General features: G+C 38.6%; 2 protein-coding genes and 1 non-coding gene across 5 annotated transcripts; 1 reads left to right on the top strand and 2 right to left on the bottom strand.

The window, feature by feature from the left end:
- Positions 1–60882: 60882 nt before the first annotated feature.
- On the bottom strand, positions 60883–112480 carry SNX5 (sorting nexin 5). Its single transcript, XM_027840271.1, has 13 exons — positions 112353–112480; positions 80517–80621; positions 80186–80296; positions 78737–78858; positions 76265–76388; positions 75108–75203; positions 72804–72909; positions 72606–72681; positions 70071–70110; positions 69886–69972; positions 63304–63463; positions 62130–62215; positions 60883–61103 (listed from the first exon to the last, which is right to left on the bottom strand). The coding sequence occupies exons 1-13, from the start codon at positions 112398–112400 to the stop codon at positions 61053–61055; spliced, it is 1212 nt and encodes a 403-aa protein (XP_027696072.1). The 5' UTR covers positions 112401–112480; the 3' UTR covers positions 60883–61052.
- On the bottom strand, positions 97879–98121 carry LOC114026754. Its single transcript, XR_003567163.1, has one exon. It is a non-coding gene; the product is annotated as a small nucleolar RNA SNORD17 (small nucleolar RNA).
- Positions 112481–112553: 73 nt separating the features above from the next.
- Positions 112554–131069, top strand: MGME1 (mitochondrial genome maintenance exonuclease 1). Of its 3 annotated transcripts, none has more exons than XM_027840274.1 (5): positions 112554–112942; positions 115307–115903; positions 122424–122643; positions 129760–129892; positions 130308–131069. In XM_027840274.1, exons 2-5 carry the CDS (start codon positions 115396–115398, stop codon positions 130467–130469), a joined length of 1023 nt encoding a protein of 340 aa, XP_027696075.1. In that variant the 5' UTR covers positions 112554–112942; positions 115307–115395; the 3' UTR covers positions 130470–131069. The 3 variants fall into 3 exon arrangements, with proteins under 3 accessions (XP_027696075.1, XP_027696074.1, XP_027696073.1); XM_027840273.1 differs by having other exon boundaries at positions 112554–113134; XM_027840272.1 differs by lacking the exon at positions 112554–112942 and adding an exon at positions 113146–113533.
- The last annotated feature ends 13110 nt before the right edge of the window (positions 131070–144179 follow it).

Genomic DNA, 144179 nt, shown 5'->3' with positions numbered 1-144179 from the left:
CCATTATTATCCCCATTTTACAGATGAGGAAACAAACAGGGTTAGGTAACTTGCCCAGCTAGTAAGTGTCTGAAGCTGTATTGGAACTCAAGTCTGCCTGACTCCCAGCCTAGTACTCTATCCACTGCACCATCTAGCTGCCTAGAAGATGTAAAGAATGGTTTGCCATTTCCTTCTCCAATTCATTTTACAGATGAGGAAACTGAGGCAAACAGGGTTAAGTGACTTATCCAGGATCACACAACTGGTGAGTGTCTGAAGTTGAATTTGAATTTAGATCTTCCGGACCCCAAGCTCAGCTGTGCTAACTAGCACACTATATGTACGTATGTGTGGTATATTATGTATGGTATGTATATATATATATGTGTGTGTGTGTGTGTGTGTGTGTATGTATATGTATATGTATACACACACGTATAATGATAACTCACATTTATATAGAGCTTTAAATTTACAAAGCATTTTTCTTGCAACAATCCTGTGAGGTTGCATTTCAAGTATTAAAATCATTGCTGTTTACAAAAACTGAACAAATTAAGGCTGAAAGAAATCAAGTCAGTTACCCCAATTTACACAGTTACCTCCAAGAGGCAGAGCTAGCATGTAAAGCCAGATCTCCCGTTATTCCCTCTCCCACAATGGTTCCCAACCCAGGAGCTGAGGACCCCTGGGGCAGTAGCCGAGTTATTTGGAGGAGTACCTTCCATTAAAATGACTCAGTATAGCAGATAGGCAGGCCATGAATAAGGTCTGACGCATCTGTGCAATATTATTTTTCAAATATATGTAGATGCTGTCAGAATTAATGAAATACCAATTTATTTAAAAGCATTGATGAATTCATAGCAGTTTTTCTGTCATTATGCATTTTCTCAGTTAATAACAGCTCATACATATGTAGCTCAATTCATCAATCAACAAGCATTTATTAAGTGCTTATTATGTGCCAAGTATTGCTCTAATGATTCCTAGAAAGGCAAAAACAACCTACCCTCAAGGAGCTTATATTCCAACGTGGGAGACAATATACAAACAATTAGGTCCATACCAGATACATACAGAATAGGGAAAGTAAGCTTAGAGGGAAAGACTTTCATCTGGAGAAACTGGTAATATCAGGAGTACTATTATCCCCATTTTACAGCTATGGAAGCTGAGACTTTTGAAATTTAAATGATTTCACAATCACACAGCTAGTAAGCATATGAAGAGGGATTCAAGTCCAGGTTTCCTGACTTCAAAGCCAGAATATTATACACATAACTTTAACAGAACAACAAATATTAATAATAAAATTATTAATATGGGGCGAGGGGGAAATCCTTAACATTTTTTAATGTGAGAAAAGAGAGATAAGACCACAGATTCAGAGTTAGGAAGGTCATTAGAGATCATCTAGTCCAACCCCCTCATTTCACAAATGAGGAAACGAAGCCAAGAGAAGTTAAGTGACTTGCCTAAGGTCACATGAGTACAAAGTGCCAAAACTGAGATTCAAGTCTAGTTCTTCCGACTTTAAACACAGCAATTTTTCCATTACACCATACAGGTTGGGAACCCGTGTACTGCCTCAGGGCACCAACGAAGAATAAAAGAGGGTCCTGTCCTCCAGAAGTTTACAATTAAGTAACGACAATAATAATAACTCATATTTGCATAGTGGTCTACAGTTGGCAAAGTACATTCTTCAAAACAACCCACTGAGGTAGATACTACACATCTTGTTATGTATCCCTTTTACAGATGAGGTAATTGAAGCTTAGAAAAGATTTGCCTAACATCCCACAGTTGATAGAGTTAAAGGAGGGGTTTTAACCTGTCTTTGCTGCCCCCAGCACTTTTTCAACTATTATGGTACAATACAATATATGAAACAAACAATATCCTAGGCAAATAGCAGACAAAAACTTATATGAAAACATCTGGGATTATTTCAGCAATAACAAACTGTAATAGCTCATATTTGTATAGAGCTTTCAGGTTTACAAAGCACTTTACATACTGTGACTTCAAAAAGTTTGAGATGTAGTTTCTGGATAATTAATCATGTTATTAATGATGCTAGCATTTTATTAATAACAGGGTGAGTGACACTCCCAAATGCCAAAGACAATCATGGTGGTCATGGCTTATATGCCCTTGCAAAAGTGGGTATTCCAGAGGGTGGCAATCCACTCTGATTGGTTAACAATGATAGGTGGACCTATTTCAATGAGGGACTGAGAGAGTGACATCATGTCACTCTTGGACAAAGAGACTACCTCTGTACCCAGACTACTTACAGCCTTGGGCCACCTAGATGGAAAGATCTATCTCTGCCCAAATTAGCTTGAGTGGAACACCTTCTAGATTAGAAGTCTGTTCTAGTTGGATGGAATAGCAATACCCAGAATGAGGAGAACGTTAATTCCATCTTCCAACAGCCCTTTCCTTGAGAGACTGGGCATTGGACAAGGAAATAGGACAGGGAAAAAAGCTTTGGTCTCCCCAGTTTTAATAATTGGCTATTAATATGAAAGAGAAATAATAATTTATCTCAATACATACATATGTAAGTATTATATATGGATATAAAATATACATATTTTAAAATCTCATTTGATCTTCACAACAACCCTGTGAGGGCATTGCTATTATTAATGTCTTCATTTTATAGATGAGGAAGCAGCTAGTAAAGTATCTGAGGAAAGATCTGAACTCAAGCCTTTCTTCCCCCATTAGAGTGTGAGCTCCTTGATAGCAGGGACTATCTTTTGCCTTTCATAATATCTCCAGTATTTAGTACAGTGCCTGACACATAGTAGAAGCTTAATCAATGTTTATTGACTGACTGGCTCCAAATCCTGCACTCTATGCACTATGCCACCTGGCTATCTTCTGTGCTAGGTACTTTGGGTGATACTAATCAGGCAATCACCCAACAAACATTGATTAAGCCCCTACTATGTGCCAGATACTGCGCCAAGTGCTGGGGATACAAAATAAGGGAAAAGACAGTCCATTCTCTCAAGGAATTGACGGTCTAATAGGGGAGACAACTTGGAAACAATCATGCATGTAGCAAGCAGTATGCAGGATAATTAAGAGTGGGAAAGGCTTCTGCTACAAAGCAGAATTTTATCTGGAACTTGAAGGAAGCCAGGGAATCCAGGAGGTGGAGATGAGAAGGGAGAGAATTCCAGGCACGGGGGGGAGAGCCAGTGAGAATGCCTGGAGTCCGGAGATAGAGTGCCTTGTTCCAGGAACAGCAAGGCGGCGAGTGTCGCTGGATTATAGGGTACATGGGGTGAGTAGTGTGGAAGAAGGTTAGAAAAGTAGGAGAAGGCTAGGTTACAAAGGCCTTTGAATGACCAAGGATTTTATATTTGGTCCTGGGAGATAGAGAGCCACTGTAGTATTAACTGAATGGGGAGGAAAGGAGGTCTGTGGTCAGACCCACATGTTAGGAAAATAAACTATTTGACAGCAGAGCTGAGGATGGACAAGAGTGGAGAGAGACTCTAGGCAAGCAGACGAACCAGCAGGCCATTGGAATAGTCAAGATGGGAGGTGATGAGGGTGGAAGCAGTGTCAGGAGAGAAAGGGGTGTGTCGAGAGATGTTCAGAAAGTAAACTAGACAGGACTTAACCAGTTATTTTGTATTATAGAATGTGAGCTCCCCGAGCATGGCCAGCTCCTCCTAATAGCACTTTCCATGCCATACGAGTAATAGGCTCTTAAGAAATGCGTGTTGAATTGATTGACTAGTTAGAAATCAATCACATTTGCGTGCATATCTTACTGTAATTAACACCACATACATAGAAAATTTTTTTTTATTAGCTTTTTTCCAGTTCTTGCACAGTCCTGGCTCATTTTCTTTCCTGCTACTGCCATGAAAACGGCATTAGAACCAAAAAAAACAACCCTGTCTGAATATTTCAGTTTTGTAGAACCAAGCAGAGAGTTTCTAAAATCCTATAAACAACATTAAAATCCATCTATTCACATTCATTTTTCCCTCCCAAACCACTAAACTAGCATCTGAACTCCTAGATCTAAAAACTAAAAAGAAGGGCTTGGAAAAACCAACCTCACTCGTTAGCAAGCAATAGTGAACTTTTAAAAATGTCTTTTCAGCTCAGCAAATAAATTGCTTTTAAATTCCATACTGTCAGGACTCATGGGGCTGAAGGTGAACCTAGCCTGCTGGGATCATTCAAAAGGTGATTATTATTTACATGTTAAATCTTCCTTCTATAAAAAGGAGTTTATAAAAGGTAGCTGAACTCAAAAAAAAAAAAAATGCAATGATTAATCTTGGTTCTAGAGGACAGATAATGAAACATACCTCCTGCCTCTGAGTTGAGGAATAAAACATAACATTGACAATGACAGATTGTGTCACTGCTTTGATTTTGCTTAATTGTTGGCTGTTGTTGTCGCTGTTACAAGGCATATTGAGGGTGGTGTAATAAGCAAAAGGAATGTATAAAACTTCTCTGGGGTTGTCTGGGACTGTGATTCCATTAATGAAGGGAATTGCCAGTAAGGGACGCACTGGAAACTACAACTGGTCTACGATTCACAGTCACAGAGAGTCATTTGGGGCACTGCCAACCTGTGAGTTACCCAGGATCATACAGTCAGTATGTATCAGAGGCAGAATTTGAACCTAGGTCTTTCTGATTCTGAATCTGCCTCTTTATTCATTTTTACCATGCTATTTTTAATATGTATCTGTAGTATGTATGTATATGTATGTATATATATGTATGTATGTATATGTATGTATATATGTATGTATATATATATAAATCTTTAAAATAAATACATAATTGAGACAACTTGGTGGCACACCAAGCCCTTGAATCATGAGAACCTGAGTTCAAATCTGGCCTCAGACACTTACTTGCAGTGTGACCCTGGGCAAGTCATTTAACCCTGATTGCCTCCAAATACAAAACAAAATAAAACAAAGCAAAACATGAGAGGCAGGATGGCATACTGAATAGGGAATCAGATTTGGAGTCAGGAAGACCTGGGTACAAATCATGCTTCAGATGTATGACTGGGCAAATCACATAACCCCTCTGTGCCTCAGTCTCCTCATTGGTAAAATGAGGGGACTGTACTTGATGGTCCCTAAGTTCCATCCCCCTCTAAATCGATGATGCTCTGAAATAAACATGAATTTAATGAAAAATAAGTCATTCACCTTATCAATGTTTCAGAATTATCCTCTGCATTTGCAAAACCTTCTAATTGCCTTTTGCTCCCTATGGCTACAACAGTCAGGAGATCTCCCTCTGGAACTTAAAGATCAATTCCTACTACATATAATGAGCCAAAATACAGAGGAAAAGGGGAATGTGCAATCGCTAAGTTTGCTATGGTCAAAGACTACCCCTCCAACCCTGCCATTTACATGTTATCGGCTAACTGTGTGCTAAACTCAGTTTCTGTAGCAGAAGGAATGAAAGCACTGTCAGTGCTCACCAAAGTTCTGTGCCTTAGGGCAAAGCTTCAGGTATTCTCTGTTAGTTATGGCTCTGGGTCAGAGGGCCCCATTTACTATGCTTGCTGGAGCACAAGGGGAAACAGAGTCACAGAACAATGCTTGCAAATGCGTTGAACATCAGAAGTCCAGATCACACACAGGATGTAGGAATGAGGACAGGTCTCCTTACTTCTTTTCACACACTGGTCTAATTAACCAGGCTACCTTCCCTTTCCAGCTGATAAGCCCCTACTAGAAGGTCCAGGTGGACTCCACCCTAGTTAGCAAACCAAACCAACCAGGAAATGCCAAGAAGCTAATAGTGGCAGCAGAGTAGGAATAAGTAGCTAGGAAAAGAGGCCCCTTCCACATCTGTTCCTACCCTTTGAGCAAATACCATCTGTAGATAGATGGCTGATGGAAAAACAAATATTGACAGAGAAGGTGAGGAATAGAAAGAGGCTGGCTGCTGCTCAAAGGAAATCCTGTTCCTAGTAAGGAACTAGTAAAACCACCCAAGGCTTCAACATCCAGAGCTATCTGGCCATACAGATCTCACAATGGGAAAGGTCATAACCAATAATCAATCAATAAATAAACATGTACTAAGCGACTATTATGTGTCAGGAGCTATGCCAAGTGCTTTTGTTGTTCAGTCATTTTAGTCATATCAGATTCTTCATTTGGGGTTTTCTTGGCAAAAATACTAGATTGGTTTGCCATTTCCTTCTCCAGCTAAGGATTTACAGATGAGGAAACTGAGGCAAACAGGATTAATTGACCTTCCCAGGGTCACACAGCTAGTAAGTGTCTGAAGTCAGATGAAATTCAGGTCCTCCTTACTCTTGAGTTGGGACTCCATCCACGCCTAGTTGTGCTTAGCGCTGTTAAGTACTAGGGATACCCAAAAAAAAGGCAAAAGACAGCCCTTGCCCTCAAGGAGCTTATAATCTAATGGAGGAGTTTATAATCTAATGGTTACTATTATCATTATCAGCAGCAGCAGCAACAGCAGTAGTAATAGTAGCAGTAGTAAATGCTTATTGATTTTGGCTTATTCACAACACTCAATTTGCCTCTATGGAGTGAGTGCCCATGCCAGAAATTCCCATGTTGATGAAACTTATATATTGATAAAGTAGTTAGTCACATAATACCCAGTAAAAGGTATTGCTCAATCAATCAACAAGCATTTATAACAACTTTATAAATGAGGAAACTGAGGCCCACGTAGATTAGATTAGGAGAGGCAGAAAGTCACATCTGAAGACTGAAGATATTCCGACCTGAGGAAGCAACTGGGAGAATGACTTTAGGAGGACCAGCCTCTTGGTGCTCTGACAGCCTTGATGGTAGAAAGAGCAGTTTCCCTTCTAGGGAAGGTCTTATTGGGAGATGACTTGGATTCCTACCTTACTGAGAAAAGGCAGAAACTCCTTCCACTGCCCTCTTAGCTTTGTATCCACAGCACTTGTATATATGTGCTTTATATACAGTAAGTGCTTAATACACATCTAATTAAATTCAAAGCATAGAAAAATATTCCCATACCTTCCTACCCCACTCAAGGTAACATTCTATTTCTCTCCTTCAAATCACAGAATCTCAGAATTGAAAGAGACTTCAAAACCATCTAACTAACTCCTAACTGAACAAAAATCCAATCAATCTACAGCATACTGATGGGGTGCTTGGGTGCTTGTACTCGAACCCCACTTCCAAGAACATATTTCTCCCTATCCTCAGAAACACTATCCCTGGCAGTTTCCCTCCAGACCAAGGACCCTATCTCTGGCAATAACTCATGAGTGGGACCAGTGAGGCAAACAATCTCTACCTGTTACAAGAACAAGCTGACCTCTGTAGAATTTCCCTTGCATGAATAGGACTGTCCTGTACCAGCAGAACTATCAAGTACTGATGCCCACAGTACCATATAGAATCCAGAGGTCAAGCTATATATGTCAACTCTCGAAGTTATCTTATTTCAGACATAACAGACCAAAAACACACCCCTTAGGAAACACCCCCTCCCTGAGGTTTCCAGTAGTAAATGACACAGTTGTGTGTTACCAACTAATTAGCATACTTGGCACATAATCCACTTCTTTTCCTATATAGGCTTTAGCATCATTCCTGTTAGGTTGCAAGTTCCCTAAGGAGCTATGTCCACTATGGCAGGTTCCTTGAGAATCCTTGCCCACTATATAGCATAACAATAAATCTTTGCCACCTTGACTCAAAGAATGCTTGAGTCTGTGAATTCATTCTAGACGACCCCGTCCCATACTCCAGTCTTTGAGAGGTCTAAATCTCTCAGACCACAACCATACCAGATGAGTTTTGTCATTTGGATCATATGAAAATTTCCCGTGAGTAGGAGGAAGTCCTCCTGAAGCTGCCCATTCCATTCTTGGACAGCTCTTACTATTAGGAATTTGATCAAATGAGATAACATATGTAAAGTGCTTTGGAAAACTTAAATATGTGCTGATATGGATGTTAGCTATTATTGTTGTTGTTAATTCATTTTATTTTCATCTTTTTTTTTATGGATTTCAGATAGAAACAGTCCTGGAACAAGTCACTATATCCTGATATGTCTGTATATTCATTGTTCTTCAGTTAGTCAGTCAACAAGCACTTATTAAGCACCTACTATTTTCTAGGAACTTCACTCACTGTTGGGTATATAAAAAAAAGGCAAAAACAGTCCCTGCCCTTAAGAAGCTCATGGTCTAATGGAGAGACAGCATGCAAACAGCTATGTACATAGAAGATATATACAGAGTAAATTGGAGGTAATCTCAGAGGGAAGGAACTAGCATTAAGGGGGACAGAGACTTTAAACTTTAAACATATGTATGAAATAACTGCTTTTTGCAGTTGAATAAAAAATATTAGGCTATTCATTCATCTCCTGTAGGCTCAGCAAAAGCATTTTCAAGACAACTCCACTAGCAAATACAATAAGGGGAAATGATGTTTACTAATCCTGTGCATTAGGAGAAATACAGGAGGTAACATATGCAAGGCACACAAAACCACCACCACCACCTCAACTACCACCTCCCCTTAGACCTTGTTGGAGATAGCCCAGGACCCTGAACCCAAGAGTCTAGGGAACAGCAATGCCCCACAGACCACTGGTCCATTTTTCAGTCCAGCCTCAACAGCCATCATCCAAGGAAGTAATTCCTTTGGAGAAGGAGCTAGCCATCCACAACACCAACTGTTTCCAATAAGCAGACAAGCCAGCCTCCCTGGACACTATAGCAGGAGACAGTATGTGCCAGGAAAATCAAACCCCCACCATCTCTTCTACGACCACCACCCCAATAGAAACAGCCCAAGACCCTGTCCCTGCCCTGAACCTAACCTAGCCTACCAGTCCCTAGCCTACCAGTCTCAGAGCCATCATTGAGTGCAGAAATTCCCATGGAGTAGGGGCCCACCTTCTTCTTCACCAGGAGCACCAACTGCTGACCAACTACTACCAACATGCCAGTAAGCCCAATAACATCTTCCAGACCCCCAGTCCTGCTTCCATTCCAGCTTCACAACCATCATCCTGGGAACCAACCTTCGTGTCAATGTGGTCTGGTGACCGCTTCTCTGGTGGCTACTGAAAACCCAGAAAAAAAGTTCTTGCCACCAAAGTCCCTGGTACTTTCAAATGGTTCAATATCAAAAACTGATGTGATTTTATCACTGGAAATGACATTAAAGGGGCATTATCACCTGCATCATCTCCAAGTTGCTTTGCATCTGCATTCTAACTTTTCCATCTGATTTGCAGCTGAATCCTTCTGTACATGTTATCTCCCTTCATTAGAATGTGAGGTCAAAAAAAAAAAAAAAGAAGGTGAGGTCCTTGAGAACAGAGACTGTCTTATTTGTATCACCAGTGCTTTGCACCTAACAAGTACTTAGTAAACATTTTTTCATTCATCCATCCTGTTCGCACATGATTTTTGTTTCTTCTGCTAGTTCCTTAAATTTTGAAATATCTTTTTTTGTTATCATTATTTATTGTTGTTATTGTTGTTGTTTTCTGACCAGAGACACTCCCAGGACATCTGAAGCCTGCTGCACACTGACCCAGACACTTGAATGGGGCAAAAGACTCACCATACTCCAAATGTACAGTACTGGAGTGAGAGAAATGATTGTTTCTCTCCTACATTAATAACCAATTATTGAATTATGACTAAGATTTTTCCCCTTTTCTATTTCATCATTTACAAAACAGCCCCTGTAGGTGATTCAGAAAGCTTTTGAATGGCAGGGCTCATAATGAGATAAAATCCTGGGCAAAACTGACCCAACTGGAAAACTCAGATCTGACCAAAAGGTAAAGAAATTTTAGTTTAGGTAAATTGATGGATTCTTACCCATTATGTGTTACTCAGACAGGTCTGGGTAAAAGTGTATTCCCCCTTTTGTCTAGATTACCCTAGATGGGGTGACATGGGTATAGATAAGTCTCTTGGACCAAGACTTAGTGATCAGAGTCACTTCCCTCAGATCCTCATTAGAATAAACTCACCTTTCATTATAATATTCATTCTCTTATCACTTGTTAATCAATCAGAGTTAATTTCTACTCTCAAGAACACCTGCTCTTCCAAGGGCATATAAGCATTAAGTGGGTTCCACAAGGGGCTTTGGCATTCAAGAGTGCCAATGACCTGTTTTTTTAATTATCTGCCAGCACAATTAATAAAATGATTAATTACCCAGAAACTACATCTCTTAAACTTTTTATACATCACACAAGGAAGTGAAGACCATAGAGCTCTAACTGAGGATGTACCAGAGGGGCACCTAAAAATTGAATTGTTCTTGGGGCAGCTAGGTGGTGCAGTGGATAGAGCACCTGTCCTGGAGTCAGGAGGACCTGAGTTCAAATTTGGCCTCAGACACTTGACACTAGCTGTGTGACCCTGGGCTAGTCACTTAACTCCATTGCCTAACAAAAAACAAAACAAAACAAAAAAACTGAATTGTTAGCACAGTCACATCAAAAAAGATAGAAGTGTTAGAAAACCAGGAAATAAAGATCAGGTCCAAAGAAAGCCTATTCACCTCCATCTAAGAGTGCATAAAGGGGCAGCCTTGGCAAAAGTCCTAAACCAGCAACTGGGACTGAAGATACAAGTAAAAAGAACAAGACACAAAAAACAATGAAGACATAATATGGGTCAAGAGACACATGGGCCAGCTAGGTGGTACAGTATATAGTACACCAGGCCTGAAGTCAGGAATATTCATCTTCTTGAGTTCAAATCTGGTCTTGGACACTTACTAGCTGTGTGGCCCTGGCCAAGTCACTTAACCCTGTGTGCCTCAGTTTCCTCATCTATAAAATGAACTAGAAAAGGAAATGGCAAACCACTCCAGTATCTTTGCCAAGAAAACTCCAAATGGGGTCATGGAGAGTCAGACATGACTGAAACGACTGAACAACAACAAGAGAAGATTTTAAGCTGGAAAAAGAAGGCAACTTCCTAATAATTACAAGCTGAGCCTTGTTGGGAGGAATGATTTGGCCACAAGAACAACAGTATCTGCAACAAATGAAGCAAGAGATAAAAATTGAAATAAGAGCTTTTGAGGAAAAAATGGAAAAGAAATAAATAGCTTAGAACTGAAAGTAGAAAATCTTACCCAAGTATTGGACTCCTAAAAAACAGAATGATGCAAACAAAACTCAATGACTCCAGGAAACAATGAGAAATATTAAAACAAAATCAAAAGATTGAAAAAAAAAATAGAAGAAAATGTAAGGTATCTACTACCAAAAAAATGTTCTAAAAAATAAATCAACAGAGGATATAGAATTTAGACAAGAGTACCACAGGAAAGCAATGTGGAATGAGATGGATGTTAGTAAATATAAACATTCAATACAATTTGGTCAAAACCAAAAGACGAAGGGAACCCTAAGCATAATTTCAAGTGGACCCAAATCAAGATGTGGGTAAGGGGACCCAAAATAAGAATGTTTGGGGTGGATCCAAGACCTGGGGGCACCTAAAATTCCTTGTATCTCTCTCCAGCATTTCTGGAGAGTTACCGAGGTCAAGGTGACATTCTGGGTACAAATAATCTTTAATCATATAAAGTTGAATTTAAATAATATAATAAGTTTTCCAAATAATATAATAAAGTATGTTTCACAAAGGTCAAGAATGATGTAAAGAAAAACAACTTTGATAGACTTTAATTGATGCAGTAACCTACCTTGTCTCTAGAAGATCTATAATGAAACATGATACCCACCTCCTCACAGAAAGGTGATAGACACAAAGTACAGAAAGAGGCATGCATTTTTGGACATGGCCTTCATATAGGATTCACTTAGACTGACTATTCTTTTTTTGGGGGGGTGGGGTGAGGCAATTGGGGTTAAGGGACTTGCCCAGAGTCACACAGCTAGTGAGTGTTACGTGTCTGAGGCCAAATTTGAACTCAGGTCCTCCTGATTCCAGGGCCAGTGCTCTATCCACTGTGCCACCTGGCTGCCCCTAGACTGACTATTCTTAATTATCACAAGGAGTTTTTTCCCCTTTCTTTTAGATTTTGATTAGAGTAAGTTGGGGAGAAAGGAGAGATAAGCAATACTGTTGTCTCTCCCCGAAAAGAGTGCCATTTGATACATTTTTAAATGGCATAGAAGAAAACAAAAGGATTTTTCAGAAGGAAGCACAGAAAAGCAGGGTTACTTTAAAAGTAATGTGAAGAATTTATATCCTTTTTTTTTAATCAAAAAGCAAGTGGTTTGAAATGGTTTCATATATAATCTTCTTTTGGTGTTCTGTTGCGTACATGAAAATGCTCTTTTTTGGATGCTAAAGTTCAGAATAAGAAATAAAAATGTTAAGAAAAATCATTGGTAACTTTGGAAGGAACAGTTTCCACTGCATGACCACTGGGTACTATACAGGTAGCAATGTGGAAGGGCACTATCAGTTCTAGATAACAGTAAACCAAGGACTACACTGGGCCTGCCTTTGCCTCTGTCTATGCCAGTAGAGCCTGTGTCTCTGTCCATTACTTTTGCCCCTAGGCCCTGCGTCATAGCCAACTCGGCCAGGGACAAGCATTACTCTCTTGTGCCAGAGCCTAACAATACCCCTCCATGATGAAGCTTGAGTGCTGCTCCCCTATACCAGAGCCCAGACGCCTTGGGTTTCAGTGTTTCTGTTCTGCCATTGTCCACTTATGCTGAGGCAGGAGCACTTCTGCAAGCACCACCATTGTTTTGGCCTAACTCTGCCACATGCTGCCTCTCTGTGCTGAAGACTGGCTCCTCTCTCTCTTCTCTGCTCCCTCTCTCCTGCAACCAAGCTGCACTCCACAGGCCAGAGCATCTCTGCTCCAGGGAAGTCCAACACTTGATGAGGTCAGGTTAAATCCCTAGAGGATGGCTCTGGCCACTCACTCAAAGGGACTCTCACCAAAGGTATCAGTATTTGTATGCCTCTTCCCGTCAATGTTCATTCTCTCCAAGAAAGGAAATTTTTCCAGCTGCCAGTCATCTGTCACTGAGGGACCCAGGAGCTCCTAACATCTCAAGCTCATGAGGTTTATTCCTGCCCCAAGGCTAAGAACCCAGCGTAAGATCACTCCCTCATGTGTGCTCAGGGAAAGAATAGAAAGGAGACTTCTAGGTTCTATCTGCCATGTACAAGTGATGGGGTTGGGATCTGGACCCCAGAAAAGAAAAACCCTGGACTTTCCCACTTGGCCAAATCTCTGGCATTTGCCTGAGGCTATAATCCCAACAACTGGCCTTTCTTTGTGGCTACATCCAATCTCCCAATTCTGTTACCTTTAACCTAGCCTGGTTTTCCTTTGTTTTACCTCCTTATGTATGGCCCCTGGCCATTTCCCACCCTTAATCCTAGCTAGGCTGCATTCTCCCTTGGCCGCAAGGTCCAGGTCCCAGGACTTCTGTTCACCCCAGTTTACTGGCCACTCCTAGGTCCCTCCCACAGTCGTCTATATATAAGGTCCACCTTGTCTCCACCAAGATGCTTAGATTCTTACAATCTAACCAATAGCTTGCTAATGTTCAGACTCCTTAAGAGTCTGGCTAATATGGCAGATGTTCTAATAAAGCTTGTCTTTGGCTGAAAAGAAGGCTTGGGTCAAATTCTTTTGGGCAGGACCTGTGTGTTGTGATTTTGGGGTCCTAAGACCCCTGAACCCCTAAACCACATCACAAGCAGCCATTAGTTAGTTCCGCTAGGACTGACTACAACATATGGAGCCTAGGCTCCACAGACGCCCCTTCCCTACCTCTCACTGGAAACTGGAGACTTGAGGCAGAGAGACAGACAGACAGAGACAGAGAGACAAGATACAAAGACGAAGACAGAGAAAGTTATATTTCATAGATTAGAGAAAGACTGGAAATTGTCTCTTTTTAAACTTTAAAAATTGATACAGACCCTCCTTGTCATTGCCCAAGGGTGGGGAAGCTGCAGCCTTGAGGCCACATGTGGCCCTCTAGGTCCTCAAAGCTTCCCCACCCCTGCCTTTGCCCTTTGCTTCAATTATGGAAAAGTCTCAGGGAAAGATCAAATATATGCCTTCCCCAATTCTATGTACCAGAAAGTCCCAACCAAGTCCCCAGGGCAAAGCTCCCAAAGGCCTCCCAAATGCTACTTTCAAAGTCTCTGCAGTTCCTGCGAAAACCAAACAGTTCTTTATTTCCGTATTCACACACAAATCTCCCTGTAAGGTCCAACAGACAAAAGCTATTTCTTTGCAACTACCAAGACACAAAGGTTTTGAATTTACATTACAGATAACTATTTAGAGTCCCAGCTTTCTTATTCAGTAGACTTCCTCAAGGTAATTAGGTGATGACCATTTGTCATACAAATCCATCTGGTCTCAGCTGGAGCAGGGGCTTCTTTTTCTGCTAAGGAAGAAACCTCCTGTCTTAAAATTTCAATACCTCCCTATGGTTTCAAAGATAAAGTGAGTTCTGAGGAAATCCCTTAACCAAGGTTCTAATTGGAGTCTGTGTGAATCCATTTTTTAAAAATATTTTGATAATATAATTGGCTTCCTTTATAATCCTATGCATTTAATTTCATATGTTTAAAAACATTATTTTGAAAGAGTTCACAAGCTTTACCAGACTGCCAAACAGGTCCTGGACACAAAAAAAGATTAAGAAGAACTTAGAGGAGGCTTAAATGACTACTTTGGAAGGTCCAGAGCCAAGACAGTTGGTGCGCCTAGCCTGGAATTCATTATCATTACAAAATACAAAAACCATTTTGTTGTTCAGTAGTCTCTGATGCTTTACAACCCCAGTTGGGGTTTTCTTGGCAAAGATACTGGGACTGCCCCATTTCCTTCTCCAGATCATTTTACAGCTGAGGAAAGTGAGGCACACAGGGTTAAATGACTTGCCCAGGATCACATAGCTAGTAAGTGTCTGAGGCCAGATTTGAACTCAGAAAGATAAGTCTTCCTGACTCCAGTCCCAGCACACTATCCACTGCGCCACCTAGCTGTCGCATAAGAATTGAACAAATCCAACAAATAATTTACTGAAGTTATCTCTTAAAGATGAGGAGCTCAGAAAAGTCCCATTGGTCTCTATTGCTGAATGGCCACAATTTACTAATTAATCCCTCAGAGTTGGTAGAGAAGCTTCATGGTAAGCAGCCGCGATTTCCAGAAACAATACCAGAGAGCATGGGATTCCAGAAGCATGGAGGTTATCTGGGTCTCCCCTTCCTCTGCACCAGCCATCCCTGACTTCAAGGAGATCATTCTACTCCAAAACTGACAGCTGTAGCCAAATGTCATAGGTCAGGGCTGACCGGGCCAATCAGATACCTCAAATTCAATATTGGTATGAAATGAAACAATTATAAAAGATGTGACATTTTATTAACAGGAGAGTAACTTAGCTATAGTAGGGGAATAATATTCAAATGACTTTTCATAAGAACAGCTAGCATTTATATGGTGCTTTAAGGTTGACAAAGGTAAAAAAAAATTGTCTTATTTGATTTTCACAACAACCATATCCTCATTTTACAGATATGGAAACTCATGCTGTCAGAGGCTAACAACTTCCCATGGTCAGGAAGCTAGCGTGTATCTAAGGCTGGATTTTAACCCAGATGTTCCTAAGTTCAAATCCAACCATCTATCCACTGCACCACCTAACTGCCCTCTTTGTAAAGGACACTGTTGAGATTAGAACAGCTCCCATGTTTCTGTGAGTACATTGGTGATACAGTCAAGCATGAAGGAGCAGCTGGAACCCCTCATGGCTTTTTGTACTCCAGTAACCAGGAAGCCACATCAGCATCCTTCCCCAGAGCAAATTAAATCTCAGAAATGTCCTCAATACCTTTTAAAGTATTGAAGGTAACCTGCATGGGCCAGGGCCTTAAAATAATGTTCCTACTACTGATTGGTATAATGAGTTTTAAAAAGGTTGGTGAGAGATCCAAGTAAGAAAAGTTATCCAGTGGCATTAAGGACGAAAGTGGAGTCAGGACAACAAATAAGCAAAAGATGGAAATGATCTGCTCTAAATAATACATCAACCTCACAATCTGCTAAATGAAGAAGCATCGAGAACACTATCAGACACCCTGCCAGAGTAAGACCCAAAGTCCCTTTACCGTTAACGGCCAATTCACCAGTCATTCCCCGGCAATCCCACCTGCCAACATGAGGAAGCACCAGTCCCAAACCTAGTCCTACACCCCAGGTCTGAGCACCTTGCTCCCTGCCCCCCATATCTGCTTCTATTTGGCCTAGATAAGAACCCTATAAAAACCCTGCAGTACCCATGTTGGGTGCTTAACTCCATTTAAGACTACAGTGGACAGAGGTGTGTTCATCTTCCCTGACTGCCCTTTTGTTCAATGAGTGTCTTCTGTGAAAAAAACCTGATTGCTTCACTTTCTGTCTAGGAGCTCCCATCTTTTTTTAAATTAATTTATTTTGAGTTATCAACATTCACTTCCATAAGCTTTTGAGTTTAAAATTCTTCTTCCCCTCCCTCCCTACCTCCCTCCCCAAGATGGCACACAATCTGATATAGGCTCTACATATACATTCCTATTAAACATATTTTCACATTAGTCATGTTGTAAGGAAGAATTAGAACCAATAGGAGGAACCACAAGAAAGAGGAAACAAAACAAAACAGAAGGAAAAAAATGAGCAAATAGTATGCTTCGATCTGCATTCAAACTCCATAGTTCTTTCTTTGGATGTGGAAAGCATTTTCTATCATGAGACCTTTGGAGATGTCTTAGGTCCTTGCATTGTTGAGAAGGTGCAAATCTATCAAAGTTAGTCATCCCACAATGTGGCTGTTACTGTGTACAATGTTCTCCTGGTTCTGCTCACTTCACTCAGCATCAGTCCATACAAGTCTTTCCAGGTTTTTCTGAAGTCAGCCTGCTCATCATTTCTTATAGCACAATAGTATTCCATTACATTCATATACCACAACTTGTTCAACCATTCCCCAATTGATAGGGATCCCCTTAATTTCCAATTCTTTGCCACCACAAAAAAGAGCTGCTGTAAATATTTTTGTACATGTGAGTCCCTTTTCCATTTTTATGATCTCTTTAGGATACAGCCCTAGAAGTGCTATCGCTGGGACAAAGGGTATGTGTGAGCTCCCATCTTATGTCTTATTTTGTTTGGCAATGATCTACCTTCCAGCCACACATGGTCAATGTACAAGCAAAACACCAATAGAGGATTGTCTGCCAAAACATACATTTCAAACCACTTTCTTTAAAACAACAACAACAACATAAATTCTATCCATTAATTTTAAAATAGCTCTGCTTTTCTGTGCTTCCTTCTGAAAATCTTCTTTTTGTCAATTTATTTATTTTTAGGGGCAGCTAGGTGGCGCAGTGAATAGAGCACCAGCCCTGAAATCAGGAGGACTTGAGTTCAAATCCAGCCTCAGACCAAACACTTGACACTTACTAGCTGTGTGACCCTGGGCAAGTCACTTAACCTCAATTCTGAATACCCCTTCCCCTAATCTGTCCTCCCTTCTATCACTCCCCATCCTTCTCTTATCCCCTTCCCCTTCTATTTTCCTGTAGGGCAGGATAGATTTCTATACCCCATTGCCTGCATATCTTATTTTCGAGATGCACGTGAAAACAATTTTTAACATCTGTTTTTAAAACTTTGGGCTCCAAATTTTCTCCCTTCCTCCCTCCCCACCCACCCTCATTAAGAAAGCAAGCAACTCGATGCAGGTTATATATGTGTAGTCATGCAAAACACTTCCATAGTAGTCATGTTGTAAAAAACTAACTATATTTCCCTTCATCCTATCCCACCCCCCATTTATTCTATTCTCAACTTTGACCCTGTCTCTCCTCAAAAGTGTTTGCTTCTGATTACTCCCTCCCCTAATCTGCCCTCTCTTCTATTATTCTCCCCCCTCTTATCCCCGTTCCCCCTATTTTCCTGTAGGGTGAGATAGATTTCCATGCCCAATTGAGTGTATATGTTATTCCCTCCTTAAGCCAAATCTGATGAGGGTAAAATTCATTCATTCCCTCTCATCTCTCCTCTCTTCCCCTCCACTGTAAAAGCTTTTTCTTGTCTGTTTTATGTGAGATAATTTACCTCATTCTACCTCTCCCTTTCTCCTTCTCCCAGTATAATCCTCTCTCACCCTTAATTTTATTTTTTAGATATCACCCTTCATCTTCAACTCACCCTGTGCCCTCTATCTATCTATATGTACATATAATTTTTTCCCTCCAACTACCCTAATACTGACAAAGGTCTCATGAGTTACAAATATCATCTTTGCATGTAAGAATGTACACAGTTCAACTTTAATAAGTCCCTTATGATTGCTCTTTCCTGTTTACCTTTTCATGCTTCTCTTGAGTCTTGTGTTTGAAAGTCAAATTTTTTTTTTCTGCTCTGGCCTTTTCATCAAGAATGCTTGAAAGTCCTCTATTTCACTGAATATCCATTTTTTTCCCTTGAAGGATTATACTCAGTATTGCTGGGTAGGTGATTCTTGGTTGTAATCCTATCTCCTTTGACCTCCAGAATATTACATTCCAAACCCTCCAGTCCCTTAATCTAGAAGCTGCTAAATCTTGTGTTATCCTGATTGTGTTTCCACAATATTTGAATTGTTTCTTTCTGGCTGCTTGTAATATTTCTCCTTGACCTGGGAACTCTGGAATTTGGCTATAATATTCCTATGGATTTTCCTTTGGGGATCTCTTTCAGAAGGTGATTGGTGGATTCTTTCCATTTCAATTTTACCCTCTGGTTCTAGAATATCAGGGCAGTTTTCCTTGATAATTCTTGAAAGATGATGTCAAGGCTCTTTTTTTGATCACAGCTGTCAGGTAGTCCAATAATTTTTAAATGATCTTTCCTGGATCTATTTTCCAGGTTATTTGTTTTTCCAATGAGATATTTCACATTGTCTTCTTTTTTATTCTTTTGGTTTTGTTTACAATTTCATGATTTCTCATAAAGTCAATAGCTTCCATTTGCTCCATTCTAATTTTTAAGGAAGTATTTTCTTCAGTGAGCTTTCGGACTTCCTTTTTCATTTGGCCAATTCTGCTTTTTAAGGCATTCTTCTCCTCATTGACTTTTTGGACCTCTTTTGCCATTTGGGTTAGTCTATTTTTTAAGGTATTATTTTCTTCAGTATTTTTTTGGGTCTCCTTTAGCAAACTGTTGACTTGTTTTTCATGATTTTCTTGCATCACTGTCATTTCTCTTCCCAGTTTTTCCTCTACTTCTCTTACTTGCTTCTCAAAAACCTTTTTGAGCTCTTCCATGGCCTGGGACTGATTCATATCTTCCTTGGAGGCTTTGGATGTAGGAGCTTTGACTCTGTTGTCTTCTTCTGGTTGTGTGTTTTGATCTTCTTTATCACCAAAGTAAGATTCTATGGTCTGACTTTTTTTGTGCTATTTGCTCATGATCCCATCCAATTACTTGAGTTTTAAACTCTCTGTCTGCTTCCAGTGTGGAGAATGTACTGTCCCAAGCTTTAGGGGACAGCTATTTTCAGAGATACCTCCAGGGACCTGTAAATATTCAGTTCTTCCAAGATGGTATAATCAGGGGTGAGGTGGTAACTCCTTTCCTGGCCTGGGCTCTGGTCTATGAGTGACCACAAGCACTCTTTTCTGCCTTGGAACTGCCACCACAAGCTCCACCACGCCAATGCTCCTCCTCGCCCCAGGACCGCCACCTAGAACTGTGACCCAGATCCAAGCACAGGCAAAGCAAGAGAATCCTGCACCAGCAGAGAGATCCCTACAATCCCCCTCTGATCAGCCACTTGATCCCTCCTCTGTCTGTGGGCTGGAAGCTCTGGAAGCAGCTGCCACCCCAGGGCTACCCTGGGACTGGGGCCAGACTGAGCTTCTCTCTCACCACAGTCCGACAGACCTTTCCTACTGACTTTCTAAGTTGTCTTTGAGGGCAGCTAGGTGGTACAGTGGATAGACCATTGGCCCTGGGGTCAGGAGGACCTGAGTTCAAATCCAGCCTGAGACACATAACACTCTCTAGCTGCGTGACTCTGGGCAAGTCACTTAACCCCAATTGCCTCACCAAAAAAAAAAATCTAAATTGTCTTTGGTGTTTTGGGGTTGAGAAGTCTGAAAACTACCACAGCTGCCTGTGATTCAGTCCCCTAAGGCCTGCTCCAGGTTTGCTGAGGCCTGGTCTTTCTCTGTGCAGCCCATGCTGAACTGCGTTCTTCTCCCAGTCCTGCACAATAGACCTTTCCAATCAACCATCCAGGTTGTCTTGGGCTGGAAATTTGTTTCACTCTGGCTTTTTGTAGGTTCTGTTGCTCTAGAATTTGTTTAGAGCATTTTTTACAGGTATTTGGAGAGATTTGGGGGAAAGCTCAAGCAAGTCACTGCTTTTACTCCACCATCTTGGCTCTGCCCCTCTTCTGAAAATCTTTTGTACTCTTCTGTACCATTTAAAAAATGTATTAGGAGCAGCTAGGTGGCACAGTGGATAGAGCACTGGCCCTGAAGTCAGGAGTACCTGAGTTCAAATCCATCCTCGGACCAAACACTTGACACTTACTAGCTGTGTGACCCTGGGCAAGTCACTTAACCCCAAATGCCTAAAAGAAAAAGAAAGTGATAGAAAAAAATATATCGAATCGCTCTCTTTGGGGGGACATCAATATTGCTAATCTCTCCTTTCTAATGATAAATGTAGCCACATCTATGTTTGAAGTCTTGAGCTGAGGAACATGGAATACAAGGCCTAGATGAGGAACTGTGTGCCCCAACAGAACCCCTTGCCCCTTATTCTCCTTGATACTAGAGCTGTGGCTAGTGGTCCTGTCTGGAATCTTGTATCGCCTCAGGCTTTTCTTATGGAAACATAAGTGGCAGAGAGGGGAGATTGCCACCTTTCCTTCTACTGGACTTTGTATTCCAAATCTTCCTAAATCTACCTTAAGATAGCTTCAAAGAATTTTTTTTTTTTAATAACCAATCATCAAGGAAAGTAGAACCACCAACTTGAACTCAAACATTACAGTACTCAATATGCTTATAAAGGAAGTTGAAATTGCATTTAAAAGAGCAAAAATGGTTTTTAAAAAATCTTAACTAGACAAAGTATGTATATATAGACATCCATGATGCTGGAAGTGGCACAATTTGGAAAGAAATGAGAGAATGATTCTTAAGGTATCTAAAGGAGTCAAAGATAGGAAAACATGGAAAAATTCTTGGACTTTATTACCCCAAAGGCAACTCAGAAAATAACAACAACTGTTGTACCTCATACCTATTTTCCCATCTATGTAAATATTTATGACATATTCTATATATTCATTGAGGTCATCAAGGATCTTAATTTAAGACACCATGCAGGTTTCCATAGGCATTTTTTTTTTTACAGGAGAACACATCTTTATCATCCCAAAATTGCTGAGGTTTGTTACAAAAAAGTCAATTAATTCAATAGAGTAAGACCCAGCCTTCAGGCTCTCCTTCAATTCCAAGGTTTCTTAACCTGAGGTCCATGGACCCCTAATAGTTCCATAGATAAGTTTCAAAGGGTCCGTGAATTTGGATGGGGAAAAATTTGTGCCTTTATTTCCATTAACCTCTAACTGAAATTTACCATTCCCTTCCATTATGAATTTTTAAAAAAGAAACTATTCTGAAAAGAAGTTCATAGGTTTCACTAGATTGTCAATGGGGTCCATGTTACAAAAAAAGGTTAAGAACTCCTGTTCTACAATATGATAGAATTTTATAAGATTCTTTGAAAAACAGAACAAAGATAACCTTGTTTGATGGCCCTTTCATAATAAATACAAAATGAGGTATAAAACAGAGGAATATACTTGCTTATGGGGGAGAATCAATGCAGAGTCCAAGTTAAAAGGAATTTTCTTATAGATGGTGAAATCTGTATTGCAAAGTCTCCTAAGTGAGACCTCTAACCAGCAAAAATAGCTTACTTTAACTGTTCATACAGAAGACTATCCACAGGAAAAAATAAAGGATAAAAAATGGCTAGTACTCAAATTATTTCATATACACACACACACATACACACATGTGTATGCATGCATATATATATATACTCAAGTATATATACATATGCATATATGGCTAAGTGTGTATAAATATACATATAAATTATTACTATAAATTATAATTATATATAATAGTAAATAATAAATATACATAAAACATATAAATATATATTTTGGATAGACATGTCCAAGGGGAAATTAGATAGGTCTAAAACTGAACAGGAAGAAAAGAAGAAGCTGGATTTAAGAATTTAAATTTTAAAATTCTTTTCATGTTCCCAAGCTTTTTCCTGAAACAAAAATCTCTCTTAATACCAATATTGTTCCAGTGATGTTGCCTAAATATGAGTCGTGAAATAGAATAATCTCTGAAAAATTGAAACTGTGGGTCATACAAAGAGCAAAGGAGAGGCAAAGTGATGGGTGTGAGCAGATTATATAAGAAATTCCAAACAAGGAATTACAAAGGAGATTTGAAATAAAGAATACTACCAAAGATAAAAATTTTTTAAATGATGGGCCAGTAGCATAAGAGTACAAGGGATAACTTATGGATAGTCCTCCAACTCCAGTGGCAGATATTCTCATGGTGTCAGGAAAACATGAAGAAGGCATCCAGCTAGTTGGATGGATCCCCTCCAGTGAACCTCTGGGCAGACATGGATTAGAGCCACACAGAATGGGTAGACACTGACAGGTTACAATCTAGATGCCTTCTTTTAAATTAATTCAACAGCTATTTATTGCATATATTACTTATCCACTGGAGCATTGGAATATAAATAATGGTCACTCTTTAGTCTTCCCACAATAACTTACCCAGTCAATCTGCTCTGCAATTTTTTAAGGGTAGGGTTGTTTGGTTTTTTTTTTCAAACTCTTCCATTGAAAGAGCTGGAATTATTTTAAAGAATGGATTCCTAAGAGAAATTGCTTGTTTAATTGTCCAAGTTTTTGTAACTAATATGGACTTCACTTGAACAAAACTTAATTTATAAAGAGATCTAACAACTTTGAGAATGTAATATAAAAAGTTATTTTAATAAGTAATCCTTCAACTCTCAGGACACTAGAGGTCAAGGCTATGTTGCTAGAAATACTCATTCCTTGCCAGCATCATCAAACAAACAGTGGGATTTTTATGCTTTTCCCAGAGTCTGTAATTGCCTGTACATATTTATTCATTCAATCATCACCCAGTAGATGAGTAAACAAACATTTATTGAGCACTTAGGGTATACACAATGCTGTAATCATGGTTGTGCATAAGAAAAAAATATACATATAAAGACCATGTCTTTCTGGAGTACATAATCTAGTTGAGAAAACAAGATATACAAACAAAATTAGTTCATAAAACCTTGGGTTTAGATTTACAAGTGATATTAGAGACCATCCAGTCCAGCCCCTTCATTTTACAAATAAGGAGACTAAGGCACTGAGAGGTTGTGACTGCCCTATACCTCCTATCAGAGGCAGGATTTGAATCCAGGTCCTTTGACTTTAAATCCAGGTCTCTTTCTACAGTTCAATATAAGTCAAGAATATAATTGATATCACCACAAATCTACATATAAAGCTCTTTTCTTCCGATTCCTTCATTATCTTTTCCTGTTCCCTTACTATTTTCTCTTCTTTCTTCCTTCCTTACTTTCTCCCTCCACTATAACCTTAGCTCTACAGGGCTAAAAAGGCTGAGCCTCCTCCCTCCACGCACACACACACACACACACACACACACACACACACACCCTCCTTCCAACTGCCAAAAATACTTGTAGTGAAGAACTCGTTAAATATAATTACAGTGAAGTGCTCTAGGACTCCAGGTATGTAAGGGGCTTAGGGCCCTCTCTTATCCATAACCAAAATGAAGATCATGACCCCCAGGACAAGTCTGGGTCTGATGTGTGCCAGTTCCTATTTGATGCTGGGCCCAGTAAAATTTCAAAAGGTTGGAGGAAAAATGATCCAGAGATCTCTTGTCCATAGACAAGCTTGGGGAGGAGAGGCATGTATGACCCAGCCTGGCAGTTGGTCATTGACAGTCAAGACTCCACATCCTACAGCAAAGGAGGGGCTCATCCATCAGCTATGACACAATCAGAAGTGAACTTGGGGTCCGCTTCTGGGAGCCAAGATGGCAAAGCAAAAAGGTAGTCACTCTCACCCTCCCCTATCAACCTTTGAAAACCCAGAAAATATCACCCCAGAAAAAACCCTGGAATAGCTGAACTAGAAGAAAGATGGGGTGCAGCGATGCAGTAGCCCAGGTAGCTAGAGGAATTAACAGGAAAGGCCCCCCTTACCCTGGGGGAAGGGGAGCAGTACGAAACAGGAGTCGCCCAGCCAGCTAGTGGAAAGACCCACTTTAGCACACCAGGAGGAGATTCTGGTGCCTCGGCATTCTACAGCAAATGAGTCTCCCAGTGCCTCAGCAAAAATAAGGGAAGCAGCACTACAAAGGGCCCCAGGTGGATAAAAACCCTGCAACATCCATCTGAAAGGAGCTGAAGAAAGCAACCTAGAGGTGCCAAAAAGTTCCAGCCTTGTTGATTCCAGCCCAATACCAGGTAAGCTGTCAGAACCCTACAGCCTCCAACTGCCAACCAGGAGGAGATCCCGAAGCCCAGATGGTCGAGCAAGCAAATGCCAACAGCTGTACCTCCGAGTGCCTCAGAGAGGGTGAGGTAACTGGTGGAAACCAGCTCAGAAAACCACCAGGTACCTCAGCATTCTACAGCAAAGAAGTCTCCCAGTACCTCAACAGAAATAAGGGAGGCAGCACTGCAAGGGGCCCCAGGTAGATAAACACCTGGCAGCACTTATCTAAAAGGAGCTAAACAAAGCTAAAGGAAAGGAAAAGCAGGCAACCTAGATTTACCTGAAACTCCCAGCCTTGCTGATTCCAGCCCAACACCAGATAGGCTGCCAGAAACCTACAGCTTCCAATTGCCAACATAAGAGGCCCCAGCACACAAAGCCAGTGACCAAGACCTAGGCTCCCAACACAAGAAGCTTGGGTCGGTGCCCTCTGCTCCCCAGCAGGAGAGCTTAATCTCTGTAAAGGCCAGGAATTAAAGAAACACCATGAGTAAAAAGAAACTTACAATAGATTCCTATCATGAGAAGAGTGAAGATCAAGACAGAAATTCTGAAGAGGACAACACTGTCATCAAACCTACATCTGCAACATTAAAAGGGAATATGAACTGGTCTGAAGCCCAAAAAGCCTTCTTAGAAAAACTCAAGAAGGATTTTAAAAGTCAAATGAGAGAGGTAGCGGAATCCTTTAAAAGTACAATTGGCCAATTGGAAAAAAAGTACACTGAAGAAAACAAGTCCCTAAAACACACAATTGGCCAATTGGAAAAAAAGTACAATGAAGAAAATAAATCCCTTAAAAATACAATTGACCAATTGGAGAAGAAAGTACAAGATCTAACAGAAAAAAACAATATGTTAAAAATTAGAATTGAACAAATGGAAACTAATGACTCTATGAGAGAGCAAGAATCAGTCAAACAGAAACAAAAAAATGAAAAAATAGATGAAAACGTAAAATACCTCATGGGTAAAACAGGTGACCAGGAAAATCGATCCAGGAGAGACAATTTAAAAATTATAGGCCTACCTGAAACTCATGATGAAGAAAAGAGCCTGGACAATATCCTTCAGGAAATCATACAGGAAAACTGCCCTGAAGTCCTAGAACCTGAAGGTAAAATAACTATAGAAAGAATCCATTGCCACCCGCCTTAAAGAGATCCCAAATTGAAAATGCCAAAGTATATAACAGCTAAATTCCAAAATTACCAGATTAAAGAGAAATTGCTACAAGCAGCCAGAAAGAAACAATTTAAATATCATGGAACCACAGTCAGGATTACACAGGACCTTGCAGCCTCTACGTTAAAAGACCATAGGGCATGGAACATGATATTCCATAAGGCAAAGGAGCTTGGAATGCAGCCAAGGATTAACTACCCAACGAAAATGAGAGAGATTTTTCAGGGAAGGAGATGGATATTCAACGAAACAGGGGACTTCCAAACCTTCCTGATAAAAAGACCAGAGCTCAACAAAAAATTTGATCTTCAAGTACAAGATTCAAGAGAGACATAAAAAGGTAAATGGGACAGAAAGATACAATATGTTGTTAATAAGAGCAAAATGTTTACATCCCTACAAGGGAAGTTGACACTTGCAACTCTTGAGAAGTGTATTGTTACTATACCATGTTAAAGGGGTATACATAAAGGGGGTGGATATAAGTTGACTTTGATTTAATGATAAAAAAAAATTTAATCAAGTGGGTTAAATGGATCCAAGTAAGTAGATTAGTCTGAGCTAAGAAAATGTACTGAGAACGGAGGAGACAGGCAAGGGTAAATTATATTACAGGAAAAGACACAAAAACCTATTAGAGCAGAGGTAAAGAAGGGAGGGGAATGAGCATTGTTTGAACCTTACTCTCATCAGATTTGGCTGAAGAAGGGAATAACATAATCAGTTAGGTTTAGAAATCTAACTTGCACTATAGGCAGTAGGAGGCAAAAGGGGAAAGAAAAGGGAGGGAGGATAGAAGGGAGGGAAGAAGCAATAAGGGTAAAGGGGAAGAAAAGGGAAAGGGATAATAGAAGGGAGGGGGGACTGAAGGAGGCGCTGGTCAAAAGCAAAACACTAGTAGGGGGGAAGGAGAAAGGAGAAAGGAGAAAGAAAAGCATAAACGGGGGGAGAAAAAAGGATGGAGAAAAAGACACAGATAGTAATCATAATTGTAAATGTGAATGGGATAAACTCTCCCATAAAACAGAAGCAGATAGCAGAGTGGATTAAAAACCATAATCCTACAATATGTTGTTTACAGGAAACACATTTGAAAAAGAGTGACATATACAGGGTAAAGGTAAAAGGGTGGAGCAGAATATATTATGCTTCAGCTGAAGTAAAAAAAAGCAGGGGTAGCAATCCTGATCTCAGACAAAGCAAAAGCAAAAATAGATCTTATCAAAAGAAATAAGGAAGGAAACTACATCCTGCTAAAAGGTACCATAGACAATGAAGTAATATCATTACTAAACATATATGCCACAAATGGTATAGCATCCAGATTCTTAGAGGAGAAGTTCAGGGAGTTATAGGAAGAAATAGACAGCAAAACTATACGAGTGGGGGACCTCAACCTCCCCCTCTCTGAACTAGATAAATCTAACCACAAAATAAACAAGAAAGAAGTTAAGGAGGTGAATAGAACATTAGAAAAGTTAGGTATGATAGACCTGTGGAGAAAACTGAATGGGGATAGAAATGAATATACTTTTTTCTCAGTGGTACATGGCACATACACCATGTGCAAAATTGAACATGTACTAGGGCATAAAAACCTCACAATCCAATGCAGAAAGGCAGAAATATTAAATGCATCCTTTTCAGATCATGATACAATAAAAATTATATGTAATAAAGGGCCATGGAAAGATAGACTAAAAAATAATTGGAAACTAAATAATCTAATCCTAAAAAATGATTGGGTCAAAGAACAAATCATAGAAACAATCAATAATTTCATTCAAGAGAATGACAATAATGAGACAACATACCAAAACTTATGGGATGCAGCAAAAGCAGTTCTTCGGGGGAGTTTTATATCTCTAAATGCTTACATAAATAAAATAGAAAAAGAGGAGATCAATGAATTGGGCATACAACTAAAAAAACTAGAAAAAGAACAAATTAAAAATCCTCAATTAAACACCAAATTAGAAACATTGAAAACCAAAGGAAAAATTGATAAAATTGAAATTAAGAAAACTATTGAACTAATAAATAAAACTAAGAGCTGGTTTTATGAAAAAACCAATAAAATAGATAAACCTTTGGTTAATCTAATTAAAAAAAAGAAAGAAGAAAACCAAATTACTAGTATCAAGAATGAAAAGGGTGAAACTACCACCAAGGAAGAGGAAATTAAAACAACAATTAGGAATTATTTTACCCAACTATATGCCAACAAATTTGACAATCTTAGTGAAATGGATATATATTTACAAAAATATAAATTGCCCAGATTAACAGAAGAGGAAGTAAAATACTTTAATAACCCCATCTCAGAAAAAGAAATTGAACAAGTCATTGATGAACTCCCTAAGAAAATATCTCCAGGGCCAGATGGATTTACACGCTAATTCTATCAAACATTTAAAGAACAATTAATTCCAATACTATATAAACTATTTGGTAAAATAGGTAAAGAAGGAATCTTACCAAATTCTTTTCATGATACAAATATGGTGCTGATACCTAAACCAGGAAGAATCAAAACAGAGAAAGAAAATTATAGACCAATTTCTCTAATGAATATAGATGCAAAAATTTTAAACAAAATATTAGCAAATAGATTACAGCAACTTATCACATGAATAATACACTATGACCAGGTAGGATTTACACAAGGAATGCAGGGCTGGTTCAATATAAGGAAAACTATCAGCATAATCCATCATATCAACACCAAAACTAACAGAAACCACATGATCATCTCAACAGATGCAGAAAAAGCTTCTGACAAAATACAACACCCATTCCTATTAAAAACACTAGAGAGCATAGGTATAAGTGGAGTCTTCCTTAAAATAATAAATAGCATCTATCTAAAACCTTCAGCAGCATAATATGTAATGGGGACAAGCTAGAAGCATTTCCACTAAGACCGGGGGTGAAACAAGGATGTCCATTATCACCACTGTTATTCAGCATCATACTGGAAATGTTAGTTTTAGCAATAAGAGAAGAAAAAGACATTGAAGGCATTAGAATAGGCAAAGAAGAAACAAAGCTATCACTCTTTGCAGATGACATGATGTTATACTTAGAGAATCCCAGAGAATCAAGTAAAAAACTACTTGAAATGATAAACAACTTCAGCAAAGTTGCAGGCTATAAAATAAACCCACATAAATCATCGGCATTTCTACATATTACCAACAAAGCCCAACAGCAAGAGATAGAGAAATTCCATTTAAACTTACTGTAGACATTATAAAATATTTAGGAGTCTACCTCCCGAAACAAACCCAGGAACTCTATGAACACAATTACAAAACACTTTTCACGCAAATAAAATCAGATCTAAATAATTGGAAAAACATCAGTTGCTCATGGGCAGGCCGAGCTAATATAATAAAAATGAAAATTCTACCTAAGCTAATTTACTTATTCAGTGCCATACCAATCAAACTACCAAAAAATTATTTTATAGAGTTAGAAAAAATAATAACAAGATTCATTTGGAAAAACAAAAGGTCCAGAATATCAAGAGAACTAATGAAAAGAAATGCAGGGGAAGGTGGCCTAGCCATTCCAGATTTTAAATTGTATTATAAAGCAGCAATCATCAAAACTGCTTAGTACTGGCTAAGAAATAGAGTGGTGGATCAGTGGAATAGGTTAAGTATGCAAGACACAGTAGTCAATGACTATAGTAATCTATTTTTTGATAAACCCAAAGACCCCAGCTTCTGGGATAAGAACCCACTCTTTGAAAAAAACTGCTGGGAAAACTGGAAAAGAGTATAGCAGAAACTAGGCATAGACCAAAATCTCACACCATATATCAAAATAAAGTCAAAATGGGTACATGATTTAGATATAAAGGCTGATAGTATAAGCAAACTGAGAGAGCAAGGAATAGTTTACCTGTCAGATCTATGGAGAACAGAAAAATTCATGACCAAACAAGAGATAGAGAACATTACGAAAAGCAAAATAGATAATTTTGATTACATTAAATTGAAAAGTTTTTGCACAAACAAAGCCAATGCAACTAAGATTAGAAGGAAGGTAGAAAATTGGGAAAGAATTTTTACAACCAGTCTCTCTGATAAGGGCCTCATTTCTAAAATACATAGAGAATTAAGTCAAATTTATAAGAATACAAGCCATTCCCCAATTGATAAGTAGTCAAAGGATATGAACAGACAGTTCACAGATGAAGAAATTAAAGCCATTTATAGTCATATGAAAAAATGCTCTAAATAACTATTGATTAGAGAAATGCAAATCAAAACAACTCTGAGGTACCACATCACACCTATCAGAATGGCCAACATGACAAAACAGGAAAATGATAAATGTTGGAGAAGATGTGGGAAAATTGGAACACTAATTCATTGTTGGTAGAGTTGTGAAATGATCCAACCATTGTGGAGAGCAATTTGGAACTATGCCCAAAGGGCTATAAAAATGTGCATACCTTTTGACCCAGCAATAGCACTCTTAGGACTATATCCCAAAGAGATCACACAAATGGGAAAAGGACCCTCATGTACAAAAATATTCATAGCAGCTCTTTTTGTGGTGGCAAAGAATTGGAAATTGAGAGGATGCCCATCAATTGGGGAATGGCTGAGCAAGTTGTGGTATATGAATGTGATGGAATACTATTGTGCTATAAAAAAATGACGAACAGGCTGACTTCAGAAAAACCTGGAAAGACTTGTATGGTCTGATGCTGAGTGAAGTGAGCAGAACCAGGAGAACGTTGTACACACTAACAGCCACATTGTGCAATGACTAATATTGATGAAGTTAACCCTTCTCAGCAATACAAGGATATAAGACATCTCCAAAGACCTAGAGATGGAAAATGCTGTCCACATCCAAAGAAAGAACTATGGAAGTTGAATTTTTTTTTCTCTTCTGTTGAGTTTTGTTTCCTCTTTCTGATGGTTCCTCCTATTGATTTTAATTTCTACTTACAACATCACTAATGTGAAAATATGTTTAATATGAATGTAAATGTATAGCCTATATCAGACTGTGCACCGTCTTGGGGAAGGTGGTGGGGAGGAAGGGGGAGAAAAATTTTAAACTCAAAAGCATATGGAAGTGATTATTGATAAATCAAAAAAAATTAATAAAAAAATAAAAAAAAAGAAGTGAACTTGGTAGGGTAGATGCTTTGCAGCAACTGATTTAAGGTTAAGCCCACTCTCCCTAGGAACCAAGATGGTATACACTTCAGTTCAAAGGGTGATGTATATATTTTAATTTCTGTTTAATTTCTGTTCTTATCTACTCACTAAATATCTCTGTAAAAGTTCATTGACATTAATTAGTTATATAATACCAGAACACTAATTATTGATCTCTCCCACTAATATTGGGGAGAATACATCAAAATGGAGTCCAAACCCATAACAATAACAGAACCCCAAGAACCCTGAGGGGAATCTGACTCATCTGGGCAATCGGATGTTGGGATAAGAGCCCTTAGAGCTTGTATTGCTGCATTCCCATTTATAAAACCCTGCCAATACTCTTGTCACAATAACTCTGCATGATTAGTGGAATAAATATTAATATTTCAATTTTGTAGATGACAAAATGTACTTAATAAATACTTGTTAATTGATTGATCGATTGATTGCCTAGCATCACACAGCTAATTACTAAGTGTCTGAGAGAGAATTCCAACCAATTCTCTTGACTCTGAGTCTAAAACTCCATCCACTTCACAATCTTTTCCTAAACTCTGTAGGTCTTTGGAAATTACCCTTTTCTCATTCATATCTAATCTCTACCTGTCAAGGTAGAGGAGAAATGTAGAGGTGGTAGGTTGGCAGAAGCCTGAATGGTCCTTTCATTAAGTGGTAGGAGTTAGTGGGCTGGTAGAGTCATGCCTCTCCTATGAAATTATAGAGCTAGGATCAGGGAATGGTATGGTGGAACACAAATTACAGAAAGGACATAGCAAACCTTAGGCACTTCTCATCAGGAGAGCTAAAAGACCAGAGATACTATACCATGGGGCAAATCTTTGTGTGGTATAGAGGGCCCAAGGGCATGGCCTAGGTAGGACAGACTTGGAAAAAGACTTCCAAGTAGGACAAAGTTTTCTCTCAAACCTCTCCTGCCCTATTAGCCTCCCAGTTCTACCCCAATTTCTCTTCAATGATGACTTTCTCTGCCCTATACCACTCCAACATCCATGTATATATGTGTCTTACACCACCCCAACAGCATATGCATACATATCCTGGGCTTTAGTACACACACACACACACACACATACACACACACACAACACATATATTTTCGCAACTGACCTCCTCCCTCTCTTTAAATGGCTACCACCATGTGAATGGTACCATTTGTATTTATTCATGCAATATATACTTTCATATGTACTTATTTGTCCCATTAGAATGCAAGCTTCTGATGAGTAGGGGTTGTCTCATGGTTTGTACTTATAACCCCAGTGCCTAGCACAGTGCTCAGCACTGGGTGCCTAATAAATGCGTGTTAAATGATAGAACAACCTGACTTGGGTCCTCCCTCCCTAGAGATCTTTGAGCAAAGGCTGGATGTTGACTTGTCAAGTATGTCCTAAGGGGATTCTTATTCACATATAAACTAGACTAGAAGGCCACAGAAGATACCTCCAACTTTGAGATTTGTGTCTCCTTGGGAAATGCTTTGCAAATCAGTGTTTGCTATTATTATCCCAATAAGATTTGCATTTTAACTGGGAATTGAGCCTTAAGGTACAAGGAATTTCAGTCTTGTGCCAAAAGGCCTTTGAAGTAAACTGAAAGTCACTGCTTTATGGATTCATTTCTTCAAATATTTATTGAGACTACCATGTGCATAGGCTTGTGCTAAAAGTTGGAACAAAATCCCATAGGGAGTTTTCTACTTCACCCACTGAGAATCCAACTATGGGCCTAAGCACCTAGAAGAGACTACTCCTACCATTACATGGTATAATGGAAAGAACACTGGACTTAGAATCAGAACACCTTGGCTCAGTATCAGCCCTACTAATAGTAGATAGTCAGCAAACTACTCTGGCCCTCAGTTTCTTCTTTTGTACAATAAGAAAGTGGGAATATGGTATCTTCCAGTTCTAGTTCCTATACCCCTATGTGTTGATAGGAAACATAGTCCATTGGAAAGAATATTAGATCAAGAGTTAGAACACTGGCTCTACCTGGGGTGACTTTGGGCAAGTCAATGTACTCACCTGCATTTAACAACCAGGGGACACTACTGGTTGTAGTGTTTGATCTTCAGTGTGTTACAGAATGATTTTTCTTGGTAATCTGGGTCTTGGAGACTCAGAGCTCCACCCTGCCGGCCTTCTGTCCAAAGCTTTCAGAAGGACATCTCTGATAATGAGATTGCATCAAATCTTATTTTGGTCAAACTCCAAACCAGGCCTGAATTGATTTTATCCTGGTTTGGGTGGAGACAGACTTCCAAGACTGGGGGTGGTATTTTCTTTGATGGTGGGTGATATTGGCCCCCTTGGACTGTGATCTAAAGCACGTACTCAAGACCTCATTTTAATATAATCTACCTCCTAGTAAGTCGACCAATCACGGTTAATTGGCACCCCCTTGCGAACACCTACTCTTCGAAGGGCGTATAACCCTGTACCCCAAAATCTCAAACCACGCCAGTTCTGAAATGGCCTCCTTAGGGGGGGGTCCAGTTTTGAACTGAACTCCCATGCAATGTATGTAAAGCCACTTTGAGAAATTAAACTGTGGACACATGTACTCGAATTTTGTTTGTCTCTTTCTTAGAGCAGACTCTGTTCAAATTGGGGTTCATGGGGTTCAGGGCTCCCAAGTGATAAGGACCAAAGGCTGTTAGTCACATAATTTAAATGGTATAGTGGAAATATCACTAGCTAAGGAGTCAGAGGATTCCAATCCTCAGATTTCTCATCCCAAAAGGAACTTCCTTCAGGAATATAATATAAGGCACTTATTTACAAGTGTCCTTTTGGACTCCTGCCCTTCTCCTTCCCCATTCCAACGAACCACCTTCCCTCTCTTTCCCCCATCCTCTCTCCTCACCCCCCTCCCCCACCCTCCATCTGCCACAAACTTGTATTTCCTCTGACTGGCATGCAGCAAGTGCATTAACATCAGACAGAACAAGGAGGTGAAAACTATGTTGCCGACAAAACCAGACTTTAGAAAAAACACTGTGTGCAAACAGCCACTTTTCGGGACAAAGATTGTTGTGATTTACAGTCGGAGAGTTTCCAGTGTCTTCTAAGCTGGGGCAGACTCAGGATTTCCTGTCCTCCATGGCAACAGCCTGAACATTCCCGGGAAAAGGAGACCAGGCCAATAATTGCTACAGACTCAGGGGCTGATTTTTCATTGTTGATCTGTTTTGCAGATTTAATTAGATCTTTCTTTTTTTTTCTTTCCTCCTTTCAATATTTTAAATGTTTTTAGTACATACAAACATAGATACACACAAAGACACACACACACATGCACACACAATCTGCATTCAAACTGAGCAAAGTTTTGGCATCGCAATGAAAATATAAAGATTTCAGTCTTGACAGTATTTCAACTAACAGAAAGATTTTAAATCTATAGCTGAGGAACCCTGAAAGCAGAGTGGGGCTAGAAACCATTGCCCTAAAGAGGAGCCCTGCCTAAAGTCAATCAGAGGCTTGTCAATAGACATGTGTTAAGTGCCTACTATGTGCCAGGCAACATGTTAAGTGCAGAGTAAGGCAAAAGACAGTTCCTGTCCTCAAGGAGCTCACAATTTTGTGGGTTAGACTTAGAAGAAACTCTTGGTCATCTAACATGGGGAAAGTCCATCAGGATATTTCTGATAATTGAGAATTGGCAGATTATTAGCATCAAAGATTGGAAGGGAACTTAAAGGCCATCTAAGTCCAACCTCCTCATTTTATAGATGAGGAAACTGAGGCCCAGAGGTTAAGTGACTTGCCTAAGGTCACATTTAGTAAGTGGAAGAGCTGAAATTTAAATTGAGGTCCTCTGACTGAAAATCCAGCATTGATGAATCACATGTATGTATGTATTATTTGTATGTTTACATACATATTAGTGAGTCATAATGTACACAGAAAGAATATGTGTTCATATGTATATAAGGAATACATGTGTTAATACAGATGTAAGGAATATAATATATTCATTCATATGTATATATAAGGAATATATATGGTTGTATATGTATATTAAGGAATGTATATATTCATGTATGCATATATAAGGAATCTAATGTTTGTGTTTATATACGTATATATGAGGAATATAATAAAAGATACACAATCCTTCTTTGATAATTCAGAAACCACTTCAGGAGCAGAGTTTCTGGGCTATCGTGGATACAATGCGGTTTAATGGGGAGAATGTAAGGCTTTGGGTCAAATCACCTGGGTTAAATTCCCACTCTGTCTCTCATCAGCTTCAACTTTAGGCAAGTCTCATCATGTCTTTGGGCCTGAGTTTTCTCACTTCTAAATTGACTGATTCTTTAAGGTAGCTTGAAGTCGTGAAAGCTGGAAGAGGCCTCAGAAGCATTCTGGTTGTGTCAGAAACTGAACAGGAATCTCTTAAGAAACAACACATTTACTACATTGGTCGTCCATCTTTTGTGTGGTCATCTCCAGCAGAGGGGAATCCACTACCTCTTGAGAGAGACTATGCCCCTTTTGTATAACTCTGGTAGGAAACTATCATCATCATCATCATCATCATCATCATCAACATGACAAAACAAGAAAATTATAAATACTGGAGAAGATGTGGGAAAATTGAAGCACTAATGCATCGTTGGTGGAGTTGTGAACTGAGCCAACCATTTTGGAGAGCAATTTGGAACTATGCTCAAAGGCCTATAAAAATATGCATACCCTTTGACCCAGGAATACCACTTCTAGGTCTGTATCCCCAAGAGATCATACAAATGGGAAAAGGACCCACATGTATAAAAATATTGATAGCAGCTCTTTTTGTGGTGGCAAAGAATTGGAAATTGAAGGGATGCCCATCAATTGGGGAATGGCTGAACAAGTTGTGGTATATGAATGTAATGGAATACTATTGTGCTATAAGAAATGATGAGCAGGCTGACTTCAGAAAAACCTGGAAAGACTTGTATGGACTGATGCTGAGTGAAGTAAGCAGAACCAGGAGAACATTGTACACAGTAACAACCACTTTGTGCAATGACTAACGTTGATAGACTTGGCTCTTCTCGGCAATGCAAGGATCTAACACAGCTCCAAAGGCCTCATGATGGAAAATGCTGTCCACATCCAGAGAAAGAACTATGGAGTCTGAATGCTGATCAAAGCACATTATTTGCGCTCTCTCTCTTTTTTTCTTTTTTTTCTTTTGTTTGTTTCTTCTTTCTTGTGGTTTTTCCCATTGGTTCTAATTCTTCTTTGCAACATGACTAATGTGAAAATAGGTTCATTATGAATGTATATGTAGAGCCTATATCAAATTGTATGCTGTCTTTGGGTGGGGAGAGGGGAGAGATGGGGAGAAAATTTGTAACTCAAAATTTTATGGAAGTGAATGCTGAAAACTAAAAATAAATAAATGAAATTTTTAAAATAATAATGACAAATTGTAACTGCTTCAACGTTTGTGAAATTTGTTCACCCATTCAATAAACATTTATTAAGTGTGTGCCAAACACTGTACTAAGCATATAATAATAATGATATTCCTATAGCACTTTAAGGTTTACAAATCACTTTACAAATATTATCTTATTTTATCCTCATAACAAACCTGAGAGGTGGATGCTATTATTAAACCCCGTTATACAGATGAGGAAACTGAGACAGAGGCTGTGACTTGCCCAGGGTCACACAGCTGGTAAGTGTCTGAGGCTGGATTTGAACTCATGTCTTCCCATCATTCTGTCCAGTTTCACTTAGCTGATTTGAGCCTCCCAATAATCCTATGCAGTAAGAACCACAGGTATCACCAGCCCCGTTTTATGGATGAGGACTCTTATCATGATCAAAGGTGGGATATGAATCCAAGTCTTCCTGACTTCAAAATCAACCCTCTGTGTTATATGATAACTTCCACCCATTGTTATTAATCCTATTCATTATTGGGCCAAGTAGAACAGATCTAATCTTTCTTCCATGTGACAGCCCTTTAAATAGTTGAAAAGAGCTAATAAGTCTTCAAATACTAGAATTCAGGCACTGGCTGGCCTGATGACTGAGCAAGTCACTCAAGTTTTTGGATCTTCAGTTTCTTCATATGTAATGTAATCAGGGATAGCAATATCTGCACCAGTGAGGGGAACGTGCAGCCTCAAGGCCAGATCCTCAAGTGTGGCCTTTTGACTGGATATCATCTATTAAGTGCTATATGACTATAGGCAATTGCTAAGAATTCGTTACTGCATCATGGAGAGAGCACTGAATTGAGCACAGGAGACTTGGTTTGGGTTTGCGTAATACCTGAACTAGCTGTGAGGCCTAACTTAGGGAAGTTACTTAATCTCTCCAAGCCTCAGTTTCTTTATCTGTAAAAAAAGAGAATTAGGCCAGATGACCTATAAAATCTGCATTTGGAGTCAGGAGACCTGGTATCAATTCCTGGCTCTCATAATCCCCTAGAGAAGACTGCTTGACTCCTCTGGGCCTTAATTTTCTCATCTCTAAATGAAGTTGTTAGACTAGGTGATCTTCAAGGTCCCCTCAAGCTTCAATTCCATGATTCCTTGATTCAATTCCATATAGCATGCTAGCCATCTCCCCCTAGATGTCCCATAAATATCTTAAATTCAATATGTCCAAAACAGTCCTCATCCCCCAAATCCACCCATTTTCCTAACTTCTGTTGAGGGCACCACCATACCTCAAGTCACCCAGGTCTGTAACCTCAGAACCAACCTCAACTCTTCATACTCCCTCACTGCCCATATTCGATCATTTCTTGAGTATTAATGATTCCAATTCCCACAACCTATCTTGAACTAGTGCCCTTTCTCTCCACTCACAACTACCATCCTAATTCATGCCCTTACATTATATTAGAAATTATATATTATTAATTATGTTCTAATTTATGCCCTTATCATGTCTCACCTGGCCTCTTCAGTTGTTTTCTTACTCCCAGAAACTCTTCTTTTGCTGCTATCCTCCAAGCAGATACCAAATTGATACTACTAAAGCATAGTTCTGACCATGTCAGTTCTCTGTTCGTGAAACTTCAGTGGACGCCCATGTATAATTTATATCCGATTGCTTACCACCTCAGGGATCGTGGAGAGAAGGGAAGGAAGGAGAGAGAATTTGGAACTCAAAACTTTGAAAGAAAATTTTAAAAATTGTTTTAACATATAATTAGGGAAAAAATAAAATATTTTTAAAAGAATCTTCAGTGGAAAAAAGAAAAGAATCTTCAGTGGTTCCCTATGAGCTCTAGTATAAAATAGAAACACTTCTATTTGGCCTTGAAAGCCCTTCCCAGTCAGGCTCCAGCTTCTCTATCCAGACTGATTTCATATCATTCTCTATCCCATAGTCTGTGTTTCAGTCAAAATGGCTTACATATTTTATCGCTCTTCATCCACAACTTTTCATCTCCCATTTCTCTCTTCGCAGTTGTCTCTCAAACCTGAAATATTCTCCCTCTCTATCTCCACCTTTAGAATCCTTAGCTTCCTTCAAGACAGCTAAAATGTCACCTGCTATACAATGGTTTTTCTGATCCCTCTAGTTGTTAGTGTACTTCCCCATTTATATTCTATACATTGTGTATCTCTTATCTGTGTACATTTTGTCTACCATCTTTTAGACTGTGAGCTCTAACAGCTCATGTGTTAGCTCAGATATTAGTGTACCCCCTCATTTATGTTATACATATATATATACATATATATATAATACATATAGATTGTGTTTCTGGGTAATTAATAATCAATTTATTAACTGGGCTAGCAGATCATCAATAAATTGAGGTCAATGGTTCTCTCAGAAACCAAAGACCCTGCATGGAGGCCCCTTGAATGCTTAAATACCTTTAGAAAAGGGGTTATCAGTGACTGGTGGAAATCAACTCTGATTGGTTAACAATCAATGAGAGAATGAATAGGATAATGAGAAGTGGGTTTATTCTAATGAGGGGCTAGGGGATATGACTCTGATCATGTCAGCATTCTTGAACAAAGAGATTCATCTCAGACCAGATCACTCCTGCCTCAAGCAATCTAGACATAGGGATCCATCTCTATCAGTCTTACCTAATGGATGGGCATTCACCTAGATTAGATTCTCTTTGTTGTTTATCCTTCATTCTCCAAGAAGATCATGACATCGGGAAGGTGATGCCATGACATGCAAGTAAATTGGATTTAAGTGAGGGAAGGCAGTGCAAAGTCACCAGTCTCACTTTCTCCTTCAGAGCTATATAGGTCCAGTAGCAAGATATAGATCAGGATGACTCAAAATGGCCCTGGATGTGGTGGGAGACCTTAGCCTTTGTAAGCTAAGGTCTTTAATAGGATCTTTACCCTTTAATCAGAAATAAGCTCTCCCAGTTGGGTAGGGTCCCACACAAGATTGAAGAGAATGTCTCATTGTCAGCCCTGTCCTTCACAAGGAAGCAAAAAGAGAAAAAAAAAAATGGACTAATAACTGACCTGCTAATAACTGGTTATTAATAATAAAAAAGAGGACCTTTGGGTATCATATATAAAATTGGATATTAATGTAAGAAAATAATCATTTTTTTCAGTATCTACTTATCCATGTACATGTTATAACCACCGTGAGACTGTTGGATCCTGAAGGGCAGGGACAATTTCAGTTATGCCTTTGTATGCTTAGCATATATAGTAAGAGGAGCTTTAAAATGCCTTTTGAATTGAATTGAAATGAAATGAATCCAGCTCTAAAAGTCTGTGAATTGCTGCCAACCTTATTTGTCTCAGTTATCTATGGGTAACCGTCAGTGAGAACAGATGGCTAATAAAAGACTCAGAGAACTATACAGGCCAAGAAGCAAGAAAAAGGACTCAAATTTCAGTTACCAGAAGACATCTTACTGATAAGACAATGACAGAAGTTGGAGTTAATGCCATGGAGCACAATGCCAGACTGACAGATCCCACATGGAACTAGGAGGCAGCTGATGCTACCCAGAGCATAGTCCGTGGCCATGAAAGCTCTACATGATGACTCTGGACATACATATCACAGGAAGACTGGGGAGCTAGTAAGAAACAGATTTTACTGGCCCCAGGTCAGCGGATATTAATAAAAAGTATGTAATTTATGTCCAATGTGCTAATATTTATAAACTGCTTAGCACAGTGACTGACACATAGCAGGTATTATATAAATGCTTAATCCTTTCCCCTTCCACATGACGTGCAAAGAAAAGCATTACTAACCTGAGCTACATATTTGAAGAACATAAGTCCCAGCAAACCTGACTGCATTATTTCTGGAAGGAGATAGTAAAACTATGCCATATGTTGGTAGTAACTGACCATTTCACCAGACATGCACAAGCATATCCAACCAGGAAGCAGAGAGCATTTATGGTTGCTAAGAGATTTTAGGAAAAGTTGGGGTTTTTTTTAAAAGTATTTTCCAGTGTACTGATTCCCTGCTAATGTCTATTCTTACCAAGGCAGAGGCTTTGAGAGTAAGCTACCCAAGGAAATGTTTGACAGGTATAATCTAGGATTATATCATGTCACCTACAAGGAGATCCATCATCCCACAGTACCACCATACCGTGTTTCAACCATATGCTGTTGAACATATTGAGGACTCTGACACCACAAGATTCTCTTTGAAAATCAACACATGGGGCAGTTAGATGGCGCAGTGGATAGAGCACTGGCCCTGAAGTCAAGAGGACCTGAGTTCAAATTTGATCTCAGACCAAATACTTGATACTTATTAGCTGTGTGACCCTGGGCAAGTCACTTAATCTCAATTGCCTAAAAAAAAAAAAAAATATTTCTAGTAGAGGCATACAATTCCAGCAGCAATGATGTCATAGGCTTGGCACTATATTCTCTTGTGAGTCGGTGAGAGCCACATCTACCTATTGCCTGGTGTTCTGGAGCTTAAGAAAGAGGAAATGAAATGAACAGTCACAATGTCTTTCAGCTGGAAGGGGAGCTGAAAGAGGTCTAACCAATTAACTATGACTCCTGCTCAGAAGAGATGCAACAGAAACAAATGATAATACGATGTCCAGATACATTATCAAGACCTTCAACGAGGAGACAAAATTTTGTTGAGAAACTTTGGTGCTCAAGTTATCAGATCAATGGAAATGTTAACCCATACAAAGATGTTGAGGGACTGGGCAATTTGCCCTAAAGAGTCATAGAGAGTGGAGGGACCCTTATCAGCTAGAGGCAGCTAGATGGCACAGTGGATAGAGTGTTGGACTTGGAATCAAGAAGACCTGGGCTCAAATCTGACCTCAGGCACTCACTATGTGACCCTGGACAAGTCACTTCACCTCTGTCTGCCTCAGTTTCCCCATCTATAAAATGGGGATAATAATAACACCCACCTCACAGGGTTGTTGTGAGCATCAAATGAGGTAATATTTTTAAAGCACAGCATCTGGCACATAGTAGATGCTTAATAAATGCCTGGATCCTTTTTTCCTATCAATACAACTACGTATTATCCATAGGAGAGCTCGTCGGACTTTCTCATGAGGTGGAAACAAGTGATAGAAACTTAACTTTGGCAGAGTCTGAGCAAAAGGAAACACCCAACAGTTATAGAAAGACTCTCAGAACCAGCTATGAGCTTTCAAGGTGATGTTTCTAATGAAAGAGAAACTGAATATTATTCCCTAACAATCTTGCCCCAAATAAAACAGAAACCTGTTTTAGATAAGGCAAGAGGACTGAACTAAAAGCTTCAGATATAAAGACTCCTAAGGTATTTTTGTTCAATCATGTCCCATTCTTTGTGGCCCCATTTGGGGTTTTCTTGGCAAAGATGCTGGAGCAGTTTACCATTTCCTTCTCCAGCTCATTTTACAGATGAGGAAACTGAGGCAAACAGGGTGAAATGAATCCCCCAGGGTTACACAGCTAGTAAGTTTCTGAGGCCAGATTTTAATTCATAAAGATGAGTCTTCCTGACTGCAGGCCCAGCACTCTATCCACTTTGCGACCTAGCTGCCCTCCTAAGGTGTAGACACAACCAATAAATCAAGAAAATACTGATACCTAGCCTGGTGTTTCAACAACCATAAATTTCAAAAAGTAAAAATTTGGAGAAGCACGCCTATATCTATAATGATGAAGATGGTTATGACCCATTATATTTAACAGCTCAGGTATAGGAGCAGAAAAGTTAGTAAGTTACAAAAAGAGTTCAAACCATTTAATCAGTCTCTAGACCAAGTGTTCTTAATTTGGTTTGTATCCTCAACGCCTTGGGCAGCCTTGTGAAGACTATGGACCACTTCTCCAAAAAATGCTTTTAAATAATGCATAAAATAAAAGATTACAAAGCAAAATGATTACATTGGAAATAGTTATCAAAACGCTAAAAAAAAAAAAGTTCACTCCGTTATAAATCCCTGCTCTAGACTAATGTATAATGCTATAATTGAACCAGAAAAAGTAATTACACATATATCCATGTGACAATACTACAGACTGCCCATCTAAAGTGTGCCTTGCATATAATTGTACATGTTTATTGATGCATAACTTAATTACTGCTCATTTTAATATTTTACTGTTACATTTGTTTATTTACTTGTGTTACATTTTAACAACTGCTTATTAACTGTTTCACTTATCATTTATCTGCATATACATTAATGATTAGACAAAATTTGTTCCTTAAAAGTCTGTTGATATTGTTATAGCTAGCTGGTTTTACTTTGGTTGGTTTGCTGTAAACTATTATTTGCTTGTGTACTAGGGGATGTGCTTGTATTATATCCTGCATATAATTTGTACATTTAGTCACTAAAGCATATTGCCAAAGGATGCTTTGTATAGTGCTATGCCTACGTATGCATTACTGATATATATTTGTTTTCAACAATATAAGTGACTACCTGGGATGCCAGGAAATTAATCCTGACTATTTTTAAATTATGATGTTTTTAATTATGCTGTCTAATTAAAAATTCCAAGTATACGCCACCTGATTTGTGCAAAGGACTACAAAATTTCTGACCCCAGAGAGGACTATAACCCATGTTGCCATGGAGATACAAACCTAGAATCCATCAGCTGGTGATGTTTTGGACCTGGAATTTCTGCAAAGGGTTTTGTGAAGATATTTAAGAGAAAGATGCTGGAAGGAGTTGCGTCAAATAAGAGTTCAGAGTTCATTCTCCATTGCAGGACCCTGTGGACATTACAGGGTAGAACACTAAGCAGTATCTATGGGCTTGTACTCCTCTGTTATTTCCTACAAAAACCTCTGAAAGATGGCTATTGCTATTGCTGTTTTTGTGGTTATCAATGCTGTTGATGCACTGCTGAGAGACAAAAGAATGATTGGTGATCATTACTTTTTCCCTCACTTCCCAACCACTGTGATGGGAACCTCAAAACTTCCCTTACCTGCCCCCTCCACCTCTGGAGTTTTTGCCTTGACTATTGTCCATGAGGGACAAGAAGCTATAAGCAGGAAAAGCCCATGCCGGCTGTGAACACCTACATCCCTTCGTGTTCTTGTTCTTTTATAGGCTTTTGTTTATCCCCTTCTACATGAAGAATACAAAAGGTCACTTATCCTTATTTCATGGCTAACGTTAGCAGCTCAGATTAATGTTTGGGGAAGAAGGTGAGCCTGTGTACAAACCTAGAGAAATAGCCTACCTCAGCATGAAGCAAAGGAGGTAGACAAGAGTGATTCCCACCGGAAAACAAAAATACTTTGGAAGCCCTTTGGAATAGTAGCTCCAAGCCAATTTAAACTGATAAGTAGGTGTAGTTTTAAGGAGAAAAAGTAATAACCTAAGTGAATCAAAAGCCCCTAGGAATAGTAGAATAAATTTATGAGCCACTGAGGATCTGGGAAGGAGAGGAGAGAGTAGGCATTCATTGACATATAGACAATGTGGGTTCGCTCTTTGGATTCTTCCTAGTTATTTACATGAGAATATCCCTGTTTCTAATATACCACCCTACCCCATGGGTTTCCTACCCCCTATCATTATTACTGGTAGTACAACTACTATCACATACACCCCAACACATATCTGAGTGACAATTTACACCAGAGAGGATACACCACATTACTCACTTTGACCTGTGATAACCTTTAGCATTTAATGGTCTACTACATGCCAAGCACTGTGCTCAGCACTTGGGATACAAAGAAAGGCAAAAATCTGTCCCTGATCTCTAGGAACACAGTGTAAAGGACCCCTTTGGGTGCCCTCAGCTTTCAAATCTCTCAGCTTTGTCAGGAGTGGGGATCTCCACCACCTCAGCATCTCTCTCTTTTTATTCACTGAAACACCGTATCTCCCACTCACTACTACATACATCTCTATTTTAATAAGTAGTTCCAGTAATCGAGAGGTTTCGGGTAGTAGGTAGCATTTAACACTAGAGGAAAAATATTTACTCACTCATTTTGATCTTGTAATACCTTATCCTTGTTGTTCTCCACCAAAAATCCATTTTCTACTGCTTAGTGGCCTGAAATTTTATTGTTTCCTAACTTATAAACTTAAAATCTTGATCTTCTTGAAAATGTAGATTTCAGCCAACATTTTAAGCTGATAGAAGATGTTTATACCTTGGGGCAAATGAGTTTCAGAGCCTTTCCAAAGAATTGGCTTTTAAATAATAGCTAGCATTTATATGATTTTGCAAAGCACTTTACAAATATTATCTCATTTAATCCTGTCTACCATTCTGGAAGGTCTCTATATTTTGCCAGTGACGAAACTGGATCAGCAGAGATTGAGTGACTCACTTTTAAAGAGAGCAAAGGTGAGGAGGAAAAAAACAAAAGGCAGAATGTCAGATTCAAGACAAGCTAGCAGGCCTATTGGTTAGAAGTCCTGGGATCTTTTCCTAACTGTCACTGTGGGATCTTGGGCTTTCATTTTTTCATCTGTAAAACAAGGAGGTTGGAGTAATCATTCTTTAAAGTCTCCTTCAGATCTAACATTCTGTAATTCTATAAGGTAAGTAGCTGAGGGTTTCTTACTTTTAGTCTGTGTAAATCACCCCACAGAAATATAATGTTCTTCTTGTCGGGATTCAATAATTTAATTCAATAAGCAATTAATAACTGTCTATTATGTACAAAGTAACATGGTAGACTGGGTATTTCTCTTTGTCCAGACTTGATTTCATTGGTTTAGGCCCACAGGGGTGGGGTACCTGCAGCCTCAAGGCTATGTATGGCCTTCTAGGTCCTTGGGTACAGCCCAACAGAATCCAAGTTTTACAGTACAAATACTTTTATTAAGGGGATTTGTTCTATGAAGTTTGGATTCAGTCAAAGACTGCACTTGAGGACCTAGAGAGTCACATGTGGCCTGGAGGCTGCAGGTTCCCCACCCCTGGTTTCTGGCATTGATTAACAAAATTATGTTTGGAGACCAAAGGGGGTCCTCAAGATCCTTTCAAGGGGTCTTCTGGGTTCATACTTTTCAAAATAATACTAAGATGTTTTCATTTCTAATATGCTAGCTATTTATAAATATAACCCACATAAACTAAAGCTTTTTGGAGGGGGTGGTCTTTAAACATTTTTAAGAGTGCAAAGGGATACTGAGACCAAAATATTTGAGGAAATCTAGTATAGTGTAGGAAAATCTGGATATAGAAAATCCTTGTATTGACACAGTTCAGCGAATCATATGTAATTCATGCTCTTAGTGTAGCTATGTTACTCAGTGGGTAAGTGTTGAACCTGGAATTAGGAAGATCTGAGTTCCAATACGACCTCAGACACTCACTAGTTATGTGACCCTTTCTAAGTGATTTTACTGTCTACTGCCTCAGTTTCCTCAACTTGTTGTAAGAATCAAATAAGATATGTATTATAAAGTGTTGAGCACAGTACCTGGCATATAGTAAGTGCTTAATAAATGTTCCCTTCCTCTTCCTCCTGGTTACTTGTCTGGGGTAGAAAGAGGCGAAGTGAATTTGTCCTGGTCACATGTGTGTCAGGAGGGAGGAACAAAGACAAAAAGCAAACAATCTCTTCCCCCAGGGGCTTAAGACCCTCTGAGGATACAACAAAGAGATAAGTAAATTCATGATAATTTAGGGAGGGAGAGAATACCAAGAACTCATCAAAGGGATCAGGAAAAGCTACTCCCTAGAAGGTTATTTCCCCTTAGACTGAAATCAAAGAGATTATTTTGGTATTTTCCCCCAGGGACAGGCGGGAGCAATAGTCCCCAGTCCCCTGGGCTGTGATACCCATATCAGAAGGCCATACCACCTAGCAAGCTGCTGAGAAGATACCTTCCCTGAGATCTCATCCTAACTTCTATTTTTCCAGGTTGACTCAAGGTTGGCCCATCAGGCCTGCTCTGAAGTTAAATCTCTCCTCAACCATCAGACACACCAAAGCACATTTCCATAATAAAATAGGCAACTTTGAAAGTATGAAGTTATGCTTTGGGTCATTGCATTTTATAAGTCAAAAAAAGAATTCTGTGTGAGATTCCTGTTGTATGAAGATGCCATCTGGAATTACTTGAAATCTCAGTAGGAAATTTCTTTCCCTGCTACCATAGGCACATAAAGGTTTTGGCTACATGCTGATTACTTTAGCAGTCGAATCGTGCAGGAATGTTCAGGTATGGATTTCATTAATGGGTGGAGAGCCCACGAGCCTTGGCAAATGCCTGAACTAGGCTGCCTTGGTCTGCCACCTACAGACTGAAAGTTGACAGTGCAATCAATCCCTTCTATTTAAATAGACTTACTTGTGACAAGAAGTCTCTAATTTAGTTTCCTACACTATATTATTTAATGAATAGATCTAGGATCTAATCAATGCCAGTATTCCCTTCATTGGTATGGACCATAACCACTCATCCTGTTCATACTCTGTCATTCTTGTCTGTATTCTCCCATGTATCTTCCACAAAGTATACACTACACTTGGTTCTTTTTACATATCATGGATGCTAGCATACACCCCAACTGTTCATCTGTTATCTCTCCTTCTACAGCTACTGAATGGCATTGATATGTAGGGTGTGACTACAAAGTAATGAAGTGGTTTTTACAGTAAAAATAGCTCAGGAAATGAACAATATGAACTAAATGGTCAGATAAAGACAAAAAGGTGAAAGAGAGCAAGCATTTATTAAGTGCCTACTAAGTACCAACCACTGTTAAGCACTTTACAAATATCATCTCATTTGATTTGCACAACTCTGCCACTTAACTGACTGAAAAAACCATAATAGCTAGCATTAATATAGTGCTTTAATATTTACAAAGTACTTTACATATGTTATCTTGCTTGAGGTAGGTACTATTATTACCCCCATTTTACAGCTGAGGAAACTGAGGCAAAAAGAGGTTAAGTGACTTGTCCAGAGTCACACAGCTAGGAAAGTATCTTCTGGCTGGATTTTAACTCAGGTCTTCCTGACTCCAGGCTCTGCGCTCTATCCACTGCGCTACTTAGATGTCACAAGGAAAGAATAGAAAAACAGGAGCGTTCCACTACTCAGAGCAAATGGTAGAAAGATCTTCCATTTTCAATTATGTCAATTAGTGCAAGAATCTTTTATGATATCTTACAATTTTACTGTAATTTACTATAATTTCTCCTATAGAGGCAAACGCACTTCTGTACGAATAATTACAAGCAGATGCTATCATTTTATTTTGAAATAAAAATTCTCATCCTACTTTCTCTAGTAGGTATAGATTCACCATTAATTGACACAGCTTGATCCTTCAATGTATTTTAAAATTCTAGTCCTTCTAGTTAGCAGATGATAGAGAGAACACAGAGCTGAGCAATTTGTATTTTCTTTGTCTTCTCCAACAAGGAGAATGATCTTAAAACTCAGAAAGGCACAAAAAGGATCAGGGAACTGAAGCCCAGGACAAATCAGTGGAGCGCTGGAGAGCGTGTAACTGCATTAAATATAGTCAGGTCTCCAAACCCAGGGTCCTAAAAGAACTTACAGATATGATCACTCATCTATAAGAAGCAATATTTAAGGAATCATAGAATATGGGAAAGGTTCCATAATGCAAAAGATGGACAAGTATTGTCCCAATTTTCATAAAACAGAGAAAGATTACTGGTAGGAATTTAAAATACATTTTTTTCCTTTTTTAAAAAAGAGATTTTTATTAATATATTTTGTTTTAATGTCACCTAGATTTCCCCTTGTATCCCTTTGCCTTTTACCTCTCAGAGAGCTATACCTTATAACAACGAACTTTTTTTTAAGTGACTTGCCCTGGGTCATACAGTTACTAAGTGTCTGAGGTCATATTTGAACTCAGATCCTCCTAACTCTAGGGCCAGTACTCTACAGAATTTTTTTTTAAAGTAAAAAAGAAAAGATAAAATGCCATCGATCAATAGATTAAAAAAAATCAGACTTTATATCCAATATTCTAAAATATGGACTCTAATACTCTGCAAAGGTGTGAGGGGAGTTCCCTTTACATACCTCTTTTTTAGGACTAAACTTGTTTACTATCACTCCTGGTACCCTTTGTCAACTTTCCTCCCCCCTTCTCTTTTTAGCTTTCTTTTGTGTATTATCTTTTGCCATTAGAGTATATGCCTCTTGAGGGAAAGCAGTATCTTTTTCTTATTTGTATCCTCAACCCTTGCCATAGGACCTGGCACAGAGTAGGTGTTTAATGTGTTTATTGACTATTAACTAACTGATAGTTTCGGATAGTTTGCCTAGGACACTGAGAGGTTAAGTGATTTGCCCAGGGTCATATAACCAATAGGTAATAGAGGTCAAACTTCAATCTAGGTATTCTTGGAGCAGAGAGAGTTCTGGACTTAGAGTCTAGAAAACCTGAGTTATAGCCCTGCCTTCAGACCCTTATTTGTTAGGTGACCCTGGGAAAGTCACTGAACCTCTCCATGCTTCAGTTTCCCCATCTGTAGAAAGGGTATATAATATCACAAGGTAATATGTCTACTCACAAGGTTGCTGTGAGTCTCAAATGAGATAACATATGTAAAGCACTTTGTAAATATTAAAGCACTATGTTAATACTGGCTATTAAGTTTTTTTTAGGCAGCTAAGTGGCATAGTTGATAGAATATTGGACTTGGAGCAAGGAAAATCTGAGTTCCAATCCGGCCTCAAGTACTTACTAGTGGTAGGATCTAGGGAAAGTCCCTTAACCTCTCTCAGACTCATTTTCCTCATCTGTAAAATGGGCATAAACATAATACCTAATCCAGGTATTTTTGTACCCTGATCCAGGGTTTTTGTAAGGATTTAATGAGATAATATCTGTAAAGTATTTTGAGAAACTTGAAGCGCTATATAAATGGTAGCTATTATTATTATTGTAATACCCTCAATTTGTTTTTCCTGGCTTATTACAACAGTTAACATTTGTACTACCATATCAAATAGCAGTAGCAATAATGGACAACTTTGCTTTATTCCTGATCTTCCCTAAAGTGGAAAGGCTTCTAGTTTATCTCCTTTATATAGAATACTGGCTCTTGGTTTTAGATAGGCATTACTTACTATATTAAGGAAAGTTCCATTAATTCTTATGTTTTCTATTGGGTTTTGTTTTGTTTTGTTTTTGGCGGAAACAGGTTATGTTTTGTCAAAAGCTTTTTCTTCATCTATGAAAATGTGATATTCATTGTTCTTGTTATTAAAATTTTCAATTGTATTTATAGTTGTCCAATTCTACAATTCTGGTATAAATCTAATCTGGTCATAGTACATAACCCATGTGATGTGTTGTTATAGCCCTGTTACTAATAATGTATTCAGAATTTTTCCATCAGTGTTCATTAGGGATATTGGTCTATAGTTTTCTCTGTTACAGTTCTCCTTCGTTTAGGTATCAAAATTATATTGTATCATAGGAAGAATTTGATATGGCCTTTTCTCTTCCTAATTTTAAAAAATATTTTATGTAATATTAGAATTAGTTTGTCTTTGAATATTTGATAGAATTCATTAATAAATATATCTGTTCACCTATATTTATCTTTAGATGTTCATTTATGATTGATTTATTTCTTTTTCTAAAATTCAGCCATATAAATTCCCTGTTTTCTTTTCTATCAATTCAATATCATCCATTTTATTTAAGTTGTCAATTTGTTGGCATATTAGCCAAAATGGTTTTCTAATAATTTCTTTTGTTTCTTTTTAATTTTTTGTGAATTCTCCATTTTTCATTTTTTGATACTGATAATTTGGTTTTTCTCTTCTTTTTTTAATCAAATTAGCTAATAACTTATCTGTTTTATTGTGTTCCCTCTTAAAAAAAAACCAGCTCCCAGTTTTATTTATTAATATAATTGAGAGGTGTTGGGGTTTGGGGGGTTTTTTTTGTTTTTTTTTTGCTTTCAACCAATAGCTCACATCATTTAGCAAAATAAACTCCAAATGGATACATGATTCAATATTAAAAGTCTCATTACAAATAAACTAGAGGAGTAATTACCTTCCAGTAGGAGAAGAGTGCATGACAAGGGATAGAAGAGATCACAGAAGATAAAATGGGCAATTTTGGTTACATAAATTTAAAACTTAGGTTGCACAAATAAAAGTAATGCAGCCAAAATTAGGATAGCAGTTTACTGGGGAAAATCTTTGCAGCAAGTTTCTATGATAAAGTTCTCATTTTCAATATATATAAGAAACTTATCCAAATATATAAGAATCCTGAACTGATAAATCACCAAAGGATATGAATAAGCAGGTTTCAAAAGAATTCCAAGATAGCAATAGCCATGTGAAAAAAATGCTGTAATAATTAGAGAAATACAAATTAAAACAACTCTGAGATTGCATCTCACAACCATGAGGTTGACAAAGAAGAAAAAAAGAAAATTAAGAATGGGGCAGGGGAAGCTACAGAAACACAGGCATAATATTACACTTTTCATAGAGGAATGAATTAGTACAGCTATTCTGGAAAGCAATATGGAACTATGCCCGTGAAGTTACTAAATTGTACCCTTTGACCCAGCAATCCCACAAATCAAATAATAGCCCAAAGAAAACAAAGAAAAAAGAAAAAAATGTAAAAAAAAAAGTTATAGTTATAGTCACTTTTTGTAAAAGAAATGAACTGGAAAGTAAAGGGGGTATCTACTAATTGCAGAATATCTAAACATATTATCAAAAATTAATATAGCAGATATAGTATATACTATAATAATATGCAGTAAGGAATGGCAGAAGGGACAGTTTCAGAGAAACCAAAGAAGATTTGTATGAGCTGATGCAAAAAAAATGAAGAGAACCAGGAGAACAACGTATATAATAAGAACAACATCATAAAGACAAAGACTTAAGAACTCTGATCAATGCAATGACCAATGACAATTCCAAAAGATCAGTGATGATGCATGCTACCCATTTCCTGATAATAAGGTGATAGACTCAAGAAGCAGAAAGAAATATATAGTTTTGGACATGGCCAATATATGAATTTGGGGTAACTTTGTGGTGCAGTGGATAGTGCACCAAGCCTACAGTCAGGAGGACCTGAGTTCAAATCCAGCCTCAGACACTTACTAGCTGTGTGACCCTGGGCAAGTCATGTAACTTTCTGTTTACCTTATCCACTGGAGAAGGAAACGGCAAATCACTCCAATATCTTTGCCAAGAAAACCCTAAATGGAGTCATAAAGAGTTGGATACAACTGAAACAATTGAACAACGTATTAATTTGTTTTGCTTGATTATGCATATTTATTGTAAAAGTTTTGCTCCCAATTCTTTTTATTCTCCTCATCCCAATGATACTGTTTCTCATACTGAAGAGCAAACCTTTCCCTTCTGCTTCCACATTCCCATCCATTTCAGCCCTATCTATCCTCCCGCCCCCAAAGTCCCACTCCAAATCTGTCTGCCCCTACCTCTGTGCCTTCTAAAACCTCTACTCCAGAATTAGACTTCCACTTCATCTCTGTTCCTTCTCCCTTCTAGTGCTCACTGGGACTTGGCTGGCCATCCCTTACAGAACTGGTTGTACTTTCTTTCATACCCACTGACTCCCTGGTCCTGGTGAGGCAGTCGAAATACTCTACCCCATTGCCATTTCCCATATTATCCTTTTGCCACTATCACTAGCAACTTCTCCTCCTTTGAGGTTCAAGTTATCCAAATTTACTCCCAATCCAGATTGTAGTGGCTATTATCTCAACATAGATGTACCTTCAAATGCCCCAACTCCTCAATCTACTTGACTCCTATGACTTGCTCCTCTACTCCAACCCCACTACATTCAGGGATGGTGATAGCCTTGATCTTACTATCACCCCCAAGTGGGTTACCTCTTTAAAGAACTCCAGATTTCCTTTATCCCATGGTAGCCTACCTTTTCATCTCTTCTACCAAAGATATACATGTTGGGAACAAAACTTACTGGTCAGAACTGAAATTTTCATTTTGTTTTAAACCTCTGACCATAGAGGAACTATGCTCTATTCCTCATCCTCACTATGACCCCCAATCCCTGCACCCCAAGGTACTTTCCCAGGTTGTCATCTCTCCCCCAGCTACACTTTCCTCCCTTTCCAATCTTGACCCTTAGGTGAAGCAGTTCAATCTAACACTAGCTTCTACTCTCAAATCCCTTTCTCTCAGGTCCGATGACTGATTTTGCTTTGCCAAACCCCAATCCTGGAATACTTCCACCACCTACCTCCTTTACTCCTATTCACATGTGGCAGAAGAGGATTGTAGGAAGTCATGTTGACGGGGTTCACTGTAAGTGCTAATTCTACTCCAGGATTTTCTCAATAATGCTACAGAAATGTCTTCATCTTGGAAGTTCACTGCATATGGGGACACTTCACACAGTACCCTTTGCCCCTTTAGCCCACCTTTGATTGGCTGGTTCCTCCCAACTTTATTTTGAAAAGGAAGCCCAGGTTTCATTCCACTCCAGGTTGCACTTCTGACTCTCCTCCAGGATTTTCTCTGTATCTTTCCCTCTCGTGCTTCAGAGGTTCATTTTATGTATTGGCTTTCCCATTAGAATGTAAGTTCCTTGAAGGCAGGGATTGTTTCTTTTTGCTTTTATTTGTACTCCTCATGCCTAATATAGCGCTTGGCAAATTTGTTGCTGTTTAGTCATGTCTGATTCTTCATGATCCCATTACGGGGTTTTCTTGGCAAAGATATTGAAGTGGATTACCATTTCCTTCTCCAGTGGATTAAGGTAAACAGATTAAGTGACTTCCTCAGGGTCACACAGCTAGTAAGTGTCTGAAGCTAGATTTGAATTCAGGTCTTCCTGACTCCAGGCCCAGTATTCTGTCTAGTGAGACACTTAGCTACCTCCACGTTGGCAAATAGTAAGCACTATATAAACATTAACTATCATCATCATCATCATCGTCATCATCATCATTCCTCATGCTTAGCACTGTGCCTGGCAAAGAGTAACCACTACATTAATGTTAGCTATTATCATTGTTATTGCTATTATTATTATTCCCCATGCTTAGCACAGTGCCTGGAACACAGTAAGCACTTAATAAATGCTTGTTGATTGACGACTCTGATCTCAAATGGGCCCTCACAGCAGCTAGACAATCCTTCTACTCCTCCTTAATTTTCTATCCCATTCAAGACAGCAACAGTTCCAACTCTTCTCTCCTTACACGTCCCTGGGGACCCCTTTCCTCCATCATCTCAATTACCTCATTTGCCTCATTTTACCTCAATTTACCCCATTCTTCATCAAAAAAGTTCAGGCCATTCGCCATAAGAGCCTTCTTTTTCCCTTCTTCTCATCTGACATCATCTCCCACTATCTTCTCCTTTATGCCAGCTTCTGAGAAAGCACTGAGGGGTGAAGGGGCTGGAGGCCATGGTGAGGACAAAGAATAAGGTTGAGGTAATAAGGTGTGGGGAGGGTTCAAATGATACAATTTGATGATCATTTAGTAGTGTGTCTGGGAGGTATTATTTGTATAAAGTGAGAAAACTTGATGGGCTAAAGCAGGAGATAAAAGATCAGATCCTTACTCTGTTTCTGTCTGCCCCCTCCTTGGACAACAGGCATCACCAGTCCTTCCTCCATCCTCCAGGCACAGCTGACTCTCCAATCACCTACCTTGACTCTACTCCTGCAGAAGAGTGGTTCTCCTTGAGCATGTGTGAACTAGAACAACGGTGAAAGTCTCAGGACCCAAAGTAGCAATTTGCCCATCCTCCCACCAGTCAGAAATTCCTTCTCAGTTCCCCTTTTGCCTGGCAGGAGAAGGGAGGAACTGGATTCATGTTATTACCTCCCTTTAGGAATTTATGAAATATAAATCAATGATTGTCTTTCATTTTGCCCGAGAGACCCCAGCTAGAAAAAAATTCCAACAATTTCTGACAGTCTATTTTCTCTATTTCATTTTTTCCATGGAACAGCTGGCCCACTGCCTTCTCTCTGCTATATTCTCAGTAATGAAACACACAAATCAGAAATCACTATGTTCTGCCACACTTTTATCTTATTCTAGCTCTAAATACTAATCAAGCAAAAATGTAAATAAACTTTCAAAAATAGGTAAACTTTGAATAGGATATAAGTGCTCCTGGACAGGGAGAGGGGGAGCATGATAGGCAAAAATTCACTGACAGCTATCATTTCTCCAGAAGGCAAAGTTCAGCATCAACGGGTCACCTCAGATGCCCTTTCTGGGAAAAGGCTGCTCTTCTGGCCTTGGTGGAGGCAGTGATGGCAGCTGCCAAGAAACCTTGGTGAGCATGGCTGCTCCTCAGATGGCAGCCACACCCCTCAGCCCCAGTATCTAGAAAATCAGGGGCAAAATGGCTTACTTAATTCCTGCCTTCTATGTACCTCACCTCTCTAGAGACTTCTCCCTCAGGGAAAGGGGAAGTTGCCAAAGGGATTTTCCTAAAGCCTGGGTCTGAGCACATCATTCCCCTACTCAATAAACACCACTTGCTACCTATTAACTCCAGAATCAAACATAAAAGTCTTCTTTTTGGTGTTTAAAGCCCTTCATAACCTGGCCCTTTCCTATCTTTCTAGTTTTTTCGTGCACACTCTGTCTTCTTTATAGTATAAACACAATGGCTTCCTTACAGGTCCTCACACATGATGCCCCATTTCCAGTCTCTGTGCCTATGTACTGACTGCCCACTAGACCTGCAATGCTCTCTTCTCACCTCTCTGCCTCTTAGAATCCCTGGATTCCTTCAAGACTCAGCTCAAAAGTTTCTTTCTTAGGGGCAGCTAGGTGGCTCAGTGAATAAAGCACTAGCACTATAGTCAAGAGAACCTGAGTTCAAATCTGATTTCAAACACTTACTAACTGCGTGGTCCTGGGCAAGCTACTTAACTCTGATTGCCTTTTTAAAAATAAAAAAAAGACACTTTCTTTAGGAGGCCTCTCCTGCTTCCCTTAGCTGTTAGTGCCTTCCCTTCTAAGGTTGCTGTATCATGTCTACACCTATTTATGTTGTTCTCCTCATTAGAATCTAAGCTTCTTGAAGAAAGGGGTAGATTTTGTTTTTTAGAGTTGGTTGTTTTTGTTTTTATATCCCTAGCACTTAGCACAGTGACTAGGACATAGTAAATATTTAATAAATCAGGAGGTTCTTAACCTTTCTGTGTGTGTGTGTGTGTGTGTCCTGGTTCTCTTTGGCAGTCTGGTGAAGCCTATGGACTCCTCAGAATCATGCTTTTAAACGAATACAATAAAATGCATTGGATTAAAGAGAAATGATTATTCCTTTCATATATTAATAACTAATTATTGAATTAGGACTAAGGGGTTTTCCGCTTCCTCATCCAGAAATCAACCATTGTGGGAAATATTGGGTAAGACTTACCCAGCCAGTAAGGCTAAGATCTAATTAAAGAAAGTAAAGAAAATTTAAGTTTAGGTAAATGGGTGGATTCCTGCTCCTTGTGTTTACTCAGACAGTTCTGGTAAAATGTGGATTCTCCCTTTTGTCAGACAGGTGATACAGATATCGATAAGTCTCTTTGACCAAAAGTGGGTGCTCAGCGTCATGTACCCCAAGACCTATATTGGAATAAGCCCACCTCTCATTATAATATTCATTCTCTCATTACTTGTTAACTAATCAGAGATGATTTTCACCTGCAGGTGCAACCCCTTTACAAAAGCCTTTATAAACATTGAAGGTTTGACAGGCTTGGCCTCTTTTGTTCACTGAGAACAATGAACCTATTTTGTTGACTGCTTTCTAAATGCAGTTAATAAAACTGATTATAATTTACCCAGAAACTCTGTGTCTCAGAAATTTTCAGCTGTCACATTACAAAGGAAACAGGTTCTACTGAAATACAGTCATCAAAATATTTTTAAAGGTTCATGGACTACACGTTAATAATCCCTGTAATAAATATCTGTCGATTACTTGATATCCTTGTCATTTACAACTATTTACTGGGTCCCCCTCCCCCGCTCAAAGAGTCAGTGGATAGATTTCAGGGGCTGTTAACTTGAATAAGAAGAAAACTACATTTTTATTTTCACTAATCTTAGCATTTCCTTTAATAATTTGCAAATATTATTCTGAGAAAGTACATAGGCTTCACCAGGCTGCCAAAGGGATCCATGATACAAAGAAAGATTAAGAATATTGGTCTAGGGGCAGCTAGGTGATGAAGTGGATATGGCTCTGGCCTTGGAGTCAGGAGGACCTGAGTTCAAATCTGGCCTCAGATGCTTGACACTTACTAGCTGTGTGACCCTGGGCAAGCCACTTAACCCCAATTGCCTAACTCAAAAAAAAAAAAAAATACTGGCCTAGATGGAAATCCCTTTCTCCTACTGGGTCTCCCTACATTCTTATCTCTAGTTACATCAGCTCTACCTCTTCGAAAACTCTTTAGGCAGAACTCTATTAGTATGATCTTATTCTTTTGTTAAATTCCTCTTTTTTCTCAATCTCTTCTTCCTCCTTTCACTATTTGAAATCTGGCTTTCTCTGATATATATCCCACCCCTGACACCCTCTCCAATGAAGGTGGCTCTTCTCACACCCCATGACTCACTGGTACAGGAAAACAAAGCATACTCCTTGCTCCCCACTGCCATTGTCACTCCAAGACCCTTATTTGTCACCATTATTCAATAACCTGTTTTCTTGGACAGAATGCCATCCAATCCTATCACCCAGTCCTGGGGCCAATCACTGAACCTCCAAGATACTCTTCCACCTTCCTCTTTAGCACTTGGCTTGGTCTTCCTCTCATTTCCAACTTCTACAATCATCCTTATGGTGGATGACTCCAATGTTAACTTTGATAACCCAACAACATGGCCACTCAATTCCTCAATTCAGTATCCTTGACTCCAATGACCTCCACTTCCATTGTACCTTAGACTTCACCATCACTTGAAACTGATCCACCTCCAAGATCCTGATCCTTAATGTTTCCCTCTTATTGCAATTTCCTGGCCTGTTGTTGTTGTTCATCCTTTGTTCTCAAAGAGGACCTTTGACATCAGGAGGGTGATGTCTTGACTTGTGAGTGAATAGGATTTAAGTGAGGCAGAGCTGCGAAAAGTCCTTAGTCTCACTGTCTCCTCCAGTTATTTGGAGTCCAGTGGCAAGATAAAAGTCAAGACAACTCCAGATGGCCCAGCTCCTTCCATGCCTCTACGACTCTTGCATTTCTTTCTAGCTCTAAATCTAGCACCCCATCTTCCCTCATGGAATCCCTAGCCTCACTGAAAGTTCATCTTAAGTGCCATGTGCTACACAAAGGCCTTCTGGGTATCACCGGCCACTGTCTTGCCCTACCTCTGCTCCCAAACAATCTATATTCATTTTCTACATATGCTGCATTTATCTCTACACTCACAATACAATGTAAGCCACTTGAAAGCAGAGATGGTTTCATTACTTTTTTGTATTCCCAGCAATTGGAGCTTAATTAACTTGTTAATTACCTATTTCCACATCCTGCACCCTCACCCCCCCAATTTAGCACTTTTCAGTCTTCTTCACTAGCTGAATCTTTACAAAGGGTCTTCTCTTTCTACACTTTCCCCCTGGTGATCTAGTCATCTACTCCCATATTTACAACTATCATCTATATTAAAACTGTATCTTGCTCTGGTCTCCCTGGCCACCCTCCCTGCTTCTAGTGAGGTAAATTAGTTTATAAGTAGCCTGTTATAAAGGCGCAATAGCAGGAAGGCTGCAAAGGAGAACCCAGAAGTCATACACAAACTGTCCCAAAGATCAAAGGAGCATAATCTATAAATCATATCACGTATTAACTAAAATTCAAATCCTGGTAATATGTGATCAAGGATGGCCATCTAGGGTCTGCTGGCAAAGCCTTTTGGTCCTATATATAAATGAACCACAAATTCCACATCTCCACAGACCTGTGCTGATTTTAAGATTATGTGGACATGTTAAAGTTTTACAGATCTTCTTTGAAATGATCTGGCTGTGCTAATGCAATAATCCAGTGGCACAGATTAATCTATTCCCTTCCCCAAAAAAAAGACCCCAAATTCCTGTCCCACCACCCCAGCGGTGAGATAGGCGAGAGTCCACGTGCTTCAATGCTCCCCAACTCCAATCTGTGGTTCTATGACTCGCCTTCCTCCCCATGCCATTTGCCTCTGGACACAGCACCACTGTCTCTGTACTTACTGTGCTTTTTGTCTCCAAACCCTATGTGCCTAAAGTGTGACTGCCACCCTATTTCCCACTACCAGTTGTGGTTTTTCCCAGCAAGGACCAAGAACCAGGCTTGCCTGTACCCATTTTGTAACTTCTTGAATTATCAATTCATCATGTCAATCCTGGGAACCACCCATTTTAGCCTTACTATCTCCCCTGAGCTCCAGCCCCACCACCCTAAGTGCCTACTGGATACTTTTGTCCAAAGCCCTCCTGCCTCTCTCCTCTAAAATTTGATCTATCTTCTCTAAAGAAGCCTATCCCCTCATTCCCAACTTACCCCTTTCTGCTGATTTCATCATAGCTCAAGACCCTGGTTCCAGTTCTTCCTTCTCCCCTACAATTACATGATTCTCTAAGTTCCATGCCTTTCCTGGTTTCATAATTAATCTCTTATTATAGTCCCAACTGATCTTCCTGTCTTTAGCCTCTTATCCCTCTTTAATCTATCACTTATATTGCTTTAAGAGCAATCTTTCTGAAACATCACCCTACTCAATCCTTTCACTTATTCAAAAGCCTTCAGGAGTTTCCCATTGCCTATGAAACAAAGGAACACCACCACCTTATCCTAGAATGCAAGGCTTTCCACAATTTGGCCTTCCATTCCCAGCTCTTCTACACTCCTTCCCCAACATTACACTACAGCAGAGTTAAAGTGAATGGTTACTGCCTCATTCTCATCCTTCCCTCTTACCGTTGTCCCTTTCTCCATGCTCAGAATGAACTTCTCCCTCTCCCCTCCCGACCAACCCATTCTGTTTACTGAAAATAGCCTAAACACTCCCAATTCATTCTCTTCTTTCCAAAGTAAGTTCTTTGGGAAATGGCAATTGGGAATATAGAAATATGTGCTTTATGGAGCCCCATGTTAGGTCACTGTGGCATTCATGACCACTGCAAAAATGATGACTCAGAGTTAAGTACTGGAGAGGGTTTTCTAGCAGTTACATTCTAGTTTAGCTTTTCCCACTGACTTAAGAGCAGCTCATACACAACTCTCAATCAACATCCTGCAGTCAGTCCCCTTGCACTCTCATCTCCCAACCCATCAAAAAGAGTCACATTTACTGATCTCTAACCAACTGTAATTAAGACAGTTTCAAATTATAAAAGAATTCAGAGACTTGGATAGGATATACTTTTGACACATAAAAATTAAAAAACAGGAAATTCCAGGAAGTATTCTCTTTATGTTTTATTATACATTTTGCAATAAACCAGTTTGTGTAAAAAACAAAACAGACAAAAAAAGGAAAGAGAAAGACACACACAAGCCCCCTCTTAAATGGATTTTTATGCTCCTCCATACCAAGCAGCAGGAGTAGTTAAAAAAAAAAACCAATATGGCCAATTATACTATATACTAGGCCACTGTACTGTTTTCCATACCCTTAAGGTATTTTCCTCTCCCCTCCTAAATTGGTGACACTCTAAATAGGAGAAAATTTCTCTTCTCCAAGTGTATTTATATTCCAACTACAAAACCTATCCTGTACAAGATGACTTACAAAAATAAATCTAATGAAATATCCTTGATCTCCCAATATAATATAAATACTTGAGGTGGTTAAAGAACTATGAGAATAATAGGGGGAAAAAATCTGATTTAAAAAGGAATGTTTGGACACCTGTAATTCATCTCTTAAGCAGAACAATGTTTTGTTGTACATAATTGTCTCCTAATTCCAATGTTTAATTTTCAATTGGTTTTTTTTTGTTTGTTTTTTGGGGGTTTTTTTTGGTGAGGCAATCAGGGTTAAGTGACTTGCCCAGAGTCACACAGCTAGTGAGTGTAATATGTCTGAGGCCGCATTTGAACTCAGGTCCTCCTGATTCCAGGACTGGTGTTCTATCTACTGTGCCACCTAGCTGCCCCTCAACGTTTAGTTTTTAACTAGATGGGAGCACAAGAAATGGGACATTCTTATAACAAACTCTCTTTCTAATGCTTTGCTCCAACAGGCACATTTTCAGGTACCTTTCTTTATACCATTTAAAAGAATTATTTAGAATCTAGGACTTGTACTCTGTCCACTTTGAGGTATTAAATGTATTTGACAGAAAGGTTAGCTATGTCCAAATAACATACATGCAATTTAACTCAAAGGAAAATTCTAAAAAAATTTAAACATGGTTATGTATTAGTCATTTCTCAGAAAGCAAAATATTTATTCATATAAATTTTTAGACTAAAGTTTTAGTCAGAAGTAAAAATAAATCTTCAATGGCTAATGAAATTGAGTGCAATTGATGCTGGTTTTCACATTCATCTTCAGTTCATTCAGGTTCATTCAGAGTAAAGGCAACTTAGTTGTTCTTGAAAAGGTCAATGCAGCTTTGCAAGAGGGAGACATTATTCTAGAAGGAAGGGGAGAAACAGCTATGAGGCAGTCTAATAAGTCACTTAGTCACATCTATCTTAAAATGCTTAGCCCCAGAAGATAACTAAAATCCACTTGAATTGACTTTTCCATTAGATAAATTCAGAACCAGGTACACAGCTTGGTGTGAATACCTTACTCTAATGATATGCTAAATTTCAGATCTCCAACTCCTTTCTACTTTATGTTGCTTCTCTTCAGATCCTGAAATAGAGCCTGGAGTTTCTTCGTGGTTTATAGAGATTTCACTTCCACATTTCTATAGATAACATATTGCTCTCTCAAAAGCAACATTATTTCTCATTTGTTAGGAGAATGGTTTCGTTTTTATAGAGGAAAACCAGTACAAACAAGTGGTCCTTAATTCAGTCTTTGTCCTCTTTAGTTTACACAATCAAATAAGTATGAGAATCATGGTGTCAGAATACACAAGAACATAAGTTAGTGTCATGTTACTTCATGATTTTTCACAATATTGTTTTCATCAAATACGGGCATACCCTATAAATGACCCTTCAATGATGGATAATGGCAAAGTCTTTAACACGTTAAAACTAAATTCCATCATTAAAAAGGTACCCAAACTCAATCTAACATCATTAGGTCAAGCTCTTTTGTCCAACCCAATCTCCGTTTGACAACTATGGGAACTGGGCAGCTTGGACTCCTCCTGAGAACCCAGTGTTTCCTACCAGGAGATTCCCACTCTATCCACTGCGCCACCGAGCTGCCCCTCAATTTTTAGTTTTTAACAAGATGCGAGCACAAGAAATGGGACACTCTTATACCAAACTTTCTTTCTAATGCTTAGCTCCCAGTAATGTTATTTTGTGCAATGATATATTCTGATGAAGCCAATCAACACGATGTGAGATACAGCTATAGTTCTGCTGAGACACATGGCACAAAATTTTATCAGTGAAGAAAGAGCAATCTTCTGCTCCTCAGCTCATGAAATAAAAATTGGTACTACGTAATAATTCAACTTGAAGATAAAACTTACTTTTGCATGCTTTATTTCCAGTTCAGACATTTCAATTAGGTTTTTCCTAAATGCTGCCACTCTTTTCCGTTTAAAACTGATCAGTTCTACAGGAGAGACAAATGTTCAACTTTAAAAACCTGAAAAATTTGCATGTTCCCTTTACACTATAGAAATGCTAAGATTTTAAAGTTATAATCACTCACAAGGCAATCAGGAACTATAACTAGAAAATTAAGATGCAAAAAATGAGTATCTTATCTCTATTCAGAACACCATCCCAAAGCTACATCATCGATGAAGAATACTGGTGTTTCTAGATAAAGACGTAAACCTATATGCTTTATAAATCATGAGTTTAAATGTCTCACAGCATCTTTACTGTATAAGTGACGATGTAAAACAAAGCTAAGATGGTAAGTCTAGAGATAGGAGACAATCCCATTAATTGGAGAGAATAAATCTGAAACACCACCACATTTGCAATGTAACCGCATTCAATTTTAGTCAAGTATCAAGAGCAACTGTGTTTTCTCCTGGTATATAAAGCAGCTTCCTAACTTTTTATAGTTTATATATGTCCTCCAAGGTACAAATTTTAGTAACATGCTTTTAGAAAATAGAAAGTCACTTAAATGGGGGTGAAGAAAAATTAATTCCAGGCAAAACATTACAAAAACACAACTAAAAGTGTCTGCCTACAGATGGAGAGTAATGATAAATTTTGCACTTAGTATGTTCAATCACTCATAGGACTGGGTGATGATTTGTATTGTACAAGAATGCCATTTCAATCCATTAAAGAAGATTAAGATTAGATAAAGAAGTTAGTTTTAGCCATAATGCTAAACATAAAAGTCAAAAGGTTTGGTTTATGCTACATTTTACCTAGCCTTTAACTCATGGACATTTATGCAGACATCCCCAAGTAAAATTCAACTCTAAAGTGTGTAAGAAACACATTAAGAAAAGTTGAGCTAAACATCTACTCACACCCACCACAACACCTCTGTCTGTAATCACAGTTAGCACTCGATGTACACAAGTATCTTCAGAGTTTCTTGCCAACCCTGTAGCAGATTAATCCACTCCACAGCAAACACTAAACCATCCAAGAGCTGTAGTACATGCTCTAATAAGAGGGCCCAACTCAGCTAAATTATAGAGACCTGTTGATAAATAAGCATCATTCTACCTTCTTTTGCAGATTCAGAAAGCTGTTCAAATTTTTGACAGCATTCTTGCTGGTGTGCCTCAGCCAGTTTGACATCTTTGCTTTTTAACCGGGCTTTGTCCAGAGCTTTGTTTGAGTTTTCATAGTCAATGAGGGCTTTTGTACGTCTGTATAAAAGATCCTGGAAAGAAGACACACAGGACAATTCAACTTTCTTTTTATAACTCCAAGCATACACATGGAGGGAAAGAATCAAAATATGACACTGCTTTTAAGTAAATAGAATTATTCTAAACTAGCCATACTATAATGACATAAAATTAAAGTTTATGTTGTTAATATTTCACAAGTAAAATGGCTTAATTGTAGGTATTTTTAAAAAATATACAAGATATATTTTAGAACTGGTCTCATTATAATGTTAGTAATGACTGGTATATAAATCCTATGTTAGCAAATACCTGCTAGAAAACTTCACCTGCACGACCTATAGCTATCTTAAATTCAACCTGTCCGAAATAGAACTCATTTTATTTCCTCCCCGCCAAAGCCATCCATCCCCCCAATTTGTCAATGACATCATTCTCCTTTTAGCTATCCAAGTTCTATTCTGAATCATCCTTTCCTCACTGCCACCACCCTCCCCCCCCACCTAAGTCTTACTGATTTTGCCAACACACACAAACACCCACCCCCCCTCTTAGGTCCTTATCATATCTAGCCTGGACTACTGCAATATGATAACAGCCTCCTAACTGGTTTCCCGGCCTCTCCAATCCATCCGAGACACAAAAATGGTATCCCTAAAACACCAAATTGACCAAATTTCCCCTCTAATCAAAATACCTCTTAGATAAAAGACAAACTCCTCAGTCTGGCATTTAAAGTCCTCTTCAATATGGCTTCTACCTACCTTTCCAAGCATTTCATTATCCTTCCCTTTACACAGTCTGTTCTGGTCAAGCTGATTTGCTCACTCTTCCTCATGAGATCCCATCTCCACACACTTTATTAGACACACTGTCTTCCATTTGTAGGTCTCATCTCCCTCTTCACCTCTGCCTTTCAGAATGCCTCACTTATTCCAAAACACAACTTAGACATCCCATCTTACACAAGGCTTTTCCTAACACCCCGCCAACCTCCCAGATATTAGTTCTCTTTTCCCCTTGAATACTTTATGCACACTATGTCTTCCAATCCATAAAAGCAAGCCAAACTATGAGTAACTGGAAAAACCAGTGAAGGTCCTAAAGAACAGATAATGGAGACACCCCCCCACACCCCCCAGAAGTGAGGGACTACTAGGATGGGATACTGTATGTGCTGTCAGGTGTTCTGAATATTTGTTTAACAGTTTTCTTTTGTCACAAGGGAGGGTTCAATCTGGAAGGAGCATCCTTTTGCCTATGTAGCCCTCAAGTCCTGCAGAAATCTTTAGTGCAGACTGGTGATTTCATCAGTATGGGGAACTCCAGATGTGGCAACTCCTTCCATCAACAAAAATGAGAAACTAGTGTGTAACTTCAGTCTGTTACTTAGGGGCCCTGAGAAGTCATGACTGGCCCATGGTGGATTGTACCCAGGTCTCCCTGACTCCACCATCAGCCTTCCACCACAGCATGCTGCCTCTCACCTTCCAAATGTCAGGTGCTTAATATGTCCATTAAACTGAAGTAAGGATTCATCTATCAGTTAAGTCACAATGCTAATAAATCCCTAAAAGAATTCATCCCTTCATAGTTTTGATTTAAAGATTAACCAGAACTATATAATGTTAAAACCAGATGGCACCTGAGGGATCAACTGGTCCAACCTTCTCATTTTACAGATGAAGAGACAGAAACCCAGTGTCTTGCCAAAGGTCAAAGCAAGGAAACAGCAAAGCCACTACTTGATAGAAAACATTTACAGGGAAGGAAGATATGAAACTCCTAAGTCATAGAAGATGCAGATGGAAACAAAAGCTCCTAAGTCATAGAAGTTACTACCTCCTAGAGGTAAAAGGTCTCAAAGCTCACTCTATCAAGTGGAAATCATAAAAAAAAAAGTTGTAGCTTAGAGAACTTGTCAGCGAGGTCTCAGCAGCCACCAGAACTCCCAACACCACAACCTCCTGCCCAAGTGGTCATTCAGCCTCTGAGGCAGTCCATTCCACTTTTGGACAACTATAATGCTTAGGAAGTTTTCACAATATCACACTGCTCCTTGTTCTACCTCTGGGGCCAAATGGACTAAGTCTGATCCTTCTTCCACATGACAGCTTTCTAAATATGCTACCCAAGGACTCCCTTCTCCAACCTAAGCATCCCCAGTCCCTTTGCCCATCCTCACACCCAGAGAAGACTCTGGTCATTATTCTGGCTGCCCTCTCTGGAGACTCTCTTCCTTCTCAGTATCCATCGCAACCTGGTACACCCAGCACTGAACCCCATAGCCCACACATGGTCTGTCTAAGATAGAGTATGGAGGAACTTCTCAGCCCTTTCTTCCTCAAAGCTACAAATCCCTTAGTGTAGCCTACTCAGTTTGCAATCCACTAAGATCCCCTGCCAGATCTTTTTCAGACAATCGCCTAACCATGCTGGCCTATCTTGTACCTGAAGTGGATTACTGAACCCAAGCAGGATTTTACATTTACCCCTATTAAATGTAATCTGATGAAATTCAGCCCAATCGTTTAGCCCATCAGGATATCTTTGAATCCTGACTAATCCAGTATGCAATCTATCCATTCCAGCTTTGTCATTTGAAAACTTGATAAGCCCACCACATAAACTTTTATCCATAAGTCAGTAACAACTGGGCAGTGCAGTGGACAGACCACTGGGCCTAGAGTCAGGAATCTGAGTTCAAACCCAGCCCCACACACTAACTAGCTGTGTGACCCCTGGCAAGTCACTTAACTGCCTGTTTCTGAATCCATAAAAGAGGGGCAATAATAACATCCATCTCCCATGGTTGTCGTGAAGATCCAATGAGGTATCTGTAAAGTCCATAGCACAGTGACTGGCACATGGCACTTCACATATGCTTGTTTCCCTCTCTTCCCCTACTGATAGCACATCAAACAACACAGGCACAGATCCCTGAGCCACTCCAGCAAATATCACCTATAACTGACATCAAGCCATTAACAACTTCTGAATCCAGCCAATCAACCCAATCCAAATTCATCTAATTAGACTAGTAACTAGCCTCTATTCCTTCATCTTTCCCCCAAGAATGACACATTTACTTATTCTGTCAAAAAAAAAGGGGGGGGACAAAAGAATCGAGATTAGTCTGTCATCATTTGTTGTTGATTAAGTCATATGAGCCCCTTTGTGATCACTACTTCCTTTTCTAGAGATTCACCATCTTCAATTCATGGCAAAATTTTAGACCATATCAAATTGATAGGTCAATAGAATACAAGCTCCATAAAAAGTGTTTAACTGCCCTCCTGTCCTTCCAGATTGAACCCTTCCTTGTGACAAAGGAAAACAGTTAAGCAAAAATATTCGCAACACCTGACAACACATAGAGTACCCCATCCTAGTAGTCCCTCTCTTCTCTGGGGGATGGGGGAGACCCATGACTGCACTTCAGCACAGGGTTCCATTACCTGTGTTCTCTAGGACCTTTGTTTGTTTTTCCAGTTACTCATAGTTTGACTTGCTTTTATGGACTGGTTTATTTGGTTTCTTGCAGTGATTATGTATACTGTTTTTAGTTCTGCATTTGTTCAAATACACCTTCCAGTGTTTCTCTGAATTCCTCATATTTACACAGTAATATTTTGTTATTCACATAGCACTGTTTTCCAGCCAACTGCCAACCAATGGGCACCCGTTTTATTTCTCGTTCTTTACCATCACAAAGAGTGATACTATAAATATTCTGCTATCTAGTTGACCTTTGTTTCAGTTTTTTATTTCACTGGGGTTATATACGCAGTCATGAGATTTCTGGGTCAAGGAATACAGACAGTTTAGTCACTTTTCCTGTACAATGCCAAACTGATATCCAGAATGTTTGGACCACTTCAGAGAACATTAATTTGCCTGTCTTTCCCAGCCCCTCCAACCTGGGCAAAGATGACAAAATTTAAGAACAATCAATTTGCATGGTGAGAGGTGAAAGCTCAGAGTAGTTTTAATTTGCATTTTTCTAACCATCAATGATTCAGAGCTCCATGATCTTTCATATATAAGTGACAACGGCTCAGCAGTTGTATCAGTTCTGTCAGAACCTAAATGTGTGGTTCAATCAAGTATTAGTACCAGCTGAAGGTAGTTCAACTGAGTGAAGTTACGTCTTGGTGTTTTCCTACTGTCTCCTTACTTTTATTCCACTGCCTACTAGTTATGTTTTTCCTGTTTTTTCCCATTCAAAAGTCATTTTCTTTGGCAGAAAAATTGGGGGAAAAAAATCAGAACTGAGCAAGTCCACCTTTTGTTGTCAGCCCTAACCCTTCTTTGATTCCCCTCCCCCTTCAATATAGCTGACTCCCCTCTTTCTGCTGTCATCAGTTTTTAATCACCAGTCTCAATTCACTCTGTGCTTTAGCTATATTATGCCAAACCTGTTGTGTTCATCTTGCTACCTGTCCTTCCATCTTTTAGAGAGAGATATATATATATATATATCTTTAAAATTCTTGATGGATTCTCCATGTACTCACATCAGTCTCTTTTAGACAATTCTTATTTTTCTTCAGAATTGTTTCTGTGTCTTCGGAATTTCATTCTTGAGAGCTGGCCATATCTTCAGGAATGATTTCTCCTATAGGATTTTAATCCTCATAATCCTACCTATCTTCCTCTTAACCTTTTGAAATCTGTATTCCTCAAAAAAGGGTACATATCAGACTATGCTCATCTTTTCTGGCCTCTAACTCCATGCCCCTCCCCCCTACCCTCACCCTCAAAAACAAACAAACAGGTTATACCCTAAACAACCAGTTAGTTCCTCCCTATTTGTAAAATACCAGGTTCTTGGTTGGTTCATCCAACATTTGAAGAATGAAATTATCCATCATTAAGGCAAGAAGGTATTAACTCTTCTGGTTTTGGCAGAAAGAGAGTGCCAGCAAAGATCTGAATAATTAAAGTCCCTCATCAATACTACATTATGCCTCTGTGCTGGGCATGTGATTTCTTTTCCCAAACAGCTCAGTATACTCTCCAGAAGATCTTTTTCTCCCTCCATTAATCTTCAGCCAAATGGTTTCCACCAGTCTTTTTCCCCTTTGATTTTCCTGATTTCTTCATGAATTTCTTAATAGTCAATGTTACCCACCTTATTCCTTGCCCCCATTTTACCTATCCTGTTCTTTTTGAAGATAGATAGGTAGATCCAGCTGTGGCTGGATATATTCTGGGCATGGATCTTGCCCTTTCAAGTCTTAGTGATACCTATTAGGTTAAATTTGCCTCTATATCACCTTGCTTGCTGCCTGAACTTTGAACATTTAAGGCCATAGGTTTGTCTATGTGAACATATGGGTGCCTCAACTACTACACGTCTTCTTTCACTCTAACTATTCTATAGGGCAGCTAGAGCTTGGTGGATATATCCAGGTTGTTTTCTCCTTGCCTCATCACCATTTATTGAAAGCCCTTTTGCTGAGATTTTAAGACACCAGGTAAGTACATCTTTACAAGCTTTTGTTAGGTGCAGTCCATCTTTCACTAAGATCTTGTCTTCCCTATCTTTTAGGGCATAAACTCATGTGAATCACCAGAAGTAAGTGGTCACCATCCAGACTCTGAAGAGTTTCAAGAAGTTGTCCATTATGTTTGGATATATACCCCAGGGAGACGACTCTAATCAAGACAACAAAAACATTTCCTTGGCACTCCCAAACATCATGATTATTCTCGATTCTTCTTCTAAGCCTCCCTGGATCATCTTTTACTTAACAGTTTTTATGGCTCTGCTTCAGATCTGCTCCTTATACAGAGCCTCAGTAAACCAAACTAGTTTTCCTCCCTCAGTCTAGGCAACCTGGCCTTTTTGCTATTCTTTACATGATGCCCCATTTTCTTCTCTCTGTGACTCTGTACTAGTGACCCCTCCGCCCATGCACTCCCACACACTACCACCGTCCAGAATCTGTTACTTCCTTCAAGGCTTGGCTCAGGCACTACCATCTCTATGAGGCCTTTCCTTCTCTCTATACCAAATGCTACAGCCCCTCCCTAATCACCCCACCCCCCACTGATCTTGTATCGTGATCTATATACACTTAAATTCATGTCATCTCCCCCCAGTGGAAGGTAAGCTCATCGATGGCAGGGACTGTTTTGTTTTTTTATTTGTCTTTGTATCTCTGGGGTCTGATATATGGTACATGCTTAATTGCTTAATTAATGCTTGCTGACTGATTGACTTGGCTCTTAAAATCTAACACACATATGGAGTTATTTAAAGAGAACAAAACTCCAGAAATAGTTTGGGTTTTCAGTAAAACGTCTTAATTTATGCTACAAATTGTAAATAAACTTCTATGACCCCATCATAGGGAGGTCAATAAGTGACTAAATTTTTAGAGTCACTTAGATGAACCTGAACCAATCTGTTTTAGTTCAGAACTTGTAAAGAGTTTTCAATCCTTACCTTAGCAGCTTCTATGTTGAGCATATAATATCTGAGGAGCTCTGTCAGTTTTAAATCTTCATCTGATGATACTCGACCCTCCACTTTCTATAAAAAGGAACAAAAACAAATAAAAGAACCAGTCACTATTTGCCCAATGAGAAATCAAATTTTTTTTTTTGGGGGGGGGTTAAACATATACTTACCCTTAGCTTTTCAAATAGCTCAGCAACTTTCAGTAAATATCTGGAGGGGAAAAGACATAAAAGGTCAATTGCCTTGATTTCTCACAGAATATTTGCTCTTTTATGAAGCCTGATGTAAATCTTTTACCATCCAATAGATTACTACTAACTACATTAAGGACATTTCTGTCTTCTGCATTCAGCAAGCGCTATACATTAGGGAATTTCTGCCTTGCCCATCCTTACACAAACAGAACAGTTCCACCACATCTTCCAAAAACAAAAACCATGCACTAAATAAAAAGGTTAAGTTTCTAGCACTTAAAAACTATCACCTTTAGTTCAAACATTCTAGAAAACAATTTGGAAATTCACAAAGTGACCAAAAGGTTCACATCTTTTGACTCTTTCACTGGAAGGCATAAAAGAAAAATCCTATATATGACAAATTATTTACAGCAAATTTTTTTTTTTGTGGTAGCAAAGAAATGGAAACAAAGTAGATGCCCATTTATTAGGGAATGGCTTAAGAAATTGTGACACATGAAACAAAATGGAATATGAAAAGTCAGGGGAACTTATATGAAACTGATATAAACAAAAACAGAAAAACAATATGCTCACCGATTACACAATTTTAATCAGAGAATTACAAAACATCAAAACTGCCTGCAAAATTATAACTGCCAAAAATTTAGCCACAAAACAAAGATCTGAGACACCTCCCACTTTTCTGCACAAATGGTGGATTGTGGATAAAGAATATTGCATCAGACTTTTCTGATCTATTGGTTAGTTTCACAGAACTTTTTCTTTAGTATAAGGGATGGCGCTCTGTAAGGGGATGAGGGAAGGATACAATGGGAAATACAAACATTACAAAAACAAAAGATATCAATACAAATGTATTTAAAGAAAAAAAATAAGCTATTACCAGCCTCAGTTTTATATTTTAACATAGCCAAGACCTTAAATGCGGGTACAACATATTTTTCTGAATTCAAAACCTCATGGTCACAAACCAGGGTCAGGCACTCAGTTACAAATGATTTACATCAGTAATTGGGACAAAATATCTATTATTTCAGATCAAACATTTTGAAAAGCTCTATTTTACTCCTTTGGTAAGACTTATTCAATTTCACACATGAATTCTAACAGAAACAATAAGTTCACATTGACAGTGTTATATAGAAACAATCACAGGCAGAGAATTCAGTTGAAAATATTTAACAAAACCAAAACATTGACACAAAGTTAGAGATGCAAATAAATTATAAAATGCAAAGCAAGAAAAGGCCCTTACCTTATTTCTTTTTATTAATTTATTTTGATTTATCAACAATCACTTCCATAAGCTTCTGAGTTTTAAATTTTTCTCCCCCTCCCTTCCCTCTCCCTCCCCAAGATGAGCACAATCTGATATAGACTATACATATACATTCCTATTAAACATATTTTCACATTATTGATATTGTAAGGAAGAATTAGAACCAACAGGAAGAACCAACAGAAAGAGGAAACAAAACAGAAGAAAAAAATAGCATATAGTATGCTTCAATCTACATTCAAACTCCACAGTTCTTTCTTTCCTTACCTTACTTCTAAATCCAAACCCCTCATTTTATAGACAAATAAACAGACTCTTTAGGAGAAACTGCTCATGGCATCTTGTCTCCATCTTACGACTCTTAAGCCAGAAGCCACTACCATGACTAAATTAATCAAAAGTATGATTTCTTCATGACTAATGTGAAAATATATTTAACATGAATGTATACATAGAGCCTATATCAGATTGTATACCATCTTGGGGAGAGGGAGAAAATTTAAAACTCAAAATCTTATGGAAGTGAAGGTTGAAAACTAAAAATAAATTAATTTTATTTTAAAAGAACGAAGGACAAACAAAAAAAGTATGATTTCTTCTCACAAACAGCTGATTTTGAATGTCTCCTAACTACCTTCATTCACCTTGAGGTCACTCTCAATTTGATGTTTCCTCTAGTCAGACTGCAGACTCAGCAGACCGAAGCTTTATTCTTAACTGCAGTCAGGTGACTTAACTAGGAGGGCAAGGCACCTAGCTGGGCCGAAATTTCAAAATCTCACAAATAAATGTTTGCTGAATTGAAAGAGATACATGTGATCTACCTAACTTTTCGGCTGAAAGACCCAAAGCACTTGGATATCAAAGTGCTTTGATGAGTATAAAATGCTAAAGAGAAGCTAGTCTTTAACTTTCAGAAGGCTAAGAAATACCGAGCTTAGCACAGTTCCAAACAGGAAGCATGCTTATCCCCAGTATTCCTAGTCTATTTCTAGTTATCATATAAACCAAAATAATCCTTTTCAAAGAAGGAACTATGGGTGATAAGGATGACGTCTTAGCAGTAAAGAGAAAGAGAAGAGGTCAATTTAATATCCAAAACTACTTCTAACAGCACACTGAAACTCATCAACTAAGTACTTATCCAAATTTCTAATTTGATTTTAGGATGTGCCTGAACTTTTCGTGCACTCTGTGCCACCCTCCCACCCCCCAACTCTGCTTACTTTTTTATGACAGTTGGCTCTTCTAAAGCTAGGCTATTCAAGCAGGCTGAAGTGTGGATATAGTCATCTGCAACATCTGCAAAAAGAATAAAACTTTCAGTTCTATAGGAACAAAGCTGAAAATTAGCAATTTTTCTTTCTTTTTCTTTTCTTTCTTTCTTTTTTTTTTAATTAACCCAGCAAGTCTATGGTAAGTACTTTTATGAGATCTGGTCATTCTGTCGGCTTTTGCACATGAATCCTTGATCCTATTGTAATAGTTGATGAGGAAATTCTTCTCTTGGTCAAAGAAGTCATCTACCTCCTATAAAGGGGGAAAAAAAGATGTTTAAAAAAAAAGTATTAAGTTAACCAAACCAAGAGAGAAAACCTGGACTAGCTGAGATATTTTCATAGAATAACACAACTTTAGAATCCAAAGTTCACTCTAACAGTTCTTGAGTTCAGACATTCCAATTAGGGATCAGACTTTAAAATGACTTTACCTATTATACGAGATATTAAACTTCATTACTAGGAGAGAAATGAAAATAGAATAACATGCTAGGACCTGAGCATCAATAAGCAAGAGAAAAAAGAAACAACTGTGAAAGGCTCAGGTGAGCTTAACAGCCAACTCTCCAATTCTTCCCTTGCTCCCAAAAAAAGGTACATTCATAGTAACAATTAGCAGCTAAAAACCTATTAAAGGAGAGGCTTGGAGGCAAATCTTGTGATTCAGTATCTTTTGAGGGGGGGCATCTACTGCATCTGGCACAGTGCCTTGCACATAGTAGGAACTTAATAAACCTATCTGGCAATATTCTTTAATTTATAAAGAAACATTTCCAGGGCAATGGTGGGGTGCTTTTTTTTTTTTTAATCTGAGACAAGATGGAAGGAGGAAGTGAAGAATGTGGAAACAAAAATTTTATATTCGAGTTGGAAGCATTTTTTTTAAAGGGTAAGATTAGTGGAGAAGAAGGAGCTGAAAATGAGAATACTTGGTGAGGCCAGATGAGATTTCATTTCCTGTTAAAGTACTAGGCTGATAAAGGAGTTCTTAAACTGCAATGGCATCTCAGGAGCCGAGGAAGCTTGTTGCAACACAGGAAGACTGTGTTCAGGATGTTAACCCAAGGAATGCCCAAGTGGGAACATCTCCCTTCCAGTTCTCTCTCTGCACCATGATCCCTCTGCATTAATAGTAGCTGAGGCATAAAGGCTTGCGTGACCAAGAGGAAACCACTCAGTCTGTGCATCACCACCGGAAAGCAACACCAATCAAAGGGCACACTGCCCAGTTTAGCCAAGAATAAAGCATGACTTGACTGGTAAAGACAGTCCTGTAATGGAGGACCCAAGGGATTCATTCTCTTACCTTAAAGGTATGGGAGGAAACTATGTTCTGTATACTTGATAATGAGTATCAGTTTATGTAAAGAGAATACATAAATTGAAGTCATAGGATCATTTAAGAGACTCAGATGTAACAAATGGCCAATATAGAAGGAGCCAGGGTTCAACTTTCAAATTTCGTTTAAATTTTTCTAGCTTATAAAAAATGGAGCATAATACTATGACCATTTCACAAGAGCAAAATGTGATAGTGAGACATTCCTTGAGCTCAGTATTCTTGTGGTGACATCGTTCAAAACTGGCTGGCTATGTTTAGTCTATTCTTTTATTTTTTTATTTTTTTTAATTTTTAGGCAATTGGTGTTAAGTGACTTGCCCAGGGTCACACAGCTAATAAGTGTCAAGTGTTTGGTTTGAGGCCGTATTTGAACTCAGGTCCTCCTGACTTCAGGGCCGGTGCTCTATCCACCTGCGCCACCTAGCTGCCCCCCCTGTTTAGTCTATTCTTGTTGGTAGGATTATTATGCCAACTTAAGAGGTGAAAGACACACGTAAAGCCATCTGTACCCTAAGGAAAAAGGACTTTAGACAGATATATTCCAACTACGGGAAAGGTAAAATCGACCCTCTGCTGGTGGGTTCTCTTCTATACATACCCCAATTTTAAGCTCTCAACTCTCTTCTGGCTGCCCTTTTGTTCTCCCCTTCTGGGGCTGCTGCTTTTCTATTCGTGAATCCTTACTGCCTCCCTTTCTGTTACAGTGACCTGCATCTTCCTCCCTCGGAAGGAAGCCCTATCTACATCTTGAGTGCTCTCCCTCCAGCTTCTACTTGCTGAGAAACCTGTTTTCTTCTCCCAAGATTATTCTTGTTGTAGCTGAAGTAGGTCACTGAAACAAAAGGGATATATTAGAGACCTTTTTTGGTCTTTTCCCTTGCTTAATACAGTAGCTAGTGAGTGCTATACAAAATGCTAAGGAAAAATGTGGATGTAAAAGAGAAAATCCATCTTTTTAATTAATGTTCTTGCTGGGAAACATTTTTATCACGGATGTATGATAGTACAGAATTGTTTTTCTTTCCGTTACTAGAAGATACAATTGCCAACTATACCCAAAAAATAGAATCACATTTCAGGAAAAAAAAAAGTTAAAAGCCATTTACCTTAACTCCAGAAAAAAGAACTTCATCAGCGCTTTTCACCACACTTTTAAAGAAGCCACCAAACATCTCCTTAGTGTTTTTCCTCCTAACACTTAGCTGGAATTGGAGAGGGAAGGGGTAGGGAGGAGGTAAAAAAAAAAGGAGTAGAAAAAGTTTCAAAAAGATGGCTCATGGAGTACACATTACATGTTATGAACTAAGAAGAATCATAATCATGTTCTAAGCCATTTATAGTATTTTCCCCAGTGTGGTCACTTTTGGAAGATATTTCCTTTATTTAATGGATGTGTGGAACACCCAATCCAACTAAGTTAAACTGGAAGCTAATTGTTAAGCCTAAACAAAGGTCTCCCTACTTCTTGAAACTTCAGTTTTTTTTTTTGTTTTTTTTTTTTAGTGAGGCAATAGGGGTTAAGTGACTTGCCCAAAGTCAGACAGCTAGTACGTGTCAAGTGTTTGGTCTGAGGCCGAATTTGAACTCAGGTCCTCCTGACTTCAGGGCCGGTGCTCTATCCACCGTGCCACCTAGCTGCCCCAAAACTTCAGTTCTTAAGATACGGCATAACATTGCCTGATCAGCTATAGAGATTTTTATTCATATAAATCTGAAACATTTGCTTGGGTTGCCTGCAAAAACTACAAAGGAAAAGTCATATAATTGATTATATTTTAATATACAACCTTTATTTAGAAAAGAAAAACATTTAATTTAGTGATACTATAAGAGTCTAACACTTAAGAAGAGACAAGAAACTAAACATGAAAAATCTCTGCAGCGCCAATCACAAAACCTCAAGAAGCAGAATGGATGTGGCCAAGGACCTCTCTTAGAACCATGAACGAGTGTGCACGCGTGACTACTCTTTGACCTTACGGCTTCTGCTCATGTTGGGGGCGGGGGGAGGCAGTGCGGCAAAGGCAGGAATGAGTGCTTTGGAAGAAAAAAGAAAAATGACTTTTCCTGGCAAGGAAAGATAATGAGTGAGTTAGCAAAATGCTTTCTACAATGGCTCCATTTGAAATCTGAAAGTTTTTCTTGCTAAAACTGTGTCTCCAGTTTGTACTACCATAGTGACAAACTTAGAACCATCTCAATGAGTTTTGGGGCGTGCAGTATAATCTTAACAGACCCTATAAAAGAGATGTAAGTGTCTTACATCCTGATCATATTCCAGGAAAACATGAAAGTTGCGATCTTTGCTGAGGACAGGATGAGAAGAAAGTCGCTGAAGAAAAACTTCATGGGATGATACAGTCTTCTTAAAGACAGCTAGATATTCCCTGAAATAAATGTACAGTATTGAGACTTATGCTCAATTCTTTGATCATCTTAATGATCCCCAGTATTGATTAACTATTGGCTTATCAAAATTTGACACTAGAATTAGTGTGACAAATGGCGTTTGATTATGTTGCTGTCCTCACCTAGGTAAGCAACAGATCAGTAAAGAACATAATGGCATTAGCAGAAACCACCAAAATACAAAAATCAAATCAATACTAAATATCATCATGGTTATCTCCCATTGCTCAGGTGTGATTAGCAAGAATCACACTAATCTATTACCATAATTTATCAGTTCCAGAGACAAGTCAAATCTCCAATCAAAACCAGCTATATATATATATAGAGTTCTAAGCAGTCATGCAATTAACACAAGCACAAAGTCTGAAATAAGCAGTTTCAGTGGATTGTCATTGCCCCTCCACCCAACTCCTTGAGTCTATTCATTTTTTTTTAAACTATCCCCACAAATTTAAAGAATAATCTTTGGGTAATAAAAATTTACCGATATTTGGGTACCCATTCACATACAAGCATTGTCCTACCTACTGTGTATGTGTGTGTATAGGGAGGAGGGAGTTTGGAAGAAGCTGATTAATTTTACAACAAATATGACCCTGACTTTTAAAAGTCTACAGTCTAATTGGATGTTTACTGCCAAATGTATTTCTACCATGGCAAAGTAAATGCGAAATAACTAGGCCAGATCTAACATATTTACAAACAAAATTTATACAATAGAGGGTTGGGAAGACTAGGAATAACTCAATTCATTCTACCATCATCTAATAAATGGCTGCAATGTGCATAGAAGCATTCTGACAAAGATATTCAAAGACAAGTAAGACATGGTACTTGCCTATGAGGCAATAACCTGGGGAGATAAGACATGCACAAAAATATAAGAATATAAAATCTGAATGATCAATGGTACAAAAAAAAAATGCTATGAAGGTTCAGAGAAAGATAACTTCCAACTAGGTGGAAGGTATGATCAAGGAAAACTTCATGAGCAAACATTTAGCAATTCAATAAGTAAATATGCCAAAGTACAAAATCCCATGTTTAGGGAACAGCATTAAGAAAAGGCCCAAGGTCAGAAAAGTATGAGATGAATGAAGAACAATAAATAGTCCAGTTGTAACGGAATATATGGTCTATGAATGGGTGGAGTGAGAGAAGACTAAACAGGTAGGTGAAGCCAGAATATAGAATAACTCTAATTGTTAGGCTTACAGAATCTGGACTTTTATCTGGCAAGCAATAGAAAGCCATGATCAGAACTGTGCATTAAGAAAACTGTTCTAACATTCAAGATAGCTTGGACAAAAGAGTCTAAAAATGGGATTCTGATTACAGTACTGCAGTAGTCCAGGAGTACAGTAAGGAGTGGTAACAGCAGGGAGGGACAGATTTAAGAGATGCTAAAGTGGTAAAATAGGACTTAGCAACAATGTGGAGGTGAAGGAAGAAATAGAAAAGATGACTCCAAGGTTCTAAATATGACACAGACAGTATATGAACATTAACAGAAATGGAAAAGTCATAAAGAATAAACTTGAGGGATGGCAATCAGTGCTGACATGTTGAATGAAGTGTAAGAGAGAGTGTGTGTGAGTATGTGTGTGTGTGTGTGTGTGTGTAACTAAGAAAGCAGGTCAGTCCTGGGCATATAAATAAAGAGTGAGGTAATAGCTTTATGTAGGATAAGGCTAGAAAGAGAGGAGCCAGAGAAAGGTCAAATATAGAAAGAGAACTAGGAATGCAGAACATCATAAATGAAGCCAATGAAAGAGTCTGGAAGGAATAGGAAACTGTTGAATGCAGATGAGGAAAGACAAAAAGGAAGAACACAGAAGTGTTTCCTAAAGTTCTGTCCTTGGCCCGCTGCCCCACCCATATCCCATATTCTGACTTAGGACTTTAAGTGGGTTTTATAAGTTACAGCGAAAAGAAACAGTTACAGGATAATCATACCACTTAACAACGTGGAAAAAGCTCTTCTATGCACCCATCCCCCAATTAACAAGGACAGAACAAAGAAAGTACTTCTTTAGGTTATGAGATGAAAGGTGGTCTATTGGGTAAGACTGGGTTTATATCCCAGCTATGCTCCTGTGTGATATTAGATAATTCAGTTCCCTCCTCTGAGCCTGCTTCCTCCTCTATGAAGTGAAAGAATGAGATGAGATGGTCTACAAAGTCGAGTAGATAACAATAAACAACATTCACATAGAACCAGTAGCCACTGAATATATTCTCTGTACCTATTCCCAAGCCTCTTTCTGTTTCCTCTAAAGGGAGTCAATAAACCAAAAGCCACCCTCCAAAACACTACACTTACGCTTCTAGTTCTTGCTTCATTTTTGCAAATTCTTCTTTTGTCATAGAGCCTTCGCCCTCCCCCAGCTTCTGCATCTTCTCTCTGGGGCCATCAAAGTCAGGCTTTGTAGGAGCAGGTGGTATCTGCATTAAACACAATATTCATGAGGACTATTGACTATAATATTAAATAAGATTTTTAAGAAACCCTATTTCAGGTCATATTGAAAGATTCAATTTTTCTTTCTATATTCTATCATCCCATTCCAAAGTCAGTCAGCTCCAGAACAAGAATGGGCAATATTTAGGAGGGAAACAAAAGAACAGCTGCAGTATCTCCCCATAGAATGATAGCAGACTAAATGGCTAAGGCAAATCTCACTCACTCCACCCCCAAAAAGTAATTCAGGCAAAAACCTGTGGGATATTACATGTAACACTTGGGGGGGGGGAGAGGTGCCTGTCCTAGACAAGCACTTAGGTTTACCTTAGTCCTTCAAACTTAAATTAAAAAGGAAATATATTTGTCTTTCTTTAATTTAGTCGTTTGACTATTAGACCTAGAGATTATCATTGACAAAAATGGAAGATGGGATTCCAGGGTACAAGAGTTTTTAACCTGTTTTAACACTAGCTTAAGCAAGCATTTAAAATCTCCAGGGTTCAATATCTCTAAAACTGCAGCCAGCACTGAGTCATCATTAATACTAGAAATGGTTTCTAGTCTTCAAACAAAGGGACTTCATAGGAATGTTTTGTTTTGTTTTAAAGTGCTTTAAGTCTTGGCCGAGTGGACACCCCTATTCACATGTTCAACTGCCAACTAGGATTAAATCGTCAACGAGGATCCGCCATTTAGGTTGAGAAAACATTTATTTTTATTGACTACTTGGCAGGTCAAATTGCATCTGGTACTCCTTTAAACAATTTATGAATGCAAAAACCAAAAAACTACAGGATAAGTAGAATGAAGATAGTGGCATGGGACTAAATCCTTACTTGAGCAGAGTGCTACAATAAATATTAAGCAGCACCTGTACTGTCCTATTATAATACTAAGGCTGAATATTTGTGGTTGGGTTGGTCTGCACAAGTCCTTATTCTATTGAGCTCATGATAAAGCAAGGTGAGGGGTCAAAATGAAAAAAACTTCAGATACCTTCATTACCAAACTGCTTGCAGCCAATTCTACATTAAACAGAGTCAAAGACCAAATAGGAAAATAAGGCTAATCTTATCACATTGGTGGTATTTTGCAAAATCACAACCATTTGAAAGGTTTTATCATTAGTATCTCCTTTCATTTAAACAGAAAAATAATCATTTTGTTAAAAAGAGCTGAAAGATACTAAAACAAATTTCTGCTGTATTAAAGATGAGAAAAGGTTATTTCAAGCAAATGAAGCAATAACTGAGAAAGGAAGCATCTTGGCAGAACAATGTGCCCCTTTAAAGCCTCAGCAAGTCTTACAATGAGCCCTGCATATTCTTCGGTTTCAGTAAGCGTATCATGTAGCCACACAAAGTCTTCATGTTGTCTTGTAACAGAAAACTCTGGACTTTGAAAAACAGACAGAGTGGTCTATAAAGGAAGAAAAAAGGTTGAGAGATAACAATCAACTTCAAATATAGACCATTACCTACACACTGCTAGTAGCATAGCATGCCATCTTTCCCTCACCAACAATCCAATAAAATTCATGGTTATTTCCATATCTATCGAAAGGGTACAAAATAAACATAACCTAGCTTTATAGCCTTTCTTACTACCACCTCCCTTTTTTTCCCATATGTAAAATTACCTTTGTATGCACTGTGAACTTGACCTTATCTCTTTCACTGAGGGCATCAGGGATATCAATCTGGAGTGAAGGATCAACATTCAGGTCCACAGACACGGATCTCATCTGGAAAACATATAAAGAATTACTCTTCATTTTCTGTCATCTCAGACAATGTATAGGGTGTGAGGAAAAACCTTAGTTTAAAAAATGTATTTTTTTCATTTATTCAATAAACATGTATTAAATCTCTACTATGTGCCAAGCATTATGCTAAGCAATGGGGTACAAAGAAAGGCAAAAGACAATCTCTAACCTTGAAGAGCTCACAATCTAATGGGGGAAAATAACACATAAAAAGATGAAGAGGGGGAAGGAGGAGAAAATTTTGAAGACATGTAGAGGGTGGATAATGGTAAGATGGCTGCCCTGGACCCCCTTTTTTATATAGAGAATGTGGGAAGGCTTTCTGATATTCATCTTCCTCTCCAATCAAAGGATATATTGCCTACATTTCCCATTGGAACCAACCACCTCCCCTTACCATCCTTTATAACAAAAAAAAATTTTAAGGAAGAAAAAAATTCAGAAAAACCATTTTTAAAAAAATCTGACGATATACAGTGTTCCACACCCACTGATCTTGATCTCTGCAAAGGGGAAGAGGGGAGGCTTCTCATAAGTCTTTGGGGCCAAGTTTATGCTTTATAATTTTACATTCGGTTTTGGGCATTTCATGGTTGTCTTTACATTTATTTGCTATAGCCATTGTGAATAATATTTTACTGGATCTGCTTTACTTCATTTTCCACCATTTCATATAAGCTTTTCCATGCTTTTCTGTATTCATTATGCTTATCATTTCTTATGGCACAGTAACATTCCAACACACTCATTGTACCACCATTTGGTCAGCCATTTCCCAACTGATGGGCATCTCCTTGGTTTCCAGTTCTTCACAAAAAATATTGCTATAGATATAGTGGTGCATATGGAGCTGTCTTTTTTGTTAATGTCTTCTTTTAAAGTATATGACTAGCAGTGTAATCTATGGGTCAAAAAGTCACTTTATTTGCATAATTCCAAATTACCTTCTATAATGATTACACTAATTCATCTCACCACAATGCCTGTCTCTTTATAACTGGTTCCATCCAATAGCCATCTTTTGTCTTCTTTGCTAATTTGCTGGATATGGGGTATCAGTTATTTTGATTTCCAGTTATCTTTTTAGTGCTTTGAGGGATTCTTACACGTAGTCATTAATTGTTCTAAGTTCTTTTGAACACTGTTTGTATCCTTTAACCACTTCTCTAAGTGGGAAATGGCAAAACTGCAGTTGTGTTCATTTGCATTTCTATTATCATCCTCAATTTGGGACGTTTTTTTAAAAAACATGCCATGTTTGAGAACTGTGAGAAGACAAGCAAACTTATTTACTGCTGGCAAAGCTCTGAAATGAGAGAAGTCATTACACTGTTTGTTCTCTTGATCACTACTGGGCATAGACCCCATGGAGATTAAAAACAACAATGAAAAAGAAAAGGTCCGGAATATACCAAAATATTCACAACAGCAAAGAAATGAGAGCAAAATGGGTATCCATTGACTGGGAAATGGCTGAACAAATTGTGATAAATCAATGTAAGGAATTTATAAAAAGGAAACTCCAAATAAATGAAAAACCTATGCTGGTCCTGGAGAGCAGCTACTGAAATATCCATAGCATCCCCGGACCCTTGGTACCTTGCAGGTCAAGGACTGTGAAGAATATTGCCTATGATATCCAATGCCATCATTCTAGTAGTTTACTTCTTTTTTTTTCTTGGGCAGGGCAGGGGAAGAAGTCATGAGAAATTACTGACATTAAAAAAAGATTTTTTTCCCTTACAATTTAGTCACTAAAACCAACTAATCTTTAAAACTCTCTTTATTAAGCAGGCAGGTTAAAGCAACTTTTTACTTGTTAACTCATGTTTGATTAAATAGGTTAATACAGTAAGTTCAAGTTTTGGGGTTCCCCCCAAGAACCGAATAGTCAGAATAAAAGGTGTGATAATGTGGTAGAGTAGAAAATATACTCCTATGGAGTCAAAGAACCCGAGTTCTAAATCAGATTCAGCCAGATTTAGTCCTTGCTTTAACCTGGTTATTACTTTACTATCCTGCACTTCATCCATCTCATCAATAATTGGGGAGGTGGGGATTGACGACTAAATGATATTGAAGACACCTAAACTAGTCTCCTTTCATTTCATAAGGCAAAAAACAATTTCCTTAGAAAAGCATTTGAGTAAAATGGCAATGAGGAGGAATCTAGATTCAAAAATTTTTTAAATGTGCTTTCCTACTTCTGGCTCACTAATGCTAGTGAGCAACTTACATTCAGTCAATTAGCATTTACTAAGCACTTGCTATGTGCCAGATCCTCAGCTAAACTCTAGAGATATAAAGAAAGCCAAAAAAAAAACCAGTCCCTGCTCTCAAGGAGTTTAGTCTAATAATTCGAGAGACAACAGCAAACCCTGAAGCACAAACAAGCTCTATGCAGAATCAATTGAGAGTAATCTCAGAGGGAAGGCTTGAGATAAGAACGGAAAAGGTTTCTTACTAAAGGCGGGACTTTGGCAGAGACTTAAAGGAAGCAAGGGAAACCACCAGGCTAAGATGAGTAAAGACAGTTCCAAGCATGGGAGAGCAGTCAGTGAAAATGCTCCAAGTTTGGAGATGGAACATCAGCTGCAAGGAGGCCAGGGTCATTTCATCACAGACTTTTGTGCAAGGGAGTAAACTGTCAGAAAATTGGAAAGTGGAGGGGTAGGGGGCAAGTTATGAAGGGCTTTGAAAACCAAGAGGATTTTATACTTGATCCTGGAAGCCAGTGCCTGGGGATGCCAGTGGAGTTTACTAAAGGGGCAATGAGTGGGGGAAAGGTGATGGAACTGGCACTTTAGGAAGATCAAATTGAGAGCTGAACGGAAGATGGACTGGGGTGGGGAGAGACTTGAGGCAGGGAGACCAACCAGCAGATTATAGCAATAGTGTCCATGTGAGGTGCTAAGGGCCTGGCACCAGGATGGTGGCAGGATCAGAGAAGAGAAGTAGGCGTATGAGAGAATGAGATGCTATGAAGAGAGAATACGGCCTTGGAAACAGATCAAGAGAAAGTAAAGATTCAAGAATGACATCTAGTTTGTGAGCCTAGATGACTGGGAAGATGGTGGTACCCATGACAGTTACAGGGAAGTTAGGAAGAAAGGAGAATCTGAGGGGAATGGTAATTAGTTAAGTTTTGGATCTATATCCTTTGACCCAGCAATACCACTACTTGGCCTATTTTTGAAAATACTTAGGGAAAAAAGAAAAGAATCTATATATTCTAAAATGTTTATAGCAGCTCTCTTTGTGGTGGCAAAGAACCAGAAACTGTAGGGATCTTCATCAACTGGGGAATGGCTGAACAAGTTGTAGTATATAATTGTGATGGAAGACTCCGTGCCATAAGAAACAACGCACTCAGTGATTTTAGAAAAACAAGGAAAGACTTGCATGAAATAATGAAGAATGAAATGTGCACAATCAAGAGAACAGTGTATACAGTAACAGCAATATTGTTTTAAGAATGACTTTGAGTGAATAAGTTATTTTGATTATTATAAATAACCAAAGTGGCTATAAAGGACATATGAAGAAACAGACTATCTGCATCTAAAGAAAGAACTGATAAAAGTATGCATAGAATAATTTTACATATATGTACACACACACATCTATTTGTGTTTAATGGTAGATATGGGGGGAGAAATTTACAGGATGTATATAATACATCATGTATATATTTGTTGTATATTTGAAAGGAAAAGCAAGCTGTGCATAGTGGATTTGCAGTTTCATGTGCAATCATCTTTTTTATTGTACTATTTTATGAAAAAAAATATAAAGGACACAAGAAAGATGCTATTTACATGCAAAGAAAAATGATAAATAGAAGTGTGTATAGAATAATTTTACATATATACACACACATATTCCTATTTGTGTCTAATGAGAGCTATGGGGAGGGGGGGTAGAAAAAAAGGAAATTTACATGATAACTTTGTTGTATATTTGACAGAAGACTTGAAATTTCATGTACAATAATCTTTTTTATTGCACCATTTTATGCAAAAAAAATATAAAGGACTTAAGAATGATGCTATCTACATCCAAAGAAAGAAATGATAAATAGAAGTGTGTATAGAATAATCTTACACACACACCCCCTATATGTATCTAATGCTAGCCATGGGGAAGCAGGGAAAAAAAAGGAAATTTACATATTTGTGTATTTGATAGAAGACTTGAAGTTTCATGTACAATAATCTTTTTTATTATACTGTTATAATAAAGAAATGCTTGTTTTATTCCTTAAATTAAAAATAAAATTTAAAAAAGAAATTATAAATGTGGTGAATACAGAGAATCATAGAAAAGATCTCCATGAACTGACAGTGAAGTAAGCAAAGGAATGTACACAAAATGATTACAACAATATAAATGGCAAGAACCACATACACACAAATCAAGTGTTATGTTGCAAAATTATAAAAAACAAGCATGGGTAGAATGAGGAGACACTCCTACCCCACTCATCTGCAGAGATGGGAGGTCAATAAGTATTGCACATGGCATATATTTTCAGACTTTTTGTCTTTAAAAAATACCACTTGGTAAATAAGATGGCTCCCTGGGTACGGCAAGAAGAGAGATACTGGGGGAAATTATGGTGATATTAAAAAAAAACAAAATACATCAACAAAAACTTATTTTTTAAAAAAGATGTCATCGGTCAACCAGTTTAAGATGTCCAACAGGCAGTTGGAGATGTGCGACTAGAGGTCAGGAGAAAGGTTAGCCTTGGCAAGCAGATGAGTCCCCTGCTCAGAGAGGATAACTAAACAGCACAGAGGAAGAGAAAAGGGTCCAGAGACCCTGCAGCAGGTGAACGAAGATCCAGCAAAGGAGACACAGAAGAAACAGTCGGCTACTTCCTGATTTAGAGTTTGTTTTCCATACGTGAACTGACGCCCAACAGACAAACCACAGGGTTAAAAAACACAGTAGCCGGGCTCTTCACACCCAATCCTAAATTACCTTGAGTTAGGTCACATTGTTTAGATATCATGCAGCATAAAGTAAAAGTCTCTCTGAACAACCTACAGCCTAAAAGAAAAAGACGTGAACATTGGGGGAATGACAAGCTAACTTATCACATGAAATATTTTTTAAGTTAAATTTTGAAAGGCTATTCCTCTAGAGGCTTACTACTTTAAATGCTTTGTGATACTTATCTTTTCTAAGTCAATTTAGCCTCATTAAAGTAGTAGAAACCATAGACTAAGTGATATACAAAATAAAAGCTAAGTCTAGGTATGGAATGCAAACCACTAAGTTGAGTATATACTTAGTCATAACAGGGATCTGTCTTTGAAAAAGAGAAAGCAAGGATAGGACTGAGTCAACTTTTGGGGAATTCTTGTTACAGGGAGCAAGTACTCTGGGTGGCATTCTGATTAGGACAATCAGAAGCAAGAGAAGAGGAAGCTAGTATTGCACAAAGGGAATTAGAATGGTAACAAGTTTGGAAGTAAAGTAAAGAGATCAATGGGGACCCACAGAAAGCTTGAGAAGAGAGATCTAAGAATCACTGCACGGGATAGCACCAAAAAATTAAATTTTTTTTTAAAGGGAGGGGGGAAAAAGGTAGATTTCAAAGCTGAAATAAACTAGACACTAAACATGGGGTCTTCCACAGAATACTTCCTGTGCGTGTCCAACACCTCAAAAATATGCTGCTCTAAGGTCAGAAAGAAGATGGGTGGAATCAAGCAATGTCTGGAAAACACAAATCAGTTCTGGCAAGATAAAGACATGAAGGGAGTAAATTCCAAGACTCAAGTCTTAGAAGAGGAAAGATAGTCCTTCTACCTATAAAGTACTTTACATCTCACTTCCACCCCCAACCTCTCCTTTGCCATCATTCTCTCCTTTATTCCAGTCTCCTGAGGACGAGGGAAAGAAATAGCTTTTCTCACAAAGATGAACCTTCTCTAACTGTGTCGAGGATCCTATCTATTCCAGTCTTTTTCAGGAATCCTCTTATCTTCAAACTCTCCTTTATCTCATGAATTTTTCTCTTCACTATCCAGTCATCCCCACAAGCTACTGTCCTATTTTCTCTCCTCCCCTTCATAGGGAAACTCCTAGAAAAAGTGGTTTACCTTCACTCTGTCACCTCAAATTCATTTTTGGCTTCTTATGAAAAGAAATGGCATGGCAACCAATGATCTATTTATTACCAAAGTTGATGATCTTTCCTCAGTCATTCTTCTTGTCTTTGTGTTTTCTCCTCCCTGATCCTTATACTGCTCTTGCCTATATAGCTTCTTTTCAGTCCTTTGCTGAATCATCATCTATGTCTTTGTACCCCAGAGCTCAGTCCCTTGACCTCTCATCTTCTCTCTCTTCACTCTCTCCACGATCTCCTAAGCTCCCATGGGTTCAGCTATCACCTCTTCGCAGATGACTTCCAGATCTATATATGAGATAGATCGATAGATATATTGATACCCTTCCCTCAAGCTCCACAGTAAGACCAACAACTAATTACTGAATACCTCCAATTGGATGTCCCACAGACATTTCAAACTCCATGTTTGAAACTGAGCTCATTGTCTTTCCCCTCAAAACCACCTCTCCCTTCCTAAATTCCCTCTGTTAAAGGTGCCACCATTCTTCCAATTATTCATGTTCCCTGAGTCTCCCTTGATTCTTCACCTCCTGTACCTAAATGGTTACTAAGTCTTGTTACTTTTCTCTCCACATCTCATACCCATCCCACTCCTCCATTCACATAGCTCTCCTACCCTGACAACGACTTTCTCTTTGCTGTCTCCCCCTCTAGGTCATCCTTCAGATATTTTACAATTAATATTCCTAAAAGCAGAGATCCAACCAAGTTTCTCCCCAACTCAAAAAGTTCCAGCTCCAGTGGCTCTCCATTACCTATACGATAACATATAAACACTTTTGTAAGGCTTTTAAAGCCTTTTCCAATATGGCCCCAGGCTGCCTTTCCAGGCTTATTTCATATTACTCTTAAACATTATACAAGCCATCCCACTGGCCTCCCTGCTGTTCTTTGTACATGACATCCCATCTTCCATCCCTGTGCCACTGTATTTGGCCCCTGAAACATACTGTCTCCCTCACCTCTACCTGGGGAATGCCTAGCTTCCTTCAAAAATTAACTCAAGCATCATCTTTAGGAAGCCTCTTCTGATCTGCTAGCTGCCAGTGCCCTCCTCCTGGAAATTACCTTGTCTATATTTTGATTTTAGGTTTCTCTGTATGTTTCATTTCCCCTAACCCCATGGGAGGTAAGTTATATCAGAGCATGAAAGGAGGCACCGTTTCATCTTTGTCTTTTTATCTTCAGCACCTAATATAGTATGTGGAACATGGCACACACTTAAACAAAGTTTTTTGAGTGAATGAAGCTTCATGAGAACACCTTTATTCTGTTGTGCTTAAATACATGAAAAGTGTTATCTGGTCATTTATTAATTCCTAAAGCAAAGTGGATAGAGTGCCTGGCCTGAAATCAAGGAAACTCATCTTCCTGAGTTCAAATCTGGCCACAAACACTTGCCAGCTGTGTGACCCTGGGCAAGTCACTTATCCTGTTTGCCTCCGTTTCCTCACATGTAAAATGAGCTGGAGAAAGAAATGGCAAACCACTCCAAAATTTTAGCCAAGAAAACCCCAAATGGGGTCACACAGAGTTGGACACAACAGAACAACAACAACAAAAACAAAACTGATCTCTCTGACCATTAAACTAGTTATACAAAAGGGCATTAAGAGACTAATTTAACTAACCTGCAATATTGTGTTCAGTTCTAGGTACCATGACATCAAAAAGACCATTGAAAAGAAGAGGAAAGAAGGATAATGAAGCCCAGAAATTGTCCAAACAACTAGTGGTTAAAGGAACAGGGAATGCCTAGCTTTGAGTGAATATTATGGAGCGTGGGGGTTGGAGAAGGCTCTGTATTAGCTGTCCAAGTATCTGAAAGGCTACCATGTGGAGAAGGGATCATGCCAGTTCCATCCAGCCCCAGAGGGCAAAACTAGGAACAATGGGTGGAAATTGCAGAGGCAAATTTTGGCTCAAAAGAAGGAAAAACATCCTAACAATTACAGCTGTCCAAAAGTGGAATGGGCTGCCTCAGCAAACAGTGAGCAACTCATCCGCGCACATCACCAAGGGTGTTATGTGTTGAATAAGCTATAGAGGGGATGGCATGGGTTGAATTTGATGGTCTGAGGTCCCTTCCAATTCAGACATTATATTCTATTACTCTCCCCTCTGACCTTCACTAGTCTGTTTTCCAATTCTGTGGTTTAATGAGACAAAAAATGTATTAAGATATGAAAATAAACCAAGGGAGATATATATATTAAGTGGTTCTTTGAGAAGACTTAGAAAGCAAGGAACACATCCTGATGCATCTAACAAGTTTTTCCTGCAAGGAACTTTGAATTTTCCTCAAGCTTATCTAGTTACCACTCACAAATGGTATCTTGTTCCAACACAGCAAAATTTCCCTAATCACTATTTGTTTCAGTCCACCAACTTTTAACAAAAGCTTCAACAATCAACTTCAATATCAGACTAATAGGCCTGGATGTCTCTCCTTTAGATTCCTTTATTTCAGGTTGGATTCTGATTTACTCCTAGCTGCTTGCCAGTTTTGGCATGGATTCACTGCTGTCATATGACTGTTTGTCATATGGTCACCTGATTTCAGATTTGATAGTAACTTCCTGCAAATTAAGATAAGGCTAAAGAGGTCAGGGACCTTCACAGCAGGATGTCACAGCTGGCTCTAGCATAGGCATACTTCTAATAACACTTCCTTCCTCTTAAAAGGGATGACCATTTGTGGAAAAAGTGCATTAATCAAAAATATCCAGGTCAGCACAAAAATACACTGAATGTTCAAGTTTCAGAAAAATGACTGTGCTACACCAAACTTCTTACTTTAGCATAGGGGACTGGGGTGTCTATGTTTTTCAACAGATACTTTCAATATGCTTGTTGGAAGTGAATGTTAATTACTAAGCTTGGCCCCAAAGAAGAGCTACAAGAAAATACTGCCCCATTGCCTCTTCGCAGACGCCAGGAATCATGGGTGTGGAACACTGCTTATTACATCATATTTTTCTGATGTACTGGTAGTTTGCAAATTTTTTTCCTTTCTCTTTCTTAAAAAAATAATCTTTTCATATAGGATAGATCTCTGGAAGAGGGTGAGAGGAGACATACAGTGGGAATTGCAGGTGATGTTAAAACAGAATATATCAACAAAAAAATTTACCTTAAAAATATAAATAAAATACTTTTTAATTGAGTTATTCATAGATTCAAGCCTCCTACATAAGACCTGGCAAGAATAATGAGATTAGGCCCCTGATGTGCTTAATAAGGTTTTAAAAAATTATTGGTAAATTATCAAAAAAGCTACATTTCTAGGTAAGGCAGGCCAAATTTGGCCAACATGCTAGACATTGTAAACCTCAAGGGAAGTCACAAAACTACTATGTATATCTGTCTTACTACTGACTTAGGAAGATTCAGAATACATACCAAAAGCCCAGTACGAGGAAACACGGAGCTAACAAGACAGTAAGGCAAGCCAATTTTATTGAGGTGAGATAACCACAAAATGAAGGGGCAGTACAGGAAGCTGAAACAGGGCAGTCCTGCTGGGGTCCTGAAGTTCAGTGCTTCCATTCCCTCACCTCAAGGCTCGGACTCCCTACACCAATAAAATCTTGTGGATTTGTATAGTGTTTTTCACCTGGTCAGGGCTAAGCACTGGAAGAAGGGAGAGAAGCCTGGATCTGGGGACTAGGACAGATTCTTGCTAGAAGGAGGGAAGACCCCCAGGGAATGGGAAGCTAACAGATATTCAAACTCCCTGACTAGGGAAAATGGGGCTTGGGCCCAAAACTGTGCATCAAGAGCAGACCAAGTGACTAAAGGTTTAGAGCTTTGCATAGAATTTGCCCTGTATCTGGTTAAGAAAGCTATTGTGGTCATTACAGCCTCATTTGCACAACTTCATCAGGCAAAAGCAGCAGATCTTTTTATATAACACACCTCAAAATCTCCCTAAGTCTTCAGTTATCCTTTCACAGGGTCTCAGAAGAGGTCTACACCTCCATCTCACCAAGTTCCATTCTCAAAGTCACTGACATTTGAACAAAGGGTTGTGATAATGGAAGAGTCAGAGACAAAGTTCAAGTCCTTGGGCAGCTAAGGGGCACAGTAGAGCACCCAGCCTGGAGTCGGGAAAATCAGAGGTCAAATCTGGCCTTGGACACTTACTAGCTGGATAATCCTAGGCAAATCACTTCACCCTGTTTGCCTCGGTTTCCTCATCTGTAAAATGAGGTGGAGAAGGAAATGGCAAACCATTCCAGTTTCTTTGCCAAGAAAACCCCAAAGGGGTCATGAAGACTTGGACACAACTGAAATGTCTGAACACAAAGTTCAGACCCTGCTTACTGCCTCTGTGATGTTACTTACATCACTCAACCACTCTGACTTCAGTTTCCTCATCCGTAAAAATAAGGCAGTTTGCCTAGATGAGATCAATAAATCTTTTAGAATTCTGGGATGTTCTTACTCCCCCATAGTTTAATTTATATAATATTATTTTATTATAAATATTAATAATATTTAAATATTATTTATTAATTAAATAAATAATATTTAAATAACACTAGCATACTATTAACTAAAACATTAGTATTAATGATATTTAAATAACTTGATATTAAAGCAATTAGTTTAATTTCTTTCATTGTGTTTGTTATACTTTTAACCAGGGTTAAGATTGCATTGCTGAAAAATACAAAATAAGGGTTGAAAAATTGCTTTTCAGTAATTTCTTAAACCATCTACATCAAGCAATAAAACATTAACAACTTACATTTATGTAGCACTTTTTGTTTACAAAGTGCTTTTCTCACAACAATCCTACTGAGTAAGTAATGTAAATATGACCTCCCATTTTATAGGTAAGGAAACTGAGGCTCAGAGACATTTGAGTGATTTCTCTACAGCCATACAGCAAACTTAATAAGCAGGAAATTTTGGATCCATTCCTAGGTTTTCTGCCTCAGAATCACAATGGAAGCAGCTCTCCACGGGAAGGGATGTCTGAGGCCAACTACTCACTCAAACCACACCCTTTGACTCCAATTTCTGAGAGGAAGTTTCCTTTAAGTGGAACTGAAATCTGCCTCTAAGCAATTCCTTGCCCTGGTTCCCAGCTCAGCCTTTCGAAGCCAAGCAGAACAAGTCTAATATTTCTTCCATGTGATGACTCTGTAACTACTTGAAGACAACTAGTTGGTCACCAAATCTTCTCTTTGCCAAGCTAAATGTCTCTAGCTACTTCATCCCATCTTCATGTTAGGAACCCTAAAAAGCCCTTCCTGACCCATCCTGATTCTCCCTTTCCTTAACATGCTCTTCAAATAATGGCAGGTCTTCCTAAAATGTGGCTTCCGGAATTGAACATGCACAATCTTCCAAATGGGAACCATAGCATTTTCACCCCAGAAAGTTACCTTTCTATTTTTCTCTACCACTTCTTGCAAGGGCAAGAAGAACAAAACCATGATGACAAAAGACTTTTTTGCTGGATGTTGCACTGATCCTGGACACCTGTACTACCCTTTGCATCTCTTTTTGATTATATTTCCTTGGTTCCATCTTGGGGAAAAAAAAAATCTGAACTCATGACTTTTTTAATTTTTTTTTTAGTGAGGCAATTGGGGTTAAGTGACTTGCCCAAAGTCACACAGCTAGTATGTGTCAAGTGTTTGATCTGAGGCCGGATTTGAACTCAGGTCCTCCTGACTTCAGGGCCAGTGCTCTATCCATTGTGCCACCTAGCTGTCCCTGAACTCATGACTCTTGATCACAAGTCACACAATAGCATTATACCCCAATTAACCAGACAGCTGATGGAACTTTACCAAAAGCAGAATGACTAATAATTTAATTCCTTTATCATAATTTCATCCTTCAAAAGGTAAAAATACTAAAAAGGAAAAAGTCTAAACAACGAGGAACTGGATACTTTTTTGGGGGTGGGGGTTTGAAGTGACGATGGAGTCTTAGAATCTTAAAGGAAAATTAGATATGAATCCTAAATGGCCTAAAATCCTAAAGGGAAGGACCAGGAGAGATGGGAAGACATTAAATGACATTCTGAACACATTAAAAGAGAAGAGACCAATGACAATGCACAGAGAAATTAACTTTTAAACTTTAAAAAGAGCAGGGAACAGAAGATGAACACAAAGTGGCAAAGGACTACTTAAATAGCGTCTGACACACCAAAGCACAAAACAGCAAGAAATCATAATGACAACAAAAAAGGAGATTTTTAGGGAAAAAACTGAATTAGGCAAAAGGAGAATCACAAAGTGTTAAGAGCATCGTTCATGACAGCTTGGGATGATAATGAGCCAGAGAAAAGGGGGATGTTTAACTCTTATGTTGCTTCCATTTTTTTTTCTGTCAAGGAAAGTAACCTTTAAACTCTAAACAGAATTAAAATTGCTTGAAGAAAAAATTTGATACCTACGATAAGTAGAGAGATAGTAAGGGAATGCCTACTTACTTTTCATGAAGTCAGATTATTTGCTCTGAGCAGAAACAAAAAATAGAATGATAAAAGAACTAGACAATGTGACTGCTAAGACACAGTCTACCTTTGAAAAAAATCATGGGGAACAGAAGTGGCCAAAAGACTGGAAAAAGCAAAAATAAGGTTATGAAAAGTTGGATTGTTTTTTTTTTTTAAGTGAAGAGCAGAGTTCGCTATAACTCCCCACCAGTTGACAAGAGGGTCCTTGCCTGGATCAGCCATTTCGTCAGCCTTATGAGCTCCGCAATCCAGTGAAATCATTTTACACTAAAGATTCCATCTCCCAACTCCCAGGACTTTTCATTTGTGTACCTCCCATACCAGGAATGCTCTCCCTCTTTGACAGAATTTTCCGGTTTCCCTCAAGTCTCAGTTTAAATCACACCTTCTGCAAGAAACCTTTCTTGGTTCTTCCAATTTATCATGTATGTATTTTGTTTGTCTGTACTTGTTTGCTCATTCATTGTCTTACTCATAAACTGCGGGCTCCTTGAGAGCAGAAACTGTTTTCTGCCTCCCTGTGCATCTCCAGAAATTAGCACAAAGTAGATAATTATTTAACAAATGGCTTGTTGACCTGACTTTACAGACTACAGGTTAGTGAACGTGGTTTTCATTCCTGGTATCATTCTAAGATAGTTTATTAAGTGCTCATTTTAATTTTGGAAACTGCTAAAAGAGTTCAGCAGATTCACAGCTGGGAATTCTTCAACTCTAGTTTTGAGGACATACTTTACAATGTTAAGGACAAAAAGCTGACATTTCATCTGTATACATATGGCCCCAAATCATAGGAGGCTGACTCACAGTGTTAGCACAGATACATATGCCAATACACCAGTAGCCAGAAAAAATCCCAATAGTTCTCTTACAGCAATTCCAGTTATAAAATTTTGTGGTTCTGTAAAAGCATGATCTGCAAGTAGTATCTTCCTGAGCAAGAAGAAGGGGAAAAAAAAAGCTCTGTGAAAGTCAGACTTGGTATCTCCCTTTAAGATATGACAGAGAATAGAAAAGAAGAGCGATTAGCAACAACAGATCTTAAACTACATTACAAAGCAGTAATTGTCGCTAAAACTTTCATACTGACTAAAAAATAGAAAAGTTAAGCAGTGGAACTGATTAGGTGTACAATCTACAGATGCACAGAGTTGAATAAACCTAAAGATCTCAACTACTGGGGTAAGAATGCACAATTCAACCAAAACCTCTGGGATATCAAAGAAAACAGCCAGGCAAAAATTCGGTACAGACCAACAATTCACACTATATACTAAAATAAGCTCCAAATGGACATAGTGTATATAAGGTCACATCACAAAGTGGAGAAGCAAAGAATAAATTATTTTTTGCTTAACTATAGAGTTCATGCCTAAACAAGGCATAGGGAGGATAAGAAAAAAAAGTTTTACTTACATAAAATTTTTAAAATGTTTGCAGGAAAAAAAACCAATGCAGTCAAAATTAGAAAGGAAACAATTAATTTGGTACAAATATCTTTGCAATAACTTTTTGTAATAAAGTTTCTCATATCCAAGATGTAATAGGATACTGGCTCAAACTTAAAAGAACACGAGTTATTGCCTAATAAATGAATGATCAAAATGACAAAGAAATTCAAGTTATCAACAACCATAATGCTACAAATCACTAATAACAGAAAGGTCAAATTAAAGTAATTGTGAAGTTCTACCTCATACCCATCAATATGGCAAAGATGATAAAAAGGGAGTAATAATCGTGGAGAGTGGGGAATAGAGAACACAGGCACAATAAAGTTCTATTAATGTAGCTGTGAACTGATAAAGAAATTCTGGAAAACAATTTGGAACTATGCCCCAAAAGTCATTAAACTCTGCATTCCCTTTGACTCAGTGATAAGTACTACTATTAGGCCTAACTCTCAAAGAAAGAGGAAAAGAACCCATGTGCACAAAAATATAGCATCTGCATCTCTCTTTGCTGTGGCAAAACTGAAAACAGCTGAGAAATGGCTGAAGAAATTATAGTAAGTGAATGGAACAGTATAATATTATTGGGCTGTACAAATGATGAAAGGGATGATTTCAGTCAAATCTGGGAAGACCTGCATGAAGAAATAAAGAACTTCCAGGTCACTCCTCTAACACCTATGTGTATCAAACAACATGGCACAGGAGTGTAGGGATGGAGAACCTTTGGCCTCCAGGCCACATGTGGCCTTCTAGGTCCTTGGACTTGGCCTTTTGACACAGTCCAAGTTTTACAGAACAAATCCTTTTATTAAGGGAATTTGTTCTGTGAAGTTTGGATTCAGTCAAAGAGCTTCACTTGAGGACCTAGAGGGCCACATGTGGCCTTGAGGCCATAGGTTTCCCCTGGATTATAGAGGAATGGCCTCGAAGTCCTTTAAAGTAGAGCTTCTTAAACTTTTTCCAGTTGCAACAACTTCAGCACTTTAGAGAGACTTCAGTACAAGTTCTATTTCTGATATGATAGTTGTGTCATCACCAAGCTTTTAAATAAATGCTCACTATGTGCCAGGCACTGTGCTAAGCACTAGGGATGGTCTTAAAGAAAGGCAAGGAGTTCCTATTTTAATGGGTGAGATAACATACAAAAAATTCTAACATACAAGGTTTACACTACTGTGCAAACAGAAAGTAATCTCAGGGGGAAGGCAACAACAGTAAGCAAGCATGTACCAAACAGTTCTCTAAGACTAAGCCACAGATAAAGTAGATGGAAAGAGGGTCTTACACTAATACAATCACAAGGCTGGACCTTGTCCTCCAGCACCTCCCCTACCCCCCCAAATACATTTCTTAAAATCTATCAATTCAGTTATATGGATCCAATTTCTAACATAGGATTACTTTTTTTGTGCTTAACATATACTTATAGTATATTAAAACCTTAAGAATACATGTACAGCATCCATTTTATAGGTCGTAGTGTAGAATTTTAAAATGGAAAACAATTATGGGGCTCTGTCATGGTTGTTTCTCTGCTTTTATGCCATATTATTGGCTACAGCTATGTATGATTCCTTGATGTTGAGACTTTGAAGAGATAACCAATTAAAGAGCTGCTCCTATGGGAAAATAAAGGTTGCTTTATAATAATTTGGATCTGTGAAAAGGCTAGGCTTGTTCAGAAGAAACCTGGATTTGGTAAACCTCTACCCACCCTTATGAGTAAATAAGGGAGCCTCTCTCAGAGCTTTGGTTTCCCTTTACCGTTAAGTAGGGATAGTATTTGCACTACCTACATCATAGGATTGCGGGAAGTTTTATAAGCCTTAAAGTACTTAACAAGTGAGTTATTGTTAATAATGGAATATTATAGTTTCAGAATGAGTAGCCAGCCCTGGATTGAGGGTGACCTGAGTTGCTGTCCTCCTCTGATATTAAATATATAATTCCAGACAAGTTACAATCTCTTAATGCATTAGGCAAATTTCTAAAATTTTAAATAATAACGATAGTCAACATTTTAATAGTGCTTAATATGTGCCAGGCATTGTGCTAAGCACTTTACAATTATATCATTTGTTCCCACAACAACCCTGGAGTTAAGTGTCATTTATTATTATTCCCATTTTAATGAGGCAAACATAGGTTAAGTGACCTGCCCAGGGTCACACAGCTAGAGAAGTATCTTGGAGAAGGAACCTGGAGTTTCTACACAGACACCCAAATTATATTTCTAAAGATCAGAGTGAAAAAAAAAAGTTAAGTGTTTATGTCAATGTTGCTTCTTTTTTCCACTATCAAAACAAAAAAGATATGTGTATTAAATGATTCCTAAATACAATTATATACCTGGATTCTTAGAATACCAGACAAATTAAATAATTCAGCTAAGAGACCTAAACTAAATAATCTGTATTTTATATTGTCATATTTTAGTTTTTCAAAAAGATACCCAAATTGAACAGTTGTACCAAAATCCTCTATAAACCAACAAAAATAATGACTTATTTCCCCTTTTACTACCCCCTCTACAACAACCAGTAAGCTAAAAGTCAACCAGACTTGCAGCAGTTGTGCAATTTTATCACAACCTTACTAAAGCACAATAACATGCAATCTATGGTAATACTGCCAGGAACCACTTTTAGTCAGCCTATTAATGCATATTTTTTAAATCTTCTAGTCCCTTTTTTTTTTCCCTGTCAATTACTGGCTCAAAAACTGAAAGGGCCTTAGTGATCTTCTTCAATCTTTTCATTCTACAAATGGGGAACAATCACTTTACAAATGAGATCTCACCCAAGATCAGTCAATAAGTTAGCAGGGAAGGCACCAAAATTCAGGTCTCCCTCCCTAACTAATGGTCCAACACTCTCTCCACTAATTCACCCAACCCTCTAACCATTTTCCTCCAATCAGCAAGAATTTATTAAGATCCTACTACGTCTAAGCATTACAGATAAAAAAGTTTTAAAAAGTCCCTTCCGTCATTCTAACTGTATCTCAGTGTGTCAGTGGCATCCAAAGGTATAACAAAGGCCTGCTGTGGGCACTGGGGATCCAAGATTTCTGACCTAACACTGACCACTGAGTGTCCATAATTCATAGTTCAGTTGGTGAGCCAACATCAAAGACAGAGCTTAAAGGCTGCAGCACGTGATCAGACATCAGTCATTCGTCTTGAGTGGGCCCTTAAACTGATTGGGTTCCGCCCCTGCTGACACCATCTCTTCCTACTAGTAAGACCACCACACACCCCTGCCAAGTACAGCAGAACGCTGCAAGCCTGGAGGGCGTCTGGAGGTTACATAACTCAGAGTTCCCAGAACAGGAGCTGAGGGCTGCAGGAAGAGCAGAGCAACACATTCAGAGAATGGATAAACTTCATCATCATTTCACATATGTTGCAAGCCAAGGACACAAATCCAGATGTAGAACCAGAAATGGACAGATGCCCTGACCTACCTCAAGGAATGAAATCAGCTAAAAAGTACTTCACCTACACAGATTAAGTTGACATCTAAGGTATCCTGATTTAAATTCTTTCCTAGCATGGCAAAAGATCATAAATCTAGATCTGGAAGGAACCCTAAGAGTCCTCTAATCCAACGCTCTCCTTTTACATAGAAGGAAGTGAATGTCCCAGAGTTTTGGTGACTTACTCCAAGTCACAAAGATAATAAATAGAGTAACTGGAATCTGAACTCAGGTCTTTCAATTCCCAACACAGCGCTCTTCCCTTCCCTATTCTAAGTAAAAGACACAACACTGGCCCTGGATCCAGGAAAAGCTAGAGTCAAACTCTGCCTCCAACACCTACTAGCTAAATGACCATGGTCAAGTCACCTAGCCTGAACCTCAGTTTCCTTATCTATAGAACAGATATAACAATGACAGTAGTACCTAACTCGCAGAATTATTTATATAACCAAATCAGAATGTTTGGTAAATACTACTGCAGACCTTAAAGCATTATGCCACATATTTCCTCCCTGTTCCCCAATTAAAAATATTTTCAATATTACTTTCAAAACTGGTTATGTACCTTGGCCTTAATGCACCTAAGATGTAGCTAAATTCCAATTATCTATATGATGTTCAGTCATGTTGATGTTTATTAAGTTCATAATATAAGAAAATTTAAATTTAAAAAAAAAAAAAAAAAAACAAACCTGTGCTATAACACCATCTCTCCTTAAGCAGTTCCTGTCTATCATTCATTACTTATCATTAGTGCTGGTCTTAGAATCAGCAATTCAAATCCTGCCTCAGACACTTACTGCATGTGATTCTGGTCAAGTCATTTAATCTCTCTCAGCCTCAGTTTCTTCATCTGTAAAATGGAATAATAATAGGGGCAGCTAGGTGGCGAAGTGGATAGAGCACCAGCCCTGAAGTCAGGAGGACCTGAGTTCAAATTCGGCCTCAGACCAAACACTTGACACTTACTAGCTGTATGACCCTGGGCAAATCACTTAAGCCCAATTGCCTTAAAAAAAAAAAAAAAAAAAAAAGGAAATAATAATAGCACATACCCCATAGGGAGGTGGTGAGGATCAAATGAGATAACGTACATAAAGCACTTTGCCAACCTTAAAAGCTCCATGTAAATGATAAATATTATTGTTACCACTTCTAATTCTAGATCAACAGATTAGTATCTTATAATAGGTTTGAGATGTTCTTTAAAATTTAAAACACATAAATAACTACTCCTCCAGGTCGGGTCCAGTCCAATCTAAAGTTAAGTACATGATGTATACAAGATATTGTGTCAGGGGCCAGTGATGAAAATATAAAATGTATAGTCTCTGTCCTCAAGAAGCTAGCATTCTGTAAAGCTGAGAGGAGCTGGGCATCCAACCACCAATGTCTTGTGACCTTGGGCAAGTTCCCTGATCTCTAATGACCCTTCTAGTTCAATAATTTTATGACTATCATATCAGCAGCAAAGATGAGTAAAAGGAGCAATCAGAAATAGAAAAGCAGTTCCTTCAAAACTACCTCTCGGTTTAGATTCTTATACTCCAGCCACAGCTCAGACTCCTATAATCTAGCCACTGCTTACCCATCTTCAGACTCCTTAAGAGTCTGCCCAATATGACAATGTTCTAATAAACTTTGTCTTTGGCTGAAAGAAGGCTTGAGTCGAATTCTTCCGGGGAGGACCTACGTGTTGTAATTTTGGGGTACCAGAACCCCTGAACTCCTAAACCACATCATTTTGGTGTCCCATACAGGGAAACTGCCTAACCCCAAGTTCTTCTCCAGCCAAGACTGGAAGGTACGTAAGCCTCCTCTCCCTCCCTTTCTTGCTCAGCAGTTGGGGTCGCTCTCCAGGCACCAAGGCTTGGAGGTGCTTTTTGGGCAAACAGTTACGAGGCCATCTCGCACTCTCAGGCTCTCGGTCCACTGGGTCAGTCTGAGGCCATGGACCTGGGTATACCTTCCACATAGAGGACAAGGATGGACACCCTATCCGGAAGCGTATGCCCAATTCTGTCAGTTCTCTCGGCGCTAGAGAACTGGGGAAAAACTGCAGTTGCTTTTTGGTTCCCTGAGGCTTACTTACTCCCTTCCCTCTGCACCTCTAAATCCTGCTTCATGGAGGTTACAGGGAAAGTTAGAACAGTTAAAAATATCTTGGCAGATTCTGGAGGTTTTGTGATTGATCATTAAGGAGTTTTGAAATGCCTGTACAACCTAATCACTCCCTTCCCTTGAGTCAAGAGGGTATCTGCTAACCCCTCTCCTAGGAGAAGAAAGTTTCACCCCTTTATCCCTCACGTTTGATTTTGCCCTCCCCCATCTGGGAAAGGAAGGAGGGGGGAGGGGCAGTAGCTACAGCATGGGCCCCATTGGCAATGGCCTTGGGCTCTGGGGCAACCTTTGCCTGGAAGCATCACCCAGGTTCAGCACATCCTGCTCAAGGTAAAGAAGCTGGCCTCCGAACTTGGGTAAGCACTCTCTTTTAAATTTGTAGTTTTAACTGTTAATGATGAGATGTTGATTCTCTGTAAAGTAAAACTGAAGTTACCTGATTGGTAATGGGTTTGTTTCAAGTTTTAAACTGGTGAACTTTCTGTATCAGTTATGTCAAGCAACTTTTCATAATTTGGTTACCACTAAAATAATTTAGCTATTGTTGGTTATTGTTTTAATGTGTAAACTAGCCAAAAAGTTTGTTTGGGTTATGTATGGCTTGCTGAGAATTTGCAAGCGTATAGAAATCTCTAATGACCGGCTTTTTACACCAGGACAAATTTAAGTTTGAGATGTAAATCCTGAAAAAGTTTGTCCTAAACTGTGATTAGTAAAACTTGCTGTTTGAGGTAAAAGCTCATAGGATTTTATTTTGAGTTGTCTGATGGATCTGAGAGAAATGCTACAAGGTACTCAGAGAATGTGATACTGGTGGGAACTCAGCATTGGCAAAAGCTGAGAGTACAATTTTAGCCTCAGTCTAAGATGGGATCCTCCTGGCTCAGTTTCCCCATTATATTCCTTTGAAAGGGAATGTTACCCACCTGGCTATTCCTAAGTCTGGCTATGAGGTGGATTTGATACTGCATGGCTGGAAAACTGAATCATCTGAATCCAAACAGAGCTAAGGATGTTTTATCCTCTCAAAGTTGGACCCTAAATCTGGTCCCTGCTTTATATCTGGGCCCTGGAGTTTTTTGTCAGATGTATGTCTTCCAGACTATGGGCCATTCACCTACAGTTGGGAGCAAACAGCAAGTGCCAGCCAATGTCCCCCGATGGCTCTCTGGATGTAGCCTGTGCTCGATGCCAGTCAACCTCCTCTTTGGGACCCCCCCTCGAGGCAGGGACAGCTCTACGCCCCTTGCCAGCAGGAAGCAGTTTCAGAAGCTGAGACCTTGACCCCTTACTCCAAAAGAATTTGGGTCCCATTTGTTTGAGGGGGGGATGATGGGGATGGGATCTGGGCCCTAGAAAGGAAAAACCCTGGACTTTCGCACAGTCAAATCTCTGGCTGAGGCTATAATCCCATCAACTGGCCTTTCATTGTGGCTACACCCAATCTTCCCTCCATTGTCTTATCTCCCTATAGCCCTCAGCCATTTCCCACCCTTAATCCTAGGTAGGCTCCATTCTCCCTTGGCCACTAGGTCCAGGTCCCAGGAGTTCTATTCACCCCAGTTTACTGGCCATTCCTAGGTCCCTCCCACAGTCTTTCTGTATGTAAGGTCCACCTTGTCTCCATTAAGATGCTTAGATTCTTACAATATAGCCACGGCTCAGACTCTTAAAAGCTAGCCACTGCTTACCCATCTTCAGACTCCTTAAGAGTCTGCCCAATATGAAAATGTTCTAATAAACTTTGTCTTTGGCCGGAAAAAAAAAAATTAGGTGTCTACACACTAAGACCTCATTTGGAATCAATGCATATTTAAATGTAAATGCAAGAATGCTAAAATTATATTATGAAATAAAAAAGACTGGCAATGTTCATTAAAACAAATTAACTATCCAAATGAAACAATGAAGCCTCGAAAGTGACATTCCACATTTATTAGTTCCTTTTCTTCTTCCTCTTATTTAAGTCAGCAGCAATTTCACTATTTCCCTAGGGTGATATTTAGGGTGTGTCTCAACAGTAAGCAGTAACTCAATTGTTGGTCAGAGGTAGTTGTGGGGTGCACAGGAAGAACAGAGACAGGGAGATCAGACCCCAAGGAAGGGAGAGAGAGGTCTTTTCATGGCTCCAACAAACTGCCCAAGTGATTTGCTTAAGTTCACAAACTCTATGGGACTTTGTTTCTTTAACTAGAAAGTTAAATGGTATGACTAGTTTGCTAAAGGTCCCCCTTCCAGCTCTAACATTTTATAACTCTGAATTCACTAACTCATTAAAAAATGAGTATATGAATTATTTACAAAATTCAACATTAATGTTATTTTTTTAAAAGGCTAAGCAAAGCAAATTGTTTCCTTACACTTATCTTCCTAGATCAAACAGCAGAACCTAACAAGCCAAAGTGATGAGTTTTCGAAGGAAGAAAGTATTCCCTCTTAAAACTGGAAAGGTGCTAACACGTAGAGAGATGTTGATGCAAGAAGTTTCTTTTGGGTGAAAACACTCTATAGAAAACTTAAGATGGGGATTAGTTCTCTGGACTAAGAATTCAATAGCTAAATAGTGATGACAAGTTGCAGTATATTTTTGTTATTAGCACCCACAATTTCAACAACAACAACAAAAAAAACTAAAAGGTTTTTCTAAACAAATCTTCCTGTATTCAATATTTTAGCTGGCGCATCAGTAAATAAAATTATTACTTTACGAAGAGTTCAGGTAATACTGATCTCTTTTCCTCTTCTCTTCCTCTCATTTCAAACCAAAGCCACCAGAAATTTTAAGCAGGAATTGTTTATTTACAGGTTTGCAACACGTATATAGAATAAAAGAAAACCTAAATTTTCAAAGTCACCAGACTAATGGATTGATGCCCAGCTTTAAATTTCCTATCCTAGATGGTCAAATCTAGATATTCAAATTTATATGACAACACTGTGTTAAGGACTAGATGGAATATGAAGGAAAACAAAAGACAGGCTTTCAAAGAAATCTCATTCTAACAGAGAGACAACATGCAAACAAGATAAATACAGGGTAAATTGGAAAAAAATCAACAAAAGGAATGCACTAGCATTAAGGGTATTGGTAAAGACTTCCTTTAGAAATCCAAAATAGAATTGAGTAGACAGGAAAAAAAAAAACTCTCAAGCAAGTACAAGATCCTCATGCACCATGCACAAGATCCTCAGAATTCACAAACTGGTTTATGAGATCATTACTAAGAGAAAGCAATACATGCTGTCCTGGAACTCCACAGTAGCTAGGCTCAAATCCTGGCTGTGCTACATGCTACCTGTGTGACCCTGAGAGAAGTCATTTAAGTCTCCTAGGCCTCGGTTTCCTCATCAGAGGGGATGGGCCTAGATTAGAAGATGACCTCTAAGATTCCTTCCAGCTCTAAACCAATGATCCACTTTTTATCAGTTTCCTTTCAAGAAAAGGAGTCTTAAGCACTTACTCCTCTCAAAATGACCTTCATTTTGCAAGGGTTACAAATTACCAACCAAAGAGATCAGGAAAACAAGGAAGAATCATGAATAATCAGATAATCTAAACTCTAAAAGGGATCTTAGAGGTTACTGGTTGTATTGTCCACACTGCCAAAATGATTTTCCTTAAATACAGATCTGACCAAGTCATTTCCCTAATTCAATAAATGCCCAGTGGCTCCCTATTGTCACTTGTATCAAATGAACGGTGTTATTTTTAGTTTTTTTGATTTAGGTTTTTTTTTTTAGTTTTTAAAGCCCTTCGAAACCGGCCCAAACCTATTAGAAGTTACTCTACCTCCCCCATTCTTCAATCCAGCCAAACTAGTCCCCTTTCTGTTCTTCACAGATAACACCTCTGTGGTCTCTGTGCCTCCATTCCTGGAATGGACCTCCACCACATTCAATTCCTTACTTCCTTCAATAGACAGCTCATGCACCACCTTCTAGGTGAAGCTTTTCTTGGTCCCCCTTTAACTGCAGGTGCCCTCCCTCTCATATATGTGAATATTCTTGTCTCACAATTAGAATGTAAGCTCCTTAGGAGAGGGGGACTGTTTAATTTCCTGTATTTGTAGCACAATAATAAGCCCTTAATACCTGTCGATGATTATCCTTTAAAGCCTAAATTTCCCTTAAAACATCTTTAATGAAAGGTCCAACCACCCTCGGATTTAACAGGAATTCTCTTAAAGGGAGTTCACTCCAACAGCAAATTCAAACTATTGTTAAATTCTTACAAAAAAGCAAATGGTAATTAATTTCCTTCCATCATAGGTACTGGTTCTGGCTCTGGGGCCCTACAAAGTCTCATTCACCTTCCACAAGAAAGCCTCTTTAAATGTTTAAAGATAGTTATCACAGCCCACCCACCCCTCAACTCTTCTCTAGTTCCTTATTGCTCCTGGCATAATTATTTTTTTCACATTGAACTGAGCCAATCACTTTACATAAAAGAATGTCCAGTTTCTTCAGAGATTCATTTCAAAAAAAGCAAGCACTTACAGAAACATGGCTTTTCTTGCTTGTGAATCCGATTTTTAAAAATGGTATAATATGAAACCTAAGAGAACTATAAAGTGCAGTTAGTGCATCGAATAGTAGTCAAGTAGTCCTCCCCATATCCAAAAGGATTCAATTGGCCTTAAACCCAAGATTTGTCGAGCTGCTCTCCTTTTTGCTGCAGGCAATGGGTTTTTGTTTGTTTTTGATTAAATATCAAACTATGAAAAGAATTCTTTTATTTTACTCAGAAAGCAACAGGGAAAAAGTGTCTATAAGTATTTCAGATCTAACCCTACAGTTAGATCTAAGTGCTCTTCCTTTCATTTTCATCCTCAACCTCCCATTCAATTTCATGAAGCTCATCCGGCTCTGCATCAACAAACCATCTCAATATAAAAAAAATTAAAAATTATTTTTTGTTCCATAGAAAAGCAGTACGTTTCTTGACCAAATTCTAGACTAGACTTAAAAAAAAAACTTCATTCATCATCATAAAGCAAATTATGCTTTTGCTTCTCCCCCAATGATCAAATTCTGCAGCTTAAAGCAAAACTTTAAAGCCCCTATGAACTTGTGAGAGGTTGTGCTCATCCCCATCATTTCAAACCTCTACTGTCCCACAGGATTACATTATATTTAACTTCCTAGCATGTAATTAAAAGAAAAAACCCACATAGATGAAGTAATGCAATACTCTTATCAACTTCTGAGAACTTGCTGGACAAGAAACTATTATTGCTGGTCCAGAGGCCTGACTTTATTTGTCGGAATAGCCTCTTCTTTGGCCGTGTGATCAAGTCTATGGACTCCTCAGATTCATGTTTTAAAAGACATAAAATAAAATAGAGAAAATTACAAAGGAAACCAATTTCATTGAAATACAGTTATTAAAAATTTGTTAAAAGTCAGACCTCAAGTTAAAATCCTCTGTGCTAGGCTGACTTCTATAAAGAGCCTTATACTAGAAATTCTAGAAGTCTAAGCAAAAATCCAATGTCCTTTTGACATATCTTTGCCTATAGTTCCATAGATAAACTGAACTTTTAAACTGTATATTTGACAAATCATTTAATATATAAGTTTTACATATGTGATCTTGTAGGGCAAATCCATAAACTCTTAAAAAAAAAAAGAAAAAATAGAAGTCACACACAAGCCCAGAAATAAAAGCAAATATATACAAAAGGTGATGACATATGCTAGGGCAAGGTAATCTAAAAATAATATCAGTCAGAGGACACGGTTTTTAATCCTAGCTTTGCTATTACCTGAAAGTGACTTTAGGCAAATCATGTAACATTTTTATGCCTCAGTTTCCTCATCTGTAAAATGAAGAAGTTCAATACAATTTAACAAGCATCTGCTTTGTACCGACAGTGCCTAGGACCCTAGGTGATTAAATTCCCAACTGATTAAAGCACTGAGTATACAAAGAAAAACCAAAAACAAACCCTCAACCTCAAGGAATTTATACTCTACTGGGAAGCTAAAAACATATACATAGATCGATCAAATTAAATTTGGTAAGGAAGCAGGGATTTTTGGAGGCAGAAATAAAGAAAAAACATTCCAGGGAAGGAGGACATGGGAGATAGAATGTCGAGTCTGGAGAGCAGAAAATAGGCTAGTTTGGCTGGAACATAACTTCGTGTGTTAACACAAAGGGTTATAATGTGAAACATCCTGGAAAAAGTAGGCTGCAGCCAGATTGTAGAAGGCTTCAAATACCAAGCTAGGGAATTTTCATTTTATCCCACAGGCAATAGGGAATTGTGGAAGTAGGTTCTAGGGCAGGAAGAGTGATACAGTCAGACCTATCTTTGCTTTAGGAAGATTATTTTGGCAGTTATGTGAATGATAGATTAGAAAGGGGGAGGCAGAATCAGGGAGACTGACTAAAAGAGAACTGCAATGGTTCAAGTGAGAGGCTGCATTGGAGCAGTGGTCAAACTCAAATACAAATGCAGCCCATTAATGACTTAGAAAATCCAAATTAATATCATCAGTTGTACTATATTTTTACTTACTTTGTTAAAACATTTTCCAATTACATTTTAATCTGGTTCTGCCACCCTCAGGCTGCACTCCTGAGCTTTGCAGGAAGCCGCTGTTTGACCACTCTGCACTAGGTCATCTCACTCTAAACTCTGTAATACATTTAGGAATCATAGGCTTTGAAAGCAAACCCTTCAGCTTTCCACTACAGACAAAATTACACCAGGCTGGGGAGGGGTCCCTCTTTTAACTCATATGTTCATTCTTAATAATGTTAAATCAGTCTTCTACTTCTCTATATAGAATTTGCCAAACCAACTTGGCCATGAATGTGGGGCTTTTAAAATATATTCTGTGACACATAAATGCTGGTCTGGGGAAGGGGGAACTGAAGGTATAGAATAACAAGGATTCTAAGCACAATAAGAGAAAGTTGAAAAAATGCTGCACATTTAGTAGTTTAGTGAGGAGAAAACTGCTTACCAAAACTCTCACAGAGTCTTTGTTCAAACAGGAAAAAATGCAATTTAGGAAAAGCTGATGTAAAGGAACTTTTATACTATCCAGTTCATATAATCATGAAGCAGAAAATCTTTAAGGAAGATCAGAAAGGAATCAAATAAACCAACCGTCCAAGGTTTTGTTTGTTTTATTTATTTATTTATCTATTTATTTATTTTTGGCAAGGCAACTGGGGTTAAGTGACTGACCCAGGGTCACATAGCTAGTAAACGTCAAGTGTCTGGTCTGAGACCAGCTTTGAACTCAGGTCCTCCTGAGTGCAGAGACTCCAGAGTCGGTGCTCCATCCACTGCACCACCTAGCTGCTCCTCCAAGGTTTTATCTTACTGCCTATATCTGACAATTATTTGACAGAAAAATGTGGGGGCTGGGCGGAAGAAGTACAAGTTTAAGTATTCAACAAGCTGAATTAAGATATTGATTGGGAAGTTAGAGTCAGTCTTTTCAGAGACAGGAAATATCAGTGAGTCAATCAAATATAACATAATCTGAGGGATGCCAGTCACTACCTGTCCAGACTTCACTGAAGAGACGATTAGAGTTGATCTGCTGTGGTGGTTTTGGGAGAATAATGGAGGAAAAGGGTCAGTGTTGAAATTACACCACAGCTTAGCCATATCTCTGACCTCTTCCCTCCTACAGCCAACCATCTATTCATACAATTAGCAGTTTTCCACTCATTCTAGCGATATGCATCTTCCAAACCCTTTAACTACATACTGGAATCCATAAACACTAGTCTGGAGGATCTGAAGGAATAAAATACTATGAGTATAAAGAAAAGATAAAAGAAATTTGGAAGCAAATTGAGGAATCCCTCAAGATAGAAACCAGAAGAACCCCACAACACAGAAAAACCTGCTCCCAACTACTTCAAATCCTTTATTTCCTGGGAAAAAACAGACATGTAGATGGCTAATAAGCAAAAACCAAGAGAACTCTGAGGCAAGGCAGGCTATCCAAATAAGCATATCAAACAATTTTATGACTCCAACAGCACATTTTATTATTTTTCAGTGGCATAGTAGTGTCTTTGTGGTATTGTTGTGAGACTGCCATGGTCATTTTACTTTCTTGATATGTTAGCAAAGAATTTTAGTACAAATATAAATAATTTAATATTTTTTCCTATTATAGTTATGATTGAGTATGAGGACTACAGATTTTAGTTTTAAATATGTAGTCCTACAGGAACATAGCCTCTTTTAATATATATTTAAATTATTGTTAATAGCTGATATTTAAATTAGTAAAGTTTCCAAAACACTATAATCTCATTTCACCTTCACAACAATCCTATGAATAAACACATTCAATATGAGTGAATATGGGTCTGGTCTTATCCCTTATTTCAGAAATAAGGGAGCTGAGGCTAAGGTTAAGTGACTTGCTCACATAACAAAGATAGTGTCAGAAGCAGATTTCTCCTGATGATAAATCCAGCACTCTTTAACTTTTTGTTCACCCCAAGTAGAAAGAAGATTAAAAGAAAGCACTTCATCCTGAGATTTCTATCTGCCATGGTGGTCACTTTTTAAGGAAGAGACAAATCACTACTACACAAACTTCTATCAGTTTCATTCAAATGCAACCTGCAGGGTACATCCAATGATCAGTATAGATTTGGTCCAATCTCATACAACAAATTATTGATGCAAGATCCTAAAGGAAAGGGCAACTCTTATTCTTAACTGTAATGAGGATACTGTCATTTCAGCAATATTTCTAATAATGATAAACAGGAAAGCAAAAAATGAAGATGATAATTTAAAAAAGATTCAAATAGAAAAGCCCAATGTTCCCTAAGCAATCCATTTGGTAACAAATTTATAGTAAATACAAATAGCAACAGAAGTTGCTTGAATTTTTCATCCATGCCCTAAGACCATTTTCGAGGCAAAAACAGTGTTTCACTTCCTAAAGGCCAATTATCCTCCCCACAAAGTTAGGGGGTTTGGGGGGAGAACTGTTTGAACACTTTTATGAGCAAAGGGGGGGTGGGGGGAAATAGGATAAGCAGGAAATAGAAAACCAAGGAATGCTGCAATGTCAACTGAACCTTCCCCCCTCAACTCCTTTGCAAAAAATAAGATAAAGAAAAAGCTGGCTTCCTTAAGATAGTGGTGATCCGTAAGATCAGTTAAACAATATGGTAATTAGAAAAGCATCTCATTGTTAGAATTCTTAAGATTTCCAAATACTGGCCTCAATAGAATAGTAAATAAAATAAACTTGGGGGGAGAGAAAAAAAGACAAACTACAGAAAAAACAATTGGATGCCAAAATATCTATCCTTAAATATATGTGGCTAGCTTTCATGCAGTATCAAGAACAATCTATTAACTCTATCTCTCACACCACCACACAAAACACCAGTTTATCACACCTACTCCCACATACAAAATGCACACCAAACTAAGATCCCTGCTGTACAAAGTAGCATTTCAATAACTCATACAGAAAACAATGACCCTCTTGTTGAAATAATCAAGCTCTGTTTCATTTGAGCCAAAAAGTCATGTTAAAAATGCAGGAACCTGACCAATGAGATCAAATTTGCTCAATAACCCACAGAATAAAAACTTACAATTAATGGAAAACATGGTCACTACTTTTAAAAGAAAATCTCCTCTTAATAGAACTTATCAATTCCAATTCACTTTCAAATACTTGCCTATCTACTAAACAATTTTAATATGAAGAGTTTAAGTGAGATTACAACCAAATACTTTTTCTTAAAATTCTACGAAGAATCAAAATTGCAGGTAACTCAATGGGTAATGAATGGAAAAGATGCAAGACTTCAGCAAACGGTAACATAAGTCATCATCAAGGACATATGACTGGAAAAGGAAGCCAGAGAGGGGAGACGTCCAATCCAAGTTCCACACCAGTATTTTGGATATAGCCTCCAGTGCATGGGATTGATACTTCATGTAAATTTGAGGGAAGAAATGGTAAAGAATCACAAACTACAAGGGAGGGGGAGGGAGTTTCAATCATATACTAGTGGACTTCAAATATATAATGAGTATTTTCTGCCTTCTCAATGGGTAGGGGAGGAGGCGGAGGGAGACAGAAAATTTGGAACTGAAAATAAAAATACAAAATTAAATTTTAAAAAAAAAATCATGTGCTAGTGGAATGCTTACACATAGTGACTTAAAAAAAAATCTTGGATCCAAAATATAAAAGATTTTGCATATTGCACCACATGCACTTTTGTCTGGTCTGGGAGTAAAAGAGATTTGAAAGGAAGAGGAGGATATGGTTCACATTCCAAAAGTCTTTCAATGTATTTAAAAATTGGCCAGTATTATCCAGATTAGGTTCTTTCATCATTTTCAGCATTTGTATAGAAAAAAGGAGTTAGTTACATAATCCTTGACAATGGAAGGTTTAAGCCCCACGCTCAACTCAAGAATCTGAACACTGGTCATGTGGAAAATCTATGTACTCAAGTGTATATAGTATGTAACTTTTCTTATATTGGAATTCCCCCAACATGAGGGGCCAAAGAAAGATCTTCCCAGGAGGAAATAAACTCTAGGACAAATCAAAGTGAAGAATAGGAGAGCAATTCTTGTTTTTAAAAAATTGACAAATTCTCAACATTCAGGAGCAGCTAGGTGGCACCGTAGATAGAGCACCGGATAGAGCACCGGCACTGTAGTCAGGAGGACCCGAGTTCAAATCCCGTCTCAGACACTTGACACTTACTGCCTGCGTGACCCTGGGCAAGTCACTTAATTCCATTGCCTAGTCAAAAACAAAAAATTCTCAATATTCATTACAAAGCAAAAAAAAATAAACAAAAAACGCTAGCACAAAAACACCACAGGCAAAAATTTCAAAAGACAATATTGAGTAGCTTTCATAGTCTCTTTATTGTATTGTCAAGAAAACAGTCATAGCCTCTCATCTTTCCTACACTCTCTAGGACTATTAACTAGACCTTGGGGAAAGGATCACAGGTACTGTTTGGAACAACACGTACATGTCACAGTACTTACTCAGTTGAAAGTCACTTTCAGAATACAGTCCACCACACGATTTTGTTCAGCCAACAATTATTATGCTCCTACTCCATGCAAGGAACTTTGAGACAAAAGTGCTCTAACATAGTATGCAGCCTACTGGTTAGATACAAGAGCATTGCATGGTGCGTCTGAGAGCTAGACGGCCCACGTTCAAATCCTACCTAAAAACACAATATCTGCATGACGGTCTAGGAAGTCGTTTAGCCTCTCTTCACCTGTAAAATAAAAGTCACCTACCTCACAGGCTTACCTAAAAACATCAAATGAGTTGTCCTAAGCACAGTGTTCTGCAAACCTTAAATAAGCGCTGAATTGTTCTTTATTACATTCCACTGAGAACACACAACCTTAAAATGCCAAATTGTTTTTTTTAATTATCATTCCACTGAGAACATACACAGAAGCTTAGAGTGCTAAAAAATAAAATTATTATTGTCATCCCACGGAGAATACACAAACACACGCTCCGCCGACAGTTTGGGGGGCAGGAAGCATGATATCCTCTCACCCCTCCATTCAAAGAATGCACTGAAAAGCAGCTTTCAAGAGGAAGGCAGAGAGTCAACGAGGGAAGGGGAGAGTGTTGGGGAAAGGTATACAATGTGTTAATTTCAATCGGTCGGCCGCCGTGTCAATTACAAGGTGGGGGAGGAAGGTGTGTAAAGGAAGCGTGTCAATTTCAAGAGGCAGATAGAGTGTCAATTTCAAGGGACAGGCAAGGAGACAGAAGGCGATGTGAGGAAGAAAAAGTGGAAGGGGAGAAAGCCCACAGCAACGAAGGGAAGGCGCAGGGACGGGTGGCAGGCCAGAAAGGATGGGGAAATCTGAGCTAGAAGAAACGTGGCGACAGAGAGCAAAACACAGAGGAATAAAAGGACTTCTCGGGGGCTCTCGCCAGAGACCGAGGAAGATAGGATGGGCGAAGAAAGCAGGCGATCTTCGCGGAACGGGCGGCTCCGCTCCACCTGTGCTCACCTTGCTGCGGTCGTCTTCCTGCTTCAGGAGCTCGGGAACGGAGGCCATAGTGAAAAGCGTTGCTAATGGAAAAGAGAAGCTGCGACTGCGGCTCCTCTCCCCCCGCCCCCGCTAAAGTACCTACTCTCAGTCGGGCCCTGGCTCCGCCCCTGCCTCTCCACGCCGCCGGACTCCTCCACCATCCCAGCAACGCCCTAGCGAACCGCACGTGGCAGCTTACAAGGCCAGGCCCGATTCTGGGCCCGCCGCCCGCCCACCATTTTGGAGCCGGGCAGGGGAACTCGTGCTAAATCTAATCCCCTTCCTTGCACACCCTTTCCTAGGCGCTGATCTCAAGTTTGGGGAAAGAAGGAAGGAAAGAGGGAAGAGAGGATGCTATCTGCCCCATTACTGGGAGAAGTCTGCCCTTCCTGCAGGACGAGCCGTTACGCAGAATTCACCGTTCATGCCAGAGCCCTAACTCAAGATGGCGGCGTAGAGGCTACGCTAGAAAGGAAAAGGAATCGAGAGCCGAGGCTGGCCACGTGACCACTCTCCCGCGCCTGGCTCCGAGTCTCAGTTTTAAGGAGCCACTGTTCATAAAGACGAAGGTGGGTGAGGGGCGGAGCGAGGAATGGCAGCGGCAGTGCATGACGGACACCGTCGCTCCGTCCCTCCAACCTTCGGCTAGGTCTGGTATGTGGGACACGATAAAACTACTAGTCTAGAGAAAGCTCGCTGGACTGCCGCCCGCCACGTCGTGGCGCCGCAAGGAGCTGTCAAAAGGCTGCGGCCCACGAAAGGTACAAACAGGGCCCTGCCTCCCGTCCAGCCTCCAACTGCTGCGAGGGCTTTAAACTGACTGCACTGTTAGAGCGCACGCTGTGACCCCGTTTCCTCCCAGTCAGCCGCAGCACGGGCTCCCTTCCCGGTTTTACGCTCCTACGTCCTCCCGCAGTCGCGAGTACGCGCACGTTCTCCTGTGGCGGCGAGTGCTCATCCATTGGGCGCCAAATTCTTTCTTCCCGCTGCCGCGTAATCCAGGGCTCTGTAAATGCTACCTGTTATTATTGTAGAGTCATTAACGGCGCCCGAAGAAGGTCACCTGCGTACCGTCCTCGGCAGCTTTGTCCTCTCCCAGGATTGGGGCCCATATTTGTAGCTGTCGCCGTAGCGGTGAGGGACGATTAACCCCCTCCCAGGTGTGTTTAATAGTAACAACCACTTTCCAGCTCCCGCCTTCAGGCCTTTGCCCTGCGGTTTCCCAAAGCCCTTTCTTCCGCTTCTCTCGGGATATAGCACCCTGCAAAGAACAGCTCAGGTGCCGTCCCCTGTAGGAGACTTTTTCTGACACTTCCCCCACCTAAGCTCTTAGCGTGCTCTCCCTCCTGAAATTACTTCGTAGAAACTTTGTATTTACTTAATTGTGTATATGTTGTATTCTCTGAGTAGAATGTAGAACTACCCTTTGAGAACAAAGACTTTCCATCTTGTCTCTCTTCTCATTGCTTTGCACAGTCCTATTAATTGTCTTTTTATGATAATGAATATATTTTATATGACATTTTAAGGTTTGCACAACGAGTTACAAATATCTCTTTTTATCCTCACAATAGCCGTGGAAAGTAAGTGCTATTATTATCCCAAACAGGCAGATTTTAAGTGATTTGTCCCCGGTAAAATGACTGGTGTCTGAGGCTGGATTTTAATTAATTTGAACTCAGGTATTTCGGATTCCCAGGTCTACGTGGCTGATGCACCTATCTGCCTTCTAACTTATGTAACTGACATATAGTGCTTTAACATTTTCAAAGTATGCATATGCAGTTGATGATATGATTTGAGCCTCACCAACAATCCTGTGAGTTAGCTACTATAGACACTGTCATCCTCTGAGGCTCAGAGAAATGGTCACAATGCTAGTGTCAGAAGTGGAATTTAAAACACAATTCCAAGGCCACTGTGCCTAGCCCATGGTAAGCACCAATTGTTTGCTCTTGTTATTTTTATTATTATTCCAAACAGACTTTCTGGTTAACTCTTTCACAGATCATTGCCTCTCAACTCAACAAAACATCAAATACTTGCTATGTACAAACTGGGTTTCTTTCTTTTCCTCATAAATGACACTATCTCCTTTCTTCATGCCTTTGCACTGGCTGTTTCCCATGCCTAGAATGCATTCCCTCTTCACCCATGCCCCTTGTTTTCACCAGAACTCTGCTCAGTCACCACCTTATACATGAAATCTTTCCTTATTCCCTAAGCTCTTCATTCCCTCTCGCTACCCCGACAAAAAAAAATTATCTTCTATAAATTTTGTATATATTTATGAGTTGTCTCTCCCATTAAATGTAAGTTCCTCAAAAAGTCTAGGAACTGGGTTTTGTTTGTTTGAGGGGAGAGAGAAAGTCATCATTTTAACCTCAGGTCAGTACTGTGTCTTAACAGAGTAGGCACTTAATATACTTTGCTGGGGCACCAGATAAAAGAAGTAAAGTTGGAAGACAGTTTAGAGCTCATCTAAACCAGCTTCCTCGTTTTACAGTTAGTGCCACTTTGTCTTAAACTCTCTTCAAATGTTTTAGTTTCCTCATACATAAAATGAAGATAGATCATGTAATCTATGATCTGGCTTTTCCAGCTTTGAAATTTTACGATTCTGTGAGTATTGGGAAATTCGTGTCATGTACTCTAAGAACCAAGCAACAGCTATCTGCTGATTCTGAAATTTGCCCAGTGATCACAGAGCACACTCGAGGTATCTGTCTTTTTGCATGATTTGCAGAGAGGCAAGATCAACTGAATGATCAACATGAATGGTTCATTGCCCTGAAAAGTTTTGCTAAGTAGGAGTGCTAGCGTGGAAAATTACTAGGAAAATATTAAAATGCTTTGTTGAATCTTACTTTCTTCAGTTTCTATTTCTATTAGTCAAAATACTGATCACTAACATTACTTTTTCTCTTTCATAGGACACTCTGAAAAAACCCATTGACATTTGAAGTAAAAGAGGGAGAACTTTGGAACAAATTATATTCCATATAAAGTTAGAGCCTAAAAAATGCAGTCACTATCAAGCATATGCAAGAAACTTGGAAGATCAAGTAGGTTCTTTGTAGAACTAGCTCCTTCTGTGGGTTTCTCTACTTCGTGTTACTTTTGTAGCCAGAAGAAGAAAAAAAACCCTTATCAAGAAGTTGACCAAAACAAATACTCTAATTTAATACGTTCTATTATATCAACCAAAATTAGTTCTCAGACACCAGAATCATTGTTTCAAGAAGATGATTTATTATATGGACCTGTGAGTGAATGTAAGGTCCAAGAGCAAGAATCAGGACCAATAAAAAATACAATTCTTCTCCTCAATCCAGAAAAAAGAAATGGATCAAACACTCTAACTGATTCCTCAGTTCCTTTGAAAATACCATTGCAAAAGAATAAAATGCCTAGTGTTACTAGAATCCTTCAGCAAACCATGACAGCAAAACAAATCTTAACCCTAGAGAGGTGGAAACAGAAAATGATTCTGGAGCTGGGAGAGGATGGCTTTGCAGAATATACTTCAGGTAATTCTACTCTATTTCTGTACTAGTTATATTTTCTAGAATATATAGTGCTATTATATATCGAATATAAGAATGTTTTTATTCTGTGATGATAAGAAGGAAACCATTTTTTAAATGTTGCTTAAAATCCATGGCAAATTTCCATATTAGAATTGCTTATTTTCCATGATTTGGAATAGGAACTGGACGTGTGATTTCATTTTTATATGAAACTACCGATTAAGGAAAACTCCTATTAATGCAATTTGGCACCTTCTTTTCCACATGTAATGTTAAAGCAAAAGTATGAAACACCCAGCCCACAATACTCCCCAAATATTGCCCAAACCAGGTTAAATTGTCTCTATCTGATTTTAATGTGTTGATGTATTAATAAAAAATAAATACATGAACATATGTGGTTTTCCAAGTCAATATGCAGCCCATAGGGTTCCTTATGTGACCTCATTTCTATTTGAGGCTGACACCATTGTCTTAGAGAGTTGTTCCTAGCACTCAGAGGTTAATTGACATCCCCAAACTGTCAGAGGCAGAACCCAGTGCTTCCTGGCTAGAAGAACAGCTTTCTATCCACTGTGCCGTGGTGCCTTCCCATGATTAAAAGAAACTTTTTCAGCTGTTCACATTGCATAATATTCAAGATAATAGGAAATAAACCCTTTTTAATTCTAATTAAATTGGCTGTAATATCATTGAAAACACTGTCAATAAACCATAACACATAGTCTGAATTCACATCTTGGTAATATCATGCTAACCTTTCAAATTTAACATCTTATTGAAAATAGGTAAACTAATTTACAATATTACTGTTGCAGCTCCTAGGGCATACTTTGAATGCTAAGTATCAGCCTTAGCAGGATTTTGAAGGCAAAAGTATCTTTCAGCAACAGAAATTCTGTTTGGATAAGTGAATACCCCAGCAAATAATAACAATGGAAGCAGAGAGAAAACTGATTATCAGACCACTAGGGAGGCAACTGTAAAAGGAATCAAGAATCATCAAGTCATCCAGATTTAGAGATGGAGGGGACCTTAGATAGTCACAAATCCAACCTTCTCATTTAACAATTTAGGAAATGAAGGGAAGAACTTAAGTATCTTGCCTGAGGTCACAAGTGAGTGGAGGCAGGATTTGCACACAAGTTCTCTGCATTATTATTTATGCTCTTCCATACTAGCTTTCTGAACAGGAATGACCTTCCCCCCCCCCTTTAATTCTGAAGAGTACACATTGCTACTGCCCTCTCTGGATGTGAGAGTACTGGGATAAACAATTTTAAAAATGAGAAATACCCAAATTCTATTTACATTTAACCTAAGTTGCTTAAATTTATATCTGCTCTAGGATCCGCCAAATCTGTCTTCATAATTATAAATGAAATTTCCTTGCCCTAGTCCATGCAACTGTACCACTTATCTTACCTTCTACTTATACTGCTCTAAGACACTGACCATCACTCTTATTTATTGGATTTGATAAGATAAACATTTATTAAGCACCTATTACAGGAATGACCTTTTAAGTGATCGTCATCCTTCTCCAGGTGGCACTACTGACTCATTTATCTCCTTGGGACTTTCTCTACATGCCACAACAATTTCTTCACCCTAAAAGCTCACTGTACCCTTGGAGTACTTCTCACACTGGAAGTACTCTTTGCCCCTTACGCCTCACCTTCTGATTAGCAGGTTCCTCCCAGAGGGTGGCTTAGACCTCTTTAAAATGAACCCTTATCAAGAAGTCAACCAAGGCAAATACTCTAACTTAATTCATTGTATTGTATCAACCAGAATTAGTTCTCAGACACCAGAATCACTGTTGTAAGAAGATGATTTGTTTTATGGACCTGTGATTAAATATAAGGTCCAAGAGCAAGAATCAGGACCAAAAGTTGCACAAAAATACAATTCTTCTCCTCAATCCAGAAAAAAGAAATGGATCAAGCCCACTCTAACAGAGTCTAACTGATTCCTCAGTTCCTTTGAAAATGACTTTGCAAAAGAATAAAATGCCTAGTGTCGCTGGAATCCTTCAGCAGACCATGACAGCCAAACACTGTCTTCATCCTTCTGCAGGTTGCCCTGCACTGTGCCTGGAATGTAATAAGTGCTCAATAAATGACTGTGACTGTCATCTTCTGCTTGGAGACCTCAGTAATGGGGAATTTTTCTCCTGAGGCATCCTGTTCCACTTTTGAACCGTTTTGACTGTTAAGAATTATAACTAGTAGAAATCTCTCTCTTTCTCTCTAACTTTGACCTAGCTCTCTGGGAATAAGCAGAACATATCCAATCCCTCTCACACATTATTATTCTCTGAATAGAAGAAAACTATAAGAGGGAAGGGGAGAAAATTTAAAACTCAAAATCTTATGGAAGTGAATGTTAAAAATGAAAAATTATTTAAAAAAATAAAATAAAATCACAAAAAAAATTTTAAAAAAGAAAAAAACTATAGTGCTCCTACCCCAAATTCAGTTTAGTTTTGCAGACATTTGTTAAGCAGCTACTTTATGCCAGCACTGGAGATACAAAGACAATAATGTTCCTGCCCACAATAAGTTGACGTTCTTTTGGGGGAAATACAGTAAGAACACAAGCAGGTTAATGAAAGCCATTTTGAGTATGAGTCTAATACCAGAAAATGTGGGGATAAGCAGAGACTTTCAGGAGTTCACATCTGAGATAAGCCTTGAAAAAGATGTTTAGTCAGTTAAGAGTATTAAGTGTGCGTTATGTGCCTGGCACTGTACTAAGCCTTGGGGATACAAAGAAAGGCAAAGGACTATCCCTGCCCTCGTTGGAGCTCACAATCTAATGGATTTAGAAAGGTGAAGTGAATTCCTCTCCCTTTCTCCCTTCCTCCCCCCACCCCCCAAACTCCTCCTTAGAACTATAGAGACAGCCTGAGGTGGGAGATGAAATGTTATATTCAGGGAAGAATTAACAGTCCAATTTAACTGAATGTAGGATCAAATTTTTAGAGCCATCTAGTACAATCCCCACATACAGATGAAAAAACTAGCACAAAAAGGCTTAGGGGGCCCAGGGTCATAAAGCTTGCAAGAGATTTGTGTGGTATTTGAACACAGGTTATCTGACTCCAAATTCTAGACTCTTTCTCCTGTACCATGCAGGGGAATAACAAGAAATTAAGCTCTGTCCTAGGACCTTCTGTCTATACAGACTCTCTTGATCACATCTGCTTTCACGAGTTTAATTATCTGTATGCATTTTGACTCCTAAATCTATATATCCAGTCCTGTTCTCTCATAGACTCCAGTCATGCATAACCAACAACTTGCTGGACATCCCACATGTAGATACTGTAGGCATTTCAAACACATGGCCAAAATGGAACTAATTTCCTAAAATATTCTTCTCCCAAACGTCTGTGTTCTGCTGTGGGCACCACAAATCGTTTTTGTGTTGCAGGGTCTTGACCCCAGAGTTCTCTTGAGCTGTCTCCTCTCCCTCCTGTCTCATATTCAAACAATTCCTAAGTTCTTTTAGTTCCATCTTCACAAGATCTCTCAAGATCCCCCTCTCTCCATTCACCTGACAGCCTCTTCATTATCACCTGTCACCTAGACGTTTGCATAAGTCATCTCCCCGCTTTGAGTCTGTCCCCTCTCCAGTCCATCCTCCACAGAGCAGTCAATAGCCCTAAAAAACCGACCCGACCATGTCACACCTCGACTCAAAAATCTGAAGTGATTCCCCAGGATAAAGTACAAAGTTCTCAGCCGGAGTATTTAAAACTCCACAAGGTACCAGTCCAGTAATATTTTATATTAATTACTCTTTACAAAATCTGTTCCAGGGAAACTGACCCTCCCTAGCTGTATACGATTCCATTTCCCATTTCCTTTGCACATGTGGCCCCTCCTCAGTGCTACCTCTTACAATCCATACTTTCCTTCATTTGTTAAACGGCAGTAATAACAGCACCTTTCTCACAAGGTGATGAGGATTAAATGAGACACGACACAAATTGATGACCTTTAAGCACTATGTAAATATTAGCTATTAAGGAAAAGACAGACTAACAACTGCAGGACTGAGGAAAGGCTGTGCTCAAAGTCTAAGAGGTAGAGGTGAAGAGAGACAGTGTGCTAGATAGGGGCCATTTACATTCCATTGATCCAGCCCAGCTTTCACTGTCCCCCCTAAACCTTGGTACCCAGAACAAAACGCAATCAGGTGCTCCTTATTAGGGCCTGGCCTGGTTTCTGTTTTCCTAGGATCAGCCCCAGCATTGGGCAAAAAAAGTAGTGTTCTTTTTTTGTGAACATAGGCATACCTAGAATGCTCTTTCTTCAACCCTTACATACCTAGGACCCAGAACAAACAGAGATATGTTTAGAGCTGACATGCTTTTTAAACTTAAACAATTCCCTAATTACCAGTTTACCATTCAGTGTTTGGAAAGGAGAAGCTAAGGTAACAAGTGCAGATTTCTCCTAGCAATTAGTTTTGATTATTTTAAAAACTTGAAGCTACTGTCAAGGCCCTAGATATGTTTTAAAAGCTAGGTGGCGCAGTAGATAGAGCACCGGCCCTGAAGTCAGGAGGAGCTGAGTTCAAATGTGGCCTCAGACCAAATATTTGACACTTAACTAGCAGTGTGACCATGGGCAAGTCACTTAGCCCCAATTGCCTTTAAAAAAAAAAAAAAAAGTTTTCCTAGTACCTTGATCTCCATATCTGTAAAATGGGGTTTATCTATGGCTGTCATTAGCATATTCATTAATGTTTATGAAGGGACAATTGGATGGTACGGTGGATACAGTGCCAGGCCTGAAGTCAAGAAGACTCATCTTCCTGACTTCAAATCTGGCCTCAGACACCTACTAGCTGTGTGACACTGAGCAAGTCACTTAACCCTGTTTGCCTCAGTTCCTCATCTGCAAAATGAGCTGAAGAAGGAAATGGCAGAACACTACAATATCCTTCCAGAAAAAACCCCAAATGGGATCATGAAGAGTTGGTCATGACTGAAATGACTTAACAATAATAGCAGTTTTAATGACATTCACATTACTAGTAAGAAATAGTTTATAATGTGCTTCAAATAATTGTATAAATTGAAATTATTGTAAATAAATAATTTTGCATATGCCAGGAAAATCTATTTCAAAAAATCCTATCGTGAATCTTTTTGCAAATATTTTTACTCCGTCTAGATTTTCATATTTATCTTCTTTAAAGTGAGATATGAAAGAGGCGTAGTAGATAAAGATGACTTTGAGAGGACCTGGGTTCAAGTCCCACCTTTGATATATACTGGCAATCTGACCCTAGGTGAGTCCTTTATTTAACCAATGCTCTAGGCAAGTTGCCAAGAAAGTATTGACTTGGATTGGTTGAGAGAGTTTCTCCCCCAAGGAATTCCCTATTCAAGTGAATTAACAAGTCCAGTTCCTTTTCCTTAACCATGTCCACCAACATGTTTAAATTTTCAATCATATATTTCACATAAGGGAGCCAGTCTTTGTAATTTCACATGCTAACAGGTCATGGAAATGGTTGGCCAGTGTTGAAGAATGTGTATTTGTCTATAGAGCAAAAGCTAATTAACCATATTTACATATATCATTGTGGAAACAAAAATGCAAGGTGCCTTTAAATATAGTTATAGGTTCAGAATTTGAAAATACTGTATGGTGATTATGATATTCTTTGAAAATAAGTTATTTTCTTATTACATTTCTATATATCTATGTAAATGGATATTTCTCTGTGTCTCTTTTTCTTTCTCCTTGGTTCCATCTTATTGTATATAACTTTGTGCCTCTCAGAGTCTTCTTCATCTGTATTTGTGTCACTTTTTTCTTTCGAAGTTTCTTTTTTCTCTTCCTTTTCTCTTCTTATTCCTGTCTTAGCCAAAATATTTTTTAATTTGTTGTTTTTATTCATACTTTCATGTTCACTATTTTTAACCTTAAAATAGATGAGTGAAATGATTTATATTCTCTCCAAAAAAAACTAAATTAGGTTACTTTTAACTTGTGTGACTTTTTATTTCCCCCCAATGGATAATATTGATAGGAAAAAGGCTTCCCACTCCCTTATTAAGCTTGCACATTCATCCTTTAATTGAATTGCAAACAGAAGCATAATTAATTGATTTTCTTATTTTTCTTCCTATTTTAGCAGGCTCCATTTTATTTTTCCTTTCTATGTGTAAATTCATATTATTATAAAGTATCAGGTGATTCTGTGGCTTTCATCTCTTTCAAAAGTTGTTTGCCATTAGCAGAGGCCTAGTTAGTTCACATTAGAGTGTTCTGATGGAATACTTAAAAATTCTTTTCATTATCTTAAAACAATTCAGAATGATTACAATTTTGAAAATATTCTTAATCCTCTCTGTTCAGGAACTGTTTTTTAAAAAATATTTCTATAATAATTGTGGTTTTAAAATTGTTTTAATAAGGTGTACTTGTTTTAATTAGGGGTTTTTCTTAGTACCAGTTTTGAGGTTTTATTTTTTTCTGTTTTTTTTTTCTCTTAGACATCTTTTTGCAAGGGAAACATTTCCATGAAGCATTAGAAGCCATGCTTTCATCCCAAGAGCAATTAAAGGAATTAGATGAAAAAACTATTAGCTCTGGCTATGTAGCAAGTGTCCAACATGTCTTAAAAGACCTAAGTGGAGTAAGAGCTGTAGAAAGTGCAGTTCATCATGAGACCCTTAAGTATCTGGGCCTAATGGACTGTGTAGCTGAATATCGGTAAGTGCTACATTATAGATATCCATAGCAGCTGGAGAAAAATTAAGTGATATGGATAGCATCATCTCTGCCAAATACTACCTTTTACTTTGTTCATTGTTCCCAAGGCCCTCCTCCTCTTCTCCAGGCTTGTCTCTACCATACCAGAAAACACTGCTTATTCAAGGTAGGAATGAGTGTGATCCATAACAGGGATGTTAGTCTGTGTTAACCTCCTTTTGTTCAAAACCAAAAAAAATTTATTTTAATCAAGGTAATCCCTAAGTAGCCTGAGGAGTAACCCATTCCTTAGCCCTTTCCTCCTGTCTACCAAGCACAGTACCATATCTGAGGTAGTCTACTGTTCACAATAGAACCCTAGACTTAGAAAGAACTAATTTTGACCCTCCCCCCACGCCTGTTAGCTATAGCTGTGTGACTGAGAAAGTCACATGATCTTTCTAAACCTCAGTTTCCTCATCTGTAAAACGGGAAAAACAATAGCCCCTAATCCAGGGTTGTTGTTAGGATGAAATGAGATAATGTAGGTAAAGTGCTTCACAAACTTTAACGTGCTGTATTCTTATCAGTTATTACTCTTGTTATCATCATTAACTGATTAAAGCTCTTGTTCTGAGACTTTAAAATACAAATGACTGGTTCTGCCTGGCACAGACAGCAGAACTTATTTCCTCATGTCTTCCTTTCCTGTTTTCCCAAGGATAATGCTTTGATTTCTTGAGTCAACTCTGTTCTCGGTTCTTCCTCATTTTGTGAGTTAGGCAGAAACCCTGGGCATTATAAAAATTTCCTCTGCCAAATTTTTCTACGTCTCCAAATTCCAGAGATAACTCATCGGAGATCCTCTTCTGTGACCTGACAAAATTGCCATCACTCTGTTTTCTTTTTTCCAGTAAAAGGTATTACTGAAAAGCAGTGGACAGGAGACAAAGTACATGTTGGGGTCTAACCTGATGACAGTGAATCTTAACATACAGTTTAGCGCCTTCTGTAAAAGATTTGAGACAGGATGTCATGAGTTGGGTTATTCAGCAGCTTAAAGACTCAAAAAGGAAGATATTAGCTCCTGGTCTTTTTCTAGATTGCTAGTTTAAACCACTTAACAGGTATGTGCTTCAGTTGGCTTCATCTGCAAAATAAGAACCATCGTTGTTCTTTCATTTCAGACCTATCTGACACTTTATGACCCCATTTGAGGTTTTCTTGGCAAAGATACTGGTGTGGTTTGCCATTTCCTTCTCTAGCTCATTTTACAGATGAGGAACTGAGGCAAAAAGGATTAAGTGACTAGCCCAAAGACACACAGCTAGTAGGTATCTGAGGCCAGATTTGAAGTTGGGAAGATGAGTCTTCCTGACTCCAGACCCAGTACTCTGTCCACTGTGCCACCTAGCTGCCCATACATTATTAATTATTTCAGTGGGATGTTAAGCAGGTTAATTAAAAGAAAAAAAGCTGCGTAAATTATCATACACTCAAAGCCAAAATCTTATAAAGTTTTAATATATTCATACACTGTGGGTATATTTTTAAATTTTTTTTTTACTATGTCATGATCATTGTGAACAGGGAAGTAGAGCAATTTTTATGGGGTAAGATAATATATTTTAATGTCATGGCAAAGTTATTTTCTGAAGAGTGCTTTATAAATCTCAACGATCCAAATATTGTTACAACATATACCGGTATTGACAACAGAAATCCCTTTACTTTAGCAGCCAACAGTCTTTTAGAAGTGGCATGCTCTCTTTTTATTCATTCTCTCCCTCCTGCCCATCTTGAGAAACCATTGCAGTATGAGATGGAACTTTGAGGACCCTTCCAAGAGAAAACTCTCCTAAACCTCATGATTGCATGGTTGGGGGAAAGAAGAGCACAGTGAGGTGCCTCAATCCAAAAGTAACTCTCATTTCAGTAACCCTTTAAAGTTGACAGAGAGCTTTCCTCACAAACCTGTGAGATAAGTAGTGCATGTATTATTATACACAATCTGTAGATGATGGAATTGAGGCTCAGAGAAGTTAAATGATTTACTCAAGATCACAGCTCATGAGTGGCAGAGCTGCTGTTTCAGTGAGGTCCTCTGATTCCAAATCTAATGTTCTTTCCAGATAGCATGCTGTATCAATGTACATACCTATATTTTACTCTAAAATTCTGGCCACTGTGCCTAAGACCACCCTTAGGGAAGGAAGTAAAATGCCCAAAAATAAGCTCAACCCCTAGCATGCTCCCATTAAAATTTTGTTTTTTTTTTTTTTTTGCATTTTAAAAGCTTTCCTCTCTCCAAGCAATCCCTTTAAAAATACAAATATCCTTAGAAATAGAATATCTTAGCTTTTAAAACCTTGGTTAAAAATCAGGATTAGGGAAGATGAAGAAAACTAGATATTTTCTCTGATCCTCCTGACCTCTCAAACCTGTCTAAAATAGAACATAAGTGCAAGGGGTAAAGTGATTTCAGGTATCTCCATGAACCGGGACACCAAGGACCTTAACAAGGTAAAAACATGATGAACTAAGAGCAGAGAAGGCTAATCCATAATCCCTAATGCACTCACTCAGTGCTCCTTCCCCCACTGCCCACCTTATTCAGACAGAGCTGTCCAAGCTCACAGGCTTGCAAGAGCTCACATTCTATCTTCCTCTCAGTGCTGTGGAAAACCAAAAGACTTCAGAAGCTTACTCTGGCTGGGACAGCAGCCTGGCAGCTCAAGCCGAGAACTGAGGAACAAGAGAATGCGAGGCACTCCACTAAGCCTGAGAGAAAGAGCCCAGCATCCAGCTGGAACCAGTTCTGTCCCCCTAGAAGTCACTTAGGACAAACTGAGGCAGATGAAATGTGAACTGCCCGAAATGGGAGGAGGCTGAGATGGCTTTGAGATCCAGCTCTTAGGTAAACCACTATCAAAGGGAAAGGAGTCAAAAAGTGGGCAAGAGGGCAAAATAAATAATTAAAAAACACCGAAATTGCCAAAGATCTCAGGAGGAAGAAAACTCAATTAAACACTTTGAGCATAAGCAAATAAACCAACAGGAAGAAAGTAATAACAGAAAGTAAAATGGCCTCTGGATCAGGGGAAAAAGTACAGGCATCTGTGAATAAATATTTTTAGACAAAGGAAAATGAATCAATACCTGATGAAGCAAAGGAACCTACAGATCAAAAAAAGAGTATGGGACCACAGCAGGATGTTCCTGAATGGCTTAAAAGAGACATAAGAATCATGAAAGCAGAATTTAGGGCTTACACACAGCAGAAATAATTAGCAGAACAGAAAAACTTTAATCCATGGTGATGAGTCTCACCAAAGAAACAGAGAGGATAACTGATTGGGAATGTAAGGGCACAGAAGTAAAGGACCAGCTAGAAGAAGAGAAGCAAAAAAGCGTTAAAGGAAAACATGCTCTCTCTACAAACAAAACATATTGATCTATAAGATCAATAGAGATGACTTAGGACCCAGAGCCAAGCAGGGGCAAAGCAAGAGAATCCTGTCTCAGCATCAGGAAGGAAATTCCTGCAATCCCCCTCTGATGAGCCACTCGATTCTGCCTCAGTCTGTGGGCCAAGAGCTCTGGAAACAGCCTCCGCCCTCAGGCCACGCCGGGACCAGGGCTGGGACAGAGCTTCTCTCTCACCGTGGTCACAGACCTTTCTTACTGATCTTCTTAGTTGACTTTGGCATTTGTGGGTTGAGAAGGCTAGAAACCACAACAACTGCCCATGATTCAGTCCCCTGAAGCCTACTCCAGATTTTTCAGAGGTAAAATATTGATGTAATGATTGTATATGACAGAAGTATTTATTTAAGTCCTTTAGTATACTATGAGAAGATATATAAAATACTTTGGGAATCTGCATCTCACTATATTAACATAGAAAGAGCCAATGATATCATTTGTGTATATTGTGTTAAAGAAAAGACTCGATTTATATTGAAAATGATTCTTTTCATTGGTGCTGCCCATTCATACTCATTTTGGAATGAGTCCATAAATGCTTCATCTGGAATTCTAGTCAGAACAAATATATTTGATAGGTTGAATATATATCAAAATAATGTAAAAACTATTCATAAAGTAATGATGTTAGAATTCCATTGAGTTGTTCTTCATTGTCAGTGTTTCATGTGTATCTCAAAAAAAAATAAGGCATGTATTTTAGATTTGTAAGTTCCATGAAAGCAGGTGCTAGATCTTTCTGTTGATGCTCTGTGTATTGATTCATCTTTAATATAAAATCAAATTTGGGGGGGAAGAATAGAGACGACTTAGGGATAATGGGTCTCCCAGAAAAAGCACAAGTCAAAAAACCTGAACACCATAATGCAAGAAATAATACAAGAAGGCTGTCCAGAACTTCTGAACACAGAAAACAAAGTGCCAATTGAAAGAATCCACAGGTTCCCTCTGCAAAAGACCTGTGCAGCAAGCTCTAACTCACATAGTGGTTAAACTTAACAATTGCAATACAAGCAAAAATTTTTCAAGCAACCAGGAGAAAGGCCTTCAAAAGGAAATTGGAATAACATTAGACTATTCCTTACCCATCAGAAGCCACAGGAGAAAATGGAGTAAGAGTTTTTAAGAATTTTAGTTCATAAGAACTGGAAACAAAGGAGATACCCATTGATTGGGGAATGACCAACATTGTGGTACACAAATACAGTGAACTATTACAGCACCATAAGAAACAATGATGAGGAATCTAGAGATGCATGGGGAAACTTATACAAATTAATGAAGAACAAAGGAAGCAAAACCAGGAAAACAGTATACACAAAGCCTAAGACAATATAAATGGAAAGGATAAAAGAAAAAAAAACTAAATGCTAAGTAAACTAAATTAAAATGATTAAGCTTGACCTAGAAAAGGAGAGGAGAAAATGCACTGCCTTCTCTTCTTTGTAGAGTTTGGGGAAAGTGGGAATGGGACAATGTATATGTTGTCAGACCCACATGTTAGTTTGGATGAACTGCTTTTTCCCTCTCTTTGTTTTTCAATTCTTTGTTAAAAGGGATGGCTCTCCATGTAATGGAGTAGGGGAGGAATATGTTTGGAAATGATGATGTATAAAGAAAAGATGTCAATAAAAAACAAAATTTTTAAAGGACCCTCGTGCACTGTAAGTATATAAGATATTTTGAATTTTGGGAGGCCCTACCTTTTTTTTATTTGTTTTTTATTTTGAACTTAACAAATACCAAATAAAATAGGCATTTCCATATATGTAGTTAAAGAGAAAAAGAGGACTGTCCTAGAAACTGTAAATCTCGATTATGTACAGCTTCTTTTCTTTTTAAATATATAATAAATTCAGCATGTGACTTCCAAATCACTGTCAGGGATTTTTTCTGACCTTCCTTCTTTTCTGCGCATTTTTAAAAAAATCCTTCAATGACTCTATTTTCTTCCTATTCTTTTTCTAGACAATTTTTTTATTGTACGCAATGACTATAACAACATGAATAGAAAGAACAAAAAAAAAGTCAAAATTAAATACTTTGTGATTAGAATGACCAAGCTTGACCCAGAAGAAGAGAACTGAGAATGTACCTCCCTTCCTTCTCTGCAAAGGTTTGGGGCATATACTGTCACATATAGTTGAATTATTTACTTTTTCAGAATTGCCTTTTTTTCACTTTTCCATTTTTGTTCTTTTGAGTTTGAAAAAAATTTATAAACATTTGTTCTCGCTCCCTTTACTTTCCCCTGTTTGGAAAAATGATAATAAAATGAAGAATAAAACTGTCATAACAAATATGCATTGTCCAGCAAGACAAAGTCTCACATTGGTAATGTTTTTCACATCAGGAATTCACTGTGCACATAGTGCTCAGTAATAATAGCTAGCATTTATATAGCTAGAAAGTTTGCAGAGTACTTTACAAAAATCTCATTTTATCCCCAAAACAACCCTGGGAATTAGGTGCTATTGTTATTCCCATTTTACAGATGAGGAAACTGAGGCCCAGAGAAGTCAAATGACTTGCCCAGAGTCACACAGCTAGGAAGTATCTGAGGAAGGATTTGCACACAGGTCTTCCAGACTCTAGGCCTAGCACTCCATCCACTGCATCTGCAGCTGTGTCAGTAAATTTCATTGATAATGATGGACTTTTTCTCTTTTTGGTTTCAGACAAGAAGTACTTCTTTGGAGGCAGCTAGGTGGCACAGTGGATAGAGCTCTAGCCTTGGAGTCAGGAGGACCTGAGTTCAAATCCAGTCTCAGACATATGACACTACTAGCTGTGTGACCCAGGGCAAGTCACTTTCCCCCAATTGCCTCACTAAAAAGCCAAAAAAAAAAAGTACTTCTTTGTCATCATTTTTAGTTTGTAATGATAGAAGTCATGGTTTTTAATTATTCATTCTAATGGACACCTGAAGTAGAAGATAATAACTGACCTATGGTTGGTACTTTAATCTTTATCAAGTACTTTACATACCTTATCTCATTTGATCTTAACTACAACCCTTTGAGGCAGATACTCCAGGTATCATTATCCCCATTTTGCAGATGAGAAAACTCAAGACTAGAATATGACATACCCATCAGTCACATAGCTATTAAGTACACAGGTAATATGTCAAGTTGGGTCTATGCTGTCCTTTTTCTCTCACCCTTTTGTGTGAAAATGAGGCCACACAAAAGAAGTCTTAAGGAAAGAGTAGAGAAGTCAGAATTAAGAGAATGAGGACTTAAAGGAGCAGATGCTGTTACTGTAGCTAGTACTCACATGTGCCCCCCTGCCTGAGGTACTCACCATTGCACCACAGGAAACAAATTACATTATATGCACTGAAAGGCAGCAGCTAATAATTACTTTGAATTGGCGTGTCAAGGAAAGGGTAAAGAGCTTCTCACTGGGAAAAAGGAGCTAGCAAAGTTATTATTAGCAATGTGTCTTTCTTCTCCTAAAAGGATTAAAAACCCAAGGGGAAGAGTCTTTTAAAATGGAATGCATCTTACTGTAAAGAATTGAGACAGACTGCTAAAATGTCATGAGTAATATATAGCAAAGGGCGTGTAGTAAGGGCCTTCATTCCAATATTGTTTTTGCTTAGCAGCCTAACCTGAAAGTCGGGCTTTTGTATTGTTTTCGTTGTAGGGGTAAGCTATGTGTGATCGATTGGAAGACATCAGAGAAACCAAAACCATTTATCCGGAACACATTTGACAACCCTTTACAAGTGGTAGCATATGTTGGAGCCATTAACCACGATGCCAACTATAACTTTGAGGTCAGTCTTTTGACCTGAACTGTAAAGTTTGCTTGGTATTTGTTTAAGGGCTTTGCTTCATTTGTGCTTTATTTCTTCTTTCTTTGTGGTCCCTTATGCTTAATCTCCTTCTTACCTCTCAGTCAATCTGAACCAGTAGCCTTTTCAATAATTTTCATTTCTTTCCTCTGGACTTCTCTACTTATCATCTTCCATTCCAGTCCATCAAGCATTTATTGCTTTCTGCCTATGACACTCCAAAGCCATCGCATTGTCCAGAGTCTTGTGCCCAATACACCTTGGTGAACAGAAAACAACTTGTAGATTGCTTTATTCAGAGCTTAGGTGTTTTTTACCTCGAAGGTGAAGAAAATATGCCAGAACTCTAGGCCTATTTTAGAATTTGCTGAAAATATTATGTGTTCTTTTTTCTCAGGTTCAATGTGGTTTAATTGTGGTGGCCTACAAAGATGGATCCCCTGCTCACACACATTTCATGGACTCAGAGCTCTGTTGTCAATACTGGCCCAAATGGCTGCTTCGACTAGAAAAATATACAGAAAGAGAAAAGAACCAAACCACTCCGAATCCAGACTAGGATATAGGATGATGTTCAAGCCCAGTTTACCCTTTCTCACAGTTTGGGGAAAAATATGCTTTAGTAATTTAGTGAATCCAGGATCTCATTGATGGAAGTACTCCCTCACCCCTTTACTAACTACTAAAATCTAAAAGTGGTAATGCTTAAATGTTGGATTTTTTTTTTTTAATGTTGATAATGGCTACCACATTATCACCAGCTAAGGGAACGCTGATTTTTAGGTGTGAAAACATGGCTCTCCAGTCAGTTCACTGAAACTGAAATGAATGAAAATCTAGACTTTTTAGTTGAAGAGCTATCCATCAATACAAGAAAAACCAGCTATATTACTTTGTCTTGTGTTAATAACACAATCATTATTTCTCTGAAAAGAAAGAAAATTGATTGAACAAAGACTTTAGTTAATCTTGGACTATGTTGTAAAATTTTTTATGTCATTTTCATTCTGAACATTAAAGGACTATATCCTAATGTACCCAGAATGTAGGAGCTCAAGAAGTCTTTGTTGATAGAGTTTAGTGAACAAAGCCTATGCCTAAGTAACATTTGTATTTTTCCCCAACTACCAATGACCACTAATAAAACTTGTAAATTTCGGGCTGTGTGTGATCTATTACATATGTGTGTGCATATGTATATATAAATGTGTATAAATATATACATATGTCTGCATATAAATGTACATATTATATATACTTCAGTGTATTCACTAGTAAATCACTGGGGCAGATCACAATCCATACATGCCTTTTCATCCTATGTAACTCTTGTCCACCAGTCAATTAATAAACATTTATCAAGTACCTGTCATATGCCAAACACTGTGCCAAGTGCTCAGGACACAAAAAGGGGCAAAAGACAGTCCCAGCCCTCAAAGAGCTTACAATCAAATGGGGTAGAAATCATGCAAAAAAGTATATACAAAGCAAGCTAAGTACAGGAGAAATAGGAAATAATTGACAGAGGGAAGACACTAGAATTGAGAAGGATTGGGAAAGGCTTCCTGTAATAGATAGGATTTTATGTTGGGACTTAAAGTAAACCAGGGAAGTCGGTACATGAAGTTGAAGGGAGCATTGCAGACATGGGGGACAGCCAGAGAAAATGCTTGGATCCAAGAGATGGAGTGTCTTGTACATAGATCAATTAAAAGGCCAGTGTCACTAGTTCAATGATAATTCTTCCATAGAATTGAGAGAGGATCCACCCAATGCACTGGAGGCCTTTCTCTAGATTTTTTTTTTATTTACTTTTTGTTAAATGATACATCCTGGAAAAATTATTGAAAAGGCTACTGGTTCAAATACTTATTTAATGAATAATGTGTACTCACTTTAAAAAAAAGTATGTTTGAAAACAATACCAAAATGGAGTTGCTTCTGAATTATCTATCCCACAAGTGTATGTTTCCTACACACATTCTAAAACATTTCCTTTGGCAATAGGCAAGGAGCTGTTCTAAGGACTGCTGCTGGTGCTCTTTTAAAGGAAAAATACCTTTATACTTATGGCTGGGGACTTTTGAGAAACTCTGCAACCTTTATACCTTAATATCCAAAAACTAACAAAAAAATGTCCAGTGCCTTGTTTTGTGTACAGTTTATATACAGAAAAGTTTGGGTCCACATTTTTTCTTCAGTATTTTTTTGGGTCTCCTTTAGCAAGGTGTTAACTGATTTTTCATGATTTTCTTGCATCACTCTCATTTCTCTTCCCAGTTTTTCCTCTACTTCTCTTAACTTGTTTCTCAAAAACTTTTTTGAGCTCTTCATGGCCTGGGACTGATTCATATTTTTTCTTGGAGGCTTTGGACGTAGGAGCTTTGACTTTGTTGTCTTCTGGTTGTATGTTTTGATCTTCTTTGTCACCAAAGAAAGATTCTATGGTCTGACTTTTTTTTGTGCTGTTTGCTCATGATCCCAGCCAATTACTCGAGTTATAAACTCTTTGTTAAGGTAGGGGTCTGCTTCCAGTGTGGAGAATGTACTGTAGCTATTTTCAGAGATACTTCCAGGGACTTGTAAGTTTTCAGTTCTTCCAAGGTGGTATGATCAACGACGAGGTGTTTACTCCTTTCCTGGCCTGTGCTGTGGTCTATGAGTGACCACAAGCACTCTTTTCTGCCTTGGAACCGTGAGGAGGATTCTGTCTCCACCACCACCACAAGCTCCACCATGCCAGCACTCCTCCTCGCCCCAGGACCGCCACTCAGAAGTGTGACCCAGATCCAAGCACAGGCAAAGCAAGAGAATCCTGCCTCAGCACCAGCAAAGAGATTCCCCCCTCTGATCAGCCACTCGATTTCCCCCTCAGACTGTGGGCCAGAAGCTCTGGGAGCAGCAGGGAGTGGGGCTGGGACCGAGCTTCTCTCTCACCACCATAGTCACAGACTTTTCCTACTGACCTTCTAAGTTGTCTTTGGTGTTTGTGGGTTGAGAAGTCTGGAAACCTCCACAGCTGCCTGTGATTCAGTCCTCTGAGGCCTGCTCCAGGTTCAATGAGGCCTGTTTTGCCTGCACACCCACACTGAACTGCCTTTCTCTTCCTGTAGGCACAATAGACCTTTCTAATCAACCATCCAGGTTTTCTTGGACTGGAAATTTGTTTCACTCTGTCTTTTTGTGGGTTCTGCTGCTCTAAAATTTATTTAGAGCCATTTTTTACAGGTATTTGGAGGGGTTTGGGGGAGGGCTCAAGCAAGTCACTGCTTTTACTCTGCCCCCGGGTCTGTATTTTTGAAGATGGTTTGGAAGAGTATCTACAACTTTACAATGATAGGAGTTTTTTAAAAATCTATAAGATACCAAAATAAGAGCTTCAGAATGAAACTTTGGCAAAGAAAAAAACAAAAAAATACTACTGGTCTCAAGGAAATCTAGATAGCAACTGTGGCCCTAGGAGCTCATCCTTTTGGGGTCAAATCTAGCATTTTTGTTTATAAGTCAGTTTTGCAAACATTTTAATAGGTACAAAATTAGAAACCACGCAGACATTCTCTAACCTGAATGGCTTCAATGACTAATATTGATTTGCCAATTAAAGGGAGGTTACCAAAGAAATATGAGCAAATTGTTCCGTGATCCTATTAGAACCTTACTTCTTAGAGCTCTAAATACACCCAGAAGGAAATAAATTGTTATGTCAATTTCATCACAAACTCACCTTTAGACATCGTCCTTTAATACCAGTATACAGTCCTATAAACTATAATCCTTTGAAGCCTCATGGTGGCGAACTGAGTTTTTTTTTTTAAATATGAGACCTTCATAGAATAATAATGTCTTTGCCAAAAAATGTCCTAAGAAAAAGATAAATTTCTATCTCTTTAAGTTTTTGGAAAACCCTTTCCTATAAAATCCTATCTACAATTGTTCATATAAATGGAATTTCTATATAGCTAATTCACAGCTTTTTTGGAGTTGGCACATTCATGTCATTGATTTGGGACACAGCCACCTCTATTAAGCATAGAATGAAAAAAAAAGCATAGAATGTGAGTTTTACAAAAGCTCACAAATTGGTAATTTGTGGCACTAGGAGCTTTATTTTCCATTTTTAAACACAGACTTTCCTGCAGGCCCGTTGGCTAGGCCGCTGTTATCATGCATGGCTTTATTTAAATCATGCTTCACATCCCATCCAGCCATCTATCCTGCTGGTATCCCACATCTCCCCACCTAGAATAGCATATCTAGACCAAACATCCCTGAGGGAGTTACCCACTCATCTGATATTCTCATGCCAAGCTGAGCTGTCTTGTTCCATGACTGAGTGAGTACATATCCAACTAGCCTACTTTTGTCTAGCCAATCCAGACCAGACTGCCTTCACATGCCATGCCATCCATCAGTCCATGCTGGCCATCTTGCCATCCACCCTATCCTGTGATCATCTCCTCTTTGCCTCTTGTTCAAATCAATTCTATTTTATTATCATTGTACCTTATTGATTTTCCTGTGGATCAACTCCTCCCCAGCCTATTTTTAGCCTGCCCAACTCCCCTAGATAAAATGGTCTTCCTTAATTAGAATAGAAGATCCTTGAAGGCAGAAACTGTCTCATTAGTATCTCATTAATATTCCTAATGCTTAGCAGGGTGCTTGGCATATAGTATGGACTTAAATAATTTTTCATTCATTTATTAGGATCTGGAGATATTTCTTTCTGTGAGTATATTATTATGCAGAGAAAAATTGCGATTTATGTCTTTCCAGTTAACTAATTTGCCTGTCAGATCCAAAAGTGGCAAAGATTGATGAATTCCTGCATTATGAAAATCAGAGCAGCTGCAGTTTATGGGACAGCTAGGTGTCATAGTGGATAGAGTGCCTGGCCTGAAGTCAGGAAGACTCATCTTCCTAGACAAGCCACTTAACCCTGTTTGCCTCAGTTTCATCATCTGTAAAATGAGCTGGAGCAAGAAATGGCAAACCACTCTACTATCTTTGCGAAGAAAACCCAAATAAGGTCCCAAAAAGTCAGACAACTGAAACGACTGCACAACAAAACAAGATTAACAAAGTTGCAGTTTACCTAGGCATGCCCTTGGCAGTCCAGTTCTTCAGAGGCCACACCTACTTTCAGTCCCTCATGATTAGGCAGGAGCCCTGTGAGGACAAGGGGAAATCAAGGGAATAGCCATGTTCTATAATTGCTTTGAGATGGGATTCTGAGAAGATAAAAATGAAAACTACAGCTGCCTTATGCAAATTAGATGGTAACAGCAGGGGCTTTAAGAGAAAAGACCAATTAGCTAAATGAAATTTAAAATGTAATTCTCACCATACTGATTAGGGCTAAACCATGAAGCTTAGAGGACAGAGAAGTTGGGCAAGAAAAGGTAGTCAGAAAGCTTACCTGCAGAAACCAATCATTGTAAATAAATGAGGGAATGTCAGAAGATGTATTTTTAGAGTGCCTTAAATCAATAAGGCCTTGTACCCAATACCAGAGGGCTCAAAAGAGCTCAGAAGGCTGGCTTAAATTCTACCTCTCTCACTTATTATCTAGGTCCCAGCTTTCTTCTTCCACCAAAAAAAAAGGTGGGGGGAGGGTATAGATCATCTACACTCTTAGTCTCTAAAGCTATGCTTTGAAGTGGACTCACAAGGTCTCACACAAGTGGGCAATGTCAGAGAGATGAGATTTGAACCTGGGTCTTCTGATTCTAGGTCCCTTACTTTTTCTAATGTACCCCTCTGCCTTCTCAGAGTGGGCACTCAAACAGTTATCAAATGAAGATGTTTCTCTGACTGTGCAGTCAGCAAAAATGTGTTTAAAATCAGTCAATAAACATTAAGAGCCTACTAGGTGCCAGGCACTGTGTTAAGCAGTAGAGATATGGGAAAAGAGATAAAAGGCAGTCTTTACCCAGAGGAGCTCACAGTCTAATGGGGAGGACCACATACAAACAACAATGATGTACAATCGATATGCAGGATAAATAGGAAATAACAGAGGGAAGGCACTACAATTAAGAGGGAATGGGAAAGGCTTCCTGTAGAGGACAGAATTTTAGTTGGGACTCAAAGGAAGCCACGGAAGCCAGGAAGTGGAGACGAGAAGGGGGAGCATTCCAGGCGTGGGGTGGGGGCAGAGGAAATGCCAGGATGCAAGAGACAGAATGCCTTGTTTGAGGAAGAGCAATTGGGCCAGTTTCACTGGATTGAAGAGCACCTGATTTGAATGGATTGCTCCGGAAAAAATGATGAACTCCTCTCTGTAAATACTCACTTTCTAAAAAAGGAGTAAGCCCGTATTAAAAACTTCAAAGACTCTTGTGTGCCATCTAGTGGTAAAATAAGCACAATGTAGATTAAAGGATGGTTATTACAAAAAACTATCAGTATGTTGTAGGTCATTCAGACATTTAAGTTGCGGTAGTCATTTTAATTAAAGTACAGATTTTCTGGACTGGGTTGAATTAGTTGTTAAGAACCTATATTCTCTATTTCCCATCCTCAATCAGTAGTTTCTGGGTTTATTCTATCCTTTTATGGTAATATCCCTGGCTAATTTTTTAAAGGGAAAGGTCAGTGAGTGTTAGAACAACAAGAAACCTTGGAAGTCATGTAGTATACACACTTTTTGTTTTAAATCAATAATGAATTAATGAAAAGAAATGCAAAGGAAGGTGGCCTAGCCATACCAGATCTAAAACTATATTATAAAGCAGTAATCGTCAAAACTACTTGGTACTAGCTAAGAAATAGAGTCGTAGATCAGTGGAATAGGTTAGGTACACAAGATACAGTAGTCAAAGACTATAGTAATCTACTGTTTGATAAACCCAAAGACTCCAGCTTCTGGGAAAAGAACTCGATATTTAACAAAAACTGCTGGGAAAACTGAAAAATAGTATGGCAGAAACTAGGCATAGGCCAGCATCTGACACCATATACCAAGATAAAGTCAAAATGGATACACAATTTAGACATACAGGATGATACTATAAGCAAATTAGGAGATCGAGGATAGTTTACCTGTCAGATTTATGGAGAACAGAAGAATTTATGACCAAACAAGAGATAGAGAACATTATGAAATGCAAAATGGATAATTTATTACATTAAATTAAAAAGTGTTTGCACAAACAAAGCCAATGCAATCAAGAGTAGAAAGGAAGCAGAAAGCTGGGGAAACAATTTTTACAGCCAGTGTCTCTGATAAAGGCCTCATTTCTAAAATAGAAAACTGAGTCAAATGTGTAAGAGTACAAGTCATTCACCAATTGATAAATGGCCAAAAGACATGAACAGGCAGTTTTCAGATGAAGAAAATTAAAGTTATCTATAGTCATATGAAAAAAAATGCTCCAAATAACTATTAATTAGAGAAATAGAAACTCTGAGGTACCACATCACATCTATCAGATTGGCTAACATGACAAAACAGGAAAATAATAAATGTTGGAGTAGATGTGGAGAAATTGGAATACTAATACACTGTTGATTGAGTTGTAAATTGATCCAATTATTCTGGAGAGCAATTTGGAACTATGCCCAAAGAGCTATAAAACTGTCTCTTTGGCCCAGCAATACCACTACTAGGTCTGTATCCCAAAGAGATCATAAAAAAAGGAAAAAGGACCCACATGTACAAAAATATTTATAGCAGTTCCTTTTGTGGTAGAATTGGAAATTGAGGGGATGTCCATCAGTTGGGGAATGGCTGAACAAGTTGTGGTTGTAATGGAATACTATTGTTCCATAAGGAATGATGAGCAGGTGGACTTCAGAAAAACCTGGAAAGACTTACATAAACCAATGCTGAGTGAAGTGAGCAGAACCTGGAGAACATTGTACATAGTAACAGCAACATTGTACAATAACCAACTTTGATAGACTTAGCTTTTTTCAGCAATGCAAGGATCTAAGACAATTTCAAAAGACTCATGATGGACAATGCTGTCCACATCCAAAGAAAGAACTGTGGAGTCTGAATGTAGATCAAAACATATTATTTTCTCTCTTTTTTTTGGTTTCTTCTTTCTCGTGGTTTTTCCCTTCGGTTCTAATTCTTCTTTACAATATAACTAATGTGGAAATATCTTTAATATGATTGTACAATTATAGCTGATATCAGATTGTACACTGTCTTGGGAAGGGGGGAGGGGAAGGAAGGGGAGAAAATTTAGAACTCAAAATCTTATAGAAGTGAAAGTTGAAAACTACATATATGTAAATATACATATATATGATGTATATGTATATCTTTACATATAATAAAATAAATAAGGAAATTGAAGCACAGAAAATGAAAGGTATAATGGGAAGAGCACCAGATTTGGAATTAGAGGATCTGGCTCTATCATTTATTATCTGAGTGACCTTGGGCAAATCACTTTATCTCTCTGGGCCTAAATTTCCTCATCTGTAAAACAGAAGGGGGATAGGAGGAAGTGAATGAACTCCCAGGCACTTTTAGCACAAAATCTATAACCCTAGGAACTAATAAGTGAGTGCTAGGACTAGCCTCCAGCTCCTTTTAAAAAAAAAGTTTTTCTTTCTATTATCATGAATTTGATAAATATCAACAAACACGAACATCTCTCTCTGCAAAGAACAGACAAGCAGGACTGAACATGAAGTTGCGAATCTACGCTACATACATCTCTCACGTTCGGCTTTTTTGGATATACTTCCAATTTAACATGGTATTAGAACCAGGCTCTTCACTCAGTCCAGGGAATTTTCCTCCAGGCCAGAGGGGTCAAACACCCTGCCTGCATGGAAGCCCTAGCTTTGAAATACAGGCCAAACCAGATTAAAATTTAATTGGGAAACGTTTCACAAAGTAAAAAATGCAATACAACACAGATAATGTTAATTTGTTGTTCTCTAAGTCAGCATTGAGACCCCAGGGATCCTTATGTATGGTTTAGTGGATTCTATTTCTATTTGAGCGTGACACCACTGCTCTACAATGCACTACACTGCTTCTTCTGAAAGGAAAGTCTCCTGTAAGGAAAACTTTGCCCTTAGAACACTGATCATTTCAAATTGTGCATAATAGATTTGCGGTTTTATATACAATCATCTTTTTTATTGTACTTTGCTATGGAAATGCTTGTTTTATTCCTAAAATTAAAAATAAAATTTAAAAAACTGATAGGGAAGGTAAACTAGGAGTTAAAACCAATTCAGACCAACAAACACTTCTTAAACACCTACTGTGTATTAGGCATTGAATACAAAAAGAAAGTGAAAACCTGCCTTCAATGGGGGGGTGGGGGGGAGTGGCAGGGTCCAGATGGGAGGAAACTCTCCCAATGCACATCCACAAGAGAGTTGGCTGTGGTGAAGAGCAAGGTCACATAGCCAGGACTTGTTAGAGTTAGAATTTCAACCCCTCTTCCTAACTCCAACTCCAGCTCTCTTTATGCTGCTTTCACTGAGACGGGACTGCCACCTGTAAATAGGGAATTATGTACATGATAATTTGAGGGAGATTGAGAACACTAATAGTTAAAGGCATTAAGAAGTCTTCCAGGGCAGGTAGGTGGCAAGGTGGATAGAGCACCGGCCCTGCAGTCAGGAATACCTGAGTTCAAATCTGGCCTCAGACTCATAACACTTACTAGCTGTGTGACCCTGGGCAAGTCACTTAGCCTCACTGCCTAGCCCAAAAAAAAAAGAGAAAGAAAGAAAGAAAGTCTTCCCACCAGAGATGATGTCTGAGTTGAGCCTTGAAGGAAATAAGAAATTCTAGCAGGTAGAAGTGATTAGGGAATGCATTCCAGGCATGGAGGACAACCTGTTCAAAGGCACCAAGGCAAAAGATGGAATGTTTAACATTGACAACAGCAAATAAGACAGTCTGGCCAGATTGTAGGTTGCATGAAGGGAAATAATGCGCAATAATCCTATAAAGTAGGCTGGAGCCAAGTTGTAAAAGACTAAACACCAAGCTCTTTTTTCATCCTAGAGGTAATAGGCAGCAACGGATAGTTAATAAAAATTATTAAGCATTTAGTAGTGCTAGCTAGCCCCTGGAGATACAAAGGCAAAGACAAGGTCACTGCCCTCAAGGAGTCAGCAAAAATCTACCTTCCTTCCTACCTTTCTTGCCTATGATGTGCCTGGCACAGTGATAAGTGCTACAAAGAAAGGCAAAAACACAGTCCCTCATCTCAAGGAACTCATATTCTAATAGGAGAGCCAATATGCCTATAAATGACATACTTATATGTAAATACAAGATATATACAGAGTAAATGTGAGGTAATCTCAGAAAGAAGGCACTAGAAGTGGTGGGGGAAAGTCCTCTTGCAGAAAATGGAATTTCAGTTGAGTCTTGAAGGAAACCAGGGAAGGTGGGGAGAAAGCATTCTGGACATGGGGAACAGCCAGGGAAAATGCAGAGGTTGCCTAAGTCTTCCTTGACCATCTCACAGATCTTTCTATTCCCCCAAATATTTTTTTTAATTCATTATTTATTTATTTATTTTGAACGTTCTTTTTAAATTTTGAGTTCCAAGTTCTCCCTCTCTCTCACCCTTCCTCCAACCAATAGAAGGCAAGCAATGTGATATCAATTATACATGAGAAATCATGCAAAAGATATTTCCATATTAGCCATATCACAAAACAAAATAAGAAAAATTAAGAAAGTGAGAAAATTATATTTCAATTTGCACTCAGAGTTCATCAGTTCTCTCTCTGGAGGTGGATAGCATTTTTTCATCAAGATTCCTTTGAGGGGCCCCTAGGTGGCGCAGTGGACAAAGCACCAGCCCTGGATTCAGGAGGATCTGAGTTCAAATTCAGCCTCATACACATAACACTCACTTGACCCTGGGCAAGTCACTTAACCCCATTGCCCAGCCAAAAAAAAAAAGAGTCCTTTGAAATTGTCCTGGATCATTGTATTGATCAGAGTAGCCAAGTGTTTCACAGTTGATCATCATTACAACATTGTAATTACTGTGCTCAATGAACTCCCAGTCCTTCTCACTTCATTTTGTATCAGTTCATATAACTCTTGCCATGTTTTTTCTGAAACCACTCCTCTTATCATATCTTATAACACAATAGTATTCCATGATAATCAATGTCACAACTTGTTCAGCCATTCCCCAATTGATGGGCATTCCCTCAGTTCAAATTCTTTGCCAGCATAAAACAAGATGTTGTAAATATTTCTGTACATATAGGTCCTTTTCCTTTTCTTTCTTTCTTTCTTTTTTTTTTAATTTTCTTTGGAGTACAGACCTAGTAATGGGAGTACTCAGTCTAAAGGTATGCAGTCCTTTGGTCATAGTTCCAGAACAGTTGGATCAGTGTACCAACAGTGCATTAATGTTATCTATTTTCCACTGTTTATCCCTACCCAGACCACCACTGCCTACGGCAATCTAAACAAAGGGGGTCCACCTCCATTCAGATCTGTCAGACTAGAAAACAATGGGCCAGAATTCATCTAGACTAGAATCTCTTTACCTTTTGATCAGATCTAAGCTTTCTCAGTTGATTAAGTCTCACCCAAGATTTCATCTCATCATTAGCCCTACCCTTCAAAGAACTAAGCTTTAACCTAATCTCCAAATGAGGAAATAGGAAGGGGAAAAATCCTGGATCTCTCCAATATTAACAATTGGTTATTTAATAATTATTCCTCTCACAGGATACATATTTCAACCCCTCCATTCCTTTAACATGGAAGCAGCTAAATCTAGTGTGATATTGACTGTGGCTCAACTACTTGAATGGTTTCCTTCTGGCTGCTTGCAATATTTTCTCCTTGATTTGGGAGCTCTATGGAATTTGGCTATAGTATTCCTGAGAGTTTTCATTTTGGGCTGTCTTTCAGGAGGCAATTGGTGGATTCTTTCAATTTCTATTTTATCCTCTGGACCTAAGATATCAGGGCAGTTTTCCTTGATAATTTCTTGAAATATGATTTCAAGGCTCTTTCTTTGATTATGGCTTTCAGTTAGTCCAATAATTCTTAAATTATCTCTCCTTGATTTATTTTCAAGCTCAGTTGGTTTTCCAATGAGGTGTTTCATATTTTCTTCTATTTTTTCATTCCTTTGACTTTGTTTTATTATTTCTTGATGTCTTGTGGAGTCATTAGTTTCCACTTGCCCAATTCTAATTTTAAAGAAATTATTTTCTTCAATGAGCTTTTGTACCTTTTCTTTTTGGCCAATTTTACTTTTTAAGGTGTTATTTTCTTCAGTATTTTCTGTGCCTCTTTACCAAGCTGTTGATTCTCTTTTCATAATTTTCTTGCATCATTCTCATTTCTTTTCCCAATTTTTATTCTCCACTCATCTCTTTCTTTAACTCTTCTAGGAATTCTTGTTGGGTTTGTGTCCAACTATCACTGAGACTTTGCTTGTAGCTGTTTTCACATTACTTACGTCTTTGTTTTTTACATTGTTACTTTTACAATCTTTGTCTTCCATCCTGGTGTCATAGACCTCTCCTACTGACCTCCTAAGTTTTCTCAGGCTGGAAAAATGTCTCACCCTGAACTTTTGTTGGTTCTACTGCTCCAAAATTTCATTTGAGGTGTTATTTTAAAGTTGTTTGAAGGGCAATGTTAAGAGAGTTCAGGTATATTGCTGCCGCTAATCTGCCATCTTGGCTCTGCCTCCTATTCCTCCAAATCTTATAGCATTCATTGTCTAGAAGAAACAATTTTGCCCTTAAATAACAATAATTATAATAAACTTGATTAAATACATTGTTTTCTCAGTGTTTCTTGCCTGTTCACCTTATTTCTCCAAATAAATTATCAGAAGGAGCCATGTCTTCTCCTTTTTTGACCTCCATAGCGCAGAAATGGGTCTAAAGAAGGTGCTCAATAAATAATGTAGGATTGAGCAGTGGATAGTTCTTTCATCTCATATCATATGATAACCCCATATGACCAGGGTGAGTTTCTCATGCTTATGGGTGGAGGTGGCTAGTGGAATGTAGAAAAAGCAGCAGTAACATGTAAACAGTACCCTCAAAGGGCTGTAAGGTCCAGAATTCCCCTGGCTGGGGAACCCTGTACCTCCTCCATAACTATGAGGTGAGTTTGATACCAACAGAAGAGGCCAAGAGGCTCCAGATTGATTATAGGAGTTCAATCAATCATTACAAATACTTACAAACAGGGGCAATCTGGGATGTTTGCCAGATGATTCAGTTGATCCCCACCAAAGACGCTAGGAAAGCCCGGTCATAATTATAAAAAATCAGACAAAGGGAGTCATAGGGTGCTTCACTGCAGATTGGTGGGGTTTTTGGATTTTTCTGCTTAGTAATGAGTTTGGGCATTAAGCCAATGTTACTCTCAAACACAGGGTTTTGTGTATTGATCATGTACTGGTCACATATGGGTCATGATATTCTTGTTATGGCTTTCATCAGTCATAGTATCTAAGCTATAACTCAGTGTCAAAATTATGATTCAGTATCTAAGTTATGATTTTTAACAGGTCACCATGTCCGGGCTTCCACCTTTCACAGAGTTTAAGCTAAGGGGTTTTCACTTCTTATTGGGTATTATGGATTTTCCCCAATCGGAACCCCACAAGGGCCTACATTCTACTTGGTGGGGAATAGGAATGGGATGGAGGGGTCCAGACATAAGAACACTTCCTCTCCCAAAGTAGATCTATAAGAATTCTGTAATTTACAATTTAGAATTACCTGGGGTAACTTTTTTTTTTTAGCTTTAAAATACTTAAGATAACATACCAGTTCCTTTTTATTATGAAAGCAACAAATTGGGCAAAAATACATTTGCAGAGTTTTTTTGGGCTAAAGTCACTTGCTTATAAGCCAAAATCAAGGAACAAAAAGTTGAAAAGCTCTAATGTTGAAAAATCAATAGCAAATTGTCAAATTATTCCATTATTTTAAAATAAATTCCAGTAATTGAATATTCTAAGAGAATAAAAAAGAATAACATCCTTCTGTTGAGAAGCTAAATGAAAGCTGGATATTAAATCCCCCCTACCTCCCCTTCAAAATCTTAACCAAAAAAAAGCCCCAGTGAGTACCTGTTTTGTGTCACTGGCAGTTAGGTGTGCTGTGCAGACCCAACAGCAATGGTACTCCTCTGAGGCTGGTTTCTAGTGAAAAAAAACAGAAACAAAAACAAAAACAAAAACTTGACACTCAAAAGACAAAACCAATAAATTATGTGTAAATGTGTCTAAGTGGTCTAGCTCCCCTTGTGGAGTGTCTGATAGACGGTAGAAACACT

The sequence above is a fragment of the Vombatus ursinus genome, unplaced genomic scaffold (assembly GCF_900497805.2).
Source record: "Vombatus ursinus unplaced genomic scaffold, bare-nosed wombat genome assembly UNPS02014841.1, whole genome shotgun sequence".
Lineage (NCBI taxonomy): Eukaryota > Metazoa > Chordata > Mammalia > Diprotodontia > Vombatidae > Vombatus > Vombatus ursinus.
The sequence above is the reverse complement of the archived record's forward strand: the minus strand, read 5'-3'. Positions and strand labels throughout refer to the sequence as shown.

What these genes read in the sequence shown, in the direction of transcription:
- SNX5 (XM_027840271.1), bottom strand. Translation starts at nt 112,400, where the DNA reads ATGGCCTCCGTTCCCGAGCTCCTGAAGCAGGAAGACGACCGCAGCAAG. An exon ending in AGGAAGACGACCGCAGCAAG is followed by an intron (nt 80,622 to 112,352) that starts GTGAGCACAGGT and finishes TATGTTTTCCAG; the next exon opens with ATGAGATCCGTGTCTGTGGA. An exon ending in TCAACATAGAAGCTGCTAAG is followed by an intron (nt 63,464 to 69,885) that starts GTAAGGATTGAA and finishes TCTTCTTTCCAG; the next exon opens with GATCTTTTATACAGACGTAC.
- MGME1 (XM_027840274.1), top strand. Translation starts at nt 115,396, where the DNA reads ATGCAGTCACTATCAAGCATATGCAAGAAACTTGGAAGATCAAGTAGG. An exon ending in CTTTGCAGAATATACTTCAG is followed by an intron (nt 115,904 to 122,423) that starts GTAATTCTACTC and finishes TTTTTCTCTTAG; the next exon opens with ACATCTTTTTGCAAGGGAAA. An exon ending in ATGCCAACTATAACTTTGAG is followed by an intron (nt 129,893 to 130,307) that starts GTCAGTCTTTTG and finishes CTTTTTTCTCAG; the next exon opens with GTTCAATGTGGTTTAATTGT.